The sequence below is a fragment of the Hypanus sabinus genome, chromosome 22 (genome assembly GCF_030144855.1).
Source record: "Hypanus sabinus isolate sHypSab1 chromosome 22, sHypSab1.hap1, whole genome shotgun sequence".
NCBI classification, from domain to species: domain Eukaryota; kingdom Metazoa; phylum Chordata; class Chondrichthyes; order Myliobatiformes; family Dasyatidae; genus Hypanus; species Hypanus sabinus.
In genome coordinates, this window is record NC_082727.1 from 13,354,587 (window position 1) to 13,498,765 (window position 144,179).

The 144,179-nt window shown below is 40.8% G+C and overlaps 1 protein-coding gene and 1 pseudogene across 8 annotated transcripts; one reads left to right on the plus strand and one right to left on the minus strand.

Annotated features, from left to right (window-relative positions):
- Nucleotides 1-1,461: 1,461 nt before the first annotated feature.
- LOC132379342 (metal transporter CNNM4-like) lies at nt 1,462-117,373 on the minus strand. 8 transcript variants are annotated; one of them, XM_059947070.1, is made up of 11 exons: nt 115,094-117,373; nt 71,020-71,163; nt 67,019-67,156; nt 61,006-61,172; nt 57,636-57,735; nt 40,877-41,043; nt 35,469-35,634; nt 21,239-21,337; nt 18,362-18,481; nt 2,622-2,701; nt 1,468-1,601 (listed from the first exon to the last, which is right to left on the minus strand). In XM_059947070.1, the coding sequence occupies exons 1-10, from the start codon at nt 116,667-116,669 to the stop codon at nt 2,622-2,624; spliced, it is 2,757 nt and encodes a 918-aa protein (XP_059803053.1). In that variant the 5' UTR covers nt 116,670-117,373; the 3' UTR covers nt 1,468-1,601. The 8 variants fall into 8 exon arrangements, 6 of the variants coding, with proteins under 6 accessions (XP_059803052.1, XP_059803054.1, XP_059803056.1 ...); XM_059947069.1 differs by lacking the exon at nt 2,622-2,701 and having other exon boundaries at nt 1,462-1,601; nt 115,094-117,372; XR_009507392.1 differs by lacking the exons at nt 1,468-1,601; nt 2,622-2,701 and adding an exon at nt 21,659-21,696 and having other exon boundaries at nt 18,459-18,481; nt 115,094-117,372.
- Nucleotides 96,412-101,247, plus strand: LOC132379343 (DBIRD complex subunit ZNF326-like; annotated as a pseudogene).
- Nucleotides 117,374-144,179: the final 26,806 nt, after the last annotated feature.

Below are 144,179 nucleotides of genomic sequence, written 5' to 3' on the forward strand. Positions count from 1 at the left end.
ATGCAATGTTAGTATTCATTTCATGAGGACTAAAATACAAAAACAAGGATGTAAAGCTGAGGCTTTATAATGCACTGCTCAGATCACACTTGGAGTATTGTGAACACTGTTAGGCCTTTTATCTAAGAAAAGATGCGCTGAGATTGGAGAGGACCTAGAGGTGGTTCACAAGAATGATCCCAGGAATGAAAGGGTTAATAAATGAAGAGCATTTGACGGCTCTGGGCCTATACTCACTGGAGTTTAGAAAAATTAAGGATTTAATTGAAACCTATCAAAAACTGAAAGGCCTAGAGAGAGGATGTTTCCTATGGTGGACGAATCTAGGATCAGAGGGCACAACTTCAGAATTGAGCTTGTCCATTTAGAACAGTGATTAGAAAACATTTATTTAGCCAGAAAGTGGTGAATCTGTGGAATTCATTGCTTCAGAGAGCTGTGCAGGCCAGTTCATTAGGTATATTGAAGGCAGAGGTCAAGAGGTTCTTGATTAATCAGGGAGTCAAAGGTTATAGGGTGAAGGTAGGAGAATGGGGTTGAGAGGGGTAATAAATCAGCCATGATGAAATGGCAGAGCGGACTCGATGGTCACGATGGTCTAATTGTGCTCCTATGTCTTATGGGTTAAGGGTGAAAGGTGAAATATATGTGAGAGGAACTTCTACATTCAGAGGGTGTTGAGAGTGAGGAAAGAACTGCCAGCAGAAGTGATGCATGCAGGTCCAATTTCAACATTTAAGACAAATTTAGATAAGTACATGAATGGGAGGGGTATGCAGGGCCATGGTTCAGGCACAGGTTGATTGGATGAAGCAGAACACAACTTGGCGTGGACTAGTTGGGCAGAAATGCCCCATCAGCTCGACACTCAACCTGCAGTAATAAGGACTGTTACATGCTTGGTTTACATTGAGCAAAGAGATCATTTTATCAGGTGAAACCTTAGAGTTGTTTCACTTCTGAACCAGAGGGAGAAGATGCTTGATACATCCCAATACAGGAATAAAGGGAAAATAAGTATGTCATACAATCCCCCACATTAAAAAGCTAAAATCATGTAATTCAAAAAAACAAAGCCTTTGAGAGGTGGTTGAAACAAAGCATCATTAATAAAAAGATGTTGAACAAAAAATATCAATTGAAATGGTAAATTGATCACAATTGAAATGCTGAGCATTGTGGACATGCTATATTAACACTGGAACGTGTGGCAACACTTGCGGGCTGCCGCCAGCACGTCCCTGGGTTGTGTTGGTTGTTGATGCAAATGACACGTTTCACTGTATGTTTCCAAGTACCTGTGACTAATAAATGAACCTGAACCAGAACCAATTGGAAGAAACTCATTGTGACACTTGGGCCCAGTTCTGATCACTTCCATCTTCTGCACCACTGTTGGGCAATGACTTCATATCACTTGGGTTTCGATGCGAGGAATGGTTCACAATCAGCAGATCCTGCTCCTTACAGCACTCATACGGCTCTTCTGCTCTGGTCTTGCAACAGTGACGGAGCTGGCACTCAGACTTTTGGCCAAGATACATTCAAGTTCTCTTCAGAGCTCTTCTCACTGTCTCTAGATTGCCTCCTCTTTCTGCTACCTTCACAGAAAGAAAAATACAAATTATTCAGTGAATGCATACTTTGAAGATCAAGTATCAATTTTCTAGCCAATTTTCTGACCTCCTAACCTGGATTGAAACGTTGTGGTTTAAATGAGGGAACAAACTCTCATGTCATTGTGGTGGGTGGAATATTAAGCCCTTGAGACTCCAATGACATTCAGATTCACTTATTTATTAAGTCAAGTCAAGTTTATTGTCATTTCGACCATAAACTGATGGTACAGAATACAGTAAAAACGAAACAACCTTCCTCCAGGAGCCTGGTGCTACATGAAACAACACACAAAATTACACTAGACTATGTGAGACATTGAAACATACAGTGAAATGTGTCATTCGTGTTAACAATGATACACCCAAGGATGTACTGGGGCAGCACACAAGTGTTGGTACACATTCTGGTTGCCTCAATATAGGAAGGATGTTGAGGCTTTGGAGAGAGTGCAAAAGAGATTTACCAGGATGCTGCCTGGTTTAGAGGGCATGTGCTGTCATGAGGGGCTGGATAAATGGGTTGTTTTCTCTGTGGCAGTAGAGATCTGATAGAGGTTTATAAGAATACGAGAGGCATAGATAGACAGGGAGTCTCTGTTTCCCAGGGTTGAAATGTCTAATACCAGAGGGCATGAAGGTGAGAGGGGAGAGGTTCAAAGGGAATGTGTGGAGTACGTTTTTTTTTACTCAGAGTGGTGGATGCCTGGAATGCACTGTCTGGTATGGTGGTAGAAGCAAATACATTGGAGGCTTTTAAGAGACATTTGGATAGGAAGATGGAGGGATGTGGCCATGGTGTAGGTAGGAGGGATTAGTATTTGGGTGTTTTTGATCTACTCTTTAGCTGGTTTGACATAACAATGTAGGCCGAATGGCCGATTCCTGTGCTGTACTCTTCTACGAGGGGTGATTGATAAGTTTGTGGCCTAAGGTAGAAGGAGTCAATTTTAGAAAACCTTGCACATTTATTTTTCAAAGCAGTCCCCTCCTACATTTACACACTTAGTCCAGCAGTCGTGCAGCATATGGATCTTGGACTTCCAGGAAGAGTCCACAGCTCGGGTGATTGATAAGTTCGTGGCCTAAGGTAGAAGGAGATGAGTTATTAACTTCAAACTTTCTGCGTAATCATTCAAAGAGTTGAACTGCACGTGCATGTATCAAGAGCTGTATAACTTTCTACCTTAGCCCACGAACCTATCAATCACCCATTGCTGTGGACACTTTCTGGAGGTCCAAGATCCGTATGCTCCACGACCGCTGGACTAAGTGTGTAAATGTAGGAGGGGACTATGTTGAAAAATAAATGCGCTAGGTTTTCTAAAATTGACTCTATTTACCTTAGGCGACAAACTTATCAATCACCCCTTGTATGCTCTATTCTGGTGCCAATTTAGTGTGCCCAGAATGTTCTGAAAACAACTCCTACCACACCCTTTAAACAAAAAGTGCCATGAGGTTCACCCCTTCTGCACATTCAATTCAGCATGATGTGCTCTGCCCCAGAACTTCACTCTAGTGGCACTGATGTTATGAATTACTGAGGCAGGGCACAACATGCTGAAATGCAGTATGTCTGGTACTACTGAACAGGAATACGCTTTCAGATAAGGGAGCTTTCATGGTTTCCTTGCTAAGCAATATCCCTTCCACTAATACTAATTATCATTAGTGGTAATCTATTAGCATGCATAGGTAGACAGAAGTGAAGTCAACAGGTCTTTTTCACACTGGAAGGATGTAATTAGTAAAACACTCCACAGATCAGTAAATGGCCCTCAATCGACAATCATCTATCTGTGGTACATTAATTGCTGCCATTATCTGATAGGAGTTTGTATGTTCTCCCTTTGACTGTGGATTTCCTGCTGCATTCCAAAGATGTAGAGGTTCGGGTTAGTAAGTTACAGACATGCTACGGCAGTGCTAGAAGTGTGGCCCCCGACGCAATCCTTGCGGATTTGATTTGATGCAAATGACAAATTTACATACACATGACAAATAAAGCTAATCTTATTTATATTAATAAGCTGGTTAGGGAACCCAATAAAGATTGACAACACACACAAAAGACTGGAGGAACTCAGTAAATTAGGCAGCGTCTATGGAAATGAATAAACGGTTGACATTTTGGGCTGAAACCTTCTTCAAGACTGGAAGGGTAGGGGGAAGAAGCCAGAGTAAAAAACTGGGGGACTGTTTATTCATTTCCACAGATGCTGCCTCACTTGCTGAGTTCCTCCAGCAATTGTGTTGCTTTGGATTTCCAGCATCCGCAGACATTCCCATGCTTACAAAAAAGATTAATGTTTTAAAAATATTAGCTTTATTTATCACATGTATATTGAAACATATAGTGAAATTTGTCATTTGCGTCAATGACTATTAGAGTCTGGGGGCAGCCCACAGTTATCACCATTCTTCCAGCACCAACGTAGCATGCCACATCTTACAACCTAATCTGTATGACTTTGAAATGTGGGAGGAAATAAATGACGACACAGAAATAAATGGAAGTTTCTGTGTGATGAGGATATTTCAGCTCTGTAGCAGTATATAGGTCGACTGAATGAGTGGCTAGAATCCTGGCAAATATTTTTTAATACGGGAAAGTGTGAGGAATCAAAAGGCAGTCCATTATCTAAATGGTGAAGAATTGCAAGTCAGTATAGAGGAATCAGAATCAGGTTAAATATCACTGGCATATGTTGTGAAATTTGTTGACTTTGCGGCAGCAGTACCATGCAATAGATAACAGAGAGAAAGAATGTGATGAATTACAGTGTGTGTGTGTGTGTGTGTGTATACATATATACACTAGAACACAAACACACACACATATATATATTAAATGGTTCAATTAAATAAGTAGTACAAAAATAGAAATAAAAATAGTGAGGTAGTGTTCATGGGTTCAATGTCCATTCAGAAATCAGATGGCAGAGGGGAAGAAGCTGTTCCTGAGTCATTGGGTGTATGTCTTTAGGCTTCTGTACCTCCTTCCTAATGGCAGCAATGAGAAGGGGGCAGGACCTGGGTGATAGTGGACATTGCCTTTTTGAGGCATCGTTGCTTGAAGCTGCCCTGAACACTATGGAGGCCACTGCTCGTGATGGAACTGATTTACTTTATAACTCTAGTTCTAGATCTAGTTGTTCTGGTGCATAACTTTAAAAGAATCGGGGAGGCATCTGTAATAAGTATGTAATGTTATTGAAACTTGCAAGATCCCAAGGGGGTAGAGTAGGGTAGACATCAAGATATATCTGCCAGTGACAGAGTGTCAAAACAAGTGGACATAAATAGAAATTAAGCAGCAATCATTTAAAACTGAGAAGTGTGGAAATTTCTCATTAACGATCAGTCAAAAGTAAATTTATTAAATAAATTTATTATCTAAGTAGGTATATGTCGCCATATACTACCCTGAGATTAATTTTCATGTGAGCATTTGCAGGGAAATAATGAAATACAATCGAATTTATGAAAAACTACACATAAATATTAAGGGTGGTGAATCTGTGAAATTCCTCACCTCATATGGTAGAGAAAGTCTAAATCACTGGAGAAATTTAAAGGGACAGATAACTTTCTGAAAGATCAGGGAGAGGGAAACTGGTATTTGGGGGCGGTGGGAAAATGAGTCTGAGAGTAGATCCACCGTGATTACAGGAGGGACCCAAGAGATCACGTGGTCAACACTATTCCTGTTTCCTCATGAATTTATCGCCCAGACATCAACACATAGAGTGAAATGTGTCATTTGCATTAAATCAGTGAGGATTGTGCTGGGGCCATATTTCTGGCACCAACATAGCATGCTCACAAGTCACTAACCCTAACCCGTACATCTTTGGAATGTATGAGGAAACCAAATTACCCAGAGGAAACCCATGTGGTCACAGTCCTATACAATCTCAATCCAGACAGTGCAGCAATACCATGCCAAGCTACTGCTAACTGGCTGCCCAATGATCTATTGTGTATGGGACTTCTCAGGGTCAGAATAATTGGCTATATTGCAAAGAACACTACTGTTCAAAGGTCTGTGACAATAGACAATAGACAATAGGTGCAGAAGTAGACCATTCAGCCCTTTGAGCCTTCACCGCCATTTTGAGATCATGGCTGATCAACTACTATCAATTCCCGGTTCCTGCCTTGTCCCCATATCCCTTGACTCCCCTATCCATAAGATACCTATCTAGCTCCTTCTTGAAAGCATCCAGAGAATTGGCCTCCACTACCTTCCGAGGCAGTGCATTCCAGACCCCCACAACTCTCTGGGAGAAGAAGTTCTTCCTTAACTCTGTCCTAAATCACCTACCCCTTATTCTCAAACCATGCCCTCTTGGTACTGGACTCTCCCAGCATCTGGAACATATTTCCTGCCTCTATCTTGTCCAGTCCCTTAATAATCTTATATGTTTCAATCAGATCCCCTCTCAATCTCCTTAATTCTAGCGTGTGTGTGGGCAAGTTCCTGGAAAAGTAATGACCAAAGTCCAGTTAGATCTTCTATCATGCAGACAGCTATAAATACCATTCAGGATAAGGAGCAATGACCTCTATTCAGTGGCATTGGTTAGGTGATGAATACAGATTAGAACTTCATTCAGTTCAATGTATTGGATTGACTTGGCTCAGCAGACAGTGAGTTTAAAATGTCATCCACCGTCTGCACTGAAGATATTTTAGTACAAAGTAATCTCAATGGACTGAAACTACCAACATGCTAATAGATCCACATCTAGCCTGGACATACAGAGTAATTAGAGGCGTGTTACTGTTTCAGAAAGCAAGCCCAACAACTGTCAGTGTGTCAGACAGTGGGGAAAATGCTTGTGTAATGTGAGAAATGATTAGCAGTGAGTGTGACGAGGAACAAGCGGCTCTGGTTCCCAAAGCTGTCATACATCTTGTTTTGATGTACACGGGCAACAATAAGTGACGGGTGTAGCAGTCAACAATCAACTACCACATTTGACAACAGCCTCTCCTCTTCCTCCTTCTTAGGCTTGACAGAGATTTACCTTCACTGGGGCAGCTGATGGGAGGTTAATGTGGGGAAGGGCAGACTCTTCCATGAGTCTAGTGGGAGCGATTGCCCATGAAGGAGAAGTAATAGTTGTCAAATATGATAGGTCATTATTGATGGCTCCACTAATCAGTTTTCTCTACTAATGAACATCAGAACCAGATGGGCATGAACTCTTGGAACCAGATGCACCTGTTCCTTGTCACAGTCCCTGTTGTTCATCCTCATTATTACGTGCCATGTCGTATGATGTGGGTAATCATGGTCTCATGATTATATAGAAGTGGTTTGCAATTGTCTTCTTCTGGGCAGTGTCTTTATAAGATGGGTGACCCCAGCCTTATCAATATTATTCAGAGATTGTAAGCCTGGTGTTAGTGGCCGCATAACCAGGACTTGTGATATGCACCAACTGCTCGTGTGACCATCCATCACTTGCACCTATGGCTTCATGTGACCCTGATCAGCAGGGGCTAAGCATGTGCTACACTTGTGGGCTAGTGGAGGCTAGGGAGGCTTTAGTAGAGATGGATCTCTACCTCACTACCCATTCGTACTAATATATATGATTTTTTCCAAAAAGAAATGTCCTGATGAAGGGTCCTGACCCAATATGTTGACTGTTTATTCACTTCCATAGATGCTGCATGATCTGCTGAGATCCTCCGGCATTTTGTGCGTGTTGCTCTAGATTTCCAGCATCTGCAGAATCACTTATGTATACCTGAAGTACTGATCAGTTTTTAGCCATAATTGTAGTTATAGAGCACTACAGCAGAGCAACAGTATCTTTGGCTCATCCAGTCCATGTCAAAGCCTAGTCTCATCAACTTGCAACTGCACCGTAGCCCTCCCATCCATGTACTTATCCAAACCTCTCTTAAATGTTACATCAAACCCACATCCACCACCTCTGCCGGCAGCTTGTTCCACACTCTTCTGAGTGAAGAATTCCTCCTTCCACTTCCCCTTAAATATTTCATCTTTCACCTTAACCCATGACCTCTGGTTCCAGTCTTAACCAACCTAAGCTGAAAAAGTCAGCTTTCATAATTTTGTATGCCTCCAACAAATTTCCCCCATTCTCCTACGCACCAACGAGTGGAGTCCTAACCTATTCAACCTTTCCCTATAACTTAGTCCTGGTAACATCCTTGTAAATTTTCTCTATACTCTTTCCTCCTGTAGGTAGGTGACTAGAACTACGCACGATACTCTGCATTTAGTCTCACATCATCTTATATAACTTCAACTATACAACTAGGCTTCTGAACATAGTAACACTCATATAATTGCCCTGTATACCTAGGTTAAATGTAAGCAGTATGAAGCCATTGGCATGCTTGTATTTTCAGCCCGCCAAGATTATTTTCATTGCAGAAGGTGGTAAATAAGTTGATTTGATAAATAATTAAATTAAATTAATCAATTTCACTTGTACCAAGATACCGCAAAAAAACTCACCTTGTATGCCATATATAAATATCATTTCATTACAACAGTGCATTAAGGCAGTAAAGTAAAACTACAGAATGCAATAAAAGTGTCACAGTTATGGAGAAAGTGCTGTACAGGCAGACAATAAGGTGAAAGGCTATGATGAGGTAGATTGTGAGTTCAAGAGTCTGTAACACTTTACCCAACAGGCTGGTATATGTCTAGGGCGGGGGTCGGCAACCTGCGGCTCCCGAGCCATTTGTGGCTCTTTCACCTCTGTGCTGCGGCTCCCTGTGGCTTTGGGAAATAATTGGTCAGTATTTAATTAAAATGTATTTTATGTTAGTTTGTTAGCTTTTGAAATGTAATTCTAAATTTGAAGATTATGGTGATCTTGTACAATCTAAGTGTGGCGACACATTTCCTCACAATTAGCCAGCATTCCGGCTAAGGGAGATAGCCTACGGGGGTTTGTGAGTACGCGTCTTTTGCAGCATCTGCGTCCATGGGGGCTGGGTTGAGGGAGGCTTAAAAGCAAGGCTGTTTAGTTCGAATAAAGTTACCTTTGACTGCAGTCTTTATTTTAGCGCTGCGTGTAGCGCTACACCGCTACAACGTGTTTTTTATCGCTATTAATATACATCACCACTGCCAATGCCTGACACCCGCCAGTGCGCGCTTTCTTTTAATTCTTCGATCCAAGGTAGGCTACCTATGTAGTAACCTTCAACCCAACGTCTTTTTTTCGGAGTTCAAAATGTTTTTGTTGCATGCAGAAATGTAATTTCGTTTTCTCTGCAGGAGTTCATCAATTTCAAAAATGCAACACATTATAGTTTGTTTATACATAGCATAAAGGCAAAAAAAACCCGTTGTATGCAGTGTTATTTCATTTTGTGGCTCCCAGTGTTTTCTTTTCTGTGGGAAATGGGTCCATATTGGCTCTTTTAGTGGTAAACGTTGCCGACCCCTGGTCTAGGGGAAAGAGGAGATCCAGCCACTCACCAACCCACCTCCTGTACACGCAGGTGCTGTGAGAATCGAGTTTTATGCCTCGCGCCTGCCAACAGTATCAAACCCACAACAAATACCGTTATGAAATACACTTTAAAGAGTTTACTAAAATTAAAAGAGTAGTAGGCAATACAATATATATATACACACACAACGAAAAAAACAAAAGGCGCCAACTTATCAAAGTTCAGTCTGTTTAGTGCACTCGTTGGAGCTCAATCAACGAACCAATCGACCCATCCGGCCGTCGCACCTGGGACCACCCCGGTGGTCTTATGAGCAGTCCAGCACACGTCCACCTTCCTCGGCGTCTTCCTCGGCCTCCTCCTCCCACCAAAAACCCGCGAAAACCCCTCCCCCAAGTTCCCAGCATCACAAGACACAATAACATTCCCCATTGATTAACAAATGAATACAATTACCATATCAGCCATTCTAAAGTGAAACAACAGCGAGAGAAACACTTATCCGACAAAGAAGCATTCCTACTTGTAACAAACCAAAGAGGCCATTTTAAGTAACATACACAGGACATTGTACAAGTCTATTTTATCCTAGCTAGGGGACTATCGAATAGTCTTATATCAGTGGGATGGTAGATGGCATTTTAAACTCACTGTCTGCCTGTCCAAGTGGTTACAAAAGACTCACAACCCCATTTTATGTTACTGACTGACCTAAGCAGCATTCATGAGTTAAGTGATATTAGTGAGCAGAGATCATAGAACATATCATAGAACGAGAATCTTAAGAAAGAGATTAGAAAAGCTAAAAGAAGATACGAGGTTGGTTTGGCAAATAAGGTGAAAGTAAATCCGAAAGGTTTCTACAGTTATATTAAAAGCAAGAGGATAGTGAGGGATAAAATTGGCCCCTTAGAGAATCAGAGTGGTCAGCTATGTGTGGAACCGAAGGAGATGGGAGAGATTTTGAATGATTTCTTCTCTTCGGTACTCACTAAGGAGAAGGATATTGAATTGTCTAAGGTGTGGGAAACAAGTAAGGAAGTTATGAAACCTATGACAATTAAAGAGGTGGAGGTACTGGCGCTTGTAAGAAATTTAAAAGTGGATAAATCTCCGGGTCCTGACAGGATATTCCCCAGGACCTTGAGGGAAGTTTGTGTAGAAATAGCAGGAGCTCTGACGGAGATCTTTAATATGTCATTAGAAACGGGGATTGTGCCGGAGGATTGGCGTATTGCTCATGTGGTTCCATTGTTTAAAAAGGGTTCTAGAAGGAAGCCTAGCAATTATAGATCTGTCAGTTTGACGTCAGTGGTGGGTAAATTAATGGAAAGTATTCTTAGAGATAGTATTTATAATTATCTGGATAGACGGGATCTGATTAGAAGTAGCCAGCATGGATTTGTGCGTGGAAGGTCATGTTTGACAAACCTTATTGAATTTTTTGAAGAAGTTACGAGGAATGTTGACGAGGGTAAGGCAGTGGATGTAGTCTATATGGACTTCAGCAAAGCCTTTGACAAAGTTCCACATGGAAGGTTGGTTAAGAAGGTTCAGTCGTTAGGTATTAATGCTGGAGTAATAAAATGGATTCAACAGTGGCTAGATGGGAGATGCCAGAGAGTAGTGGTGGATAATTGTTTATCGGGATGGAGGCCGGTGACTAGCGGGGTGCCTCAGGGATCTGTTTTGGGCCCAATGTTGTTTGTAATATACATAAGTGATCTGGATGATGGGGTGGTAAATTGGATTAGTAAGTATGCCGATGATACTAAGGTAGGAGGTGTTGTGGATAATGAGGTGGATTTTCAAAGCTTGCAGGGAGATTTATGCCGGTTAGAAGAATGGGCTGAACGTTGGCAGATGGAGTTTAATGCTGAGAAGTGTGAGGTTCTACATTTTGGCAGGAATAATCCAAATAGGACATATAGAGTAAATGGTAGGGCATTGAGGAATGCAGAGGAACAGAGAGATCTAGGAATAACTGTGCATAGTTCCCTGAAAGTGGAGTCTCATGTAGATAGGGTGGTGAAGAGGGCTTTTGGAACGCTGGCCTTTATAAATCAAAGCACTGAGTACAGAAGTTGGGATGTAATGCTAAAGTTGTACAAGGCATTGGTAAGGCCAAATTTGGAATATTGTGTGCAGTTCTGGTCACCGAATTATAGGAACGATATCAATAAATTAGAGAGAGTGCAGAGACGATTTACTAGAATGTTACCTGGGTTTCAGCAATTAAGTTACAGAGAAAGGTTGAACAAGTTAGGTCTCTATTCATTGGAGCGTAGAAGGTTGAGGGGGGATTTGATCGAGGTATTTAAAATTTTGAGAGGGATAGATAGAGTTGACATGAACAGGCTGTTTCCATTGAGAGTAGGGGAGATTCAAACTAGAGGACATGATTTGAGAGTTAGGGGGCAGAAGTTTAAGGGAAACACGAGGGGGTATTTCTTTACTCAAAGAGTGATAGCTGTGTGGAATGAGCTTCCTGTAGAAGTAGTAGAGGCCAGTTCAGTTGTGTCATTTAAGGTAAAATTGGATAGGTATATGGACAGGAAAGGAGTGGAGGGTTATGGGCTGAGTGCGGGTAGGTGGGACTAGGTGAGATTAAGGGTTCGGCACGGACTAGGAGGGCCAAGATGGCCTGTTTCCGTGCTGTGATTGTTATATGGTTATATGGTTATAGAACAGTATAGCACCGTTCTTTTGGCTCACGATATCTGCACCAAACACGATGTCAAATTGAACAAAATCTCTTAAGCCGGTTAATGATCTACATCCCCCTCTTCCCTGCTTTTTTATGTGACTGTCTAACAACCTCTGCAATGCCTGCATTGCATCTGCTTCTACCACTACCCCTGGCAGCCTGTTCTTGGCACTGACTTCACTTTGTGTAAGAAAACTTGCTAAACTTTTCCCCTCTCACTTCAAACCTACGTCCTCTAGAGTTTGATATTTCTACCTGGGGTAAAGATTTTAGCTGTTACATTACTTGTGCCTTGTGTAATTTTATAAGCTTTTATCAAATCTCCCCTCAGCCTCTGATGCTACAGACAAAACAACCCAAGTTTGTCCAACCAGCTCATGCCCTGTAATTCAGGCAGCATCTCAGCAAACCACTTCTGCACCCTTTTAAAGGCCTCCACATCCTTCCTGGTGACCAGAATTGCAAATCAACTGCTCCTAAATCTCATTGTGTTCAAAAAAATAAATAAACATTCCTATATTCAAACTGACTGTCACATCCAGCTATGAAACTACATCAATAACAAGTAGTTAAGACCATAAGATATAGGAGCAGAAGTAGGTCATTTCGACCCATCGAGTCTACTCCGCCATTCAATCATGGGCTGATCCAATTCTTCCAGTCATCCCCACTCCCCTGCCTCCTTCCCCATGCCCTTTGATGCCGGTAGTTAACTGTCACACAATTGTACAGAAAATGTAACAGGTGATGGAGAAATGGATCCTTCCTGGTTGTTTTCTACCTTGTGGATATTTAACTTAAGCATGTAGCAGAGGTCTAGAAGAATCCCCTAAGAGAGAATACTGGAAAGATATAAACACAGGAGATTCGATAGATGGTGGAAATTTTAAGCAACATATGCAAAATGCTGGAGGAACTCAACAAGTCAGCTAGCCTCCCAATGAGTCCAGATGAAGGGTCTCAGCCCAAACGTTGACTTTTGCAGATGTTGCCTGACTTGCTGAGTTCCTCCAAATTTTGTGTGCGTTGCTCTTGGAAATAATCTGAACTCCACTTCAGTCAAAAAATGTAACTTGAACTTTAATCAGAGGAATAAATTTGAAAAGAAAATTTAAAAAAAAACATCTTCAACACAAAGATAACTAGGTCATCAATGTTGTTAGAAAGAACTAAAACAGGGGTGAGGAGGCAATAAATACACTTACATCAGTAAACTGGAGTCTCCTTGCTTACAGCTGGTGCAAATCAGGAATCTGCAGGGGAGCAATTTCTAAACTATTCAGTGTGTTTCATTTTGAAGTGCATCAAATTTCCTGTTCTGATTGAGGTTCTCTAAGTGCCCTCTCCTTCAGCTAGTCCACTGACAACACTAACTAGTAACAGCTACTTACGGCTAGGGCAGCTTCACTCATTTCCAAGAGTTCAGAATCAGTCTCTTGTGGGAGCTGCTCTGGAATCCATAGTCACTGTAAACTTTGCTGACTCCAGTTCCTAGATTGGTATGGAGTTGCAATCACATCTAGGGTAGCAGCAGTTCACATAATGCTTTGGAGTGCCAGTGATCTGAACGTTGTAGTTCATTTCCTGGCATTATCTGTAAGGAGCTTGTATGCTCTCCCCATGATTGTGTAGGTTTCCTCTGGATGTTCTGGTTTCCTACATTCCAAAGATGTGTCGATTAGGGTTAGTGAGTTGTGGGCATGCTCTGTTGGCACTGGAAGTGTGGTAACGCATGCAGGCTGCCCCCAGCACATCCCGCAACTGTGTTGATCAGTGACCCAAACAACACTTATGTTTTGAGGTGTTGATGTAGGTGTGGAAAATAAAGCTAATCTTAAAAAAAAAGATTTTATCTTAAAATCAACAGCTGGTTGCATAAGACCATGGCAGCGGCCTACATGGTTTGCAGGTTTAGAAGGTATTTATATTAACTGTGGTTTTTTAAATTGTGCTCTTTATGTGCTGCATCAGATCCGGAGAACAATCATTTCATTCTCCTTTATACTCATGTATTGAAAAATGACAAGAAAGAATCTTGAAGGACAACCTCTTTCACTGTGGTTGCTTCCTAAGCAACGGGACGACCCTGAACCAAAATATTATCAGAGGATCTTCATTTCTCTGTATGCTAGTTATTGTAGGGAAGTTACTGCCCCAGGGCATTTGCAAGTCAGGGGTGGCTCCTGGCTCCCAACATCAGTAACTTATGAAGTCAGATTAACTCATTTGTGAGCCCACCTAATAGCAGTATGATTGCCCACACATGGCGTAGCATTACTGCAGGCAACGACTGCAGTTACCTCCATATCACGGCAGATCAATTTCATTTTCAATTATTTTTAGCTTAAAATTGACCCGGAATAAATTTACAACTGGCAGGTTTTTCAGTTGTACAGCTCACAAGAAGACCCTTCAGCCGTCATGAGCATGTCAAGTATCAAGTACCTATCTATACTAATCCTACTTACAGAGAATTTGGTCCATGCACTTCTATGCTGTGGCAGTCAAATGATTGTGTCAGTTTTTAAATGTACTGGGAGCATTAAGAACATTAGATGCAGAAATGCAGTGCGTTCCAGATTCTGACAATTCTTTGAGTAATAAGTTCTTCCTCAGATCTTATCTAAACCTTTCTCCCCACTCCATCGATTCCTCATTGTTTTGTCTACCTCTATCGGATTCCCCTTTCAACCCCTGAATGGAAGAGGATGAATACTTCTCTAAAAACATAAACAGTCGCAAATGTGTTTAAGCAAGTTCACCTAACTTCCACTGAGGTACTGTTGAAAGCACCCTGGCTGGTTGCATCATGCTTTCATTTCAAGAGCACCAAGGAGCTGCAGAGAGTAGTAGACTCTGCACACTAATCCCTCCCCACCATCGGTAGCAACTACAAAGGTACTGTCTTCAAGAAGGCAACATCCGAAGATCCTCACCATCCGGGCCATGCTATCTTCTCGCAGTTACCATTGGGCAGAAGGAAGAGAAGCCTCCTCATATTCTGCCTGGGTAGCCTCCAACCTGTTGGTATGAACAATCTAACCCAGGGGTTCCCAACCTGGGGTCCATGGACCCCTTGCTTAATGGCATTGGTCCATGGAATAAAAAATGTTGGGAACCCTCCCCCGCCCACCCAAAACCTTTTTTATGTTATGGACCAATACCATTCTAACCTCTGGTAATTATTCCTCCTCACTCTTCCTCCATTCCCTGTTCTGCCCCCACCTCCTCTTTTCTCCTCACCTGCCTATCACCTCTTTATGATGCCCCTCCCTCTGATGGCCCACTCCATAAGATATAGAAGGAAAATTAGGTCATTTGGCCCATTGAGTCAGCTCCTTAATTTCATCAGTGCTGATCCAATTTTCCACTCAGCCCCAATCTCCTGCCTTCTCCTCATATCCCTTCATGCCCTGACCACTCAAGAAGGTATCAACCTCTGCCTTAAAAAAACCATAAAAGACTTGGCCTCCACAGCTGCCTAAGGCAAAGAGTTCCACAGATTCACCACTCTCAGAACTACTTGCCCGTCCACCTATCTTCATATCATCTGCAAACTTTGCAATAAAGCCACTAATTCCATCATCCAAATCATTGACATATAATATTAAAAAAATTGTTTCCAACACAGACCCCTGTGGAATACATTAGTCACCAGCAGCCAACCAGAAAAGGCTCCTTTTATTCCCACTCCTGCCAATCAGCCACTGCTTTATCCATGCTAGAATCTTTCATGTAATATCATGGGCTCGTAGCTTGTTAAGCAGTCTCATGTGCAGTAGCTTGTCAAAGGCCTTCTGAAAATCCAAGCACATAACATCAACAGACTCTCCTTGATCTATCCTGCTTGTTATTTCTTCGAAGAATTCCAGCAGGTTTATCAGGCAAGATTTTCCCCTGAGGAAACCATGCTGACCATAGTCTGTTTTATCCTGTGCCTCTAAGTACCCTGAGACCTCATCCTTAATAATCAACTCCAACATTTTCCCAATCACTGAGGCCAGAAAAACTGGGCCTATAGTTTCTTTTCTTCTGCCTCTCTCCCTTCTTGAAGAGTGGAGTGACATTTGCAATTTTCCAGTCTTCCAGAACCATTCCAGGAACTAGTTACTTTTGAAAGATCATTACTAATGCCTCTACCTCTTCAGCTACCTCTTTCAGAACCCTAGAGAGTACACCATCTGGTCCTGATGATTTATCTACCTTCAAACCTTCCAGTTTCCCAAGAACTTTCTCTCTAGCTAAGGTAACTTTGCACACTTCATGACCCCTGACACCCCGAACTTCCACAGTGAAGAACGGCGCAAAATACTTTTTCAGTTTGTCTGTCATTTCGGTATTCCCATTACCACCTCTCCAGCATCATTTGCCAGCATTCTAATATCCACTCTCACGTTTTTTCACGCTTCATGTATCTGAAAAAAATTCTGGTATCCTCTTTAATATTAGCCTACTTTCATATTCCATCTTTACCTTCTTAATGACTTTTTTGGTTGCCTTCTATTGATTTTTAGAAGCCTCCCAAACCTCTAACTTCCCACTATTTTTTGCCCTATTATATGCCCTCTCTTTGTCTTTTATGTTGGCTTTGACTTCTCTTATTAGCCACAATTGGGTCATCTTTCCTTTCGAATACTTCTTCCTTTTTGGGATCCTTTTTCCTTCTTCCTTCATCCCTTTACTGTTTCCATCTGCCATTTCCCAGCTTTTCACTTCATTCTCCCTTCCCTACCTACCTGGATTCACCTATCACATTCTAGTTTGTACTCCTTCCACTCCCTCCTCCTCCTTATTCTGGCTTCTTCGAAATGTCAACAGATGTCCATATGTCAAATGTCCACAGATGCTGTGTGACATGCTGAGTTCCTCCAATATTTTGTGTGTGTTGCTCTGGATTTCCAGCATGTGAATTTCTTCTGATTAGGTACAGAACCCAAAGTCCCACACTACCAGGTTCAGGAATAGCAACTTCCCTTCAACTGTTCGGTTCTTGAACGAACCTGCACAACAATAATCACTACAACACTGATCACTTCAATCGCTTGGCACTGAAATAGACCTTTTTTGCTTCTAATTGCATTGTTTCCTGTAAAGATTGGGTATCAATGCTCCTTATTTGATGCTGTGTCCATGTGATGCTGCTGCAAGTAAGTTTTTCATTGCACCTGTACGTACGACAATAGAACATAGAACAGTACAGCACAGCTTAGGCCCTTCAGCCCACAATGTTGTGTGACCCCTTTAACCTATCCAAGATCATTCTAACCTTCCCCTCACATTTAGCCCTCCATTTTTTTTTAATCCACGCGCCTATCTACGAGACTCTTAAATATCTCTAATGTATCTGCCTCTACCATCACCCCTGGTTTCCATCATCAAGGACCCCTGTCACCAAGGACATGCCCTCTTCTCATTAAATCATCAGGAAGGAGTTACAGAAGTGTGAAGGTACACATTCAAAGATTCAGGAGCAGCTTCACTTTTGCCATCCGATTTCTAAATGGATATTGAACCCTTGAACATTACCTCACAACTCTTTTTTTTCTTAATTTCTGCTTTGTGCACTGCTTATCTTAAATATTTAATATACACATATATACTTATTGTAATTCAGTTTTTTCCTATATTTATCAAGTATTGCATTGTACTGCTGCCACAATGTTAACAAATTTCACAACATATGCCGGTCCCAATTCTGATTCTGAAATTCTGATTCTGTATTCCTCGAGTTTGGTTTGAGACCAAAGGATTTCTAGAGGAAACTTGCTCAGATGTGTTCATGAGCTGGAAGACCCTCAAGTTTTGCAGCCAGTGCAGTCCAACTGAGGTGACAAGAAACTCTGCGAATCTGGCCCCCAGATCCAGGCAGGATGTGGTAGTAATCAGGTCCAAGATTATGAATGGCGGAGCTTTGATCTGAGTTCTGGGAATAAAGCCTACAATTAGACAGGGGACTATAAAGTCACACATGTTGGTTTTGAAGGGAAGAAACCAAGGCAGGTCACAGGGAATCACTGCAACTGCAGCAGTTTAGGGGCGAGATCTGAAGCAAAAACAAATTTCTGCTTTCTGCTTTTTGAATTTAAATTGTTAATTGCATTTCACATCTTTTTTGCAGCAAGTTATCAGGAAAGACTGAGATGGTCAGAAAAGAACATGAAGGTAACAAATAACAGTGCAATAAGCCCTTTGGAACCTGCTCAACACATCTCAATTCTACTTTGCTTCAACCCCCACAATCCACAGTTACACATCATATGAGACAGTGAGAGTAAATCTGATTCTGCCTCCTTACAGTGCAAAACTCTACCATTATAGTCCTGCGTATACTCAGTAACAACCCCTGGAAGCGAAGTCAACTTAAAAAGCAGCAGTCTTCCAGGGAAGAGGACATGAATTAACACTGTGTAATTGTGTCCACAATGGACAGGGCAAGCTTTCTGAACCGAAGTAAGTATGTTTGTTTTCCCTGTCCTCCATTCAGTACAGAATTTCCATGTACCACAGCCATAATACACGCATTGCCCTTCATAAGAATCAGGTTGTTTTTTGTTAAATAAACAGTAAAATTTGCACTAACTTAGTTTTCTCAGAAGTCTTTTGCCAAGTGTCTCTTCTGAACTGCTGCTAAGTGAAGTGCCTTCTTTCCTCTCGGGACTGTTGACCTCAGGATCAACGACTTTGCCGATGTTTTCACCAGCTGAAAATAAACAAAGTTAATTTGCAGGAATGCAGCTTAAGAGGGTAAAGACTTTCAGCGCATTTGCTTGAAATCTTTAACTTATTAAGAAAGGGCTTTCATTTTCTTGCCAGTTATTTTCACAAGGCCGCTCTGAAGCTTTGCCATTTTACTCAACCACCCTTTTATTTGTCTCCAGCACGCACTGTTTGTGGGTGCAATGAACACAGAAGGGTTGCTCACAGGACTCTACTGAAAGGAAGCTGTTATAGGATACAGGACAGTGTACATGATGATAGCAGTTTTCTAAATATTCCTGTCTCCACCCTAAGAAAGGATGTGCTGGAATTAGAGAGGCCAGACGAGGTCCACAAAATGATTCGGAAATGAAAGAGTTAACAGATGAGGAGCGTTTGATGGCGCTGGGCCTGTACTTGTTGGAATGAGGTGAAGGAATCTCATTGAAACCTATCAAATACTGAAAGGCCTGGATAGAGTAGATGTGGAGAGGATGTTTCCAATAGTTGCGGAGTCTCGAATCAGAGGGCACAGCCTCAGAATACAAGGGTGTCCCATTAAAACAGAGATGAGGAGCAATTTTGTTAGCTAGATCAGTCATGATCAAATGGTGGAGCAGACTCATCGGGCTGAATGGCCTTAATCTGCTCCTATGTCTTATAGTCTACTTAAATATTGCTGTTTAGCTACACCCACAAAAAATACTTATTGAACTAAAGTTTGCCTTCATCAGGATAAACTTTTCTTGCTGTGGGTGGTGACACAGTTGTGTAGATATACCCTCGGGTTTATACTTCCTAGGTTCAGTGCTGAAGTGACTTGTCAATCATATCATAGACAGTCAATTGTAGATCACCTTATACGTTGCTGGTCTTTTCTACAGATAGAAAATGGATAAGAACTAAACAAGGGCAAGTGGGACTAACTTAGGAGGTGGAGCTTTGGAGGGATAATGGCGCCCTAACAGCGACTCCTTTGCTTGCATTTTCGGAAACTGCTCTATTTCCACCTTTAATATCTTTATTTTTCCCTTTCAGGGTTCCTTTGAAGACCCTGACCTGGAGTTACATGTAGACTTCGGTTCTTTGCGACAATGGGATCTGTTCTCAGGGCTCCATGACTGGCCGCTATTCGACACGCCAAGGGGTTTGGCCTGAGAATCTCGAATGTGTGTGGAAGCCTCAGATCACGGGGCTCTGGAGACGGGCAGATCGAGGGTCGGTGTCACGGCAGGGGACTCATCTGTCATTCGGGAGGCCGGAAAATCTTTTGCTGTGGGCCTGCAGACCGAGGTCTTTGTGATCTTTGGACACAGAGCTTGAAAAAAGCGACGAAATGGACTTTTAACATTGTAAACCAGCAGGTTGTTGTTAAGTCTCCTGCTTGCTGTGAAAATGTGAGACACCTCCTTCTCCCTCATTAGGGAGAGAGAGAACCTATGTTTTGTTGAATGTCGGATGAAATGCGAAGCCTTTTGGGGTAACCTTGGTTTGTGTCATTGCTTAGCACACACTTGAGCTCGTGACAGAATGGACGCACCTTTTTTTTGCTGGTGGGGGAGGGGGATCGTTGCTTGCTGTCGCTTACGTGCGGGAAGGCGAAACTGGGGAGGGACTCTGGGGTTCTCACATTTAACTATCGTTCATTCTTTGGGGCTCTTCTCTGTTTTTGTGGATGTTTGCAAAGAAAAAGCATTTCAGGATGTATATTGTATATATTTCTCTGACTTCAAATTGGATCTTTGAACCTTTGAACTTAGATGGGCATCGAGGACATCTTACAAAAATGATGCCCCATCATTAAGGACCCTCACCATCCCGGACATGCTCTCTTCTCATTATTACCTCTTTGCTGAGCACCTTCAATCCGAAAAAACGGGATCTCCCTGTGGCCACCCATTTCAGTTCTACTTCCCAATCCCATATATCAGTCCATGGTCTCCTCTACTGTGCAACGAGGCCACACTCAGGTTGGAGAAGCAACACATTGTATTCCTTCTGGGGCAACCTCCAACCTGGTGACATGAACATCGATTTCTCACATTTCCTGTAATGGCCCCCCGCTTCACCATTCCCCATTCCCCATTCTTGTCTCCCTCTCTCACCTTATCTCCCTCTGGTGTTCGTTCCCCTACCCTTTCTTCCATGATCTTCTACCCTTTCCAATCAGATTCCCTCTTCTTCAACTCTTTATTTCTTTCACCAATCAACTTCCCAGCTCTTTACTTCAGTCCCTCTCGCAGTGCCTGGTCTGCTGAGTTCTTCCAATATTTTGTGTGAGTTGCTATTATTTGTTGTTTATTTATTTATTGAGATACAGCATGGAGTAGGCCCTTCTGACCCTTCAAGCCGTGCTGCCCCGCAACCCCCAATTTAACCCTAAGACAAATCACGGGACAATTTACAATGACCAATTAACCTATCAACCAGTACGTCTTCGGACTGTGGAGGAAACCAGGGCGCCTGGAGGAAACCCACATGGTCACAAGGAGGGCGCAGAGACTCCTTACAGACAGCAGCCAGAACTGAAACCAGGTCATTGGTACTGTAACCACTATGTTAGCACAACAGTGAACAAGATGACTGTTAATAATAATCTTAGATATTTTATTGACATAATGAAGCTAATTAGACAACGAAGTGAATCTAACATTTTATTTAGAGTTAAGGAACACATTTTCAAGTTTAGCACCTTGCTTGGCTTAAGGACTGATATTTCCATTTCTTGTTGCAAGTTATTTGATGTGAACAATATACTTACATTGTTCAGTCTTCAATCCAGTTATACCAGAACGATTCACTGGTTCTGCTCCCAAGAAAAATGGACCAGTTGGGCTCATCATTCCATCTGATTTGCCACCTGTAAGTGATACACAAAGCTGTGGAACTTGAAAAAGTACTTTGTTTTAAACCAGGTTCTTGTACATACAAAGAAATAGCACTGTCCTTAGTAGAAAGTACATCAAATTAATTCAACACACAGGACCAAACTGGAGTGACTTATAAGGTTAAAAGGGATTAGAATACACAAAACACTGCTTACCATATAGGACACTATGAATGCAAAGAGTTAACTGTCCAAATTTCAGTGAACAGTTGTTGGGTGCTCTTCTGTTGGATTAATATAGTATTAGTATTCTGTTTCTGTTAGTATATTTCTAAACAACTAGCTGTTGCTCACCTGTACATAGCCTCTGTGAAAGGGAGGATGTCATAAAGCTGTGAAAGGAAATCACAAATCACATACAGAAGAATGAAAATTTTACAACTTTTGGTTGTAAGTTCTGTTCTTAAAACCTATCTCACCTAAACATTGTCAAACACACTCAGTGGCCACTTTATTAGGTACACCTATACAGGTGCTTGTTAATGCAAATATCTACCTAGCCAATCATGTGGCAGCAACTTAATGCATAAAAGTGTGCAGATATAGCCAAGAGGCTCAGTTGTTGCACAAACCAAACATCAAAACAGAAAAAGAAGTGTGATCTATGTGGAATGATTGTTGGTGCCAGATGGGGTGCTTTGAGTATCTCAGAGAATGCTGATCTCCTGGGATTTTCACACACATACCAGTCTCTAGAGTTTATGGAGAATGATGTGAAAAACAAAAACAAAAAAAAATTCAGTGAGTGGCAGATCTGTGGGCGAAAACACCTTGTTAATAAGAAAGGTCAGAGGAGAATGGCCAGATAGATTCAGACTGACAACTCAAATAGCCACACGTTATAACAATGGTGGCAGAGGAGCATCTCTGAAAGCATAGCACATCAAAACTTGAAGTGGATGGGCTACAGCAGCAGAAAACCACACTGGGTTCCACTCCTGTACCTATTAAAGTGGCCACCAAATATACATTCAAGCATTCTTTGGGAAACTTGTATGTTCCATATTGCTGTCACTGCTTGACATAAATTCTCAATCCTATTTTCAGGGGAGGAAGAGAGACAGATGGAAAGGAAAACGAAAATTCATGGCTGAGTCCTTATTCTATAAAGATACACTGTGTAAGCTTTAATATTTGTTGAAATTCACATGTTAAGCAACTAATTCTTATCATTTCACAACAAAATATTGTGGCATAGAACACCAAGACAGAACAGCAGTATGTTGAGCAGATACTGGAATAACTTAAAGCATCTTTGAGCAGTTCTCCTGTCGCTGTTGAGTGAGAAAAGTTGTTAGGTTGCATCCCTAACCCTGTCAACACCTTCTTGTTAAATAAGCCATAAACGTGGCCAAATGAAGAAGAGTCTGCAGGTGAAAGCTAGGGTACATATGACTTACAGAGAAATTATGAAAAACTACAATGATTGATTTTCTAGTGAAAAATGTAGGCGGATAATAATCTCTCATAACACTTTTCTTTGTGCGGCAGGGCAACGTAGCAGTTCGTATAATATTATTACAACGCCAGCTATTTTGGTTCAATTCCACTGCTGGCTGCAAGGAGCTTGGAAATTCTCTCATGACCGCATGCACTTCCTCCAGGTGCTCCACATTACAAAGATGTATGGGTTAGTAGACAACGTGGGCGTAACTGGTTGGTGTGAGATTGTTGGACCAGTATCGGTGCTGTACCTCTAAATAAATATAAATTAAATTTTACTTTGCATTTAACTAAATGGTCCAAAAGTCTTGTTAATAAGAGAGTAACATCACTCACCTCAACTCTGATTTGATCCCATAACCTATGGACTCACTTTCAAGGACTCTACCACTCATGTTCTCAAGAGAATGGCCACGCTGGTTCAAGCACAATTGTGACTAAAAATTATTTTAAATTTGTAACTTAATAAGACCAATGGAATATTTTTCATGTATCCTTTAAAACAATCACCTTCAACATCCATTGTAGATTATCTTATCATTCTTTAGGAAAGCCTTCAGCCCAGGTCAATAGAACATTAATTTTCTTGAGGGCTACCAATAGCTTTAAGATAATCCCACCTCCACAATTTTAATAAATTTAGCATGGCAAGCTATGATTCACCGTCACACTGGTCATTATGTCATCAGTTAAAAAGAAAACTTTTTATCAGATGTTGAGTTTTGTTTATGTGATGATATGCACTTTCCTATGCACGTTGCAGACAAATTGTAAGATAATAACAGCTGAAAAGGGATGATCCAACTTGAACCAAAAGGTGTTTAATTATATATTTCAGTTTACTAATGTAAATGAAAAATGCTCTAATCCTATTTTTGATAACTACAAAACAAGTTTGAATGGCCCCCCAACAAAGACACCCACCATTCAAGCCATACTCTCTTCTCACTACTGCCGTGGGGAAGGAGGTGCAGGGGCCTCCTTCTACACCACCGAGTTCAGGAACAGTTATAACCATCAGGCTCATGAACCAACGTGGACAACTTCACTCACCTCAACTCTGAAATGATTCCACAACCTATGGACTCACTGTCAATGACTCTACAACCCAGGCTCTCAATGTATTTATTTATTTCGTATTTGCTGAGTTCATCTTCTTTCACTTGCTCCATCACTGATGTTCCCACAACCGATGGACTCACTTTCATCTCATGTTCTCGATATTGATTGTTTGTTTGTTTGTTTGTTTGTTTGTTTATTTATTTATTTATTTATTATTTCTTTCTCTTTGTGTTTGCACAGTTCGGTGTCTTTTGCACACTGATTGTCTGTCCAGTTGGTGGAGTCTTTCATTGATTCTATTATGATTACTGGACTTATTGAGTATGCCCACAAGAAAATGAATCTCAGGGTAGTATATGGTGACATATCTGTACTTTGATAATAAATTTACTTTTAACTTTCAACTTCAATCTAAACTTTCCTCTGGGGAAGTGCAAATGGGAGCGCACTGAATGGGCTGAATGGCCTAATACTGCTCCTATGATTTATGGTAAAAAGAGAATATTTAAATGTAAACAGAAGATTTTGTTCCAGAAAATGCCATTAATTGTTACAATATGAATAATTCAACTGTGTTCACTGTTCAATATGTTTTCATTTGAACAGATTCAACTGAATTCACTATTTAGAACAATTATCGGGCTTGGAAAACACTGTATGAGAAATAGATAGGGTTTGTCCTAGCTTTGCTTTAGATGTATTGTGTGATTGCAAACAGATAACACCTGGAATATGGTGCAGATATTTTCAAGGTTGTCAATATCCTACAGAAGGTTCGCTAAGGATTTCAGCTACAATGACAGAATAGAGAATCGTGTATTGATTGACCTAAAACAGGAACATCTGAAAGGAAATTTAATGGGGGTGAGCAGCTACAAAGAGTTTTTTTTTAAATTTAGAGATACAGCACAGAGTAGGTCCTTCCACCCCTTCAAACCACAACCATAACAACTCACGATTAACCCTAGCCTAATAACAGGACAATTTTACTAACTGGTACATCTTTGGACTATGGGAGGAAACTGGAGCATGCAGGGAAAACCCATGAATTCCATGGGGAGGACGTGCAGGCTCCTTACAGAGAATTCCGATGGCCCGAGCTGTAACAGCTCCACACAAAGCTACCGTAGTACCCAGTGGTTAAGATGGACACCTTAGCAATGCTTCATGGCCATAAGTACATGGAGAGGAGAGGTTTAGAGAGCTATTGGCCAATTGCAGATAGGATTAAATCACCAGGCAACACAATCAGCATGAACAAGCTGGGCCGAAGGGCTTGCTTCCATGCTGTATGAATGTATCGCTCAGATACAATCACTTTAGATATTTTCATCAATAAAATCTGGAAGGATCCAGAGGCACAGCTTAAACATTTTGGGAGGTATAAAGAGGAAGCACTGATTTAAAAAAACTTAGGTCATTAGAATCCAGAATAGACTGCAGTGTGGCAGGAAACAAATTAATGCTGAATAAACATTTTGTGCCATATTTATCATATTTGAAATAAACTTCATTCCAGCATTGCTCTGCCAGAAACATGATGTAGTATCAAATTAAATAAATAGACAAGGAAGAGAAATGCTTTATAGTCAAATACAAAACACAGGAGCAGAATTAGGCCATTTAGCTTATCATCTGCTTTGCTATTTGATTATGGTTGAGTTACAGAGAAACATAGAAAACCTACAGCACAATACAGGCGCTTTGGCCCACAAAGTTGTGCCAAGCATGTCCCTACCTCAGAAATTATGAGGCTTACCTACAGCCCTCTATTTTACTAAGCTCCATGTACCTATCTAAAACCCTCTTAAAAGATCCTATTGTATCCACCTCTACCACCGTTGCCGGCAGCCCATTCCATGCACTCACCACTCTGCATAAAACACTTACCCCTGACATCTCCTTTGTACCTACTCCCCAGCAGCTTTAACCTGTGTCCTCTTGTGGCAACCATTTCAGCCCTGGGAAAAAGCTTCTGACTATCCACACAATCAATATCTCTCATCATCTTGTACCCTTCTATCAGGTCACCTCTCATCCTCCTTTGCTCCAAGGAGAAAAGGCTGAGTTCACTCAACCTGTTCTCATAAGGTATGCTCCCCAATCCAGACAACATCCTTGTAAATCTCTTTTGCACCCTTTCTATGGCTTCCACATCCTTCCTGTAGTGAGACAACCAGAACTGAGCACAGTACTCCAAGTGGGATCTGACCAGGGTCCTACATAGCTGCAACATTACCTCTCGGCTCCTAAATGCAATTCCACGATTGAAGAAGGCCAATATACCATACGCCTTCTTAACCACAGAGTCAACCTGCGCAGCTTCCTTACAGAGCAGGCAAGTAGGAATTAGAATACCTTTAGACAGTGTAGAATTAAGATAAAAAAAAGTTATAGAGAAGCAATGGCAGGAGGATTGGAAAAATGAATTAAAGGGAAGGTATTTCTTTTCTAGTCACCCATTAGTTAAAAAGGTCTCAGAATGTTACTCTTTAAATCGTAGAGATATTGTGAAATTAACAAGACTTAGATTGGGGCATTGTGGGCTAAACTATTACTTAAAGGTAATAGAAAGACATCCTACTGGATTATGTGACTGTGGTAGTCCAGAGACAGTTCAGCATGTTTGCTGAGTTGTAATCGATATAAAATTGAGAGAAGCATATTGTTCAAGAGGCTGTCTGACTTAAATGTATTTTGTTTTTCTGTTAAATCTTTGTTTGCCCACCAAGAGAACCATCATCTGATTGAAAAGTTTACAGTCGGCCCTCCTTATCCACGGGGGATTGGTTCCGAGACCCCCCGCGGATACCAAAAATGTGGATGCTCAAGTCCCTTATTTAACCTGGCTCAATGTGGTGGTCTTTAGGACCCAGCAGAACCCTGGACCTTATTTAACCTGTCTCAGTGCGGAGGTCTTTAGGGCCCAGTGCAGCTCTGAATCTGCAGTGTTTCTGTTCACCAAAGTAATCATGATTAAAAATAAGGTGGAAGTAATAAAGCAATTGGAAAGAGGTGAAATGCCATCAGTCATTGGAAAAGCGTTAGGCTATAGTCAGTCAACAATCGTAACAATTTTAATGGAGCATGTGAAAGGCTCTGCCCTGATGAAAGTTACAATTATTACTAAGCAACGCAGTGGTTTAATTATTGAAATACGTATGTTTCCTAAGTGTTTTCTATGCATAGAAAGGTAAAATATGTACTAGATACTAAGAAAAACGTTTGACTAACTGACACTAAATAATACCAGATGTACCTGTTCTGACTCAAATCCAACTTAAAGATGGACTCAGGAACAGAACTCGTTCATAACTCGGGGACTGCCTGTACTTTTAAGTCATTTCTAGATTAATTATAATACCTAATACAACATAAATGCTATGTAAATAGTTGTTATACTGTATTGTTTGGGGAATAATGACAAGAAAAAATAGTCTGTACATGCTCAAACAACGAGTGCTGGAGAGAGAACTTCTGGGTTTTCCCGATCCACGGTTGGTTGAATCCGCGCATGTGGGATCCGCGGATAAGGAGGGCTGACTGTTTTATTCTGTTTCTACATGCGACTAGTGTACACTCAAGAATTTGAGTTTCTTGAAACTCTGTAAATAATTATACATCCTGCAGAGGGCAGTAATACGCCTAGATGCGTCTAAACTGCTGGAAATGGAAGAAGAAGAACCTGCACAGCAGCTTTGAGCGTCCTATGGACTCGGACCCCAAGATCCCTCTGATCCTCCACACTGCCAAGAGTCTCACCATTAATACTATATTCTGCCATCATATTTGACCTACCAAAATGAACCACTTCACACTTAACTGGGTTGAACTCCATCTGCCACTTCTCAGCCCAGTTTTGCATCTTACCAATGTGCCGCTGTAACCTCTGACAGCCCTCTGCACTATCCACAACACCCTCAACCTTTGTGTCATCAGCAAACTTACTGACCCATTCCTCCACTTCCTCATCCAGGTCAAAAATCATGAAGAGTAAGGGTCCCAGAACAGATCCCTGAGGCACCCCACTGGTGACCAACCTCCATGCCTACAACCACTCATTGCTTTCTGTGGGCAAGCCAGTTCTGGATCCACAAAGCAATGTCCCCTTGCATCCCATGCCTCCTTACTTTCTCAATAAGCCTTGCATGGGGTACCTTATCAAATGGCTTGTTGAAATCCATATACACTACATCTACTGCTCTTCCTTCATCAATGTGTTTAGGGGTCACATCCTCAAAAAATTCAATCAGGCTCGTAAGGCATGACCTGCCCTTGACAAAGCCATGCTGATTACTCCAAATCATATTATACCTCTCCAAATGTTCATAAATCCTGCCTCTCAGGATCTTCTCCATCAACTTACCAACCACTGGTCTATAATTTCCTGGGCTATCTCTACTCCCTTTCTTGAATAAAGGAACAACATCCACAATACTCCAAACTTCTGGAATCATTGATGATGCAAAGATCATCACCAGAGGCTCAGCAATCTCCTCCCTTGCCTCCCACAGTAGCCGGGGGTACATTTCATCCGGTCCCGGCGACTTATCCAAATTGATCTTTCCAAAAGCTCCAGTACATCCTCTTTCTTAATATCTACATGCTCAAGCTTTTCAGTCTGCTGCAAGTCATCACTAAGATCCTTTTCCATAGTGAATACTGAAGTAAAGTATTCATTAAGTACCTCTGCTATTTCCTCTGGTTCCATACATACTTCCCCAATGTCACACTTGATAGGTCCTATTCTTTCACATCTTATCTTCTTGCTCTCCACATACTTGTAGAATTCCTTGGGGTTTTCCTTAATTCTGCCCACCAAGGCCTTCTCATGGCCCCTTCTGGCTCTCCTAATTTCCTTAAGATCCTTCCTATTAGCCTTATAATCTTCTGGATCTCTAAAATTATCTAGCTCTCTGAACCTTTTATAAGCTTTTCTTTTCTTCTTGACTAGATTACAGCATTTGTACCCTACCATAACCTCCCTGTCTCATTGGAACATACCTATACAGAACTCTACACAAATATCCTCTGAATATTTGCCACATTTCTTCCGTACTTTTCCCTGAGAACATCTGTTTCCAATTTAAACCTCCAATTTCCTGCCTGATAGCCTCATAATTCCCCTTACTCCAATTAAACACTTAACCTGACCAGGTTCATTTCCCAATACCAAATCAAGTACAGCCTCTCATTTTGTAGGCTTATCTACATACTATGTAAAGAAACCTTCCTGAACACACTTAACAAACTCCACCCTATCTAAACTCCTTGCTCTAGGGAGATACCAATTGATATTTGGGGAATTAAAACCTCCCATCATGATAACTCTGTTATTATTACACCTTTCCAGGATCTGTTTCTCCATCTGCTCATCGATATCCCTATTGGGCAGCCTATGAAAAACACCCAGTAAAGTTATTGACCCCTTCCTGTTCCTAATCTCCATCCATATTGACCCCATAGACAATCCCTCCATGGTGTCCATCATTTCTGCAGCTGTGACACTATCTCTGATCAACAGTGCCACGCCCCCACCTTTTACCTCCCTCCCTGTCCTTTCTGAAACATCTAAAATCCAGCTCTTGAAGTAACCATTCCTGTCCGAGCCATCCAAGTCTCTGTAATGGCCACCACATCATATCTCCAAGTCCTGATCCACGCTCTAAGCTCATCCACATTGTTGACAACACTCCTTGCATTAAAATAGACACATCTCAAGCATTCGGTCTGAGTGCGTCCCTTCTCTATCACCTGCCTATCCTCCCTCTCGCACTGTCCACAAGCTTTCTCTGTTTGTGAGCTAACCTCCTCTTCAGTTTGGTTCCCACCCCCAGCAATTCTAGTTTAAACTTTCCCCGGTAGCCTTAGCAAACCTCCCCGCCAGGATATTGGTCCCCCTGGGTTTCAAGTGCAACCCATCCTTTTTGTACAGGTCACACCTGCCCCATAAGAGGTCCCAATGATCCAGAAATCTGAATCCCTGACCCCGCTCCAATCCCTCAGCCACTCATTTATCCTCCCCATCATTCTATTCCTATTCTCACTGTTGCATGGCACAGGCAGTAATGCCGAGATTACTACCTTTGAGTTTCTGCTTCTCAACCTCCTTCCTAACTCCCTGTAGTCTTTTTTCAGGATCTCTTCCCTTTTCCTACCTATGTCATTATCCCTCTCAATCCCATTTTCCTGCCTTCTCCCTGTGACCTCCGGCACCCTTACTATTCAAGAACCTATCAACATATGCCCCATTTGATGTTTGTATTGAAATATTAACCCACCCCGCTTTATAATTATTCACCTCACAAGAGCATTTGGACAATTTGTTTTAGTTATGCAGTTAAAGATTAACTCATTTAAGGCTGACACCATTTGAATGCTATCAATTCATATTATTAGTGATATTATCAGTCCTCACGAAAGGTCTCGGCCTGAAATGTTGACTCTTTATTCCCCTCCATAGATGCTGCCTGATCTGCTGAGTACCTCTAGCATTCTGTGTCTGTTACTCTGGATTTCCAGCATCTGCAGAATCTTGTGTTTATTATTAGTTATCATTGACTTTCCTTTAACCATTCATGTGATACATGAATTTATGAATGGCTGTAATCTTGAAATGGTCATGTTCCCAAAATTTAACATTCAGGTTGGTAGAAGCTCATCAATCATTTTTCTGAAGATTAGCTCCTGTGAAAGTAAAAACACAACCATGCAAACTAGCGACACACACAAAATGCAGGAGGTACTCATCAGGTCAGGCAGCAGTTAGTCAGCATTTCAGGCCAAGATCATCATCAGAAATGGAAAGAAGAAGGAAAAAGCCAGAATAAGATAGTTGGGAGTGAGAGGGGTAGATAGGAGTACAAGCTGGCAGCTGATAAGTGAGTACAGGTGAAGAGGAAGGCAGGTGGTTGGGGAAGAGTGATGAGGTGAGTAGCTGGGAGGTGATAGGTGGATAGGTAAAGGGCTGAAAAAGGAGGAATCTGATAGAAGAATGGACCATGGGAGAAAGGGAAGGAGGAGGGGAACCAGAGGGAATTGATGGGCAGATAAGAAGAGAAGGGCAAAAGGGGAACCAGAATGAGGAATGAAAAAAGAAAGGAGAAATTACAGAAATCAATGCTCACACCATCAGGCTGGAGGTTTTGCTCCTACAACCTGATTGTGGCAGAAAAGGAGACCATGGACCAACATGTCAGAATGTTTCAAACTAGTGGTAGTTTTAACTAGCAATACACAGAGACTTGTATAAGAAAGATTGTGCCAAACAAAGTAGGGGACAAGGACAGGAAAGAATCTGTAATTCACCAAAAATCTTCTCTGATCTTCTCTTTATTTCCCAACATATTCTATCTGGGTGGCCTCCAGCCTGACAGCATGAACATCAAATTCTGTCATTTCTCCCCTCTCTCTTTCCATTCCTTATTCTGGTTTCCCTCTTACTCCTTCTCTTCTTACCTGCTCATCAGCTCCCTCTGGTTCCCTTTCTCCCACAGACCACTCACCTCTCCTATCAGATTCCTTCTTCAGCCCTTTACCTCTCCATGTGCCCCTCAACAAGAGCTGAAACCAGAGGATTAGTTTTCATATAGATTCACAACACTCTTGACACTCTGACATAACATTTCACATACTGCAATATTAAGTGTCCTAAATTAATAAATTGCTTTTCTTTGTGTTCTGATTCTCTTATTTAGACTTTGGTAGAGTCACTGACTTTATGCCTTCATATATGTTTACTGATATTTTCTTTCCCATGAACTCCTCTTTCAAACGTTCTTCCAGAAAATAATTCTTTTGTTTCTGCTTAGTTTTCTTCCATTTCTTTCAATGCCCTAAATCTCTGGTATCCTCTTGCTTCCCATATCTTGTCTTCATTTCAAAATTGAAGCCCTTAGGTAAAAACCTGCACTATCCCCAATGTTATTAGCTTTGGTGAAGTTCAAAATCTGACAGCACAGTAGGAGGCCTTTGATCATTCATGTCTATGATGGCTCTTTCAAACAGCTAACCAATTTGTCTACTCTTACATACTTTCTTTTTTTAACCTTGCAACCTTTTTTTCAAGTACATTTAAACAATTCCCCCTTTGGAAATGATGACTGAATTTACTCCTCCCACTTTTCAGTCACAGCATTTCACTTAACTGTCTACAAAGTTCTCTTCATCTTCCCTGTGGCACTACTGCCAATGACTTTCATTGAGTACACCAGCCTACTAAACAAAAAATAGCTTTTCCTTACATACTTCCTCAGAATTTCTCAGATTTGAATACTCAATTAAGAGACCCCTCATTAAATTTAAATACAATACACATGTAGCAATAAGACTCCAGATTCAACTGCTTACTTCCTAGGCTAGAATGTTTCAGGGGCATTATTTAACTTAAATCTTAAATTAATATCTTTTTAAGTATCATTCCAAAATATCTGATGTTTAGCTGGTAGTGAATACACAATTGAAGTAAACTTGCATCGTTTAAAGTGCTGACATTGAGTTGCTATTTTTTGTGAGGATAATGGCACATCAGTGGAAATTATTTGCTATCTGAAACAGTTACATAGGGTATAATTTCCAGGAAATTTGACAGGTAGTTTACACCTAATAACAGTAGGTAATTTATTGTCTATTCTATTAAACCCACTCATCTTGAAAACATTTCATTTCACTTTAGGCTTTTGTGTACCATGGGCTATTCTTGGCTGACTGGCAGATGTTTGGGAGCACACTCTCAGACATCTGATAATCATGTTCAGATTACTCATAAAGTTTCAGAACTTGATCACCTTCAACACCTCCATTCTAAGTTGATAGTATCATCTCTCTCCATCCCTCATTCTTCTGGTAGCATTGGTGAGATGAGCAATTCTTCTATCCAATGGCACTGAATAACTATGCTGTTATACCCATCCCTCATACAAAGTTCCAAATTGGGTGGAAAAATCTCAAAGTAAATTATTTCCTGCAAGTTTAATTTTATTCTGAACTATATACTCCTTAAGTATCTCCTTCTGTTAGTTCTTATACAAGCTTAAAAAATTAACTCAAGGAACCAATTCTCTAAAGGCTGGAAAAACAAGAAAACACTGGACAACACTCATCATCTATGGGGAGAAAGATGGTTTATGTTTGATGTCAATCCCTAATATCAGAAATGCGAATTTAAAGAAAAGGTTATTTTTAAAGCTGAAATTTATAGAGGCAAGGAGCATTTTGCTCCATATCATATGCCTGTAAAACTAACAGTCTCACAATCCTACACTAAAGAAAAGTAATTTAGTTCACTTGAAATAGTGGTTCTATAATAGCGGGATGGGTCAATGGCCTCATTTTCTTCAATAATGTATACATTCTTAACTAAGTAAGCATGTAAACCTTATAGGCAGGATTACAGTATCAAGGATTCAAGGACTCTTTGATGCACCAGTGAGTGCATAATCTGTGTATTGTAATAACTAGGGAGGATGCCAGTTACATAGCCCACTCACCTAAGGAAATGGAGAAGTTGTTGTAAGAAAGGCAAATAAATGTTCAGAGAGGCCATTGACACTATTGCATCAATCAAGAGTTGGAAATGAGCAACAAGCCAAGATTTACAGACAAACAGTGTATTTTACAGCAAACAAAACCTATATACATAATCTACTTGAAAAGCACCTTTATGCCTGCAGCAAACAGTCATTGGCAGCACTTGTTTTCCAGGTGTAACCGACAGAGGTATTACCTAACCATCTCCCTTCTGGCCAGGAACAGTGAATTTACTGTGTGCAGCCAAAAATAAAGTATTTTTACTAAACAAGCATAAAACCGTGTCAAAACTTAAAACGCAAATACGGCATGGTAACAATTATCAATGTCAAATAGGAAATTATCAATAGGAAATCACAAAAAAAATAAAATTGGAAATGTTTAACAACTAAAATAGCAGGAATATTATTGTTTAGGCTAAAACAGGTTAATTAAGTCAAGGAGATGCTTTTTGTTAAATTCCTATAATTGTCACTGACACACAATTTTAAGAAAATTGCCACATTGCCATTTTTAAAATATGACGTATTTATGTTACATTTTCAGCTGAGATAATCCACTTTCTTTTTAATGGCTAATTCATCCGACTATGACACAATAGGAAAGACACACAATTTGTTGTTAGGAAAATCAATACATTTAAATCTGAAAGCCAGTTGATAAGATCAGATGATTCATCAGTCCAAACCAATTGTCTGCGTATAGATAAACACAAGGAAATTTGCAGATGCTGGAAATCCAGAGTAACACATACAAAATGCTGGAGGAACTCAGGTCAGACAACATCTATGGAAAGGAATTTTGAATGTGTTTGCACTTACAAGGTGTTGAAAACCAGATACTGAGACAACCTAAAAGCTTAAAATAAAAGGTATCAGTCAAAAAATTCTGCTGTGTATACAAAAAATGAAACAAATATTATGATGAAATTCATTTATCTAATATTGAGGATTCAATTAAAAATAAACTTTGATTATAAGATATTGACAGCATGTAAATAGAGCCACAGAAACTCTAACTCACAGCTATCTAATATGATTTGAATTATGCTCAGAGAAAATGGAATACCACCTTTCATATTAGCCTGGGACATCACTTCAATGTGTGATATAATCTATAATAAACTCAATGAAAGTGCACAGAGCATAACAGATTCAAACAATAGAAAAATATACAGTGGCAATTCTCAACAAATGGCACAACTGATGCAAACAGATGCTCATCGAATAAACATAAATTATATGACATTAATCCTGTAAAACAAACAAAACAGCTGAGCACCAGTAATAGTATCAACTAATAGCACAGACAATAAACTTTAATGAACAGATAAGAAACAATTTATTAAAGGTAGTACTTTCCTTTAGGTATGATCCAAAACAGAGATCATATTAAAAGGGACGTACTATCTGTCCAGTAGTGCTTGTAATGAACAATCCAAAGTGTTTTATGCTGCACTGGAGGGAGGCAATTCTTAAGCAAATTATGTCAGCTCACATGCCTTTGCATAAAACAAAAAACTTTCAGAAACATTTAATTGTCATGTTAGTAATGGCTATGAGTACAATATGCAGAAACATTCAAAATACATGCATTTTTGTTAGAAACAGCAAAAAAAAAACTGATATAAAGGAAAAAAATACACAACCCGTGTAGTGTATTGCATTGCAATGCAGCATTCCAAGGGCATTTGCAATCAGCATTCTTCATTGTCAAGTACTGTTCACAGCAGTTCATGTGAAGCTGCAGACATTGTGCAAGAGGAGTCAGTGTAGGGTTCAAGGCACAGTTACAGTAAGCAAGTAAAAACACAACCAAGCTTGATGGTCATGTATATTAAGTTTAAAAGGTATCAAAAACTGCAGCCATAAAATGTGGTATAAAAATAATATGTTTTCAGTAACGTTGAGTGGTTAGCTGGTCGTAACTCTCCATTTCTCATCCATAAATAGAAGTCAAAAGCCATTATGCTTCGTGCTGACATCCAAGCTAGATACACTTTCAACTGTTCAGAGGATCCAAGTAAACTATACTTAATTTTCATCATCAGTGTTATGATTCAGTGACTTACGAATCACAAGGTTGATCTCATGTGGTGAATTTGTTGTTGCTGCTACGGTTTCGGGGCTAGGCTCTTTACTTAGTAAGTCCGTTGTCCCTAGTTCGCCATCAAGGCTCTGGGGTGAGCAGTCCATTTGGGTTGCTGCTACTGCATTTACATACTGCATCCTTGTGATCTAAGCAGAAAAAGAGTTATGCAACTTTAAACATATACCTCGTACGTATTGATGAGGCAGAGGAAAAAGAGAAAACGGAATAATTCTGACATTAGTTGGCATCATTAATTTTTGTTTGCAAACTTCACCAGTACATTCTAGCTGAAATCATTTCCTTTCTCAAAGTCTGTTCTTATACCATGGTACAGACTAAAACATAGTTATAATCTGCTCTGTTCTGATTATGAGAAACTCAAAGTAAATTTATTAGCAAAGTACATACATGCCAGTAAATACTATTCTGAGATTCATTTTCTTGCAGGCATTCATAAAAAAAAGAAATACAATAGAATCCATGAAAATCCACAAAAGTCTGACAAAAGAAGACAATTTGTACAAATACAAAAAAAATAACAAAACAGATAAATCAATAACACCGAGAACATGCGCTGTAGAGTCCTTGAAAGTGAGTCCATAGGCTGCGTTCAGTGTTCAGTTCAGAGTTGTGGTGAGTGAAGTTATCCATACTGGTTCAACTGATGGATGAAGGGTAATATCTGTGCCAGAACCTAACAGAGTGGGACCTAAGGCTCCTGCACTTCTTTCCCAACAGCAGCAGTGAGAAGAGAGTATGACTGACAACCCGGCTGACAAGCTACTCAAGAGACAGAAAGGTTTGTCAAATCAAACCTGAATCTCCTCCAATTAAAATCTTTAAACATATATAGTATATTGCAACAGGTTCCAACTAGCCTGACCTTTTGTATTCCAATTCTGAATATCAAAAATATCTTACGTCATCTTCCACAAATTAACTGCTCATCATTAGGTATATTTGACTGAATTCTTTAGTTTACATGGAAAATTAGAACTTAACCAGTGCTAATACCAAACTAACCCTATCATGTTGTTTCCTGTGCTTTAACCATAACCTCACCTTAGTAACAATATTCTGGGGTGGCTTGGAAAAGCCTGAGACAAAAGTTGTACACAATCAATGTCACACACAATGAGAGTTCTCTAAGTATTTTATATCATTTCAGTTAGAAACATGTCACAAAATATTTATAGAAGAAAATGGGTCTTAGGAAGCATCACAAATACAGTGGAAAACTTCTCGTTACCTACAGATCTGCATTAACAAATGATTTCTAGTCAGTTACCTGGAACTACTACTGTATTCTATGACACGCGCAAAGTCTTACTTGTGTGTGATGCCCATAACTTAGCAGCTAAAAACCTTTTGGACTTCCTCGTGGGATTGCACAGGTGACTCATGACAAGAAGTGTGTGAATTTTTCAGAGCAATGGAAGGTATCCTGAAAGGCCACTTACAATAATGTAGAATAAACCAATACTCCTAGGAGTTGGGTGAAAACATCCAGCAAGTCCACACTACAGAATGTTACACATTTTTATTTCAGTTTCTTTTCTTAATTAGAAAGCAATACTTCTCTGTAAAGTTGGCAAGTTTGAAGGAAGAGGGGAACATACAATTACTCAGGTCTTAGCCACAGCTGCAAACCTATCTACGTTCTGCACCCTGGCCTGACTTGCACTTGTGACCACCAGTTCTAGCAACATGTCCTATTTCGAATAAATGAGCAAGTCATAAACTGAATACTCTGATGATAGATCATCAGAGTTTTAATTTAATGTGTTACATTTCAGCAGAAAACAATCAATTTTCAACTGCATAATGCTGAAGAATTGCAATGGAATTTCCTAGTAAGATTCCTATAAAAGTTCTTTGTTTATAAAGATGTGCAATTATTTGTGAAGTCCTGGATGGTTCAAATATATATAAAAATGTACATGGCTAACTCTAATAGCACACAAGTAAACTTGATCTAGAGCAACACACACAAAGGACTGGAGGAACTCAGCAAGTCAGATAGCATCTAAGAGGGGTGGGGTGAACTACCCTCCATAGATGCAGCCTAATTTGCTGAGTTCCTCCGGCACTTTGTGTGTGTTGCTCTAGGTTTTCAGCATCTGCAGAACCTTCATGATAATCTGATCTGTCTTATGATGAGATATGGTGGTGCTGATACTGGTGTGCACTTCAGATTGGATAATTTGCTCATCAACAGAATTGAAAAAATGAGATGAGATTACCATAAGCACAAAATTTGGAATTTTGCAAATTAACTGGATAAAATTCCTTGCTTTTTTAAAACTGTGTGTGAATGCAAAATACCTGCAACAAAATTTTTTTGACATTTTAAATGGCAAAGAAGTCCATTTGGCCCATCTAAACTCCATCCTCCCACAAAAAAATTGAACTTAATCTATTACTGCACCTAACTTTCCTTAATTGATTCCAAGGTACAGTGGATTGGGGCAGCCAACTCCTAAAAAACAAAGACTAATCAAGAAAAATAAATGAGATTCCCATCATTTCTTTGGGACACTGTCGCTTAATTGGAACAGGGGACTGTTGCCAAACAGTTTCTAACTAGCATCAGTTGCATGTGCTTGCGTTTCTGTTAAACACAACACTGTATATTAAGCAAACATTTTTAAATAGTGTCAATTGTAAAAACAGTGATTTTTGTTATTGATAGTTGGCGAGCTATAAGCAGTAAGATAATTCAGGACTGTTTTGCTCACTGCAATTTCAAGCATTCAGGCTTGGATTTGCCAGAAACAACCAGGAGTGAAAATGAAACAATTTCACTATTTCAACAAGTTAGAATCTATAAAGAACTTGAAGGCATCCACAATCATCTTGAATATTACATTGGAAATGAAGATTTGGAGGACGCAGTCATCAACAGCATTTTATAAGACTCCATTATCTGCACAGTTTGTTCATTTGCAGTCAAGTGAACATAATGTGGATGAATTCCTCCGTTGATAAATATTAGGAACTAATACAAAGTTTTGTAGGACTGCAGTAATATTGGTAGTGTTTGAATTTGTTCTGTATTTCATTCAAGTATATAATTTGCTACTCAGTTTGTCTTTTTATATCTTTTTAACTACTGCTGTAAAACTTCGGCTAACTGGGGTAGTCGCTTAACTGGGCTAAAGTGTACAGGCCCTGATATGTCCCAATTAAACAAAATCCACTGCATTATTATCTACATTTCTAACTGAATATTATTCCTGACATGAATAACAATGTCAAGAAATGCTTCCTAACCAGTTCCAAACTTACTGATTATATGGCTCTTTCTTTGCAAGATGTGACTTAACCTGAAATAATATTGAAGGTTTATTTTATACATCTTTGAGATTCACTTATTCATCACCTTTCAAGACTATTTTGCCTTTCTGCTAAACCTCCCTCATAATTCTAACATGAAAAACCATGAAATTGGGCCAATGTTGCATCCTGACAAGAAGACGTGAGCACCAGAACTGCATCAACTTTAAGTAACCAGCTACATATTTTAAATGAAAAACGGGCAGCAACACATTTTTAAAAAATACAGATTCAAAAGCAAAAAATCCAATCTGCTTACAGTGGCAACATGATGCAATGGGATTAATTATGTGAAAATAAGTTCATCGCAGAAGATCGTATTTTAAATACTTCCTTAGCCTGTTGCATGCAAGTAATCAGATTCTAAATAACTGAAATAATCATAGATAAATGCAGAACCATTTGGTAGTTATACTGCAAAGTACTATCTTAGTAAATTAAAACATATATCATAAAACATTTAAAACATGTCAATAAAATGCCCTTGCCTCCAAAGGGACCAGCTTAATTTTACAAACCGCCTTGAAGGCCTGCATATGTGTGCAATTAGCGGCAACTCACAATGGTGATTTTGAGATAGTGTCCAAACTTATGAGCAAGACCAGCATCCAGCACAATGCTTTTCAAATAGTATGACAACTCATGGGAACTCCACTTGTTCTTGATGGAACTTGCTTTTGAAATTCCACCTATCCTTGGCTGTCTTGGGCAAATTGGGCTGAAAGAAGACAGGCCCATCTGAATCTCCAGATCAAGCTCACCAAAGAGTAGTTAGGATCCAGGGTGGTATACAAGAAGGAATTTTAATGACCAGTTCATGGGTGAATTAAAAAACAGAATAACCTTATCATTAGCTTATTTTGTAAGGAATTTGCATCGTATTCCAATGCAGTTTGGAAATTATGCATAAACATGAGAAAGTCTGCACATGCTGGAAATCCAAAGTAACACACACAAAATGGTGGAGGAACTCAGCGGGTCAGGCGGCATCTATGGAAGTGATAGACAGTTGACGTTTCAGGCCAAGACCCTTCTTTAGAACTGAGAAGGAAAGAGAAAGAGACTAGAATAAAAAGGTCAGGGGAGAGGAAGGATGATAGCTAGGATATGATAGATGAAGCCATGCATGTGGGAAAGGTCAGGGGGTGGCGAAGGAATCTAATAGGAGAGGACAGTGGATCATAGGAGAAAGGGAAGGAGGAGGGGGCCCAGGGGGAATTAATAGGTAGGTGAGAGAAGGTAAAAAGTCAGAGTGAGGAATGGGTGTGAGGGGGGGGGGGGTGGGGGGTGGTATGCAATAATTATGATAAACAAATAATGTCATCTTCACTTCAAAGTTGATTTCTTTAATTCAGAAGTACTAATGTAGTTGATTGCAATGGCTATCATTAATGGATAACAGGTTTTGAAAAACAGTCACACCTGATTTAATAATTGAACAAAGGAAAGTGTGCAGTTTTTGCATTTAATGACCTGCAAAGTGACCTTATAAATCTCAGCTTCTCTTTCCCTTATGTTCCAATACAGTGTAATGTTCGTTCATGAAAATATTGTACAGGCATCCAGCAATCCTCTGGTTTGATTCTTTGATCATTTTAGACTGGGGGCATAGTCCCATTTTCAGACAAGCCCTCATTTCTCAGCCTTTTCCCTCTTCTAACATTTCTTTCAATCCTCTGAAATTAATCTACATCACTTCAGAGGTTATATTATTTCTCCCTTTGTTTGATTCTTATTAACTTTTTGGGTGAAAATGGTCAGAAGCTAAAACACATGTAGCCCATATCTTCTGTCCTCAGAAGCTTTTTCTTTTTGTGTTACTGAGGAAACACGAACAGACATTACATTAAACTTTATTTAAACAGACTCTGTGCCAAAAATTTGTTGGCCACACTAAGATTAGGAATTGCTCACGTCTCTTTCTCCATCTTTTAAGTTCAAGGATAAACTGACCAGAGGATTCCAGTGCTCAACACAAGTTTACAGATCTTAGTGAAATAAAACATGCAATAGGAAGTGTCCTTGCATTCAAATACAGAAGCAAGTTATTACCTTCACAAACTGGAGGTCTGTTAATTGTCGTACTGAGTAGTCTGGAAGATAATTATGGATAGTCTGATTTAGGTGGTAGGTGCTGCCCCCGAATTCAATCCGTTCTGCTGGATTTAGTGATTCTGACCTTTGTAATCTGTAGTCATTGTGATCTGGTGATTTGACGACTGAGCCATGCAAATAAAATGAAAGCTGTTAGTTGCATTCCTTAAATGGATTTAAGTGCTATGCACAAATGTTAAAATGGATAGGTAAGCTATTAGTGCAACAAAATAATAAAGTTATACTTACAAAAAATAGTTATTACATTGAATCATCATTAGCTAGACAAACTGCTATAGTGATCACATTTTGAAATTGAATCCAAGGCAGATCAGTATCTTTATTTTAAACAATAAAATAAATCCATTAACATGCTTCAATCGTCACCTAATCAGCATCTAAGCAGACCTTTAACTTATCAATATCTTAAATCTCATTAAGAGATTTTGTTCCCACTGTGGCAGAGCAATGGGTAACAGCGCCATCTATTGGCCAGCAACAAACAAATGTTTCTGGTCACGAGAAATTAATAAACCAATTTTCTTTTGATTGTCATCCAAGGACAGTTTCCTTGGATTTGAAACATAGGTGCATAGAAATCTAATCATCTAAGGCTGATTTTCCCAGAGTTATACAACTGTCTACAGTATATTTTCTTCCCCAGCGAAAGACAAAGATGACCAATTCTACATTGCTTATATCCCTTTGGGAATTTAACAAAACCTTTGGTGGAGTCAGTCAGCTTTGCCATCTTGCACAACATTACAATGAATTGGCAGCATAATTGACTGCATAAGTGTCTGTCATTAGACCTTCTGAGGAAAAGGTAGAATTACTAGCACAATTCTAAACTAGGATGCCTGTCAAGTAAATAAATTACTTTAGGCATCCCACCCCTCCTACCATAATTGCCAAAATGATGAACTGCCAGTCCCAATCTCCATACCCTGCCACCATGCCTCCCTCACTGACTATTATCACCACATTATGAGTTGGCAGTCCCAATTCCTCTCCAACACAAAACCTAGACCAGTTATCCCCACCAAAGTACTTCCAAGATCAAACACCGACTTCTACTATCACCCCCTTCCCTTCCCCAAGTGCCAGTCTTCCACTCGATTCCCCTCACAACACTGCAACATAGGCTCAGTCAAAAGCTGACCATTACAAACACTAAGTGGAGGCATGTCATCTTGGATACATTTGTATTCAAAAGAGCCTGATTACAAGAGAAAGATGAATCTATTGACTACACATGGTATAAATATTGTGTAATACATTGCTAAAAGCACACACATGGTACAGGAATAATTTGTTTAAAGTCAAATTCTTTAATGGAGGACTCATGGAAATCTCCAGAATCTTACTACAGAGACACACTCTCACCTATTTATACGACTGCTTGTTTCATTATAGTAGTGTCAGTAACATTATCCTGTCTTACATAAACATACACCTCACACTTTACATCAACCTATCAATCTTAGGCCAGGCCACTCAGGGACTTGTTCATGTTATTTTGCACCTTGGCCTCCAAAGAATGATATTTTGCTTAGATGCATACAAGTGTATGGCTGAATGACAATAAATTTGAACTTTTAAACTTGAAATGACTTTTGTTTTCTGAATGACTTGTAGTTCACTGTGGCACTTCCCACGTTAAGTAACATTTTCAAACATGAACAGCATTGTGTAGATGCAAGCCCATTTCCATTTCCTCCAAGCATGTTTAATACATTTTTACCCTCATCAGACTTCACAAAAAACCTTAATCTTTCATTATGTTTTTACTCAAAAAGCCTTCTGGATCCTTGGAGTAACAAATTAAAAACAAGGAATTGATCAAAGCACATTATGAACCAATGTAGAGGGAAATTAACTCTGCCTCTAAGTGCATTGCATCTGACTTGAACACAGAAAGGGCCACTTAAAGCTTCTGTCATTACTGCATCTTCAACAGCATCATTGTTTAATATGAGGAACAACGCCAACTTGAGTTTGCCTTTCCAGAACACTGAACCTACTGCCCTTTTGTCATGGAATTCACCATCTTTTTCTCAGCTGTGACTCGCCACTAAATATATGCCAAGATACATCAAAAATATATTTGAATAAGCACTACAAATCCTTGATTAATGGATTATCAGGTTCAAACATAACAACATTTGGCTAACAGAAGCTTATATAAAGAAACTAACATACAAAGTACTGCTGGCTGCATTATTTAAACAAAAAAAGGGCAGAGACAGACCACACATGCAGAAAGTCACAGACCTAGCCTTCAGCTGCAAAGCGCAAATGCTGAAACAGTTTGCATGAATTTCTTGGCAATTTCAGCTCAGCAGTTAGTAAAAATATTGCATGAAATGTCTTCATACATTTATGTTAAACGTGTATGAACTGGTAGTCCAAATCCTGAAAAGAGCAGCAGCAGCAGCAGCAGCAATGAAACAATCTGGAAGACATCTGTCTTGAAATTCATAGATTCAGTCAATCATTGTACAGAAGAGGCCTTTCACACCACTGTACCCATATGGATAGAAAAGGAGTACATTTATGTTCATTTACTTCTCAGTGTGTTAGTACTGCAGCATGAGGTCATCCTTCACCCCTTTAGAGAAACAATTGACATTTTATTTGTACTTCTAACCTCATTCACTAATCTCAATTGCTTTGGCCCTCATTGTCCTCTGTGTCCTCATCATAATGTCTATTTCCTTTCTCCACCCTCAGTCCTGATGCAGGGTTTTGAACGGAAACACACAGTTCCTTTTCTACCACAGATGCTGTATGACTCTCTTGAGTTCTTCCAGCAGATTGTTGCCTGCTTATCTCAGCCTCTTACACCTGCTGACGGGACCCCCGAAGATGACACCAAGAAAGTGGGCGACACCTGGGGACAACTTGAAAGACGAGCCTGGGACAGAAGACTCCAGCAAGCTGCTGTTGGCAGCCTATGACCCAGTAGATGGTGGGCCTAGAGACTGACTGACTTTCATACACACATCAACAGAGCAAAATAAATTGATTTCCATGTAGACAAAATACAGTATGGTTGCCCTTAAGAAAATGGGGGGTGTGGAAAGGAAAACAGCAAGACAGGGAAGAAGATAAAAGGAAAAAGAAAAATCAACGTAGCCACATCCACTATTTTCTGCTTTGGCAACATCTCTAAATCACAAGGTAACGTATCAAAAGATTCAACAGATCTGATAACCCTGAATTTGCTCAACAAGATTTAAAAAAAACTAGTAACAGTGGTCCAATGTTCCAGTGGTGCTAGAAAGTTTGTGAATACTAGAATTATCTCTATTTCTGCATAAATATGACTTAAAATGTGTTTAGATCTACACGCAAGTTCTAAAACTAGATAAAGTGAACTCTATTAAATAAATAATCTTATTTATTGAGAAAAGTGATCCAATATTACAAGTATTTGTTGGAAGGAGTATGTGACCCTCTGGGGTAATGCCTTCTACAAAAGTTTTTTGGAGTCAGGTTTTTCCAATCAATAATATGAGATTGGAGGTGTGGATTGTAGAGGTGCCCAGCCCTATTTAAAAAAAAAAGTCAGGCTACTGACAGAGCTTGCTCTTCTCAAGAAAGATCTGTTTATGTACACCATACCTTGATCAAAACAACTTTCAGAGGACCTTAGAAGAATTGTAGAAGTGCTTGAAGCTGGAAAAGGCTGACTGTCCATCAGTCCATAGTAAGAGAAATTGACAACAAATGGAGTTAATTCAGTACTGTTGCTACTCTGCCTAGGAGTGGGCATCCTGCAAAGATCACACCAAGAGCACAACGTGCAATGTTGAAGGAGGTGAAAAAGAACCCAAGGGTAACAACAAAAGATCTGAAAAATCTCCAGAACTTGCTAAAGTCTGTTCATGTGCCCATTATAAGAAAAACACTGAACAACAATGGTATTCATGGAAGGTCAACAACTGCTCTCAAAAAAAAAACTGCCACAGGTCTCAAGTTTGCAAAAGGCCACCTGGTTCTTCTACAACGCTTCTGGGACAATGTTCTATGGACAGATGAGACGAAAGTCAAGCTTTTTGGCAGAAATGCACATTGCTACGTTTGGAGGGAAAAGGGCACTGCACACCAACACCAAAACCTCATCCCAACTGTGAAGCATGGTGGAAGGAGCATTGAGATTTGGGGCTGCTTTGTTGCCTCAGGGCCTGGACAGCTTGCAATCATTGAGGGAATAATGAATTCAAAATTGTACTAAGACATTTTACAGGAAAATATCAGGGTAGCAATCCGTCATCTGAAGCTTAATAGAAGTTGGTTAATGATCCAAAAGACAAGAGTAAATCAACAACAGAATGCTTTAAAAAGAAGAAAATTAGTATTTTGGAATGGTAAGTCAGTCAAAGTCCTGACCTTATTCCTACAGAAATGTTGTGGAAGGACCTGAAGCAAGCAGTTTATACAAGGAAGCCCACCAAGTCCCAGAGTTGAAGCAGTCTTTTTAAGGAAAAATGGCCTAAATTTCTCCAAGCCGATGTGTGAGACTGACCAACGGTTATGGGAAACGTTTAGTTGAAGTTATTGCTGTATGGGGGGGGGGGGGGGTGGTGGTCAACCAGTTACTGAAAGCAAAGGTTCACATACGTTTCCCATTAAATACATGTAATATTGGATCATTTTCTCAATAAATAAATGAACAAGTAAATATTTTTGTGTTATTTGTTTAATTGGGTTCTCTTTATTTAGTTTTAGGACGTGTGAAGACCTGGTCACATTTTAGGTCATATTTATGCAGAAATAAGAGAAAATTCTACCAGGTTCACAAATTTTCTAGCAACACTGTAAATTCTTCAGACACCACACATATTTCAGCTCACCTGCTGTGTGATCACCTTATACAGTGAGAAGCTACAAGTCTGTTCTATAATATATACAGAATTTCAATGAGGAGAATTGACGGTGACTATAAGGGTAATAAAAAATCATGCAGTATCTAAACGGGAAGGCAAAAGTGCAAATATATTTGCACTACCACACATGCATTGAATCCTAAAATGCTTCAGGAGATTCTGTTCATTGTTGTGGCCTTTCTTAAGTAGCATATAATAAAATTACATGCAACTGTCAAAATACTTTAACTACAAAATGGTTTAAATTATAAATCACTTACCATTCTTGAATACTCTGCTACACATAAATCTGATATGGTTACATGTGATAATAATTTGTGAAGCTAAGCTTAATGGAAGTTTGCAAGCTTTGATTTTCTGCGTGCCCTTTTTACAGCAATTTGCTAATCTGTGCACTGTCACCAGTAAAAACAGAAAAAAAAACTCACATTTATAAAAAGAACAATCCTTTTTAGTCCCTTGTCCAATTGTTCCCCACCCCCCCCCCACACCCCTTCCATCAATCTCCCTCCTGGCACTTATCCTTGTAAGCGGAACAAGTGCTACATCTGCCCTTACACTTCCTCCCTCACCACCATTCAGGGCCCCAGACAGTCCTTCCAGGTGAGGCGACACTTCACCTGTGAGTCGGCTAGTGTGGTATACTGTGTCCGGTGCTCCTGGTGCAGCCTTTTATATATTGGTGAGACTCGACACAGACTGGGAGACCGTTTTACTGAACACCTACGCTCTGCTTGCCAGAGAAAGCAGAATCTCCCAGTGGCCACACATTTTAATTCCACATCCCATTCCCATTCTGATATACCTATGCACGGCCTCCTCTACTGTCAAGATGAAGCCACACTCAGGTTGGAGGAACAACACCTTATATTCTGTCTGGGTAGCCTCCAAACTGATGGCATAAACATTGATTTCTCTCAACTTCTGTTAATGCTCCACCTCCCCTTCTTACCCCATCCCTTATTTATTTATTCCCCCCACTCCTTTTTTTCTCTCCCTGCCACTCTCACAATCACTCTTTGCCTGTTCTCCATCTCCCTCTGGTGCTCCCCTCCCCGTTTCTTTCTCCCTAGGCCTCCCGTTCCATGATCCTTTCCCTTCTCCAGCTCTGTATCCCTTTTGCCAATCAACTTTCCAGCTCTTAGTTTCACCCCTCCACATCCTGTCTTCTCCTAACATTTCAGATTTCCCTCTCCCTCTCCTACTTTCAAATCTCTTACTATCTTTTCTTTCAGTTAGTCCTGATGAAGGGTTTCGGCCTGAAACGTCGACAGTGCTTCTTCCTATAGATGCTGCCTGGCCTGCCGTGTTCCACCAGCATTTTGTGTGTGTTGTTTGAATTTCCAACGTCTGCAGATTTCCTCGTGTATCCTTTTTTTAAAAATCTGCTAGCTACAAACATCATAGTTTGGAAGAACTGTGCAATGGTAAACCTTTCAGACCATTTTCTGCAGCCAAGGTCTCTTGGAGATGCGCTTCCACTACAGTTCTGAGGTGGCTAAATCAGGTCAATATCCAAGAGTTGAGTTGGAAATCCAAAAGTTGAGGCCCAAGGTCTGTGAGCCTGAGTCTGAGTCCGCTGGAGACTGAAGAAGACAGCCTGTCCTGGGGTTAGAGGACTGCTTATCTTTGTGAATGGGAAGGAGGAACAAGGCTTGTTTTGCTGTTGTTGAGTTTTTTTAACTTGTATTCTATGCTGTTCAGCCAAGCGTGGTGAACAGGCTATGTTAACTCCAGAATGTGGGGCAACACCTATGGGTTGCCCCTATCACACCGTTGGATGTGTTGCTGATACAAACAATACATTTCACTGTACGTTTTGATGTACACATGATAAATAAAGTTACAATTTGAAACTTGAATCTTGTACACTCCACAGACTGCCACACTTGGTCCAGGTGCTGCTTGGTGGAATAGATGGGCAAGTTGTTCAGATGGCCCTGCTCAGAGCGTTCCCAAACACCCCATCTCCATGCTCAATTGTGCCAAGCCAAGAGTCAATGAGAATGTTACAACTTCTCAAGGAGCCTTTGAGCTCATCCTTGAAGTTTTTTCCTCAGTCCTCCTGGAAATATCTTTTGGCAATGGAACTCAAAGTGTACTGCTGGTTCATCCAAACTGCTCAGGTATGTGGAAAACTGCAGCTGGCTAGTATAGTTAGAGCCGCAATCCTGATATGGTTCGTTCATCCTGCCAATGAGTTTGTGAAGACAGTAACAGGTGCCATCTCTCCAGTGCTCAAGCTGTCCACTGTAGGTTGGTCACTCTCTGAAGGAAATGCCACCCAGCTGACAATGAGCTTGTTGCTAGATTTGACATCTTGATCTATGACCCAATATTTATTTCACCTCTCAGATGGCCATAGGTTAAGATGATATCCTGGAAACAGAGGTGAATTTTATCAATGTCTGCCTTCACGAATACATAGTTCAATGATCTTACAATGAAACTTTACTGTTAGGGGTTGGTGTTCTGGACTGACAGTAGGTTGGCAGAATACCTTATGATATCTAACGTAAGGCCCTTTCTCTTGCACATTTCAGTGAAGGAGTTAATATGCTGGATATTAGCTTTGAGCAAATCCAGAATGGCATCCTTAACTTCAGTCTCTGTGCATACTGCCACTTAATAACTGAGACTGGAGAGACCTTTGTACTGGAGTGGGGCAACAAAGACTGCACAGTTTCTTGCAGAATAGTGTTGATTAGCTCCATTTCTGTGGGAGTCTTGATTAAGATGAGGTTACAGGAGATACTGAAGAGAGTTGGAGCAACAAAAACAGATGTGCTTGACATAGCCTGTACTGGTCTTGGCTCTGCAGTGAACTCACTGATAAGAACCAAAGTGCAAACTTCAAAGTAAATTTATTATCAAAGTACACCATATACTACCCTGAGATTAATTTTCTTGCAGGTATTTGCAATAAATTCGAAGAAAGACAATAGAATCAATAAAAATTGCACACAGCAAGATGGACAAACAATCATGGCTCACAGGTAATACTTCAGCAAATATAAAATGAAGGTGACTTTCTGAGGGTAGCCAAATTTGAGTAACATTTTTATAATCTTTCTTGGCTGACAGACTCAGACTTTTAAAAGTCTTGGATTGTAAACACATGAACAAAGGTTTACCGAATGTTTCTTGTGAAAATTGAGTGCCCTAAAATAAAATGAATTGCACATTATACATACCATGTGCCATCAGCTCCTCTGATCAACGCGGAGTCAAATAACATTTAGGGAGTATGGAATATAGTTCTGTCGTGATGAGAGGTTATGTTTCCAATTTTCTCCTGAAGATGTTATCTGCTTCCCACATTCTGGTATGCTGCCCAGGTTGTCATTATTCATGTGTAAGGCTTGAAAATGAGCTTCAGCAGGCCACTGGGCTTTGGTAGACATCACAGTTGAGATCATTCCAGTCCTCATATGACACACAGCAGAAAACCTAACTGATTTATCTTTCCTATCCCAGAGAACTGATCAAATCAAGTCAGGCCCTGGATAAGATCAACCAACACGCCATAATCTGGGAATCAGATCTAGAGCTTTCTTCACACTCACTGGCTCAGTTATTTTCTGGAAAAATTCAGAAGTATCAAAGGAAGCTTTCAATTCATTTTAATTGCATGCTGTTTAATTATAAAGTGCAGCAATTGATTCATGACGTGAAAAATAAAATGCTGTACTTTCTCAACAAATAGCATATATAGAGAAATACAGTTTCAATTAATTTTCATCAGAAATTTGAAAAGTTAGGAGGTTAAAATAATATGCTTTACGTTGTGGAGAATGTGAAGGGAGAACAAAAGGAAAAATCAAGGACAGGTGGGAGATGAGGAGAGGATGTGATGCAGACAGCTGAACGAGTTGATATACAGTAGACAAAAACAAAACTAATGCAAATCTGAAGTTAATCAGAAAGAATGGACAGTAGCAAATCTGAGTGCTGAGACAATGAAACACAGGGCCAAAGTAGCTGATTATGTGAAAGTTCTGAATTCAATCCCATCTAGAAGACTTGAGTATGTCAAGACAGACAAAGAGGTGTTCCTTAAGCAGATTTCAGATCAGGTTTAACGCCTGTGGCACGTCATGAAATCTGGTGTTTTGTGGCAGCCCCAAACTGCAACACAACAATAAATTTATAAATTACAATAAATATACACATATGCATATGTGCGCACATATTATATATATATATATATATATATATATAAATATATTTTTAAAATAAATTACATAAGTAGTGTAAGGAGAGGGTAAAAATACTGAGGTAGTGTTCATGGGTTCCATGTCTATTCAGAAATCCGATGATGGAGGGAAGAAGCTGTACCTGAAACGTTCAGTGTGTCTCTTCAGGCTCCTGTACCTCCTCCCTGATGGCAGCAATGAGATGAGTGCATGTCTTGGGTGACGGGGTTCTTTAATGATGGATGCCGCCTTTTTGAAAGCGTCCTGGGTGCTGGGGAGGCTAGTGCTCATGACGGATCTGGCAGAATTTACAATTTCCTGCAGCTTTTACTGATCCTGCAGTGGCCCCTCCATACCAGATGGTGATGCAATCAGAATGCTCTCCACAGTACATCTGTAGAAATTTGTGAGTGTCCAGGATGACATACCAATTCTCCTCAAACTCCTAATGAAATATAGCTGCTGTCATGCCTTTCTTGTAATTACGTCAGTATGCTGGGCCCAGGATAGATTCTCAGATGTTGACACCTAGGAACTTGAAACTGCTCACCCTTTCCACTGCTGATTCCTCAACGTTCGCTCATCTTCCCCTTCTTGGAAGTCCACATTAAATTCCTTGGTCTTACTGAAAAAGAGTGCAAGGTTGTTGCTGCAACACCACTCAACCAGCTGATCTATCTTGCTCCTGTACAACTCCTTGTCGCCATATGAAATTCTGTACCTCATACAAATCCACAGAATAAAGATATCCTACTCATCATTTAGTGATTCACAAAATAATTCTGGAGAATGGTGTTTTTTTTCCCCTTAATGTAATTCATCTCTCCATAACTGTCAAACATCTTCAGCATTTGAAGCACCCTATACACAATCTGAAGCATTTCCAGACAACAAGGAAGTCATTGTTGGTTTTACATTCTGCACTTCATATACCAACGTAACAGTAAAAGGTGACATCTCTAGTCATTGTGCAAAACTGACAGTAAAAATTGACCTCCAGACATGGAATATCTTAAAATTGCTCAGTAATGCCTTGCTTGTCTACAGGGTGCACTGTTGCAGCATTTAGGAATGCAATCGGAGAATTTGGGCAGTGTGGTTTGTTGGGCTAGAAGGGCCTGTTCCGCACTGTATCTCTAAATAAAAATAATCAGTAATTTGACATGAACTTCATCAGTTTTTGCTTCAATTGAGAATGTCGTCTTGCAGAATGAGATGGCATTTTCGATTGTTTTCCGTGCTGAACATCTCTCTGATTCGATAGAGCTGATGTTATAATCATCAACCATACATTTCATGTTAAAGTTTCAAAAAAATCTTAAGTTATGAATTTTGCCTTTTAGTTTACTTCGATATGTATGCCCCAATATTTATTTCATTTACAATGAGATTAAAAAGTTAATCAAAACTTGTGCATTTTAAAATCTGGTTTACCTCATACTGGAAATTCTTTAAAGTAATGTAATCTACTTGATAACACCAGGTTGCCAGGAGTCACAAATTGACTCTCGATCATATTAGATTATTAGTCATGCCATCGGAAAAGTTAACACTAGCACCTGGTAAGGTTATTTGTGTTCAATAATAATTCACCTATAGCCTTGATATATGAACTCATGAAATAAACCTGTGGATAATAATTGTTAAACATAATACCACAATTCACAATTTTAATCTGTTCTTTTCTCTCTCGCTCAATGAATGCAGTCCTTACAAGGAAGAAGACAATGCCTCAATGATCTTTGCTTGTAAGAAACAATATTGGACTTAAGTTAATAATTGCAGCAATCACTACCCATAGAACAGTTCAGCACAGGAACAAATTCTTCAGTCTGCAAAGTGTGTGCTCGGTATAAGTCTACCCACATGTCATCCATATCCCTCTATTCCCCGTGCGTTCATGCGCCTGTCTCAGATGCCACTATCGTGCCTGCTTCCATCACCAAACCTGGCAGTGGCTTCCAGGTACCTACCACTTTGGTAATAAAAAATAACTTGAATACCTCCTTTAAACTCCCCGCCTCACCTTAAAGTTATGCCTCTTAGCATTTGACATTCTTACCATGGGAAAACGGCTCTCAACTATTTACCCTAGCTATGGCCTTCATACATTTACATACTTTATCAGGAAGTCACTTCCAGAGCTCTAAAGAAAACTCAAGTTTGTCCAAGCTCTCCTTAAATCTAGTACTCTCTAATCCAGGCAGCGTCCTGGTGAAATTACCAAAATTATCAAATACTTACATAAAAAGTGGTTACAGGCAAAAATTAATTACATTGATTTAAAGGAGACAAAGAAATCATAAAGTAAGAGCAGCATTTCGTCTCTCACACAGGTTGCATCAATAAAGGGTGAAAATATTGAGAGCTCAATGGGAATATGAAGCTGAATAGTCATGTTTGTAACAGAAAGGAGACACAAGCCTCTACAGATGCTGGAATCTGGAGCAAAATAGTAGACTGCTAGACAAACTCTGCCCTTACACAGAAAGGGCCACCATTGCCAGAATTATTTTGAGTCACTTGGTGTGTAGAATTACTTTATTTCATGGATTTGTATGAGGTACCAACTAAATGAAAATTTCATTTTGTTCAGATCTGTGGAGACTAAGAGGAGAAAGAATGTGATTTTTAAAAATTTTGTTGAGGATCTGTTTTCCGTAAGGTGACCGTGTGAGAGAACGGGTGAGTGTGTGGACAGGAGGAAAGGGGCTTGTTTTGCTTCTGTTGGTCACTGTGGGCCTGCTATGCAGGCGCTGGAATGTGTAACCACACTGGCAGGCTACACCAAAAGATTCTTGGGTATATAGGTTATTAGCTCAAATGATGCATTTCACTGCTTGTTTCGATGCGTGTGATAAATAAAGCTGAATCTGAAGGCAGTTTTCCGACTCTCCTGTACAACACCTCGCTTCTAACAAATTCATTTTCATAAGTGGTACAGTCTAGAAATTCCAAATGATCTTGAATGTAGAGTAATTATAACGTGAATGACATCAGCTAACAATTCTTAACTGCTGAGTTTCCATCTGAGGGACACAGGGACTACCACTCCCTCCCCTGTTGGGGTGTAGAGGTGTATAGCACAGAAACCAGCCCTTCGACGCACCACAGCTATGCCAACCCTTTTTGCTCACCTGCAATAATGCCACTTGCTGATATTAGGACCGTATCCTTCTATGCCTTGCTGCATTGCTTATTTAAATGCCTGTCTAAATGTCTCTTAAATCTAGTGAATGTATCTGACTCTGTGTCCTGCACTGGCAGCGTGTTCTAGATATCAACCTCTCAGTGTAAAATAAAGATTCCCCTTCACATCCTCTATAAAACTCCTTCCTTACCTTAATCATACTCCCTCTTGTTTTTGATACTCATATCATGAGGAAAGGTTCAGGAATAATTATTACCCTTCAATAAATTATTACCACTATGTACTGATTCTATGACCTACCAAATCACTTTTGCGTACTCTTTACATCTCATATTCTCAGTATTATTTTTACTTTCAGCAAATTTGCTGATGATACTGGGTGGCAGTGTGACATGTGATGAGGATGTTAGGAGAATTCAGGGTGACTTGGATAGGCTGGGTGAGTGGGCAGATACTTGGCAGATGACGTTTAATGTGAATAAGTGTGAGGTTATCCACTTTGGGAGTAAGAACAGGAAGGCAGATTATTATCTGAACAGTGTAGAGTTAGGTAAGGGAGAAATACAAAGAGATCTAGGAGTCCTTGTTCATCAGTCACTGAAGGTGAATGAGCAAGTGCAGCAGACAGTGAAGAAGGCTAATGGAATGTTGGCCTTTATTACAAAGGGAATTGAGTACAAGAGCAAGGAAATCCTCTTGCATTTGTACAGAGCCCTGGTGAGACCACACCTGGAGTATTGTGTACAGTTTTGGTCTCCAGGGTTAAGGAAGGACATCCTGGCTGTAGAAGAAGTGCAGCGTAGATTCACGAGGATAATTCCTGGGATGTCTGGACTGTCTTACGCAGAGAGGTTAGAGAGACTGGGCTTATACACACTGGAATTAAGGAGATTGAGAGGGGATCTGATTGCAACATATAAGATTATTAAGGGATTGGACAAGATAGAGGCAGGAAATATGTTCCAGATGCTGGGAGAGTCCAGTACGAGAGGGCATGGTTTGAGAATAAGGGGTAGGTCATTTAGGACAGAGTTAAGGAAAAACTTCTTCTGCCAGAGAGTTGTGGGGGTCTGGAATGCACTGCCTTGGAAGGTAGTGGAGGCCAATTCTCTGGATGCTTTGAAGAAGGAGCTAGATAGGTATCTTATGGATAGGGGAATCAAGGGATATGGGGACAAGGCAGGAACCGGGTATTGATAGTAGTTGATCAGCCATGATCTCAAAATGGCGGTGCAGGCTCGAAGGGCCGAATGGTCTACTTCTGCACCTATTGTCTATTGTCTTCTTTTGCACAGTGGTTGTTAGTCAATCTTTGGTATTTATGTATAGTTTTTCATGAATTCTACTGTATAAATTCTTCATAAGTTCTTACATAAATTCATCCCCCCTATAAATGCCGGCAAGAAAATGAATCTAAAGGTAGTACATAGGAAAAGATACAGTTGAAGTCAGAAGTTTACATACACCTTAGTCAAATACATTTAAACTCAGTTTTTCACAATTCCTGAATTCCTAGAAAACATTCCTTGTCTTAGGTCAGTTAGGATCACAACTTTATTTTAAGAATATGAAATGTCAGAATAATAGTAGAGAGGATGATTTATTTCAGCTTTTATTTCTTTCATCACATTCCCAGTGGGTTAGAAGTTTACATATACTTTGTTAGCATTTGGTAGCTTTGCCTTTAAATTGTTTAACTTGGGTCAAACATTTTGGGTAGCCTTCCACAAGCTTCTCACAGTAAGTTGCTGGAATTTTGTTCCATTCCTCCAGACAGAACTGGTGTAATTGAGTCAGGTTTGTAGGCCTCCTTGCTCGCACACACTTTTTCAGTTCTGCCCAAAAATTTTCTGTCAGATTGAGGTCAGGGCTTTGTGATGGCCACTCCAATACCTTGATTATGTTGTCCTTAAGCAATTTTGCCACAACTTTGGAGGTGTGCTTGGGGTCATTGTCCTTTTGGAAGACCCATTTGTGACTGAGCTTTAACTTCCTGGCTGATGTCTTCAGACGTTGCTTCAATATATTCATATAATTTTCCTTCCTCATAATGCCATCTATTTTGAGAAGTGCACCAGTCCCTCCTGCAGCAAAGCACCCCCACAACATGATGCTGCCACCCCCATGCTTCATGGTTGGGATGATGTTCTTTGGCTTGCAAGCCTCACCCTTTTTCCTCCAAACAGAACGATGATCATTATGGCTAAACAGTTCAATTTTTATTTCATCAGACCAGAGGACACTTCTCCAAGAAGTAAGATCTTTGTCCCCATGTGCACTTGCAAACTGTAGTCTGGCATTTTTATGGTGGTTTTGGAGCAGTGGCTTCTTCCTTGTTGAGCAGCCTTTCGGATTATGTCAATATAGGTCTCATTTTACTGTGGATATAGATACTTGTCTACCTGTTTCCTCCAGCATCTTCACAAAGTCCTTTGCTGTTGTTCTGGGATTATCCACTTGCACTTTTTGCACCGAAGTACATTCACCTCTAGGAGGCAGGATGCGTCTCCTTCATGAGCGGTATGACGGCTGCGTGGTCCCATGGTGTTTATATTTGTGTACTATTGTTTGTACAGATGAATGTGGTACCTTTAGGTGTTTGGAAATTGCTCCCAAGGATGGACCAGACTTGTGGAGGTCCACAATTTTTTTTTTTTTACTGAGGTCTTGACTGATTTCTTTTGATTTTGTTTGTAAACTTCTGACCCAATGGAATTGTGATATAGTCAATTAAAAGTGAAATAATCCGTCTGTAAACAATTGTTGGGAAAATTACTCGTGTCATGCACAAAGTAGATGTCCTCAATGTCTTGCCAAAACTATAGTTTGCTAATATGAAATCTGTGGAGTGGTTAAACAATGAGTTTTAATTACTGCAACCTAAGTGTATGTAAATTTCTGACTTCAACTGTACATACTTAGATAACAAATTTACTTTGAATTTTTCACAATCCACCACTCATAATATTATATACAGTATTTCTAACAAGTCAACTCTCAGCCTCCTTCATTCCAGGAAGAAACAAATCCACCTAAACAATGTCTTCCTATAACTAAAGTCAACTTTCTGTCTGGTCTCTTCAACACAATCACATCATTCCTTTAGTAGGATGATCAGAACTACATACCCTAAAACCCCAATGCTGTTTAACTGGTGTTTTGGTAAATTGCAAAATAGCATCCTAACTTTACTATATGCCCCTAATCATGTATCGTACAAAGGCAAGCATACACTAATCCAAAACTTTGACTCCATTTCTAGCACCATAGAACATAGAATAATACAGCATAGGAGTAGGTCCTTCAGCCCATAATGCTATGTCAAACCAACTAAATTAGTAATCAAGTGGCCAACTAAGCTGATTTCTTCTGACTACACACTGTCCATATCCTTCCACTTGCCTCACATTCATGTGCCTATCCAAACGTCTCTTAAAAATCCGAATGTATCTGTCTCTACCACCACCCGAGTCAGCACATTCTAAGCACTCACCACTCTGTAAACAATGTACCCCCGGCACCTTAAGTGATTTCTCTCTGGTATTAGATATTTCATCCCTGGGAAAAAGATACCATCTGAATACTCTATCTATGCCTGTCATAATCTCACAAACCTCTATCAGGTATTCCCCTCAGCCTCTGCAGCTCCACAGAAAACAACCCAAATATTGTATTCTAAATATGACATAAAGCACTAAAATTCAATCTTTCCTGTCTTTTAATAATATTAAATTGATTTTCCATTTGACTGAAACTTTCTTTAAACATTTAGTCAAGGGATTTCTGTAATTTCGAATGAAAATTGCCAAAATATTACATAGATTATTTGTTTAAAATGGTTTTCCTTTTCTAATTAATTTGACAATGGATAGAGTACGGTACATTTTAGATAGGACAAATGGCTAAATAATACATGGGTGTTTATCACAGACAAAATTTATGATATGCAAATGATACCAACAGAATGCATATTTTATAAAGGCATGAAAAGGTGACATTTGCTTCCAATATCTACAGTTCTGAGTTTCAGGAAAAGCAATATTAATTAACATCTCATTTTTCAGCACAGAACAAAAGACCCAATACAGCATAGCAAAAGATGATTTAGTATAATGCAAAAGCAATTCAAAGTAATCCAAGGTCTCCATCAACTCAAATGATGGCTAAATGTTAACAGTGTAAACAGCTGATGGAAGCTTCAGGCACCTTCAAACACTGTTCACGTTAGTAATAGCCCCATTATCACCACCACTATCCAGAGACAAGAAATATTATTCCGAAGGTAGAAACAAAACTCAGTTTCAAAATATAGGGCTTAAAATAACAAATGTGCCCTTTCTCAATCAGGAGACCAAGAAAGCAACACTAAATGAAGTACGTTAATTGTGGAGGCTTATTTAAGACTGGTTACACTGTCAATTCAATCTTTAACGTAAGCGCTTTAAAATATTATATCTCTATTAAGGAGAATGTTTTACCTGGGGGAAATGCTGTTGTAAGTGTAGGGACTCCATAATATGTGAAAGCTCCATTTTCAAATTTTAAGGCTTCTTTGCTTATTTCAACTTCCACCTTTCCCTACATTGAACAATCATTGCAAAAAGTCACGCATATATGTAAAACACTAAATGCAGTAAGCAGTAGACAGTGTGTCAATTCTGACTAGTTCTAACCAACTTATGCAGCATTTATATTCTATCCATTCTTCCAATCTTAAACCCTCAAAGACAGATTTCACTCTGCTGCTTTTACAGAAAAGTTCTTAGCCTCCAGTGACCAGGAGATTTGTGAATCTGTACCTGCTTATCAACTTTTGTCAATCATTTTAAAAACTCCCACGTTCCTTTTGTTCATAATACAGACATTTGGAGCCTGTGTCTTTAGTGACTAAATATGTTATTCTATATGCAGTAAGTCTTCCTAATTAAGAGCTTTGTGAAGTGCCTGATGCATGGAATCAAGTGGCTGGTAAATGAGGCAGAGTTCAATTGAAGGGCAGTTTGCTTGACAAAATATCACTACTTTTATTCTCTTATGTTCTTACCTGAAAGCAAAATAGAAAGTTCCTCAATGTAAAGAATTTTATTTTAAGTATAATAGTTGGGAGCTCATGATGCACTTGCTGGTGAGGTCATACTTGGGAGTACTGTTGGTTGTGGTTGCCCTGCCTGAGGAAGGATGCTATTAAACTGAAAAAATGCAGAGAAGGTTTACAAGGCTGTTGCTATGACCAGAGGAACTGCACTACAAGGAGAGGTTGGACAGGCTAATACTTTATTCCTTGCAGCAGAAAAGAACTGAGGGGCAATGTTATAGAGGTGTATAAAATCATGATGGTCATACCTTGAATACAGTTTGCCTTCTCTCCAAGGATGGCAATAAAAGATGGCATAGGTATAAGTTGAGGGGAAAAGGTTTAAGAACTTGAGAGACAATTTTTTTTAAAACACAAAGGGTGATATCTATGTGGAATGAGTTGCCGGAGGAAGTGCATTTACAATAACAACTTTAAAAAGATAGTTGGACAGGTACAGGGACTGGAGAAGTTTTGAAGGATATGGGCTAAATGCTGTCAAATCTTAGATGGGGCATTTTGGAAGGGCTACTTCTATGTTATGCAACTATGGACAGTCAGCATGGCTTTGTGAAGGGTAGATCATGCCTAACAAGCCTGATAGAGTTCTTTGAGGAGGTGACCAGGCATATAGATGAGGGTAGTGCAGTGGATGTGATCTACATGGATTTTAGTAAGGCATTTGACAAGGTTCCACACGGTAGGTTTATTCAGAAAGTCAGAAGGCATGGGATCCAGGGAAGTTTGGCCAGATGGATTCAGAATTGGCTTGCCTGCAGAAGGCAGAGGGTCATGGTGGAGGGAGTACATTCAGATTGGAGGGTTGTGACTAGTGGTGTCCCACAAGGATCTGTTCTGGGACCTCTACTTTTTGTGATTTTTATTAACGACCTGGATGTGGGGGTAGAAGGGTGGGTTGGCAAGTTTGCAGACGACACAAAGGTTGGTGGTGTTGTAGATAGTGTAGAGGATTGTCAAAGATTGCAGAGAGACATTGATAGGATGCCGAAGTGGTCTGAGAAGTGGCAGATGGAGTTCAACCCGGAGAAGTGTGAGGTGGTACACTTTGGAAGGACAAACTCCAAGGCAGAGTACAAAGTAAATGGCAGGATACTTGGTAGTGTGGAGGAGCAGAGGGATCTGGGGGTAAATGTCCACAGATCCCTGAAAGTTGCCTCACAGGTAGATAGGGTAGTTAAGAAAGCTTATGGGGTGTTAGCTTTCATAAGTCGAGGGATAGAGTTTAAGAGACGCGATGTAATGATGCAGCTCTATAAAACTCTAGTTAGGCCACACTTGGAGTACTGTGTCCAGTTCTGGTCGTCTTACTATAGGAAGGATGTGGAAGCATTGGAAAGGGTACAGAGGAGATTTACCAGGATGCTGCCTGGTTTAGAGAGTATGGATTATGATCAGAGATTAAGGGAGCTAGGGCTTTACTCTTTGGAGAGAAGGAGGATGAGAGGAGACATGATAGAGGTGTACAAGATATTAAGAGGAATAGACAGAGTGGACAGCCAGCGACTCTTCCCCAGGGCACCACTGCTCAGTACAAGAGGTCATGGCTTTAAGGTAAGGGGAAGGAAGTTCAAGGGGGATATTAGAGGAAGGTTTTTCACTCAGAGAGTGGTTGGTGCGTGGAATGCACTGCCTGAGTCAGTGGTGGAGGCAGATACACTAGTGAAGTTTAAGAGACTACTATACAGGTATATGGAGGAATTTAAGGTGGGTGGTTATATGGGAGGCAGGGTTTGAGGGTCGGCATGACCTTGTGGGCCGAAGGGCCTGTAACGTGCTGTACTATTCTATGTTCTATGAACAGTGACTTATCGACAGCACTTGGAGCTATGAACTTGCTTTGTCTACCAGATTTTTTTTCTGTGAATCTGTGTAAATGCAATCTATAAATAAGGAAGTGGATAACATCGACACTTAACCATGAATGATCCGAGCATAATCATTCCACTCTGCGAATAAAATAAGCCAAGGGCTTTCCCAATGATCAGTTTACTAAAAGTAACATTCATCGTGGTAACAATTCACATATATCCCGGTTTGTGCTGAATCAACTGTCCAAATTCAAGCAATAAATCATTATGGTTCAGTAACCAGCTTGTTGAACTAAGCAGATTGTATACAGTGGATGGCTCTGCAACATTCACCGCTTAGCATGAACACAACAGAAGATTATCTGACATGCTATAAAAATCAAACAAACTTGGATCAGATCAGTTCTGACACCCTACGGCTATCAACAACCATGAACCCATACACTAATGCGAAAAGAATGTGGGGGAGAATATATTTAAACATCTCTATTTATTACTAGGAAGCTGGAAAGGCACTGCATCTCAAATTGCAGTTAGGGCTAAACTCTAGTGTGTTTATAAATCAAAAGATGATCACAGCATAGAAACAGGTCCTTTTGCCCAACTGATCCATGTAATGCTGGAATGGCACTATATATTATAATGCACTTAGGGCTACGTTTTCCAAAACAGACTGATATCCTGGAAATTTTGGCCAGTTTTCTTCAAAACCCAATGACATGCTTGACTGACAATAGACAGTTAACTTCTCTAGAAAATTATCATTGTCTGTTGAAAGACATAATCTTTAATAGTTCACACCCTGCTCAACAGAAAACGCTAGGCAGATCTTCTTTTTGATAGAAGTTTCCATTTCTAGCTAGCTTTCTAGGATTCATTGCTATGCATTTGTGTTCCACAGAACTCAGAACTATGTTGAGGTGAGGGATTCAGGTAAGAACGTACCTGCAGGATAAGTATAAAGTAGTCAACAGGTTTATTCCGCTGATAGAGATACTGGTCAGATGATTTGTTTTTCTTGTCATACTTTAATTCGCGGATGACATTGGGATGTTTGAGGAGTTTTAGCAGAACCTTTTCTGATACATGTGAACTTTTGAAAGGTTCCACCTCTATCCAAATGAGAAGAAAACAGTTAGAAATTTAACGCGTGCCTTCGATATTATGATATGATCATGCCACCTGCTTCTAAGAAAAAAAAATCTGGTTAATTTCATATAACTCTTCTAAGTACTTCTTTTTCAGCATACTGTATAATTTTAATATGAATCATCACAAATTATCTGTCACGTCATACCTATAGTGCATAGGACTAGGCCATTGGCCCCAAGTCTACACCAACTAGTAAACACCCATATACATGTATCTCAACTCCCAGCACTTGGCCTGAGGCCTTCTACGCCAAGAGGACTTGTTAAATGCTACCAGTGACTCTGCTTCCACTCTCTCTGGCAGTATTTTCCAGGTACTCTTCAGGTGAAGAAGGTTCCCTTCAGATCGTCCCTCAAAATTATCCCTTATCCTAAATCTAACTCCTCTATTTAATAAAACTCTGATGAGAAGAAAGGTTTTCTGCAATTGACTCATCTATGTTCCTCAAATTTATATTTATCAAAATCATAGCCTCTCTTAACTTCCTCTGCTTCTGGGAAAACAAGAGGTACTCTATCCAGTCTCTCTTCAAACGGAAACACTCCATCCCAGGCAACATTCTGGTGAGTCTCCTCTGCACCATGTCTAACATTCTTCCCATAGAGGGGTGACCACAAACAGAATGCAAAACTCTAGCAAAGGTCTGACCAATGTTTTGTATGGCTGCAGCATAATCTCCCTGCTCTTGTACTTAATACCCTGGCCAAAAGACCAGCATCTCATATGCTTTCTTAATGACATGATCTATCTCCACTCCCATTTGAAATTTTGAATTTCTTTAGAGTGAAAAACACCTCATTCCATTTTATTTCTGTTTACTAATTTGCTTATTCAAATTCTGTGGACAAATTATCAGGGGGAGCCTGCATTTTCTTTCTTGAATATAAATAGAACCATTAATGAGTTAAATCACAGTAAATGAGATCAAAAACCTGCAGATGCTGGAAATCCGAAATTTAAAAAAATGAAAATGCTGCAAATACTCGGTAGGTTGTTTTCTCAATGAAGTGAAAAGCGTTTTTTTTTCCAGAGCTGGGTTAAAATAGAAAACAAGCATGGGAGAAGACGAGGGAGAAGTGTGCTTCATTTGGGACCTATTTACATTTGCTCCAGAAAACAAATATAATTAGCAAGGCATCACCATTCTCTCTGAGCTGGCACCAACTCTACTTATGTACTCAGCCTCAACTTGGTCTCATTCCCTATGTTCTCTTTAACTCTCCCCCTTTTCTTCAACTTCATAGTGATTGCTTGCTAACTTTTCCTCCCAACAAAAGCTCACTGTTCTGACAGAAGGGATTCATTTAATGAGGTGTTATTAGTTGGATGAGTTTGGTACATTTTGGGCTGAAGGACCCATTCCTGTCCTATACTGTTCAAATTCTATGACTCATTTGTCTTTCCAAGGGCACTGCCATTTGTGCTTTTTCCAGGTTTCTGACTTGCAACACTGATTCAAGAGGCAGATTTTTTAACTACAGCATTGCTTCAAAACTATAATGATTTGATTCAAGCAGACCAAACAACTGAAAAGCAACCAGGAAAGAAAAGCAGCGACAATACATAATGGAAGAAACAGAACCAGAGTAATTGGTAATAGGTTTATTGTCAAATGTACAAGTGATGATAAGGTCTGTACAATTCTTGTTCTAATTATTCACTTTCAAGGACTCTACAATTAATGTTCTCAGTATTGTTTGTTTATTTAATTTTATTTGAACAATTTGATTTCTTTTGCACATTGGATGTGTGCCAATCTTATGGAAAGTTTTTTCATAAATTCCTTTGTATTTTGTTATTTTCCTGTAAACACCTGCAAGAAAATGAGCTAGCATATGGTGACATTTATGTACTTTGATAAAAATTTACTTTGACTTTGAAAATATACTGTTGAAAAGTTGTTTTGCATGCCGTCCAGATAGACTCCATCCATACTCAAATATAAGCGGTGCAGACTCGAGGGGCCGAATGGTCTACTTCTGCACCTATTGTCTATTGTCTATAATGAGGTGGTACAGATGGAAAAGCAATAACAGAGAGTGGAATGTAGTGTTGTTACAGAGAAGGTGCAGTGTGGGTAGATGATAAGGTACAAGGGTCACGATGAAGGAAACTGAAAGATCAAGAGTTCACCTTCAGCCTACAAGAGGTCCTTTCAAGAGTCTTATAACAGTGGGGTAGAAGCTCTCGAGCCTGGTGGTACATGTTCTCAAGTTGTGTATCTTCTTCCCAAAAGAAGGCAGAAAATAAATAATGGCTGGGGTGAGCAGGGTCTTTGATTATGCATGCTTTCAAGTTCATTTAATTGTCATTCAATCATATACGAAGAACATTGATACAGGCACATGAAACAGTGTTACTCTGGGGCCAAGGTGCAAATTGCCAAACTAACAGTACACACTGCACAAGCCACATACAGCACATATCAGATGGCAAGCACATATAAGACAGCAGTAAAATATAGTTGCACAGAAACAAAAACATAGTTCAAGACCATGAGCCCATGAATGTTGCAGAAATCTGCAGCTGACCATAACATACAGGTTGTCTTCTCCCAAGCAAACACTTGTCAAGGGAGGGGGAACGCCGACTCCAATTTAGATGCTGTGACAAAATCTCCTCTGGTGGAGCATGCCAACTCTGACGCCTCTCTCCTGGACAGCTGTAAACAGGTGATACTGTGGCTTGAGGCCTAGTCCGCACTATGACTGAGGCAATGTAGCTTTCCCGCTGACCACCATTCCACATTAACAATGTCCAGCATGGTGTTATGATCACAAGAAAAGTGACTAAACTGGTCACTCACTGTTAGACTGCACACCTACTTCACACACCGACTTCTCTGACTCCTCTCTGATGCAGGCAGAAGCACGATCTGAACCAAGTCCATCTGCTTTAGTTTCTCCACTAACAAGTAACTCACTGATAGGGTACACCTGAAGTACTTTTAAGTTCTTAATGTCCAGCAGTGTCTTGCAATCATAAAAAAAATGTTTAAAAAGGACAATAACACCATTGGTTGACTCTGTAGAAGGCCTCTGTTATCGATTGCACTGCCATCTTACCGGAAGTCACCAGAAGGTACAGCTGCCATCTTACCCTGAGGCAAAAGAAAATGTGCACAGAGTCTATGGAGGGGAGGGAGAGAGAGAGAGAGTGTGTGTGTGTACAGCCTTCTGAGGATGTAGAGGTGCTGCTGTGTTTTCTTGCCTGTTCTGGTTTGACTAAGATATGCTATTGCTGAACTTGATGCTCTCAACCATCTCCACTTTAGCACCATTGAACAGTTCAGATAAGGTCTGACGACCATGGATGTGGATTTAGTTGGCATTGTTACATGTTTTAAGAAATGTTTTTAAGTATTTTGTATCCACTGAATAATATAAAACACATGAAACAAAATGCGTAGCCCAAATGGCCCCATAATCCTGCTCTGCTTTTTATGAGAATATGGATTATCTGTTCTTTGGCTTTGTCCTGTCCAATATCATACAGTCTAAAATATGTGTCTTGGCCTGGAATACATTTAAAGATCTCTCAAAAAGATTACAGTCGGCCCTCCTTATCCATGAGTTCCGCATGCCTGAATTCAACCAACCGCGAATCAAGAAAACCCATAAGTGCTCTTCCAGCAACTGTTGTTCGAGCATTGTTCACCTTGCGTCTCATTCGTTCGCTACTTTGTTCCTGTAAAAAAATGGCTCCTAAAAAGCAAATGGGGGTCAAAGCAATTCCTCAAAGGCTAAGGGTGAGTGTAAAGTGATATCTTTCGCTGAGAAAGCAGAAATATTAGATCTTTTGAAAAGTAGCATGCTGCATTCCAAAGTGGGCCGTAAGGTCGGTAAGAACGAATCGAGCATTTGCACAATAAAGCAGAAAGAAGCTGAACCGTGGAAGAGTGAGAGAAAAGAGCTTAAGGCTAGTGAGGGACGGCTGACTGGCTGCGTAAAGCACTACAGCCTCAAGAACGTAAAGATCACGGGAGAATCAGCATTGGCTAATGCTGAGGCCACAGCAGCGTTCCCAGAGGAGCTGCAATTCTGAAGTCTCAACATCCAACGCTTAAAGATCCTCAGCCCTCAACCTCCACAGCTCCTGACTTTAGTTTATTGAGCCTCCTCCAAAGCGTCCTTATTCCCTAAACAAGACAGTAACAAATACCGTATAGGTATTACAAGTTTTACTCGTTGTTTGATATTGTTTGCCTCGCGTCTCCTTCATTTGCTGCTTGTGTTGTGAGTGAGAGGAACGTGTACAGTTTTTTTCTTGTCAATATTCCCTAAACATTACAGTATAACAACTATTTACATAGCATTTACATTGTATTAAGTATTATAAGTAATATAGAGATGATTTAAAGTATATGGGAGGATGTGCGTAGATTATATGCAAATACTGTGCCATTTTATACAAGGGACTTGAGCATCTGCGTCTTTTGGTATCCACAGGAAGTTCCAGAACCAATCCCTCGCGGATAAGGAGGGCTGACTGTATTCCAAAAGATTCACAACACTCTGAGAAGGAATTCTTTATCATCTCAACCTTATTTAAAAACTGAGCCCTAATTCTACTCCTCCATTCAAAAATTCTGTCACAATTCTGTCAAGTCATCAAATTCTAATGCTTCAAAATGCTTCTCTCCTTCTTCTACTCAGAGCAGACTGATGTTGATCAACTTTTTCTTAAAAGATACTACTCTCAGCTCAAGAATCTACCAAGTGAATGTTCAATGTGCTGGACCCAATGACATTATATTTCCTTAAACAAGGCAACCAAACATGTATTGTACATTTCATTGCAACATGGAGACACAATAAAATTTTGCACCCCAAACCTTTTAATATTGCAGAACATTCATTTTGTCTTCTGCATACAAACTTAGTACTCCTTGCAAAATGACACCCAATTCTCTGCAAACATCAGCATTTCCAATAATATAAATTTTTTCTCATTTTTTCTATTCCTCCTGTAATTTCTCATTACATGCTTACTTATTTTATTCATTCATTTCAAGCATCGATATTCCTTAGCAGACACCCAATGGAACTTGCTAACTTGAAAGTAACCAATTAACACCAACACAGTCTAGCAAGCAATTTTCTATCTATTGTCAAGACTTATTCCTAATCGATGAGCCCTCATATTGCATAATAACCTCAAGTGCAGCAAATGTTGTTTGAAAATTACAGAAAACTGAAGGTGACAATATGAACACAAGTGGCATGAAAATCTCAAATGTAATGTTTCTACATAACTACATCTCACTTCTAATGTGAAGAACTTTTCTATTGATCTGAAGAATTTGAATGAACTAAGAAAGCAGATAACTGAAAACAAGTAACACTTTGAATTGGATGCTAAAGCAGAATTCTCTCTAATCCAACCAGCTGTTTAGAAATTCTTCTTCAGAAGTTGTTAATTAGCTGTGAATTTCACATAATTTCTAAGTGCAGAATTTATTTGGACCCAATTTAAACTTTAACCTAAGCATGGACAGCATACCATCTCGAAGCTAGGAAAATCTCCTAACATAAATACTTAAGTCAGGTGCCAGAGAAAGAGTTTACATTTCTGATGAACGACTTTGTAAATTCTGCTTCCATGACTATTGATACTACCCGACTTGCTGCATATTATCAGCAATTTCTTTTCTATTTCAGACATCCAGCATTTGATATTTGTTTCTGGATACATTTATAATAATTCATTCTGCATACTGTTCAAATCTAATTGATGAAGAAACCGCTAAGGAAATTTTAAACATCTGCAGCAGCAGAAATCTTTATTGTCAGAAAATCATCTGTACCTGTTGCTAAAAATCGGTGAGTTGCAAATAAAAGCTGAGGGGAAATCTTAGTCCTTGGATCCACCTCGGAGTCTTTGAACAGGGAAAAGTCATGCCGCTTTTGCTCTCTGTACGCTATTTTCTTTGTCCTATTGTCAGCTGAAATTGGAAAGTAAAGAATTTTCATTAACGTGCAGAAGGAACTTACCATTTCAATCAAATTTAAGCTCTTGCATTCTTTATTCATTTCTTGCTTTTGAAAAGGCTTGATACTATAATTCCTCAATTAACTACATGTATTCCTAATGTTTCATGAAGAAGAGAACGTTCTTGAGTATGGAATTAGGCTGCCTTGTGTGGAATTATCTAGATTTAACACCGGCATAAATTCCCCAGTCATAACAATGACATTCAAGTTAAGGTTCAGTCACATTTAGACTAATTACTATGAACACTACTAGTGACACTTAAAAACTAGTCACAGAATTTACTTCGGTGTTAGAAATCTACTGGTGTGCTTGATGTCAGCTAGTTTTCAGTTCCAATGAACTGAAAGACTCCTTAGCTATCATTAGTCATCAGCATGCTTACATTATCATTTCTAATTCAATTTTCCTCTGCACTATTTCCAAATTATTGTAACACTTTTCTAACTCACTGACCTTTTTTTCAAGTTGTTAAACCATAACACTGTTCCATTCAGTATTAAGCTCTCTCTCTTTTTAAGACATCAAACAATTTGGATTCTATTTCAGATGGGATGATATTTACCCCATTTACCCACAGTTGTTAGAATGAAATGTCACATGAAACTACTTAATTTGCAGAGTAGCATTGTTCTTTGATTTGATAAGAGGAAAATTTGTGTGGAATTAAAAATAGTTTCCGACTGCTGCATGCTATGTAGCTTAAGGAGGTTGCACATTGTCAATATCACATATAGAAAGGAAAACATCAAGCAAAGGAGCACAGACAACATGATGTCCTCTGATGACAGACCATGAAACTAGGCAACATTTCCAAACCAAAACAGTGTCCAACCAAAATAGCACGCGAGTAGTGAGAAGAAGTCAAAAGCACCATCAGAAAACAAGAATGCATGGATGCTGCATATTCAAGTGCTTGTCAAGGTCACGGGATGAAGTTTAAATATCTTAAGACCACCAGCAGACAGTAGAGGAGAATGTTGGCCAATTGATCATTCCAGAAATTTTGACAGGGAAAGTTTACTGGCAAGCAGAGTTTCAAATGCACTTGAAAGGAAGTTGACAGTAGGCACTCTTTTAGTTCAATATTTCCTTTGAAATATTTTGCATTATAATAAATTTTAGTAATGAAGTATATTAGTAAAGGAAGATCATATTTATTGACAGCAAATACCTAAATAAATTTTTATTGCTTACATAACAACCACAACTGTGAAGCTGAAAGTTAAATAATGGATTTATCTGTACATTCCATCACAAAATACAATTTCATATGCATTCTGTAAAAATATTTATGTGGCCTACAAAGTGATCTATGCTGGCTACACTAAATCCATGGTCACAGTTGGCCGAGGGATATTTTAAGGAAATGTTGCTCATGGCACCACTGCAAACAGTAATCGGCTTCCTTTTCACAGCTGCGTTGGATCTAATAAGAATTCAGAAGCTCCTATATGATCCACATACCTCCAATGTGAGAAGACATTGTCTCCTCCAAATCTTTTCCTTCTACAGTCAGCAGACTTGATAAAAGGTAGCTCTGAAGATGATGAGCTGGACCGCAGCGTAGCAGTGGAACCTGAAGAAAATATGGTTGTGGAAGAGGATGATGATGAAGATTCTGAATCAATATACTCAAAAACATCCATTAGAGAAGTGTCACGTGTTCAGCACTACATGGCCCAAATACATCCAAGTAGGGCCAGGATATAAGCAGCAGCTAAGAAGGCAAGGCAGTAGAGAGCTAAGAGTTTCTGGAATCCTGAAAAATGATAGCCAGAGTCACTTGCATATTCAGAAGAACACATGGGAATTCTGAAGTTGAAATTCAAAGATAAGCCTGGATCAATTAAGCAGTGGAGTGCATGGATTCTCATCAGACTTGCTGCTGTCATTTAGGGCGTGGAATCTGCATTGCTGTTTAACATGCTGTTTGCAACTTCAAACATCTCTATATGTTGCTCCAGAAAAGTTTGGCCTCCTTTATTCCTGCTACACATTGGGAAGTCTTCAAATTCAAAAAATGAAGGTAAAAAAAATCAAAATTCCAACAAGACCATCAGATCTGAAGAATGATTCAAATGCTGATTGCCATCAGTAAAATACATCCCTTGGAAGTCTGAGCAGTAACTAACTTAATTGTACTCAGACGTTTAAAGATGTTCTGGAGCATTCTTAAACTTCCTACTCTGTTCTCTTTCTCCATCTAAGTAAATGGGAAAAGATTTACACTCTAGGTTTACACCTAGCTCTTAAGTATTTTTATGCATTGTGCACAAGGCTCAATGCGGTTTTATGAGAGCATATATACTTAGCAAACTAGTGTTGAAATAACCCAAAGTTGATAAACAAATGTATTTACCCTACTAACGATTGAGTGCTAAAGGTGTCAGTTCAACTAAGCATGATGACTGTACCACCTAATGTACTATAATCTGGCTGTTAAAAATACTTGTGTTGTAGATATATTTGATAGGTCAAAAACATTCCACTCCCTGTACTTCATTAATTCCTGTAACTCTGCTTAACTCTCAATATTTGGTGAAATAAAAGAGGTGCACTACAAAAACTCATGCCAAGGAAGCATCTATGCTCTGTCAACAATGGTGCAACTGTGGGCAGGTTCAATTTACTGTAAACACAAGAGATTCTGCAGATGCTGGAAATTCAGAGTATCACACACAGAATACTGGAGGAACTCAGTAGGTTAGGCAGCATCTATGGAGGAACTTGGCAGGTCAGGCAGCATCTACAAAGGAACTGGGCAGGTCAGGCAGCATCTACAGAAGAACTGGGCAGGTCAGGCAGCATCTATGGAGGAACTGGGCAGGTCAGGCAGCATCTACGGAGGAACTCAGCAGGTCAGGCAGCATCTACGGAGGAACTCGGCAGGTCAGGCAGCATCTACGGAAGAACTCGGCAGGTCAGGCAGCATCTATGGAGGAACTGGGCAGGTCAGGCAGCATCTACGGAGGAACTCGGCATGTCAGGCACCATCTACGTTAGAACTCGGCAGGTCAGGCAGCATCTATGGAGGAACTGAGCAGGTCAGGCAGCATCTATGGAGGAACTGGGCAGGTCAGGCAGCATCTATGGAGGAACTCGGCAGGTCAGGCAGCATCTACGGAAAAACTCAGTGAGTCAGGCAGCATCTATGGAGGAACCAGGCAGGTCAGGCAGCATCTATAAAGTAACTCAGTCAGTCATGCAACATCTATGGAGGAACTAGGCAGGTCAGATAGCATCGACAGAGGAACTCGGCAGGGAAGGTAGCATCTACAGAAGAATTTGGCAGGTCAGGTAGCATCTACGGAGGAACTCGACGAGTCAGGCAGCATGTATGGAGGAACTCGGCAGGTCAGGCATCATCCATTGAGGAACTCAGCAGGTCCAGTCCTATTGAAAGGTCTTGGCCCGAAAAGTTGATTCTTTATTCCTCTCCATAGATGCTGCCCAACCTACTGAGTTCCTCCAGCATTTTGTGTGTGTTATTTCACTTGAACGTACAGTTCAATTCACAATACAACTGCCTAATGGGGTAGACTTTATAAATGTCATTTAAACTTGTATAAGAATGTAAGAGGTCATGTTGCTGCAATGTTGGGAGCATTATCTTAAAGATGGGTTATTGAGTAGAATGATGAAAAGCATTAGTAAACGTCTCTAACTGTTAAATTCATAAAAGGATAGCTGAGAAGAAACTTGCATGCTGGCAGTGCCTTAGAAGAAAAATGCTGCTGTTTCATTAATCATATTAGTACTGTTAACTAAGTTGCTTGCTTTTTCCAGAAGATATTAACAAGAAGCAGTACATACTGTACAAGTCTGTTTCATCCAGGATCTCCGATTTTATTAGTTCTTCAATGACATCTTCCAGTGTGATGATACCCAGCACTTCATAGAAAGGATCACCATCTCCCTCATTGTTGACTTTCTGTACAATTGCCAGATGAGATTTACCTGAGGATAAACAAACACAAAAATGGCTACATCATAACATAGCGTGATAATCGATAACCAACAGATAGGAAAAAGATAGCAGTCACACAGTTGTAAAAAAAAATCTATCTGTGGGATTTATGGTATCTGCTACTAATTCATCAGTCATCTTTATTTCTGCTCCATCTGAATACTGTATCCTGAAAAGAGAATGTGAGCAGCCAGAAATAGTGGTAGAAATAGAATAGTACCAGAGTACCAGAAATAGTGGTAGAAATAGTACCAGAAATAGTGGTAGAAATAGAATAGTACCAGAGTACCAGAAATAGTGGTAGAAATAGTGGATCTACCAACGGCATAGGTAGAAAAAAGGAGGTCCTGAAAACAAAATACAGGGAGTTAGGAAGGAAGCTGAGAAGCAGGACCTCAAGGATCGTAATCTCAGGATTGCTGCCTGTGCCACGCAAAAGTGAGAATAGGAATAGAATGATGTGGTGGATAAATTAGTGGCTGAAAAATTGGAGCGAGGGCAGGGATTCAGATTTCTGGATCATTGGGACCTCTTCTGCGGCAGTTATGACCTGTACAAAAGAGACAGGTTGTACTTGAATTCGAGGAACGACCAATATCCAGGTGTGCTAGAGCTGCTGGGAGTGGTTTAAACTAATATTGCAGGGTGCTGGGAACTAGAGCTGAGGATGAGCCAGCAGGTTTACATGTAGATGATGTATTATGTAATATGAATGTAAGGAAGAACAAGACAATGATTGGGTACAACTGCATACAGAGCAAAGAGTTGAGATGAACCACATAAGCAAAATTCATAAGGGCGAAAAACCCAGGACTGAAGGTGCTATATTAAAAACGTGCATAGCGTTTGGAATAAGGTGGACAAACTCGTGGCAAAATTAATTGGTTGTTATGACGTTGTGGGCATCATTGAGTCGTGGCTGAAAGAAGGTCAAGGTTGGGAGTTTAACATTGAAGGATATACTTTGTTTCGAAAGGACAAACAGGAAGGCATAAGCAGTAGTATGGCTCTACTGGTAAGAGGTAGAACTACATCCTTAGAAAGAGGACAAAGGGCCAGAGAATGTCGAATCTTTGTGGGTGGAGTTTAGAAACTGCAAGGGTGAAAAAACCATTATGGGAATCATATATAGGCCTCCAAATAATAGCCAAGACGTGGGATTGAAATTGCAAAGGGAGTTGGAAAGGGCATGTAATATGGGTAACGTCACAATTCTGATGGGGGACTTTAATATGCAAGGGGATTGGGAAAATCAGGTTGGCATCAGATTGCGAGAGGGAATTTGTTGAGACCCTATGAGACGGCTTTTTAGAGCAGCTTGTGGTCGAGCCTACTGGAGGAAAGCCCACCTTAGACTGGGTGTTGTGTAATAACCCAGATTTTATTAAATCAGCTTAACGTAAAGAAACCCTTAGGAGGCAGTGATCATAATATGATTGAATTCAAACTGCAATTTTAGAGAGAGAAGCACAAGTCACATGTATCAGTATTGCAATGGAATAAAGGGAATTACAGAGGCATGAGAGAGAAGCTTGCCCAGGTGGACTGGAGGAGATGATGGCAGAACAGAGGTGGCTGAAGTTTCTGGGAATAGTTCACAAGGTGCAGGATAGATATGCCCCACAGAAGTTGTTCTCAAATGGCAGGGTTAGGCAACCGTGGCTGACTAGGTAAGTTAAAGACCGCATAAAAGCCAAGGAAAGGGCATATAAGGTAACAAAAGAGAATGTGAAGTTGGATGATTGGAAACCTAAAATTCAACAAAAGACAGCTGAAAAGCCATACGGGAAAAGATTAAATATGAGGGCAAGAAAGGGAGGTGAGAGTTGATATTGGATCACTGGAAAATGATGCTGGTGAGGTAGTAATGGGGGACGAAGAAACAGCAGATGAATTTAGTACATACTTTGCTTCATTCTTTACTGCTGAAGACACTAGTTGTATGCCAGACACTCTTGAGTGTCAGAGAGCAGGAGTGAGTGTCGTTGCTATTACAAAGGACAAAGTGCTCGGCAAACTGAAAGGTCTTAAGGTGGATAAGTCTCCTGAACCAGATGGACTACATCCCAGAGTCCTGAACGAGGTTGCTGAAGAGATAACGGATGCATTGGTCATGATCTTTTAAGAATCACTTGATTCTGGTGTGGTCCTGGAGGACTGGAAAATTGTAAATGTCACCTCACTCTTTAAGAAAGGAGGAAATTATAGGCCAATTAGCCTAACGTTAGTGGTTGGGAAAGTGTTGGAGTCTGTTATCAAGGACAGATGAGGTTTTGGAGTACTTGGAGACTAAGTCATAATCAACATGGTTTCTATACAGGGAAATCTTGCCTGCCAAACTTGTTAGAATTCTTTGAGGAAGTAACAAGCAGGGTGGACAAACGAGAGGCAATGGATGTCATTTACTTATACCTTCAGAAAGCATACGTGAGGCTGCTTAACAAGATAAAATCCTATGGTATTACAGGAAATATACTGGCATGAATAGAGAAATAGCTGACAGGCAGGAGGCAGTGAGTGGGAATAAAGGGGGCCTTTTGTAGTTGGCTGCTGGTGACTAGTGGTGTTCTTCAGGGATCAGTATTGGGACCGCGGCTTTTTACATTGTTTGTTAATGATTTAGCTCGTGGTATTGATGGCTTTCTAGCAAAGTTTGCGGCTGATACGAAGATAGGTGGCAGGGTAGGTAGTGCTGAGGGTGCAATGCGATTGCAGCAGAATGTAGACATATTGGAAGAATGGGCAAAAAAGTGGCAGATGGAATGCAGTGTTGGGAAATGTATGATAATGCATTTTGGTAAAAGGAACAATAGTGCAGACTATTATCTAAATAGGGAGAAAATTCAAACATCAGAGGTGCAAACGGACTTGGGAGTCCTTATGCAAGACTGCCAGAAGGTTAATTCACAGGGTTGAGTCTGTGGTAAAGAAGGCAATGTTGGCATTTATTTCAAGGGGAATAGAATACAAAAACGAGGAGATAATGTTGAAGCTTTATAAGACACTAATCAGGCTGCACCTGGAGTATTGTCAACAGTTTTAGGCCCCTTATCTCAGAAAGTGTGTGTTGTCATTGGAGGGAGTCCAGAGGAGGTTCATGAAGATGATTCCAGGAATGAAGAGGTTAAAACATGAGGAGCGTTTGGCAGCTTTGGGCTTGTACTCACTGGAGTTTAGAAGAATGTGTGGAAGTCTCATTGAGACCTACTGAATGTTAAAAGGACTAGATAAAGAGGATGTGGAAAGGATGTTTCCTCAGGTAGGGATATCCAGAACTAGAAGGCACAGTCTCAGAACTGTGGGGCGACCTTTTAGAATAGAAACAAGAAGGAATATTTTCAGCCAAACAGCAGTGAATCTGTGGAATGCTCTGCGGTGGAGGCCAAGTCTGTGGGTATATTTTAAGCGGAAGCTGATAGATTCTCGATTGGTTGGGGCATCAAGAGATTTGATGAGAGGGCGGGTATATGGGATTGAATGGCCTAATTCTGCTCCTTATGTCTTATGGTCTTATATTCATTATCTTTATTCTATCGCTCCCTCCTAACTTGTGTGTTGATTTTTAGCTGGCTGTTCCCAACTGTTTTTAATGTCTTGGATACCTACCGTTAACCAAGGGGTCTGTGGATCCAGGTTGGGTATCCCTGCTTTATAGGAAGGATGTAGAAGGATTAGAGGGTGCAGAGAAGATTTACAAGGATGATGCCTGGACTAGAAAGCATGTCTGGTGAGGATAGGCTGAGTGAACTATGGCTTTTTCTCTTTGGAGTGAAGTAGTTCTTTCCTTCCTCAGGAACCTATAGAAATTCAACATGACATCAAAAACTTTGACAAACTTCTAGTGGTGGGAGCATGGAACGCCATGCCAGGTGTGGTGGTAGAGGCAAATGCATTAGGGGCATCTAAGAAACTGTTAGATAGGCACATAAAATGTAGAAAAATAGGGGGGGTGCAATACAGGAGGGAAGGGTTAGATTGATCTTTGAGTAAATTAAATGGTTGGCACAACATCATGGGCTGAAGGGTTGTGCTATGTTGTAATGTTCAACGTTTTACTACTTCATTGGACTTAACAGCTTTCAATAACCAAAAGCACTTCAACTGTGTATTAGAATATTTACAACCCCTTTCCTTTCCACATTTCTCCTGAAGGCACTGAACTGCAATCTGTGGTGTATTAAAGCTGGAACTGTCAGTATTGTCATCAGGCATTGTAAAAATTTCAGCACCTTCACATGCAGTTAAACATGGAAATCTGTAAGTTGCTCTCAATGTTACTTTGCTCTTCTACCGTTTGCACTGTTGGGATCTTCATAAACAGTGTAGTGGAGAGTATATTGACTGGCTGCATCACAGCCTGGTATAGAAACACCAAAGCCCTTGAATGGAAAATCTGACAAAAATAACAGATACAGCCCAGTCCATCACGAGCAAAGCCCTCCCCATCAGTGAGCATATCTACATGGAGCATTATTGCAGGAAAGCAGCATCCATCATCAGGGATTCCCACCGCGCAAAACATGCTCTCTTCTTGTTGCTGCCATCAGGAAGGTTGTACAGGAGCCTCAGGACTCACACCACCAGGTTCAGGAACAGTTATACCCTTCAACCACCAAGCTCTTGAACCAAAGGAGATAACTTTACCCAATTTCATCTGCCCCATCACTGAATTGTTTCCAGAACTGATGGATTCACTTTCAGGGACTCTTCATCTCATGCTTTTGAAATTTATTGCTTATTCATTTATTATTATTATTTCTTTTTTGTATTTGCACAGCTTGTTACTTTTTGAACAATGGTTGATCACAATGTTGCCCTTAAGGTGTGTACCCAAATATTATCTTTTGCTACTAGCACACAAAGGAATTTAAACTTGTTACCCTCTACATAGTTGGTGTGTTAAGCATATTTCACGATCGTAGATAATCACATTTCCTTCTCCGGTTTCTGATGCTGACTATGTTGACAACATGGAGTGTTGTCTGCAGATTTTAGAATTGGCTTATTTATACAGTTTTTATTGAAGGAATTATTCATTGTGCACTGGGAAGAAAAATTGCAAAGCACAAGATTCTTGCGCACAGTGGTCATTACAAATTAGAGGGAACATTGGCTGAATGCCCAAGTTAGTGTGGCCTTTCATTGGTTCTGTTATGGTTATTATTTTATTATGGATTTATTGATTATTATAATGAGTCTCAGGGTTATATATGTACTTTGATAATGAACTTGCTTTGAATTTTTGAAGTCTGAACTTTGAATCAACATAGAACCATTCAATTTGATGTGCATTTGAATTTTCATGCACCTTGTTTCATTTCCCATTGATAACTTTTGAAAGTAGAAAAACATTTTGCCCTAATGAATGAGATATAATTGAGATGTTAATTACATGCCATTATAAATACCACTCATTAACCTGTTTCTCTATTCAATCTATTGGATTGAAATTGGATCAGCAAATTTACTGATGATACAAAGATTGGAGGTGCAGTGGACAGTGAGGAAGGTTTTCAAAGCTTGCAGAGGGATCTGGACCAGCTGGAAAAATGGGCTGAAAAATAGCAGATGGAGTTTAATACAGACAAATGTGAGGTATTGCACTTTGGAAGGAAAAACCAAGGTAGAACATACAAGGTAAATGGTAGGGCACTGAGGAGTGCAGCAGAACAGAGGGATCTAGGAATGCAAAAATTCCCTAAAAGTGGCGTCACAGGTAGATAGGGTAGTAAAGAGAGCTTTTGGTACAGAGAAAGGTTGAATAGGTTAGAACTTTATTCCCTGGAGCATAGAATAAGGGGAGACTTGATAGAGATATACAAAATTATGATGGGTCTAGATAGAGTGAATGCAAGCAGGCTTTTTCCACTGAGGCTAGGGGAGAAAAAAACCAGAGGACATGGGTTAAGGGTGAAGCGGGAGAAGTTTAAAGGGAACATTAGGGGGGCGGCTTCTTCACACAGAGAGTGGTGGGAGTGTGGAATGAGCTGCCGGATGAAGTGGTAAATGTGGGCTCACTTTTAAAATTGAAGAAAAACTTGGACAGGTACATGGATGAGAGGTGTATGAAAGGATATGAGCCAGGTGCAGGTCAGTGGGACTAGGCAGAAAAATGGCTCGGCACAGCCAAGAAGGGCCAAAAGGCCTGTTTCTGTGCTGTAATGTTCTATGGTTCTATCATACTTTCAGGAAAACTGCTGTAAATTCTATGATAAAAAGTGACAAGTACATTTTTAAAATAACTGGTATTTTAACTTTTACCTAGTTACATGATCTTTTTCATCAGGTTAATTCTGATTTCTGTGGAATACTTTGAATTGTTAAATATCAGTCCAACTTTTACTAACTGGTTTGTTGTACAGTAAATCTTTCAAATTGATTGTTACTCAGTCTGCTTGATGACAGTACTGTTGCTGCATTCTGTACCTGCCCAACAGAAGGCAACAAATTGCAAGTCATCTCTGGAAACTAAAATCTACTGTACATGCCTCATGTTAAATTCAGATTTCTTGCAAACAACAAGACATAAGCAACAGTGAAGGAGATTCATTTGTACTGTAACAGAGTTCTGTGGTTGCATACATTTCCTCTCCAGAAGTGAGCAAAGATTTTTGTTTATATTTTTAATGTACAACATTTAGTTCTTAAAAGCTATTATTAAAATTCAAAGACCCTATCTATATATAATGCCATGATTCCATAGCTCCCATCACTAAGCAGGGCATTGTGATGTTGCAAGTACTGAAGCTGCCTTCCAGTTCTAGCAACTCATGTTCATCTCTGATATCCCGTTTCTATGTGGAGTTTGTACTGTATTCATCAACGTCCCCTTCCCTCTCCTAAACGTTACATCCCAAAAAAAAACATGTGGTCATTAAGGTAACTGGCTATTGTAAATGATCCCAGGTCTAGGTGGGTGCTAGGGCAATCAGAGACTGTGCATGCAACAAGGAACTAAGTGGGAGAATGTAATTAATGAGATAACTCTAAGAGACCAGGCTGAATGGCTTCTTCTGCACTATAAGAATGTATGATAGCATAGTGGTTTAACCTTGTGACACCGCCTCCCCATTTTAAAATATCATTTAAACAACATCCTTCATCTGTGGGCAATCATTTCCTTTTTAAGGCATTCTATTGCAATTAGTAAAGGTTTACTTTTTATAGTTTCTATCTATTAAGTTTTCTGTCTGAATCTACAACTTCAACACTTGCATTATAAGAATCTCAATTTCTTAAATAATCCAAGGCTTTGCCCTGCTATTTTACACGTGGATTAATTCTTTTACATGTGGGTTTCCAAGATGAATCTGAATTGTGCCTTTATTTATTGTTTATAGCATTGTAACAGGACATCAGATTTGGTTATTTTGAAGGAAAAGTTTTACTCCTATAATGAACTCGCTGCATTTGCTCTTCATCATCCTCTCCTAACATTGGTCTCTCCCGTTTTGGCAGCTCTACTGTATCAGTGAGCTGCTCGTTGATTGGAGGAGCTGGCTGGGGTGTCGAAGGAGCCAGCTGGCAGGCTGGAGGAGCTGGATTGAATTTGGAGGAACTGAACACATTGCTGCCTCCTACTCAAAGGCATCGGAGTTGGTAGGCGAAGATGGCGTACAGTGCAACTGTGAGTGGCCGTCTTGGATGTTTCTCTTGTGATTGCAAGACTCTGTTGGACATTGATATCGGAAGATGCCACAAGCCTGTTTCCCTTGTTTGGTGGTAAGAAAGTTGGCAGAGGAGCCTCAGTTGTAGCGAGGATTAGGCCTCAAGCCGCAGGCTTGCCTGCTGCTGCAGTCCAGGTGAGGAAATGTTGGAGGTAGTAAAGCATGGGGTCCACGCTTAGTTGGAGGCTGCCCTCTCATGTTGGTGCTGCTCTTCCCAGTGTTCAATTGGTGGAATGACAAGCTGGATTGTTGGTAATATGCCATCAATTTGCAGGACATGTCACTCGGGGTCTTGGACTATACACATGTGTTTTTGTGTGACTGGTGCTTTTGTTTGCTATTTTGAATGTGTTGTGTATGTTTTGTACCTTGGCCCTGCAGGAAAGTTGTTTCATTCAGCTGTATCCATGTATGGTTGAATGATAATTAAACTTGATTTAATTTGTAACTGCTTAGTCTTTGACTGCCCATGAGAAAGAAACATAATTTATCTATTTTCTTCCATTTCTTCAATTTCAATTTCAGCTCTGGATTTATATGTTTTTCTTCTTTTCAATTTTCTTCCACTTGTCTCAAATTTACTTGATCAGACCTCCCACTAGCTTAACCGCTTGACATTGCTTATTTAACCAGTATCAATTGTCTATCTTAAAGAATTCCATGAGTCATTTGGCAACCTATTTTTGGTCCAAGTAATTTCAGATGTCTCCACTGGATGCATCTCTCCCTTTTCTTTTGAATGTATTAAAACAGCAGTTCATCTTTCCTTCTTCAAACATTAAAAAGTAATTTCTCAATAATAATGTTGACCTGTCTGCTGTTTGTTTCATAAATATTGTTTCTAAACTTGCCTATTCTCATCTGAATGCATTTTCTTTCCCTAATAGTACCTTAATGCCTTATACACCTTAAGATTTCCTCTTAAAAAAAACACCTTTCTTGCTTGTAAAAACCCACATTTCTTCAGTTATTCCATATTACTCAACCCATTGATTTGGGCGAACTGACGAGCCTAATCCAGAGAAATTCTACACCGGCATAGGCTGGTAATCAAAAGATATAGATCTATTATGATTGGTAAAAATGCAACATAAGGAAACTATTTTCAAACCCAGCGAGTTGTTGTGATCTGAAATGCATCATCAGGAGGGTGGGGGAATGGATGAGCGAACAGTTAGAACAAAAGTAGGCCATTTGAATGAACTCAGCTATGGCAATGCTAATGTTCTGCATGACAAAAAACAGTATTCACCCCTTTTTACCTGTCCTATTATCATAAGCTTCGAGACTTTAAACAAAAATCTTCTATTATATAAAAATTAATGTTTGGAATAACTCAAGGATATAAGTAAAACATGGAAATAGATCAAGCAACTAATCGAAAATTAAATCATGAAGGAGAAGTTTGGTGGATGAAGCAAACGATTTCTTAAGTGGACAAAATGCAGTATTTGAGGTTAAAGCAAAGAACTGTTTGCAGAGTTATGCACCTGCTGGGGTAAACATTCATAGCAACAGTTTGACAAAGCAGTCATATAGGCTGATGGATGTATTAGCAATGAACGAAGGCCAAATGGATGCCTTTCATTTTGCTGCAGTCATTGGGCTACTTAATAGTTTAACCACTTCAGTGCTTGGTATCAAACAAAGCTTATGAATATACCAGAAGAGAGATAGAAAGAAAGTTCTTGGCATCTATGTGAAAATTGTAAATCAAAGAAACTGCAGGATGCTGGAAATCCAAAATATATAAAGAAGATACTGAAAATACTCATCAGTAAAACAAGAAATAGAGTTCAGCAAGTGGTAGCGAATATGACACTGGGGTGGATAGGACAAAGGGACCGTCTCCCATAGGAGAAAGCCAGGAGACGACCGAGGAACAGAGGTCAATCTAATTCCCCTTCACCAACAGCCAGATAAATAAATATGGCTGAATTTGTTCTCACATTGAACAAATTCTCAATTCCACTCAGTTTCTCCAGATCAAAACTGTCGCTTTGGGAACTAGCAACTGTCTCTTTGTGGGATACAGCAATATTTCAGTCACATTTAGGACACTTACCTAAACTTGTTTTTTTTAGTGCACTGGTTTAGTAGGCACATAAATTCAAAGTATGCTAAATAATATAAGCATTTCTGAATATCTGAAATGAAAACAAGAAGATGCCATAATGGTTGGGGTAGGGGGAGGGAGAGATAGTCTGCAAGCAATTGGAAAAAAGTGAACAAAGGAGGGCCATAAATTGAGATATTGGCATATTTCTTTCTGATTCTGACAGCTTTCTTGTATATGTCTGGTTTTATGAGACAGCGCTCCTTGGACCAAGCATAATGCTCACTTAAAGGAAATAACAGAGGCAGACAGAGATGATCAAGACCCATTTTAAAAGCAAAAATTTATAATTCCATGATAAATGTTCACACTTACACAACTAAAATATCTTATAAACATCTCATGGTAATTATACTCCTTGGATTGCTGGGAAACCATTAGGAATGGAAATAATCTATAGATGCATATATATGTACTATTACAGTACATCACTATCTCCAGACAATCTACACCTTCATTTCAAAATGTGAACCCCTACATTCAAGTTCAAGTTTAATTATTATACAACCATAATACAGTAATATCCTTGAGTACAGCTAAACAGAAGTGTTACTCCTGAGCCAAAGTGCAAAACACAGAACCAACAGTCACACACAGCACAAGGCACATATACCACATATAAGATGGCCACACAAAAAATAAATATAGCCCAAGTCCCTGAGTGACATGTCCAGAAAATCGATGGTGTATGTGTTGTCAGCAAGAACAAGCCCTCAGCAGTCTGCAAACAAACGCATGCATGCACGCAATCCAGCTTGTCTTCCACCGAGCAAACACTGGAGAGCATGACTGACAGGAAGGGTCATCCACTAAATGAGCACGGACACCACACATCTCTTCTCCCGGACACCTGCCACAGACAAACCTGCAGCATGTGGCCTAGTCCTTGCTACAACCAAGAACAACCAGCTCCCCTGCTGTCGGTCTCATCTGTAAACCAGTAAACTGGACTTGCAGTATTTTACATTATCAATGTCGAAGAGGCTCACAAGAAAAAAAATCAAATTACCACAAAACTCCTCCCCATCTTTGTGACCTTGTTCAGAGCTGCAGAACACCTCCAGTTTGGCCCCTTCTGAACAATTAAAATCTTGTATTGCCATACTGCCGGAACCTAGATCTTTTGTTATCTAGGCCTAAGATTCTTTTCCTAAGCTTTCCCAACTCTTTATCCATTAAGAAATTTGCTAAAAGCTCTGTGATCAAAATTTTAAATAGTTGTGCTGAAATCTCCTTTAGGTCATTGTCAATGTTTGCCTAATGTCACAGTTGAAGTGCCCGAGACCAGAAGACCTGGTGGTATTTTAATACATTAACAAGGAGCTTTAACTACAGAGTTTCAAATTACATATTAAGGATATCTCACAACAATACTGACTCTTCAGGATATGTGAACTTGACTTAAAAGATTACTTTTGCTTGAATGACTAACATTCTCTTGGAAAAAAGAAAGTTAGAGTGATGGCTAAATTCATTAATATTATATTAAGCAACAGAAGAGTAGAGAGAATCCTTGACCACATCTCATCTATTTCTCACTCCTCTGCTTTCACCCCTTCTCTCAGACAGGGCACACAGGAAGTGCTTCCCTGCTCCTCCCCTTCCACCCCTCCAGCCTCTGCATTCAGAATATTATCTTTCACAATTTCTACTGGCTCCAACAAGTTAGCAGATTCATTTTCAGAAAGTACTGAACTAAACAACTAACATTATGTTGTAATTCTCAACACAAATTCATGCTACAGGGGTTTCTTTTAAAAAAAAGTGCTCCCCATCAGTGGGGGGGGGGGAAAGATTCATTACAACATTGAACTATTGTGTAAGGGACTGCTAAAGGAATTTCACTAAACTCGATTAATTATAAACCAGGAAATCCATATTTGTTTCTCGAGATCATTCTGTTTATAAGTTCCCAAACATTGGAAAGTTAGGAAAATCACATCACAGGAAATCTTTGCTAGTTACTATTAACCCATGAGTAATTGAAACTAATGATTAAAGTTAACTTAGATTCAAAAGGGAACAGAATAATACCTTAACTAAAAAACAAAGCCACACAAAATTCAAAATCAATTGCATCATTCTTGAATAGCTCTTTCAGCTTTAATAACTAGTTTGATAAATACAGGCTCGGTTTTTTTTAAAATCAATATCATCAAGGTTCTTGCAAGTTCTATAAACCGGCAGCATTGTAAAATTGTCCCATGATTAGGCAGGGATTAAGTTGGGGGATTGCGGGACGGTGCAGTTTGAAGGGCCAGAAAGGCCTACTCCCTGCTGTATCTCAATAAATAAATAAAATCAGTCCCAAAACAAAAGGCTTAAACGTTTATCAAAACATTTAACATTCACGTTTCCTGTGATTTTTCATGGTGAATCAGTCAATCAAAAATTGGCAGCACCCTCTAGCAGAATTCAAAATTACAGTGAAGTACAAATACAATACAGCAGCATCATGGATGTGCAGATTGAGACAATACATAAAACATACTTTTACAAGACAGCAAAGAAAAAGAGAAAAAAAATGTTCAATGTAGAGCAAAAAGACAATAGTGTTCTGCTAATGAGGTAGGATTAGGGTTTTGCAGTCTGTTCAAGAACATGTTAGTTGTGTGAAACTAGCTGTTCCTGAAGCTGGTGATGTGGGAATTCAGACTTCTGTACTTCCTGCTTGACAGTAGCAAGATAGTGAGGATCCTTGATGACAGATGCCACTTTCTTGACTCAGGACCTCATGTAGGTGCTTTTGGTGGTGGGGAGGCCCGGTGTCCATTACACTCTGCATCGGACAGGAAAAGCTCTTCACATCAGTTCTCATTTTCAAATGCGACAGGTAGTTTAAAACAGTCTGATAGACATATATATTATAAAATCAAACTAGTCTATACCTGTGAAACAATTAAATGTTTCAGTTGAGCTTTTAAGGTTATTGCCAGTTAACTCTTTGGAGGAGAAGTAGAAAATGCTTATTGTTATTTGTGCATAATAAAATTATAACCTGAAGAACTATAACACAATCTTATTAATCTGCACAACCTAGGATTTTGTGGAATGGCTTGCTCGGCAAAGAATTGGTCCCATCACCACACTCCTCTCTCTTGCTCAGCCAAACAAGCAGGCGCTAATAAATTCACGTTGCCCAAGTTCTTTCTGTACATTTACAATGAACACCAAGACTATATTCCACTGCATTCTCAAGACTCAAGCCAATTCGTAGTTGTGTTATCTGTGGAATGGTGTGGAAGCATTGGGCCAATGCTCAACCTCTCCATCTACTGGTTTGTGCCCAGTTGCCTCACAGTTACTTTTAAGCAACAGGAAACGTGGATTCACTGGGGTGGTTGGGGGGTGGGGGGGTGGCGGATATCATCAGTAAGCCACAGGAATGAGCGATGGTCCATCCCTCACTCTTTTCCATCATCTATATTAACAGTAAGCACCCCACAAGAAGTTAGGACAAATTTTAGATTGTAGGTTTTAATTCACAAGAGATGATGAATAAACCTACTAAAAATATTGTGTGAAACAAGAAACCCATTAAAGATGCAACAGAAAGGCTCCTGGGATCCTAGCAGCCTCAAAGAACATTGGATTGGGAGGGGGAGGGGTGGTGGAATGCTGAACAGCATCTGGCCAAGATACAAAACAATGCAGTAAATAGCAACGACCTGCAGAAAATACAGCAAGTTCATCAGTCACTGACTGTGGAAACTGAGCACAAACGTAGGATCCTCCCATCATATTCAGTCCTTGATACAAATTCAACAACAATATCATTGGGATAAATTCACATTTTGTAAAAGAACACATAGCAGCTTGCCAATCAATTCAATTATTTTCCCTAGCAAGAAGCAGAACCATCTTTAACGTTGTCCAACTAATGTCAATTAAAATCATTTGGAGGCCAATCCACAATTTGCAACTTAGCGCGAACTCAAACATTACACATGAATCATACAGCTGCACTGTTATCACCAAACAGAAGGAAGAGTTACTTCCTAAAAAAATGCTTCATGCAATGGATAATGCTTGCACAGCTGCTGAGAAACTGTTCATAAAAGTAGTTATAACTCAGACCATCTCTGAATTAAAATTTGCAATCGGCATTTGACCCTATGTACAAGACAACAGACACTTGCATAGGCCAACCAACCAACCACATCTTTTTGTTCATTGTGAGGAAGATTGTTAATACACTTGTATAAATGTCCCTTAAATAAACTTGCATTTTCTTCAAGGATGCAAACAAGAAATTATTAATATCCCCATTCAGTTATTAAATCATTTCATAACTGAAACATCCAGCTACTAAGAATACTTTCCAAATTTTTCTGCATTCTCTCAATGATGATCTGTTGTGTGATGAATCTCAAAGAAGCTTCTTTTATTTCCTCCACTCTATAATAGAAACTAAATTCCTACGAGGAATGTTGAGCTTTTATACAACATCTGCAACTTGGTTCAATACCCCAGAGCAAACTAGTTCTTTAAAATAAGGCAGAGACTATTAATCATTACCACTCAAGGTGCAACAGCAGTCCCTTTGCTATCAATTGAATCATTCTTAACCTAACACACACTCATAATGGCAACTATTCTTTCTAGCTAATACACTTAGGTACTGTTCATCTGTGTTTCATACAAGTTAAAGAATTAGCCTGAATATTTTCTGATTAAACATAAATACCGAACCAATAGCTGACCAAGTTCATTAAATAATAGGGACCATCCCTAGGTAGTTTAGTGTGTCATTTTCCCTGATAACCAAGCAAAATATTTATAGTTTATATTACATGGTTGGAAGCAGTTAAATAGCAGCTGCCCATGGAAATCTTATGAGCCTTTTAGCAGCAAAATTTCTGTCATTTGGTGGAAGCTGAAAACTGGCATCTAAAGTTTAGAATAGAAAAGACTGAACTGAAGGATGCCCCTTTAGCACAAAGGAGGAATTTCTTTAACCAGAGGGTGATGAACCTATGGAATTCATTGTCACAGTTGGCTGTGGAGTCCAAAGAATTGGGTATATTTAAAGTGAAAGTTGATAGGTTTATGATTAATAAGGGCATCAAAGGTTACAAGGGAGAACTGGGTTGAGAGGGAAAATAAATCAGCCATGATGAAATGGTGGATCATAGACTCGGTGGGCTGAATGGCCTAATTCTGCCCCTATGTCTGTTGGTGATATGATGTTGTACAGCTCTGAAGAAGATGCTTAGCAATAATCAAGACATATCACATTGTTAGGAATGGACTTGTACAGAAATTTTAGGGTTTTATGTGAATTTCAAGGACAGGTTTCTCAGCTAAATATCACTGAACCAGTTTTTGATGTAAATTTGAGGGCATCTTTCCACATTTAACTGCATAAATCAAACACCAGAGGTTGTTTTCCTATTTACCCCAGAATAACAATGAAAACCTCACCCTTATTCTTCATGCAAAGTACATGCATCAACTATTGCTAAAGCAAATCATAAAGTATATAATTTAATTTTATTAATAAAACTTTGCTTCACGTGACAGAGCACATAAATTTGATCACATAATCCAAGTGTACTATTTTTAGCATGATAGCAGGGCAGTTGGTTAAAATGCTGAGTAACCAAGTTATACAAACCAGAAAAATTCCAACCTCAAATTCTCCCCTCTCTGTAGAGTTGGTTCACCTCAAGTCACATTAAGAAAATTGGCAATAGCTAACTAGCAATGCCTGCCGGAAAGATACGTGGCTCAATATTGGACAACAAGCTTATTCTGGTTACAGCCTTCCAAATAGAAGATGATCCATTTATCCCTAGTGCTTTTTCAGCCATTGACTAATGTAAAGGGGTTAATTGGGACACATTGGAACCAGTACATTTTGGTCCAAGTAAGAGGCTGTCCCTATTAGCCAAGGTTTCATTGAAATAGTTAGAAAGAGAAATAAAAAGCCAAACTGTTGTTTAACTGAGTATCAAATTATGCATTTAAATAGAATACAGAACAAATTAGAACACTAATACTACGACTACAGTATATTAGTTCCTAATAGTTATTGGAATTCATCCAGTGTACACTGTTCTGTTCTTTTTATTGACAGTAAATGAACAAAATTAGCGCAGACACCTAGTGCAGATAATGAACTGCCTTCAAACACTGCTTTCGATAATCGCATCCTCCAAATCTTCATTTTCATTATAGAATTCAAGATTATTGTTGTTACCTTCAAAATCTTCATAGTTCCTAACTTGTTGAAGTAGTGAAATAGTAAAATGTAGTAAATAGTAAAGAGTACTAAAGAGTAGTAAAGTAGTAAATAGTAAAAAAGTAGTGAAACCGTAGAAACGGTTTGCCAACAATCTCCTGTTCCAATTAAGTGGCATAGTATCCCAAATAAACGAAGCGAATCCTGGCTACTTTCTCAATCAGCTTCTGTTCTTTAAAAGTTGTTCCAAATAAACGGCTGCTCTGATTAGCTAATGGCCCAGGTAACTGTACTCAGTTCAAGCTATTACCTCTAGTACTCATGGAATCTTACAGTGTTTAATAATCTCTTATCTGCCATCTTACCAAAGATATTTGGAACATCAGCTCAACAAAATCTTATTATTAAGCTACCCCGGTAGTTACAACTCAAAAGATTCCAACAGATTTGTCAAAATAAAATATTCCTTTCACAATCGGCAGTGTCCATTCTGATTATTTGTAAAATATCCCATTGTTGCCACCACCTTAATAACAGATTTTGCTAATTTTCCTACAGCTATAACAAAAATTCCTCTCCAAATCTTTATCAGATCCATAAACCATCAAACAGAATGAGGACTGCAGAGTTGATGGGAAAAATCAGGGGAAGAAAAAGCAAATTAAGATTTCATCTGATTATAGAGTTCTGTGAAATGTTCTTAAATATTTCAGTCAGTTGATTTTACTGCGATAAACTTTACTTTTTTAAATGTTTATTAAAATTATCTCTGCATAGAAATGGTGAATATTCTAGAATACTAAATGAGTATGAAGAGGATGCTGCCAAAACTTCAGTAGAAATGCAGGGAGCTGGGCTGAAAACTAAACAGGAGCGACTGTTTACTGTAACAGTCACTTGATCCAGATTTAATGCCTCCTGGATGCTGAAGAAAGTGAGGATGCAGTCTTGCCATATATTTCAATTTTCCTTTGATACTGAAGATGTGGCTTAACATGGGAAAGTAGCAGATATAATACATTTCTACAAAAAGATTGCAAGAGGATGCCAGGCAACTGTGAGCCAGTTGAACCTTGCGAGGAATCTTTTGGAAGCACTAATCAAGGAAAACATCAAAGGAAAAGTCTGAGTTAATAGGTGAACACAGGATCAATTTATTAATGACAAATTTTGCTTGAATAATCAGACTAAATAAGGTAACAGAGAAGTTTGATAAAGGGAATGCAAGTTTTTTAAGACACTGACAAACTCAATCCAAGATGGTTAGCAAAGCGAATCCCATTAAAAGTTAACAGAATGGGCAGGCAGTTGTTATTTAATAGAGGAACAATGTGCTTTTATAGAAAAACAGGGGAAGACAATACAAATTAAACAACAAATTTCTAAAAGGAATGAAGGACAAAATATTATGGTTGCATTGAATTAACTTTATTTCTTAAATCCTTCACATACATGAGTAAAAATTACGTTTAAAATGAGTAAAATTACGTAATTACATTACATTTCCATCTGAATGTGCAAATTATAGTAATTTTTAATAAATAGTACGTAGTAAGATATACCAGAGAACAGTCAATAGAGCTTAGAAATACAACTGCATCAGTGTGAATTAATCAGTCTGATAGCCTGGTGGAAGAAGCTGTCCCGGAGCTTGCTTGTCCTGGCTTTAAAGCTGCGGTACCGTTTCCCGGATGGCAACAGCTGGAACAGTTTGTGGTTTGGGTGACTCAGGTCCCCAGTGATCCTTCTTGCCCTTTTACACACCAGATGTGCTGGGCTGTCTGCACCACTCTCTGCAGAGACCTGTGATTGAGGGAGGTACACTTCCCATACCAGGCAAAGATACAGCCAGTCAGGATGCTCTCAACTGTGCCCCTGTAGAAAGTCCTTAGGATTTGGGGACTCGTGCCAAATTTCAACCGTCTGAGGTAAAAGAGGTGCTGTTGTGCATTTTCCACCACACAGCCGGTATGTACAGACCAAGTGAGTCCTCGGTAATGTGTATACCGAGGAACTTAAAGCTGTTCACCATCTCAACCCCAGATTCATTGATGTCAATAGTGATGAGCCCATCTCCAACCCTCCTGTAGTCCACAACCAGCTCCATTGTTTCTGTGACATTGAGAGAGAAGTTATTTTCTTGACAGCACTGTGTCAGGGTGATGACTTCTTGCCTGTAGGCTGCCTCATTGTTATTTGAGATAAAGCCAGTCAATGTAATATCATCTGCAAATTTAATAAGTGGTTGGGAGCTGTGGGTGGCAACACAGTCATGGGTGTACAGTGAGTAAAGGAGGGGTTTTAGGACACAGCCCTGGAGGGCTCCTGTGTTGAGGGCCAGAGGTGAGGGAACCCACTCTTACTACCTGCCGGTGATCTGACAGGGTCCAGGATCTAGCTGTACGAGGTACGGTGAAGGCCGAGATCTCTGAGCTTCTTGTAAAGCTTGGAGGAAATTATGGCATTGAATGCTGAACTGTAGTCCAAGAACAGCATTCTCACAAAAACATCCCTCTTCTCCTGGTGTGTAAGGACAGTGTGTGGAGCTGTGGCTATTGAGTCATCTGTCAATCAGTTGTGTTGGTTGGTGAACTGTAGGGGTCTAGTGTGGGTGGTAGCAAGCAGCATATGTAGTCCTAGCCAGCCGCTCAAAGCATTTGCCTATTACTGAGGTGAGTGCAACAGGATGCCACCTGAAGAATATGGTTAGAAAAATCCATATAATCATAGAGGTAAAAAACAGAGGTCATTTTGAATGTTGTTAAATGGCTATTTCTATATTGCCAGACGTAATATGTGCTCAGTAACCCCAGTTAATGTAATTCAGAAACAGAGTGGAAGAAATAAAATTCAATATTCAGTTACAGTCTTCTTTCAGTTGGCAGATTTCTATTGGCAAGCAAGAGTTGTAATTCTACAATTGCATCAAATTACAAATACTCAAACTACAGACATTGCAAATAATACTTCTGATTCTATTTCCATACATCATTCACACTGAATCTTCTTTTAGTAGTATCATTTGAATTGCCAGTGGCTGGAGAATAACGGTGGTCAGACAAACTCTGAACAGATTATAATCATTTCTGAATAAAAAATAACAGCAAAATTCAGATGATAGTCAGAGGCTTTTTCCCAGGGCTGAAATGGTTGCCACAAGAGGATGCAGGTTTAAGGTGTTGGGGAGTAGATACAGAGATGTTAGGGGTAAATTTTTTTACCCACGGTGGTGAGTGCGTGGAATGGGCTGCCAGCAACGACAGTGGAGGTGGATAAGATAGGGTCTTTTAAGAAGCTTTTAGATAGGTACATGGAGCTTAGAAAAATAGAGAGCTATAGGTAAGCTTAGTAATTTCTAAGGTAGGGACATGTTCGGCACAACTTTGTGACCCGAAAGGCCTGTATTGTGCTGTAGGTTTTCTATGTTTCTATGAAACAATGTCATTTAGTTCACATTTATTAAAGCAATAAACAAAAGAAATAAATGTGTAACATCTGTTCTTGGCTTCAGATTTACACAAAAATATTACATCACTATCGTATTGCTTCTGACAAATGCAGTACTTAGTGGAACTGAGCCATGCAAACCAGTAAAGTCAAAGCAAGAACAATGTTCCCTGATCACCATTAACCTTCTCTTTCCTAGCCACTATCATGGTCTGGAGCAGACTGTTCTCAGCTTTAAATTAAATTCGACCCAATCCCATATCTGCACCTTTGCACCTGTACAACACATCACGACCTTGCCTCATCAAATGCTGACAAAACTGTCCCTCATGATTTTGCTATCTCAATCTCGCAATTTCTGTGATCTTCTGGATACCCTCTCAACTTCCACAAATTTCAGCTCATTCCACACACTGCTGCCCTAACATAAACCAATAAACACCAACCACTCCAATTCACTCACTACCCCTTTCCCACTGTCTTAATGATCAGTAAGCTTGACTATAATTCTTCTCCCCACAACCCAAGTGCTTAATTTTCGCCACCTACTGGCCTTGCTACTTGCTATCCTACTTCCTCCAGCAAGTACTACAGCACTTTTATAGCAATACACTCCTCCATATTTTTTGTATTCCCACCCCTAGAAGCTGCTTCAGCTGGTACCCAAGTGCTAACTTTTGTATTTTACTTCCCTTGTCATCCCACTCTCCTTTAAAGGGCACGTTCAAATGTTGTTCCAGATTTCCTGAATCTGCTCTATCATTCTACACCTTTTCCCTCTTTTACCAAGATTTTGAATATCTCTCTAAATTTCTCTTTCATTAGCCCAGTGTTATTCTTGATTACAACCCTGTGAAGAGTCTTCAGACATTTTGCCCTGATAAAAGGAGCTATATAGAAGAACATTGTTATTACTGAATCTCTCCTTTAATAGTATGAAGTGAAAGATTAATCAGCAGAGCTCCCATTCTGACTCATCCGTATGGACACAGAGTTTGAATGATTACCCCCATAGTCAAATAACTTGTTTATTACCAAATACACAAGATCAGGCAGTGCAGGGAGACAATAACATGCAAGACCATCACATACTAGGTTATGAAATCAAGGGTCCATTTCATCACACTAAGGGGTCATCCAGTACTATTATAACAGCAGGGTAAAGCTGGTGGTATGTACTTTCAGGCTTATGTGTTTTCTGCCCAATAGGAGGAGGAGACAGAGAGAATGTTGTGGATTCAGAATGGGAGCTTTGGCTGATTAATCTTTTCCCTCCCTTCTATTACCTCATGCTAACAGCACAAGGTAGACAGCAAAAATAACTTCCTTTCATATAACACCTTTTAACATGGCAGCAGTGAAATAATGATTTAAAGACAAAAGAGTTCAAATTAGGACAAAAAGTAAGCACAATAAGCCCAAGAAATCATGTGTCAAGGGTTGGATATAAAGGGAAACATATGGCTTGCATAGAGAACTGAAAACTAGGTGCCCATAAGGAGTACTTAGTTTGTGAATAACAAGTAACTTAAAATTTAGGAGGGGAAAGAGGATACATCACTGAAAGACATTAAATCATAAAGCACTATAAAAGCATGTTAAGGGAAAGAGGGTAACCAGGGAAAAAGGGCCCATTGGGACCAAAAAGGCAATTTGCAGGTTGAACAGGTGAGTATTAAACGAGTGTAAAGAAAACTCTCATGGTTATTTTTTTTAATCTTTGCATTGGAGAGGGTCCAGAGGAGGTTCACAAGAATGATTCCAGGAATGAAAGGGTTAATGTATGATGAGTATTTGATGGCTTTGGTTGTGTACTTACTGGTGTTTAGGAGACTGGGCAAGTCTAGGACCAGAGGGCACAACACAGAACACAAGAACATCATGTCAGAACAGAGATGATGAGAGTTGATCTTAGCCCGAATGTGATGAATCTGTGGAATTCATTGCCACAGATGTCTGTGGAGACTAAGTTATTGTGTATATTTAAAGCAGAGGTTGTCAGGTTCTTGATTAGTCAGGGTGTCAAAGGTTACGGGAAGAAGGCAGGAAAAAGGGGCTGAGAAAAATAATATATCAGCCATTACAGAATGACACAGAAGACTTGATGGGCTGTGGTCTTATTCTAGTCCTATGTCTTATGGCTGTGGTGCAAGTTCTGAAGCCAATGACTATCTCCTTTGTCATACTGACATTGAGAAAGAGGTTACTTGCCTGGCACCAGGCCTCAAGATGTTCCAACTCCTCTCAGCAGGCCATCTCATCACAGCTGGTGATGAGCTCCACTACTGCTGTGTCAACAGCACACTTGACACTGTGATTACCTGGTTGTTTGGCCGTGCATCATGAGTGTACAACAGTGGGTTCAACACACAGCCCCTGCAGGGCACCTGGATTGAGGGTGATGGGGAGGGAGGAGCGACTGTGCATCCTGATTATCTGAGGTCTAATAAGTCCAACACCCAGTTGCACAGTGCTGGATTAGACTGAGGAGCAGTTCATCAATGTCAGTGGGACAATAATCTTGAATGCCAAAACTAAACCCAGAAACATCATTCTGACAGAAGTGTCCTTATCTTCCAGGTGTGTCAAAGCATCCCAGTTATATACAAGATTTGGCAAAACTGATCTCCTTAGGTACAGCTTTTTTTAAAAAACTTATTCAATGGATAGGAATTCTACTGCACACTATATTTGCCCCCATGCTGTATGTCTCTTTATTTAGATGGCAGTTAAAATTCAATCATGTTGTTGTGGATCTGGCATTATATAAGGCAGGGGTCACCAATCCTTTATTTGCACCACGGACAGGCTTAATATTGACAACATTCTTGCGGAATGGCCGACGGGGGAGGGTGGGGGTGTTAAACACGACCAGAATACAGCGATACACAAAGGAGGTTCCTTATGTCCAGTCTATTCCGCAATTTAGTTTACATGGCTACCAGCACTTGCTTCTGTCCCGCTTGCTCACGTTTTTTCTGCTCAAAAAACACAACGGGTTTGTCTTTAAGTGCAGGGTGCTTGGACTCAAGGTACCGAAGCAGTTTTGAGGGCTTCATTGCCTCATTAGCCAGCCTCCCGCCCGCCTGCCACCAGACACCTTGGTCAGGTGCAGCTGGTCGTGGGTGGGAGTGAGAGGACAGTTAAGGGCTGGAGGTCCCCGTGCTGGGGCCACGGCAGTCACAGTCCGGAGAGAGCCACCGACCAAGAGAGGCGTGCGACAGGGTGTGCCCCCCTCCCCCCCGCGTAGGTAGGATCTATCAGCTGACAAAAGTTCGGCTCGAGGGATGACTTTCAGTAGATCACAGCAAGGTAGCTGCTCTGCTACTTACGAAACCCTGAGCCCAAATTAGGTCGTCCAAATATTTTAGCACCGGGTTCCCCACGAACATTCGGTGTGCTAAACAGGTTTAGAGGCGGCGCCCATCCCTCTGCACTCCAGACCAGTATCATCGGCACTTCTCGCCGGCCGCATGAGGCCTCCCTGGCGCGAGGGTATCACTGCGTTTAGGTGGCTGATGACCTCGTGTGGGTAATGACTTCACATTTGTTCAACAGTGGGCGCGACAGGGAATGAGGAAAGGTGCAGCTGACTCATATTGTTTCATATTGCCGAATCACATTGTTTCCTCGCGGCCCGGTAGCACACGCTTTGCGGCCCGGTACCGGTCCACAGACCGGTGGTTGGGGATCACTGATAGAAGGGTCAGGCTGATGACAATCCTTCTTCCAGAATAATATCAAAGAAGCACAGGGTTTTTTTTTGTAAAAACAATCCAGTAGTTTTGTGGTCACCACTATTGATGCTAGCTTTTCTTCCACAGCTTTATTTATTTGCATAAATTTAAATTACTCAGCCACATAAAGAATTTAAACTCATGTCTTCAGCTCAACGACCCACAGGATGTTAGTCCAGTAACTTAAACAGTTTTACAATACCCCATTTTACCTACTACAGAGTGCACAAGGCTATAATACACAACTCCCATAATAAAGAGCAAAACAGAATGTTGCTTCAACGCTAAATATTCTTTAAATACTCTAGGATTATTTCATTCCATACTTTTGAATTATCACAGAAGAGTACATGAAGATGATAAAAATGTGGAAAAGCTTTATGTAAGACTATCACTGTAACTGCCACATTAATAGTTAACCCATCAGGTCCAAGAGCAGAAGCCTTAGCTGAGAAAAGATCAGAGCCTATGGGTAGGGTAATTCACAAACATAATCCATTTCCCTTGCAGTTGTTGGTATTAATCCACAGTTCAATCTCCTGATTTACTAAAAATTTCCAATTGCCCCACACTATCTCTGTGTCTAAACTGACACCAACAATAAACAAGGGAGACTTCAGAAACAAATGGGATCTGGCCCTTCGCACCCTCCTCACAGGCAGAAGCAATAGTGAAAGAGAAAGCTGGCAATGAAGTGACAGGGTGCTGGAAAACATGCTCAATAAAGTAAAAGAGAGAAACACAAAGGACAACAGATTCCTGGTCCATTTTGAAATTAAAATGAGTTTACAATAAGCCAAAAAAAGGCTGTGCCCAGTAAGATCAGCTTTGCTAATTCTTGAAGGGAATACTACTGAGATGTGACTTAAAAATTTAATTTTGTTTACATGCTATTAATGGATAACAAAGTTAGAATGTAACCAAATGGAAATATAATCTGCCTCAGTCAAGTAAATACTTAGCCAGATTAAAATTTCAGGTAAATAAGATCTAGTTAAGGTTTCATCATCTGAAGAAAGATGAAATTCAGATGGTATAATCTTCCCTGACTAGTGATCCTGAATAAATTGATAGAAAACCACACCAGGTGTGGACAAGATACGCATGTAGCCCAGAGAAAGGGCAAAATGTTCACCATGAAGAAAAGCAATTCAACAGTGCAAATGAATCCATGATCATTTTTTCCTGGCACTCACCCATGTGATTTATTCACTTCAAATTTACAGCTTTCAACAGCGAGAATTGAACTCTAATTCCAGGTTAGTCACTGTTACCTGGACTAGCAATCTAGAAGTAGAGTTCAAGTCCAGCATGGGAAAGCCTCACTGCAGAAAGCTCAATTGAGGCATCAACCAAATTACATTACATAGAGCCACTCTATCCACCCGTTACAATACTATTCATGGAGACTTGTTCTGCCTCCAGATAAAGGTCCACAATTTCAGCTTATGGTCGAACTGTTTGAATGAACTGGGCAGGCAAAGAAATCAGTTTCTGGCTTCTCACTGCTATCTTGTGATTCTATTAAAATAGCTGTTTGAGGAGTTCAACGAAGACAAAATGTTATTCACCATACATGACACTTATTGACTGGATTCACATGTGAAGAATGGCCTTAATGTCAAGTTATCAGGAGGGGCTTTACCTCAGAACCAGATCAATGCAAGAATGGAGTAGCTGAAGCATTGTTATTACATACAAAAGAATATACAATAACAAATCTATTAAAACACTGCAACGATTGTGTAAACATTTTGAGAAATGTGGTTTTTAGAGCATTCATCCCTCCAACAGAACTACAAACTTCACATTGCAATGATGATGTTAATTCCACCACCTGATGCTTTGGACTGAGGAGTACATCTGTTTTTGTTTTGTGAATCTTTGAAGATACATTACACATTAACTGAATGCCAAATTAAATATATGCAATATCAAAGTGGCAAACAATGTAATTTAACCACTCTTACTGCTGTAATCATAGCAACATAGAAAATTTCTAATAACACATATTTTTTTGAATGTCTGCTAAAGTTTTGACAATTTAAGAATCTGAAAGATCAATCCACATTTTTCTTTATTGTTGTTATTCATGAAGCAGACAATCATGAATACTCTACAGCAGGAGAATGTTGAATGGACATACATTAAATGACTACTGAAGAAAGTCTAGGACCATGTAATTGCAACATGATAAGAGACCCTAATGAATCTATACCAGTTCCTAGTGGTAAAATTTGGCCCTTCATTTTTCTTTCATTTCTCCATAGCTGACACAGTTGAACATTTGATAGCTCTGGCCTGTACTTGCAGCTGAGAAGAATGATCAGGGATTTCATTGAAACCTATTGAATACTGAAAAGCCTAGATAGAGTGGATAAATCAGCCATATTGGAATGAGGGAGAAACTTAATGAACTGAATCGCTTTATTTATGGTCTTCTGGACAAGCCGATTGCCCTCAGGTGCTTCTCCAGTTCCCTAGTTATAAACCTTTTAAAAAATTTTCTTCTAAGTAGAAAGTGTGAAATCTTCATAATGCTTATAGTATGCTTTCGTGACATGCTAAAGGAGATACATATGTGTTAAGATTGCTAATACCACCTCCACCTATGGGGGCATATTATCAACAAAGACATTCTAACCAGAGTCAATCAAAATGACTGGCAATTCAGATACTATGTTATCTCTCTAATCCATTTATATTGACAAAGGGATAAACATATATAGCAGTTTTGATATTTACAGCTGGTCCATGAGCCAGTCCTCATCAGGGGATCAGAAGTGGAAAGGGTCATCAATTTTAAATTCCTCAGCACTATCATTTCAGAGGATTAGTCCTGGGCCAAGCATATGCCATTACAAAGAAAGCACAGCAGCATCTCTACTTCCTTAGGAGTTTGCAAAGATTCAGCATGACAGCTAAAGCTTTGACAAGCTTCTACGAATGTGTGGTGGAGAGTTTATTGAGTGGTTGCATTATGGCCTGATACAGAAACACCAGTGCCCTTCAATGGAAAACTCTGCAATAAGTAATGGAAACGGCTCAGTCCATCACAGGTAAAGGCCTCCTCACCACTGAGTACATCTGTACGGAGTGCTATTGCAGGAAAGCAATGTCCATCATCAGGGACGCCACCCCCGCTCTCCCACCACCACCCTGCCATGCTCTCTTTTCTATACTGCCATCAGGAAGAAGATATAGGAGCCTCAGAACACACTCCACCACGTTCAGGAACAGTTACTATCTCACCAGTGTAATGTATTATGTGAGTATGTGAATATATTACAGACAGCCATGGACGGCCTAAGAGGCAGCAACCGCAACTGGGGCATGAGCGGCAACGACGGCATCAGAGGCTCGAACCGGGGCTGGAGCTCCACCGACTCGGACAGGCTGTGAGGTGGATCGGAATGGTTCAACAGTGGCACCAGCAGCAATTGGAACAGCCGGGATAACTGGAAATCAGGTATGATGAGTGGTGACTACGATCGAAGCTCTTATGGGAGCTCCAGGTCTTACCAGGAATCCTATTCTAATAGGAATGAGAGCTGTCAGATGTAGATATGTACTCAATATCTGGGCATAATCAGTCATACAACAGAGGTGGGTTTGCGCCAAATTTTGCATGAGACATGAAAAGGAAAGGGATACAAATCAACAAAGCTGCAATAAAGAAACAGAAACTGGCAGCTGCTGAAAAAATACTCAAAGCGGCTGCCAAGGCAGCTAACCAGGCTAACAATGGAGAATCTAAGACTCCTGCATCAGGTACAGATCAGGAACTGAAGGACGAAGATTTTACTAAAGATGCATATGAACCAGATGCATATGAATGCTTTCACAAAAATGCGGGTAAAAAGAAACCTGATACTGAAGATGAAGAGGAGAAAAAGAAACTTGAGGCAAGAAGAGAGAAGCAACGCCGCAGGTGTGAGAAGAACACTGAAAAGTATGGAGAGGATTACCGGAATGCATTTACATGCTTTGTAAGTTTCGAACTACGGAGGAGCAAGAGATTGAGGCTCACCTGGAAACTCCATACCATAAAGAAACTCTGGATTTCATTGTAAAGAACATTCAGTTTGACAAAGGAGCTGCAGATTTTCTTCATGAATCTATGGTGAACAAGAATAAGAAAAATGCAGCTCGTAAACAACTGCAACAGCAGGAACAAAAGGAGCCGGCACAGAAGCTTTCCAAGGATGTTTTGATGGCTGTTTCTTCAGATGATCAAATGAAAAAGGTTGAAACTGTTCAGTGTGCTGTCTGCAACACCTATATTCCTTTTCTCTTTCACTCTGTACAGCAGCATTTGAAGTCTAATGAACATATCAATAGCAAGAAGAATTATCATGACCAAGTTAGAAGGGAGAGTCTCCTCACAGCCAGTAGCATGCTGAACAACCCAACTGTAAAGGCTAAATTTGAGCTCTTCCTTAAGGGTGAGAATCCTTTTGAAAATCTGCAAGAGCAGCTGCCAACATCCACAACTCTACTGACTCCTGAAAGTAATGCTCAAGTACATGACAAGCTAAAGTACAAGCAAATAAAGCAAAAGAGCTACTATGAAAGACATACAAGACAGTTACCAGATCTGCGTATAGGTGAAAATGTCAGAATACAGAGAGGAGACACTTGGCAGCCAGCTGTGGTTGTGAACAGACATCAGCAACCAAGATCCTTCATAGTTCGCACGCCGGATGGAAAAGTCTACAGGAGGAACAGGAAGCATCTGCTGAAGACAGGTGAGAGGGTGTTTCCACGTACAGATGCACAGGACATTTCCACGGATACAGACATGGAAACACATGACACCAAGAGTGAAGGGCGTGACGAAACCACATGACGCAATGACGGTGAAAGTTCGGCACAGACAGACTGAGGTGGAAATGCAGACACCGAGGTTACTCGAGAGACTGACTCTGAAGGACAAGCACAGTCACAGTTCTATCGCACAAGGTCTGGGAGACAAGTCAAACTTCCAGCCAGATACAGAGACTAGATCTACCTACAGTCTCGCACAGTTTGAGACAAAATCACACGTTTATTCACCAGACTTCCATTTTACAAAACCCCCGCATTCTGGCGTCATACGCACTCTGACCTACGAATACTCACATAATACATTACAACCAGGTTCTTGAACCAGAGGAGGTAACTTCACTCGTCCCATAAGTGAACTGTTCCTCAAACTATGGACTCATTTTCAAAAGCTCTTCATCTCGTGTTCTTGATATTTATTACTTCTTTATTATTATTATTTTCTCTTTTGTATTTGCACAGTTTATTGCCTTTTGCTCATTGGTTGTTTGTCCCCCTCGTAAGGCGTGGTCTTTCATTGCTTCTATTGTGTTTCTTGGATTTACTGTGCATGCTTACAAGAAAACAAATCTCAGGGTTGTATTTGATGACATCTATGTACTTTGATAATAAACCTAGTTTGAATTTTGGAGTTCAAAACTATCTCGTAATGCAAGATAGGTTGTTCATTTATACTGTGGAACCACTCCCACAGAGAATGATTCTTAATCCTTCTCCTAACCAACTTCCTTGATTTTGTTACTGAAATAATTAAGATTTATTCCACATGAAATTGTGAAACATAGCTTCCAGTCACAATTTTTACACTTTGCAAATTCCAAATCACAGATACAAGGCAAGCAAGGTTAACCACTTCTTATTTTTCCCAAGAGGCACTTTAGCAATCAAACTATTCTTTCAACTGAAAACTGCCACAAAAGAGACAACGTAGTCTAGAACCTCTGTACATTTCATATTACTGCACATACAGTCAACCCTCCTTATCCGTGGGGGATTGGTTCTGGGACTCCTCACAGATACCAAAATTCGCGGATGTTTAAGTCCCTTATTCAACCTGTCTTAATACAGTGGATCTTAGGACCCAGTGGAACCCCTGATCTTATTTAACCTTTCTCAGTGCAATAGCATTAAGACCTGGCGCCAGAGCTCTGAATGCGCAGTGTTTCTGTTCACGAAAATAATCACGATCGCGATTGAAAATAAAGTGGGAATAATAAAGTGATCGGAAAGAGGTGAAACGCCATCGGTCATTGGAAAAGCGTTAGGCTACGTCAGTAAACGATTGGAACAATTTTAAAAGATAAAGTGAGAAAAGCCCTGCCCCGATGAAAGCTACAATTATTACTACATAGCGTAATGCAGTGGTTTAATTGTTGGGGTTTTGGGTTTTTGATCCTCCACATCAACCCGGCGCGGTGGACAGCGCACTCAGGAGCGATCTGTCCCGAATCCCGAGAACTTCCGCTCCCGAGCCCGGTACTGAAACGTACGTTCTTAAGTGTTTTATATGCATAGAAAGGTAAAATATATACTATATACTAAGACAAACGTTTGACTAACTGACGCTAAATAATACTGGATATACCTGTTCCAACTTACTTACTAAGAGAACTTCCGATTTTTTTCAATCCCGATCCAAGATAACCCACGCACATCCTCCCATATACTTTAAATCATCTCTAAATTACTTATAATACCCAATACAATGTAAATGCTGTGAAATGGTTGTTATACTGCATTGATAAGGGAATAATGACAAGAAAAAAAAGTCTGTACATGTTTGAACAAGAGCACTTCCGGGTTTTTGCGATTCGCGGTTGGTTGAATTCGTGCATGCAGAATCCGCGAATAAGGAGGGCCGACTGTACATCCACTGTGAGAAGTGACTGAACAACTAAGTACGACCCTTCAGAGGATGTGCCCCTAACACATTTGGCCATGGTAGTGTAGCAGTTAGCACAATGCTATTACAGTCAGAATATGGATTTCAATTCCAACATCCTCTATAAGTAGTTTGTATATCCCTGCAAATTCGTGAATTTCCTCTGGGTGTTCTGGTTTTCTCCCACAGTCCAAAGATGTACCGATTAGTAGGTTAATTGGTTATTGTAAATTGTCCTGTGATCAGGCTAGGGTTAAACCGGTGGGTTGCTGGGCGATGCAGCACACTGGGTCGGAAGGGCCTATTCCACACTGTATCTCTAAACAAAATAAAATAGAACAGTGAAGAACTGGAGGCTTACAAATATGTTAGTAGCCATGATAAGGTATAAGTAAAATGGTATATCCAACGAATGGAATAACTATTCTGTTATTCCTCATCTCTGATCCACTCTCCCACTGGGATAATCTAGGACTGGAGAGCTCACACTCAGAATACAAGGAAATCCCTTTACAACAGATGAGGAGGATATTTTTAAATCAGTTTGCAGTGAATCTATGGAATTCATTGCCAAGTCACTGGGTATATTTAAAGCAGATTAGATCACCCCTCATTCTTCTGAATTCCAGTGAATATAGGTCCAGAGCCATCAAACATTCTTCGTATGACAAGCCATTCAACCCTGAAATTATTTTTGTGAACCTCCTTTGAACCCACTCCCGTTTCAACACTTCCTTTTTAAGATAAGGGGCACAAAACTGCTCACATTGCTCCAAGTGGAGCCTCACCAGTGCTTTATAAAGCCTCAACAATACATCCTTGCTTTTACGGTATATTGTAGTCCTCTTGAAATGATTGCTAACATTGCATTTGCCTTCCTCACCACCGACTCAATCTGCAAATTAACCTTCAGGGAATCCTGCACAAGGACTCCCAAGTCTCTTTGTGAATCAGATTTTTCATTTTTTCCCCCATTCAGAAAATAATCTACCCTTTTATTTCTTCTATCAAGGTGTATGACCATACACTTCTTGACACTGTATTCCACCTGCCACTTCTTTTCCCATTCTCCTAATCCAAGTCCTTCTACAGCCTCTACTTCCTCAAAACATCTGCCCCTCCACCTATCCTCATATCTGCAAACTTTGCATCAAAGCCATCAATTTCATCATCTAAGTCATTAACATATAATGTAAAAAGCAGTCCCAGCAATGACCCCTGCAGAACACCACTTGTCAAGCAGCAGCCAACCAGAAAAGGCTTCCTTTATTCCCACTCTTTGTCTCCAGTCAATCAGCCTCTACTTTATCCATGGTAGAATCTTTCCTGTAACACCATGAGCTCATAGCTTGTTCAGCAGCCTCATGCGTGGCAACTTGTCAAAGGCCTACTGAAAATCTATATATACTGTTACGTACCCGTGACACGTGACAGTGGTACCCTTGTCACGTGACTCGGGTTGAAGCTATACTGGACTTGAGGTAATGGTCTTGTGATGGTGGAGTGACGTCATTTTCCCGCCAGTAGAGGTCATGTGACAGGTTTTTTTTTCACAGGATATAAAAGGAGGGCCCCTCCCTGTGAGAAGGAGCAGTTCATGGCTGGATTTGCCATGTTGACTTCATGCCACTGTGTGATTTAATGTTATGACGCAGTTTAGTTGAAAGATGAAGTGTTATCTAATGCTTAAAGTTTAAAAGGTATTGCCAGCAGTTTCTTTATAATACTGCTAGTTGAGAATCAGTGGAGAGTGAAGATCGGAGTTCGGGAGTTAAAAGATCGAGGAGAATCAATTTCGACGGTGCAACAGGTTCGACCTTGTTTGATCCTTATTCGGAAGGAATTCGTTGACTGTTCTCGTGTTAACCCCTGTGAATAATAGCAGAAAGGATTGGGAACAGTTTTGTAAAGGAAAGGTCAGAGCCTTTAAGCCGTTACATATCATCTTCGTAAAATTCTTCATGGGAAAAGTAGTTCGACTGGGAGCCGAAGCAACACGACATGAAAGAGAATTTAAATCGTCTTAAAAAGTCTCTCTCTTAAATGGACTGTGAGCATTTTGAACTTTTGCAATACTACTTTGAAGAACTGTTTTTGCAACATCGCTTTAAGAACTGTTTAAGCTTCATTGCTTTAAGAACTATTTAAGCTGCCACACAGCAGCGAATTTCTGGTTACGTTAGTGATTTGTTTACTTTTGGGGGAATTTGTTTTCCAGCGTTTAATAAACGTGTAATTGGTTATAAAAACCCCTGCCTAACTCATATATTTATTGTTGCTTGAATCCGTAACAACACACACATCAACCGATTCTCCTTTGTCAATCCTATTTGTTACTTATTCAAAGAATTCTAACAGATTTGTCAGGCAAGATTTTCTCTTGAGGAAACCATGCCGACTATGGCCTATTTTATCATGTGCCTCCAAGTAATCACATCCTTAACGATTGATTCCAATATCTTCCTAACCACAGAGGTTAGATTGATCTTACAGTAGGTTAAAAGTTTGGCACAACATCATAGGCTGTGTTGTGTTGTGTTCTGTTGTTCTATGTCCTAAATTGTACTAAACCTTAACTAGACATCATTTGGAATACTACATTCAGTTCTGGTCTCCATGCTTTACGCCATTAAGCTAGAAAGGGGGCAGAGGAGATTTATAAGGATGTGGCCGTAACTTGAAGGATTGAGTTCTGGTGAGAGGTTGAGCAGGTTGGGATCATTTCCACTGGAGCATAGAATGAGGAGCATAGACAGGGTCAATGCCCAGTCTTGTCCTCCAGAGGTGGGGAATAAGAACCAGAGAACATAGGTTTAAGGTAGGAAGGGTGATATGTAATCAGAACCTGAGGGGTAACATTTTCATCCAGAGGGTGGTGAATATATGAAACAAGCTACCAGAGGAAGTGCTTGAGGCATGTACATTATTTGAAAGGCACTTCGACAAGAACATGGACAGGGTAAGCTGAGAGGGATATGGGCCAAACACAGGCAAATGGAACAAATTTAAATGGGAATCTTGGTTATTGCCATGGGTCTGTTTCCATGCCGAGTGACTATATGGCTCCAAGTAAACAATTATTTCTGAGATTTAATTAATATCCGTTCTTATTCCATATATCTAAACAAATTAATTTGTTTATCGATATGAGGCATTGATCGTGTGGATAGTCAGAGGCTTTTTCCCAGGGCTGGAATGGCTAGCACAAGAGGGCACAGTTTTAAGGTGCTTGGAAGTAAGTACAGAGGAGATGTCAAGGGTAAGTTTTTTTTTAAAACACAGTTGTGAGTGCGTGGAATAGGCTGCTGGCGACGGCAGGGTGCAGGCGGACACGATAGGGTCTTTAAGAGACTCCTGGACAGGTACATGAAGCTCAGAAAAGTAGAGGGCTATGGGTAGGTGATTTCTAAGGTAGGGACATGTTCGGCACAGCTTTGTGGACAGAAGGGCCTGTATTGTGCTGTAAGTTTTCTATGTTTCTATTTTTTTTTCACCACACTTATATAAACCTAAACACAGGAAAGCCTGCAGATGTTGGAAACTCAAAGCAAAACACACAAAATGCTGGAGGAACTCAGCAGGTCTGACAGTATTAATGAAAATTAATTAGCAGTCGATGTTTCAGGCCCTTCTTCAGGACTGAAAAAGAAGGGGGAAGACACCAGAATAAAGAGGTAGAGTGCAGGGGAATGAGGCTAGCAGGAAGATGTTAGGTGAAGCCAGGAGGGTGGGAAAGGTCAAGGGCTGCAGAAGAAGGAATCTGTTAGGAGAGCAGAGTGAACCATAGAAGAAAGGGAAGGACAGAACCCAGAGGGCAGTAGATTTAAAAGGTCAGAGTGAGGAATAGAGGATAGGGAAGTGGGAAGGATTTTTTTTAATATCTGAAGGAAAAATTAATACTCATACCACCAGGTTAGAGCCTACTCAGATTGCTTTTCCACCCTAAGGGTGGCCTCATCTTGGCACAAAAGGAGGTCATGGGCCGACATGTTGGAATAGGAATAGAATCAAAATTAGAATGCTTGGCCACCAGGAAGTTCTGCTTTTGGCAGCTGGAGCAGAGGTGCTTGACAAAGTGCTCCCCCAGTTTATGATGGGTCTCGCCAATGTAGAAGAGGCAGCATCAGGAGCACGGAACACAAAAGATGAACCCAGCAGACGCACGGGTGAAGTGTTGCCTCACCTGGAAGGACTTTGGAGTCCTGAATGGAGGTGAGGGAGGAAGTGAATGGGCAGATGTAGAACTTAAGCTGATCGCAGGGATAAGTGCCTGGAGGGAGACTAGTGGGGAGGGATGAATGGACAAGGGAATCGTGGAGGAAGCCATACCTGCGGAAAGCAGAGGGGGGAGATAGATATATTTAGTGGTAGGATCTCTTTGGAGATGGTGGAAGTTGCAGAGGATAATATGGTGGATGAGGAGGCTAATGGAGTGGCAGGCAATGACAAGAGGAACTCTACCACTGTTAAAGTGGCGGGAAGATGGGGTGCGCGTGGATTTTTGGGAAATGGAGGAAATGCAGGTGAGGAAACATCAATAGTGGAGGCAGGGAAACCCCTTTCTTTGAAAGAGTACATCTCTGATGGCCTGAAATGGAAAGCTACATCCTGGGAACAGATGCAGCAGAAACAAATGAACTGAAAAAAGGGAATAGTATTTTTTTTAAAAACAGGAGATAGGGTGGGTACTTCCAAGGCATCTAGGCATGACTCGAGTAGCAGCAGTACTCTCAATGGATACGATTAAATATTCCCATTTCAGTCTGATACAGCTAAAAAGCACAACTGCTTCCAAGGTCAGTACAGTCAACAAAGATGTCTTAATGCATTTATACAAACTATCGCTGCGTACCCTAACGCCTTCACCATCGTTTTGGGAGATTTTAACAAGGCCAGTCTGAAAAAAAAAATCACTAAGCAACTACCATCAATGGGTCACTTGCAATACCAGAGGAAACAACACACTGGACCATTGCTACACCACCATCAAGAATGCCTACCGTGCTATCCCACACCCTCACTTTGGGAAGTCTGATCAGCTAGCTGTACTTCTACTCCCTGATACAGGCAGAGACTGAAGACTGCAGCACCAGCAGTGAGGACTAAGAAGGTTTGGACAAGGGAACCACAGGAGCACCTACAGGACTGCTTTGAATCAGTGGACTGGACTGTATTTAGGGATTCACCTTTGAATCTGGATGAGTATGCTGCAGTTGTTACTGACTTCATTAAAACCCATGTGGATGAATGCGTGCCTACAAAGACTTGCTGTACATTCCCAAACCAAAAGCCGTGGATGAACCAGGAGGTACGTCACCTACTGAAGGCTAGATCTGTGGCATTCAAGTCTGGCAACCCAGGCCTGTAGCAGAAAACCAGGTATGATTTGTGGAGGGCTATATCGAGGGCGAAGAGACAATTTCGAACGAGGTTGGAGGTGACATCAGATGCACAGCAACTCTGGCAGGGTCTGCAAGACATTACTTCCTACAAAGCGAAACCTAATAGTATGACTGGCAACAATGCTTCACTACCAGATGAACTCAATGCCTCTACACACTCTTTGAAAAGGAGAACATAACTACAGCTGTGAAGATCCCTGCTGCACCCGATGACCCTGTGATCTCTGTCTCCGAGGCCTATGTCAGACTGTCTTTAAAGAGAGTGAACCTTTGTGAGGCAGACTGGTAAGGCTCTCAAAACATGTGCCAACCAACTACTGGAAGTATTCAAGGACATTTTCTACCTTTCACTGCTACGGGCAGAAGTTCCCACTTGCTTCAAAAAGGCAACAATTATACCAATGCCTAAGAAGAATAATGTGGGCTGCCTTAATGACTATCGCCTGGTAGCACTCACATTGACAGTGATGAAATACTTTGAGAGGTTGGTCATGACTAGACTGAACTCCTGCCTCAGCAAGGACCTGGACCCATTGCAATTTCCCTATTGCCACAATAGACGCAGACGTAATCTCAATGGCTCTCCACACGACTTTAGACCACCTAGACAACACAAACACCTACGTCAGGATGTTGTTCATTGACGATAGCTCAGCATTTAATATCATCATTCCCACAATACTGATTTGAGAAGTTGCAGAACCTGGGCCTCTTACCTCCCTTTGCAATTGGATCCTTGACTTCCTAACCAGACCAGTCTGTGCAGATCGGTGATGACATATCCTCCTCACTGACGATCAACACTGGCGCATCTCAGGGGGGTGTGCTTAGCCCACTGCCTTACTTTCTATATACACATGACTGTGTGGCTAGGCATAGTTCAAATACCATCTATAAATTTGCTAAGGATACAACATTTGTTGGTAGAATCTCAGATGGTGATGAAAGGGCGTACAGGAGTGAGAATGGTGCCGCAGCAACAACCTGGCACTCAACATCAGGAAGATGAAAGAGCTGATTATGGACTTCAGGAAGGGTAAGACAAAGGAACACATACTAATCCTCAGAGGGATCAGAAGTGGGCAGCTTCAAGTTCCTGGGTGTCAAGATCTGAGGATCTAACTTGGTTCCAACATATCGATGTAGTTATATAGAAGGCAAGACAGCGACTATACTTTATTAGGAGTTTGAAGAGATTTGGCATGTCAACAAATACACTCAAAAACTTCTAAAGTTGTACCGTGGAGAGCATTCTGACAGGCTGCATCACTGTCTGGTATGGAGGGGTGACTGCACAGGACTGAAAGAAGCTGCAAAAGGTTGTAAATCTTGTCAGCTCCATCTTGGGCACTAGCCTACGAAGTACCCAGGACATCTTTAGGGAGCGGTGTCTCAGAAAGACAGTGTCCATTATTAAGAACCTCTAGCGCCCAGGGCATGCTCTTTTCTCACTGATACCATTCGGTAGGAGATACAGAAGCCTGAAGACACACACTCAGCGATTCAGGAACAGCTTCTTCCCCTCTGCCATCCGATTCCTAAATGGACATTGAAGCTTTGGCCACTACCTCACTTTTTTAATATACAGTATTTCTGTTTTTGCACGTTTTTTAATCTATTCAATAGACGTAATTGATTCACTTGTTTATTTATTATTATGTTTTATTTTATTTATTATGATATTTTCTCTCTCTACTAAATTATGTATTGCATTGAACTGTTGTTGCTAAGTTAACACATTTCACATCACGTGCCATTGATAATAAACCGGATTCTGAAGAAGTATAGTCAAGATAACCATGGGAATTGGTAGGTTTATAAGACTGTAAGATATAGGAGCAGAATTAGGTCATTGGACCCATCGAGTCTGCTCCACCATTTCCTCATGGCTGATCCACTTTCCCTCTTAGCTCCAATCTCCTGCTTTCCCCTTGTTGCCCTTCATGCCCTGACCAATCAAGACTCTATTGACCTCTGCCTTAAATATACCTAATGACCTGGCCTCCACAGCCACATGCAGCAATGAATTCCACAGATCCACCACTCTATGGCAAAAGAAATTCATCCTCATCTCCATTCGAAAAGTATGCCCCTCTATTCTGAGGCTGTGTCCTCTTGATCTTAGTCTCTCCCACCACAGAAAACATCGTCTCCACATCCACTAATCAGCCCCTTGGCATTCTCGAACTTCTGGCATATTGCTAACGTCTTCCACAGTGAATACTGGTGCAAAATACTTATTCAGTATGTCCACCATTTCTTAGTCCCCTATTACTACCTCTCCAGCAAAATTTTTCAGTAATCTGATATCCACTCTTGCCTCTTTTACACTTGATGTATCTGAAGAAACTTTTGGTATCCTTTTTAATATTATTCGCTAGGTTACCTTCATATTCCATCTTTTCCTTCTTATTAACTTTCTTAGTCGTCTTCTTTCAGGTTTTAAAAGCTTCCCACTAATTTTGTTCTATTATTTGCCTGCTCTTTGGCTTTTATAAAAGATGTCGGTTGACAGTTTGTCTCCGGAGAAAGAGACATGGACTGTTCTATGTAGGTAACAAAGAGGAAGGAATAGCTGGGGCCCACTAGTTTGGAGAAAGTGGGAGGAGCCAAAGGAAAAGCTGCTGACAGTGAGGAACAGTTCTGCCAGATGGAGGAGGGCAGTGGTAAGCTTTATTTAACTGGAGTATAGTTTCTACATTAAGTTTTCAGATCCATGCATCAATGTTAATTTTAGATTCATACACTTGGCGGAAGTTCCGGAGAATAATGTGCAGGAAACGGAGGCTGGTGGGGTGGTAAGCAAGGACAAGAGGACGTCTATCCCTGGTAGGGTGGTGGGAGGATGAGGTAAGAGCAGATGTGCATGAAAGTCAGTTGAGAGCTATGTTGATGGAGGAGGAAGGGAAGCCCCTTTCTTAGAAAAAGGAGGACATGTCCTTCGACGCTCAAGTACACACAAGTACTTTTTAAAGGCAATGAACATTTCTGCCTCAATCATCTTTCCAGGCAATGAGTGCTAGACCACAACCAATTTCTGGTGAGTTTTATTCTCATGAACCTCCTCTGAACTCTCTCCAATGTCAGCATATCATTTCTTAGATAAGGGACCCACAACAGCTCACAAGTCAAAGTAAGGCCTTACCAGTGCCTTATAAAGCCTTAGTTTTGATATTCTAGTCCTCTCGAAATAAATGCTGACATTGCATTAGCCTTCCTCTCCACCAACACAACCAGCAAATTAACCTTTAGGGAATTCTGCATGAGGACTCTCAAGTTCCTTTGCATCTCAGATTTTTGAATTTTATCTCCACTTAGAAAATAATCTATGCTTTTATTTCAGATACCAAAATGCATGACCATATACTTCCTGGCACTGTATTTCATCAGCCACTTCTTTGCCCATTCTCCTAATCTGCCTACCTCCTTCTGCAGGCCTTCTGTTTCCTCAACATCATCTGCCCCTCAGCGTATCTTCGTATCATCCACAATCTTGAATAAAAAGCCGTGAATTTTGTCATCCAAATCATTGACATATAATGTAAAAAGCAGTCTCAACAAAGACCCCTGTGAAACACCTTTAGTCACAAACAGCCAACCAGTAAAGGCTCCTTTTATTCCCAATATTTGCCTCCTGCCAATTAGCTAATGCTCTATCTATGCTGGTATCTTTCTTGTAATACCATGGGATCTTAAACAGCCTCATGTGTCGTACCTTATCAAAAGGTTTCTGAAAATCCAAGTACACCACAGCCACCGACTCTCCTTGCTTGTTATTTCTTCAAAGAATTCCAACAGATTTGTCTGGCAAGATTTTCAATTGAGGAAATCATGCTGACTTAGGCCTATTTTATCATGTACCTCCAAGTATCCCGAAACCAAGTCCTTAACAATTGACTCCCAACATATTCCCAACTATTGAGGTCAGATTAACTGGTCTATAATTTTCTTTTTTCTGCTTCTCTCCCTTCTTGAAGAGTGGGGTGATATCTGCAATTTTCCAGTCCTCCAGAACCATTCCAGAATCCAGCAATTCTTGAAAGATCATGACTAATACCTCCATAATCTCTTCAGTCTTTCGTGGGGTGTAAACCATCTGATCCTGTTGACTTATCTCCTTCAGCTCTTTTAGTTCTCTAAGCACCTTCTCCTTAGTTATAGCAACTACCTCATTTCTGCCTCCATCACTCTCAAACTTTCAGCATACTGCTAGTGCCTTACAGTGAAGATTGATGCAAAACACTTATTCAGTTTGTCTGCCATTTCCTTGTCCCTCATTCCTACCTCTCCAGTATCATTTTCCAGCTGTCCGATATCTACCCTCACCTCTCTTTTACACTATGCATCTGAAAAAACATTTGGTTTCCTCTTTAAAATTATTGGTTAGTTTACCTTCGTATTCCATCTTTTCCTCCTTAATGACTTCTTTAGTTGCCTTCCATTGGTTTTTAAAAGCTTCCCAATCTGCTAATTTCCCACTAATGTTTGCTCTATTATATGCCCTCTCTTTGGCTTTTATGTTAGCTTTGACTTCCCTGTTAGTCATGGTTCCGTCATCCTGACTTTAGAATACCTCATCCTCTTAGATATATCTATCCTGTGCCTTCCGAATTACTCCTAGAAATTCCAGCCATTGCAGCTCTGCAGTCACCCCTGCTTGTGTCTCCTTCAAATCAACTTTGGCCAGTTTTTCTATCATGCCTCTGTAATTAGCTTTACTCTACTGTAGTACTAAAATATCTGACTTAAGCTTCTCTGTCAAATTTCAGAATTAATGGTATCATATTATGATCATTGCGTCCCTAAGGGTTCCTTTACCTTAAGTTCTCCCCATTTTATTGCACAACATCCAATCCAGAATATTTGATCCCCTAATGGACTCAACCATGAACTGTTTAAAAAGCCATCTGGCAGGCATTCTATAAACTCCCCCTCTTGGGATTCAGCACCATTCTGATTTTCCCAATCTACCAGTGTACTGAAATCCCCCATGATGGTCATAACATTATCTTTTCGACATGCCTTTTATATCTCCTGTGGTAAATTGTAGCCCACATCTTTGCTATAATTCAGAGGCCTGCATACAACTCTTAATGTCTTTTTACCCTGACCCTAATTTTCTAATCCCATGTCATCTGTTTTTAAGGATTTGATTTAATTTTTACCCATTTCTGCCTACCTGCTTGGTCTTTCAATACAATATGTATCCATGCATGTTAAGCTACCAACTATAATCTTCTTTCAGCCACGTCTCAGTGATGCCCATAACATCATACCTGCCAATCTTTAACTGTGCTACAAGTTCATCTACTTTTCTAAAAGTTCATGCTTCTGTTTGTAACCAACTGCCTCAAGAGCGGCCTCACCAATTTCCTAAATAATGCACATAACTTCCAAATGTGTACTGAATTCCCTGATAGAAGGCCAGTATGATAAATGCTTTCTTCATCAGCCCATCTCCCTGTGATGCTGCTTTTAGTGAACTGTACACTGGCATTCTGAAGTCCCCCTGTTCCATGACACTCCCCAGGGCCTGACCATTCACAGTACAAGTCCTACTCTTGCTTAATCTCCAAAAATGCAGTATCATTCACTTATCTGGATTGAAAGCTATTTGTCAGTCCTCAACCCACATAACTAACATATCCCCTCTGACCCACATCTATTTTTATCAATGAACCATAGCAAGCATTCTTTCTGAATGCATAATGGCTTAGTATGGCAACTGCTCTGCAAGAGACACCAACAAACTGCCAAATGATGGACACAGATCAGCACACAGGAACCACACTCCCTTCCATGGATTCTGTACTGTACTTCTTGCTGTCTAGTAAACCAACTAGCATCAAAGACCTAGTACAACCTAGACATTCTGTCTCTCTCTCTCCCCCCCCAACCCCCCCCAACACGCATAAGAAACAAAGGCCTGAAAGAGCATACCACCAGACAGTTTCTAACCCACTGTTATCATTCTTGAACAGACCTCTAGCACGATAAGATGAATTCTTAAGCCTTGTTATACAATGCACCTTGTTATGATCTTCCACTTCATTGTTTACCTGAACTGCGTATTTTTGATAGCTCTTAGTTTATTCTGCATTGTTATTTTACCTTGTACTAGCACAATACACTGTGTAATGATTTGATCTGCATGAACATTACACAAGACAAACTTTTCATGCAAGTTGGTACATGTGACAATAATAAACCAATACCACCTCTCCAAATGTTGATAGATCCTGCTACTCAGAATCCCCGCCAGCAATTTACCCACACTGATGTCAAGCTCATCAACTTATAGTTTTTGCTACGTGGTATCACATAACCTCTCCCCAGTCCACTGGAATCTCACCCATGGCCGAAAAGAAGCAAAAACCTCTGCAAGGGCCTCCCAAATTTCTTCTCCAGCTTCCCACAGATCTGAGAGTGCATTACATAAAGCGCTGGGGAATTACCTGTTTGTTCACCCTAATGTAATTTAAGGTCCAGTGCCTTCTCTGCTGATTTGTATGTATTCCAAGAGAGCACCACTTATTTCCAACATATCCTGAGCTTCCATTGTTTTCTTCACAGTAAAAACTGAAGAGAAATGCCTTAAAATCTTCCCTATTTCCTTTGGTTTCACACAGACAACCATGCTGATGTTCAAGACTTATTTCCTACGTAGCTACCATTTTACTCTAATATAGCTAAAGATTTTGCCTCACTTTGTCAGATCCTTCTAATATTCTCTTTTTGCTATCCTAAATTTAGTCCTACACTTCCTCCAAAGAAATTCACTGCTGTCAGTTGCTAATGCACAGTGAATGCCTCCCTTTCTCTTAACCAAAGCCTCAATATCGCTCATTAAGCAGGATTCCTGATCTTCGCCAGCCTTGCCCTTCACTCTAACAGAAACATGCAGATCCTGAAGCTTTTATTTTAAAAATTGTCATATATTCTTTATAATTGTCAAATGTTCTTTTAGTTTTGTTGTATGTCACATTCTGACCAAAACACCACAGCAAATTCCTAATGTATAAATGTATCTGGGAAATAAAGTTCTTTGATCTCTGACACCACACTTTTAAAGGCTTTACACCACAGATGCTCCATTCCTGCAAACAATCTTGCTCACTCAACCATTAAAAGATCCTACCTATTTGGCTCTGCTCCCAGTTCAGATATCAATCGAGTCTCACCTTAACCTCCTCTGTTTCACAGAGAACAACCTTGACTATAATCTGTCTCACATCTACATTTTTACAGTCCTGACAATGCAGGACCACAAGAACACCCTCCTTACGACTCAAAGCTAATGGTTGCTCTCTTCCAGTCTTGAAAGATAATCTGTTTCTCCTTCCACAGATTCTGCCTGACATCCAGAGAATCTCCAGGATTGTTTGTTTCTTTTTCTTTCAAGACACCCAGTATACTGTATACAGCATTTATCTTAATTTAGTTACAGTTCTGGCAAAACCTCATGCCTCTTGTATTTTATGTACCAGTTGATTATGTTTGTCTTTTCAACTACATCAATGGCCTGTGCTACTGCCTTGTGAAGATAGTTAGAACACAACAGCACAGACACAGATCCTTCAGTCCAGCTAGTCCATGCTGAACTGTTACTCTTCTACTCCCATCGACTCACAACAGGACCATAGCCCTCAATGTCCCTTCGATCCATGTACCAACTCTCACTTAAATATTGCAACTAAATCTGCACCTAGTACTTAGGAATTGCAATGCCTTAAATCACAAGACCGCAACAGATAGAGAGGACTGCCCAAAACATCGTCGGGATCTTTCTCCACCCCCTCCCACCTCCCCATTCAGGACATATATCAGCAGTGCTTTCAGCATTAGCAAAGACCCCTCCCATCCTTCCCAAACTCTTTTTGATCTCCTGCCATCAAGTAGATGGTATCACAGCACAAGAGCCAGAACTACCAGGCTGGGTAACAGCTTACTCCTCCAGGCTGCCAGACTTAACACCCTGTTACCAACCAGCACACATATACACCCCATCAGAATTCCCTGCTGCCTTAACCCCTGCCCCTCCCCAACTCTCAGACACACTCTCATCCTGCAGTGGTCACTTTTCACCTTTTATTGTTGCTGTTTCACATATTTATACAACTGTTTGTTTTAATTATAATAGTGCCCATCATATTATACTGTCTTAAATAAACGTGCTCCTTGCAATTTATCAGTCTTCAGGCCATGTCACTCAGGTGCTAATATCGAATGTGTTGGATCATAACTATATGTATGTAGTGTGTGTGACTATATGTACCATGTTGCACCTTAGCCCCAGAAGATTGCTGTTTCATTTAGCTGCACACACGTGCATGATTGAATGACAATAAAACTTGAACTTACTTCACTGAGAAATGCAAAATTAACTTGGACAGAAAACGCTGTTACCTTCAGCTCCAATGAGAATCTGAGATTGCAAAGAAGTCTGTTTTCCCAGGAGTCCCACAAGACAAACGCCGAACTGACCAAGCAGATTGCATTGGCTAGTTGAAAGATACCCAACTCACTTCTGCACTTTCCACTACTTCTACTGGTCAGCTCTTCTCGTTTGTACCAATCCCGGTTTCTAATCGAACAGACTTAATAACTATCTATCTTAAGGACCTAGAAGTACAGAGATGCTGGTCACGTGTATGGACTGACCTTTCTTAAAATCTTCCAGGATCTCGTCCAGTTTTGCGTCATTGAACACGCAATGAAGGGGATGGTTATAAAACTTGGTCATGATCTCTAAAGGCATCGCGTCGTCCGGATCCACAAACGCCAGATCCTTCACGAAAAGTATATGAACGATGTTCGAGCGCTCGTTCTCATAGACGGGAATCCTGGTGTAGCCACTCTGCATTATTTCGGACATAGTGGCAAAATCTAAGACAGCATCGGAGCTCAGCATGAAGCAGTCGCTCAGCGGCGTCATCACGTCCTCTACCGTTTTCTTCCTGAGCTCAAGGGCTCCCTCGATCATGTTGAGCTCCTCTTTTAGCAGGTCGTTGAAAGCATCGGTCACCCTGAGCATTTCTATCAGCTTCTCCCGGGTGTAGAAGTTACTGATCTGCTGGTGCAGTATAAGATCCAGCAGTTTGCTGATGGGGTACGAGGCCGGAAAGGTGATGATCATGAAGAATTTAGTCACCCAGATGGTGTTGGAGGCCAGGGCAAGGCCATGTCTGGAGCAGACGGCGTGAGGGATGATCTCGCCGAAGAAGAATATGACGCCGGTGCAAACCAAAATAGTCAGCCACGTAGTGTGGATGATCTCGCACAGCCACACTGTCAGGGAGCAGTTTATCAGCACGTCCCCCAGCAACAGCGTGCACAGCAGGTAATTTCCGTGCTTGCGCACTGACTCGATGTGCTCCGAGTATTTCTTCTCCTCCTCGGTACCGCTGTTCTTGATGATCTGCAGCTCCACCGGGTCCAGAGCCATCAGGCTGAGGTTGAGGACGCTGAAGAGGGTGGAGAGGCAGACGAACAGCAAGGTGATCAGGATCTTGAACTTGAAGCTGACCGTCTTCTCCTTCTCCACCACCACCAGGTGGAAGTCCGGGCGCCGGTAGTGCACCCAGTCGCGGGCGTCGGGGCCTCCGAGCCGGGCGCACAGCGTGTAATACTTGACGGTGTCGCCCTTCCGAAGGAAGCGGGCTTCCAGCTCCACCGAGGCCGTGCGCTCGCCCACGGTCAGGTCGACCACGTCGATGTCCGAGCTGTCTCGCCGACACGGCCCCTGGTGGTCGCCAAGGCGTCCGCTGCCGCCCAGCTCGACGAAGGCCAGGCCGCGGCCCCGGCCTCGGTCGCCCAACAGCCCGCTGCGCCTCAGGCCGCTGCCGTACAGCCGCAGCTTGAAGCGGGTGCCCTCAGCCACCTTCAGCAGCCCGCCCTCCAGGTAAACCCTGCGGGCTGACGTGCGCTCCGGCCGCATGCTGAGCAGCTGGGGCGGCGCGGCCGGTTGCTGCGCTGCCGCCGCTCCGCACAGCCACAGGCAGACGGCCAACGGCGGCCAACCGGACGGCACCGCCATCGTCCCGAGAGCCGAGCCCCGCGGCTGGAGAGGGGGAGCACGTGATCGCTGGGCACCACGTGACCCGCCGGCCGCCCCGCCCACCGCGGCGCTGTCAACACGGCCCCAACGTGGGTCCCAGAGCCGTGCGGGTGCAGGCTCTTCGGCCCCACCTGTGTGTGCTCGCCCAGCTAGTCCCACGTTCCTGCCTGCTACCCGCATCCCTTAAAGCTCCGACCCTCCTTGTACCACTTCCCTCATGCGCCACCCCGAGGTACGTGTTCCATCTATCGTATGTAACACCCCTAATGTGCTGTCTTGATCAATGAATTTGCCGCCCTAATGTAGGTACTACCCTAAATTATACTTTTCTACCTACCCCAACCACTTGACCTGGCAACTCATTCTATATACTGACCATCCTCTCTGTGAATAGGTTTTCCCTCATCTCTGTGAAGTCTTACAGTTCTTAATCCCTGGACCCTATTGCTAGTTTTGGCTTCCCTTAACCTGGCGACAAGATGGTTACCATCCACCTTATCCATGCCGCTCCTGATTTTATACTCCTGCAAGGTCGCCCCTCGTTCAGCTACTTGGGAGGAATAAACACGTCGCCTGACTGTGCTCTCGCCAGGACTCCTGGCAACATCTTTGTAAATCTTCTCTGCGCTCCTTCCAGTTCAACTACCTTTTTAACTATCACAGAGTGCCAAACCCATACACATTATTCCATGTGCAGCCTCATCAATGACTCCAATTTAATGTCCCAGTTCCAATACTCATTTAGGAACCACTATTTGTATTAGACAGGCTAAATTGGTTATAACACCATTGTTATTTTTTATAGCTCCAAATCAGAAAAACTAATTAAAGGAAGCTGGGTGATGACTCGTGCATGTTTACTTTTGTTTTTACCCTAAGCAATGTATGCCATTCACACACTTGGTACATACAACTATAATGAATTATTTCAACAAGGACTGTTTAATTAAACAATATATTCTCAACATTAATCAAGTATTACTGAAATATTAAATTCACAACACTCCTCCCTGCTTTGCAACTCAACATCACAATGATATATACAGTATACTATATAATTTAGCTACTATATAGATATCCATAGCACAGTGTATTTTAAGTTGTCCCCATTCAGGCCTAACAATTTAATCACTGTGGAGGATTTTTTTTACTCTTATGGGATAACATCTTCCTTGACAAGGGAGAGTGTGGGTCACTCTTCTTGGCAGGTGAGACTTGTGACTGTGAAACAATCTCAGGTTCTGAGGCCTCCTCTGTGGTGGTTGTAGGAGTTGACCCTGGGACTGAAGGAAGTGGTTCTGACAGCTCTGTCCACCCTTCTTCTGGACATGTCGTCACCCTGAACAGTGCATGGCAAGCTTCACTGTAAGATGTGGATCATAATGTGTGAGTGCTGTGTCTGACGTCACTATTTCCTTTACCTTTTTAAAGCCACCTCACACTGCTATTTCTACCCAATCACAGTGATGAGTTCAAGACAAACAAGAGAAAATCCGCAGATGCTGGAAATCCAAACAACGCACACAAAATGCTGAAGAAACTCTGCAGGCCAGAGAGCATCTATGGGAAAGAGTAACCAGTCGATGTTTCAGTCTGAGACCCTCGACTTTTCCATAGATACTGCCTGGCTTGCTGAGTTCCTCCTGCATTTTGTGTGTGTTTTGTGTGTTCAAGAGATGGAGCACAGTAGCTAGGAAACTTACAGTAATTGACAAATCCAAAAAAGGGAACGCAACTGTGACGCGTCCTTTGGCCTTGGGCCATCCACCACTGCTTGAATTTTCTCAGCACATTTACATCAATAGTGCGACCACAGTAAATGCTGTTTGTTCTAGAGAATACATACTTGTTGCATTCTGCTCTGAGCCTATAATCTTCTAATCTTTTTAACACTATTTTGAGATGCTCCTTGTCATCCTTACCAGTAAAAATTATGTCATCCGGATAACATTGCAGTGCCTGATCAATAGCTTTCTGCCAGACTATAGGTGCAGGTGCCACTCCAAAAATAAGCCTATCATAGCAACAGAGCCGTTTATGAGTGTTTACAGTGAGAAACACTTTGGACTTCCATCTTCCTCTGTAGGCAGGCCTCAGTTAAATCTGCTTTGCAGAAGTGTTTTCCTTCAGAAAAGGTTTGCAAAGATATCCTGTGGGCTCTTACCACAAAATTATACCATGATAGTGGTAGCCCGCCAGAGGATATTGAATTTACTTTTGGGAATGTTAAGACACGTGGTTATGGCAACAGCTGCCCAAATAAAAGGGGTTTTGCTGTCTTTAATAGCAGCTTCTGTTGATCATCCTATAAAGACAGCGATTCAACTTTTGCCAAGTTTAGAGTATGAGTGTGTTCGTAGTTATGTACAAAAGTTAGATACACATTTGGGGTGTGGGGGATCATGCATGTCTCGTAAAGAAATATTTTTGGCATTGCTCAAAGCTGAGGTCTCAGAGGAGCCCGTAAATGGGGTTCCCACCCCAGCCTCTATGCAATGTGGAGCAAGTACTGTCAGGAGGAGCAGAAGATGGAGACTTTGAAGAGGAAGGGTCATTCTTCAAGTCCTCTGAGGATAAAGGCTCCTTTTATCCTCTGCCAGATTCCTCTCATTCCATTCAGGATTCCTTATGTCCCTCGCTGGAGGCATTACCTTCGCCAGCAGTGGGAATTAGGGGGTGGGTTTGGGTGTGGTTAGCAGACTCGTGCCTCGTTGTAGAGAGGGTGTCATTTGACCAGCATCCGCTTCCCTGTAAATAGAATGTGAATGATTTGAATGCGGAGAAATATGTGAGGTGTGGCCACACGAGTGTGTGTGTGTGTGTGTGTGTGAGAGAGAGGACTTTGCCTTTAAGAGGCTGTGAATGTGTTGGACCCCGCCCAGTTGCTTTTTTCTTCCCAGTTATTCTCTGATAAATGTGCTATTTCTCTGTGAGAACTTAACTGTCTGTTTTATGTTTTTGCTGTTCCATGCCACGCTTTGTGTTCTAATCTGTCACTTTGTTTCTCGTGTTTTTAGGTCAGTTAATTCGTTTCTTGTTTTTTTTAATCTGTTGGTTATTTATTGTGTCAACATGTCACTTTGGTACTTGTTTCCCCATGTAATCGGGTTTAAGGATGATTCACATTTCATACTGGCTATATGAAATTCGAGTCAATCAGGTTGAAATTTGGGCAATTTTTTATGAGATGTCCACATTTCAGAAAAAAATGACAAGGAAAAGACTGTTGGGGGAAATGATCTGGCTTTGCTGGTTTTGGCATTCTGTTTTGGGGGAGCCAGGAGGGAATATTCTAGATTGCCTGCTCACAAAAGAAGATAGCATTTGTACTGTTATCGCTCAAGAATTCTGCACCTATATTCCTGACTGATTGTTGATCACATCTGAGAGTCAGTGTATAAAATCAAATGGAGGATCCACTTGATTTTGGCTATTATACTCTGGGGGAGGCTGGTGGACTATGATTGTATATGGGAGGTTTAGAGTACTGGGTATAGTACTTTCATGTTTTATATGTAAATTATGGAGTTTGCGAGAGTCATATTCTACTCTAAGGGTTGGATCATCATATTTGCAATTTCTGAGTGGTGGAGTGTCCTGTGGGGGTGTGGCTTACTCTGATTGTTGAAAGTCACTTCTATGGTGATTGGTTAGTTTAGAAACTGCAGTTACTTTTCTGATTGGTTGGCTGCCTGGTGTCCAGTTTCAAATACCTTGGGTATATTGAGAGCGTGTGTGGGAGGTTTTTCCTCTGCTTAAAGTAAGCAGTGCACATAACCACTGGGAGGGTGTGCTCTGTGCACACTTTTAGCTAAGTTTAGTTGTTGAATACTCAGCTTTGTTGTTTCTGTAATTTGGGGAACACAAATGTTTGGTGGAATTTATACTGTTAGTAATTAAATGATTAATATACTTATTTGCAGATAGTGTTTTCTGTCTCACTTGCCAGACCTGCAAACTTGATTTCAGCATTGCAGAATGGCATTCCCATAGGAGTTATCTTTTCTCCAGTAAAAGCTCTTAGTTGGATATCTGCAGGCTTCAGTTCAGTATCTTTGAAATGCTGTTAAAGTTCATTTTGTGGAATGACTGAAACAGCTGAGCCAGAGTCAATTTCCATTTTAAATAATTTGCCATTTACTTCTGGTGTAAGCCATGTTCCTTGTCCTCTGTTAGTTTTCACATTGTGAATCTCAAGGCTATGCAGTCCTGTCATTCCCATCATATCAGATTTTTCATCAACACCATGCAGATTAGTGCTCTTTTTGAAACTTGACTTTTTCTTTTTCTCCTGCTTCCTAAATAACTCCATTTGTTTATGTCTGCCTGACATGCTCTTTGTACAGTATGTTGCATTTTCTGCAAGTTTTGCTATATAGGACCTTGGGCAGACTCCACCTGGAGTATTGTGCTCAGTTCTGGTTGCCTCACTACAGGAAGGATGTGGAAGCCATAGAAAGATTTGCAAGGATGTTACCTGTACTGAGAATAGGTTGAGTGTACAAGATAAAGAGTGGCATTGTTTGTGTGGATAGTCAGAGGCTTTTTTCCCAGGGCTGAGATGGCTAGTACGAGAGAACATAGCTTTAAGGTGCTTGGAAGTAGGTACAGAGGAGATGTCAGGGGTAAGTTTTTTAGGCAGAGAGTGGTGAGTGCGTGGAATGGGCTGCTGTCGGCAGTGGTGGTGGTGGAAATGATAGGGTCTTTTAAGAGACTCCTGGATAGGTACATGGAGCTTAGAAAAATAGAGGGCTATGGGTAAAACCTCAGTAGTTCTAAGGTAAGGATATGTTTGGCACAGCTTTGTAGACCAAAGGGCCTATATTATGCTGTATGTTTCTATCAGTCTGCATTGGTCTGGTGAATTTGAGACTCTGCCACAACAGTAGCACAATTTGTTCACCAGGCCAGTTTTTGTTTAGACATTGCAACGTCTGTAAAGAGGGAACAAGAGTTGCTCCAGGTTAAAAAAGGGAAGAGATTTGAACATGTCTTTGGCCTTTCATCACATTGTAGATGGGTGTCAGAAATGATGCGGATTGATTCATTAAATTTCCATGGTGGTTGGATGAAAGACAAGGAGAAGGAAATGTGTCTTGTTTCTAGGAGAAAGGAGAAGAGATGAGAGCATAAATTTTGTATGTTCATATAAACGACCTGATTGTGAGTCCTGCTAACTTTTTTCTTTAACCTCTTAATTAATTTTTTCAAATGCTTTATTGGAAAAATACTTAAAGTTAATAAAAGAGTTAAATAATTGCACTTGTCTTCATTACTCATGATTTTTGTGACAATTTGTAATGTTGTTAGATGTATTGAGACAATTGAAAAATTAAACAATAAGAATTTTAATTATTTTTGCTTAAGTAGCTTATATGTAAATCGCTTAGAGAAAATAGCTTCATACTATGTTTTGGAAGTTGTTAGTGGATAATATAGATTATAATTAGGAATTAATGCAATGATCTGATTCTCAAATTGGTGTTCCAACCATTTCAGGTGTTTCTTGGGTTTCAACAACTGGTCCACTACCCTGTTCGTCAAAAACTAAGTTTGAACAGCAAGGAAAACAAACAAATATACATGTATTCAAAGGGACTCTCAGCTTATTTTTCTCAAGCCAAATATAAGTCATATGGTTTGGATTGTTACATGAGTCGAGGGATATATCGAAGTGTCATTAAGCACTGTAAAGTAAAAGAGAGACATTATTAGCAATCCATTGAACATTATGTTACAGCAATAATGTTCTATTTTTAATTCAAAAATGTGACATTTATAGATATTACACCACTTTAAAAAAAATTGCAGTGGGTTCTCTATCATCTCACTGAATGGATCCGAGTCTATGCACTTGTGTCTGCTTAAATTACAAAATGTTGGGTTGAACAATCAGTCGGTGGGCCATATTGATGGAAAAGATCAGAAAGCTGATCTTCCATGTCATTTTAGTAGCTCAAGTGTTGGTTTTGGTGCCATCATCATCATTAATTTCACAAGATTAGATAAGAAACAATCAAACTGGCTTTTGGTAACCTTAAAGGGCATAAAGTTATTCATAGAAACAGTCCTCATTGCCAAGCTCATCCACATCAGCCAAGGTGATTACCTGCGCTGGTCTCATTTGCTTGCATTTGGCCCACATTCCTTTAAACCTTCCCTATTCATGTACCTGTCCAAATGGCTTTTAAGCATTATAATTGTACTCTCCTCTATCACTTCCTCGGGCACTCATTCTATACACCTGCTACCATCGGTATGAAAAAATTCAAATCTCCCTTAAACCTTTCCCTTATCTTAAGCTAACAAGTTCTAATTTTAGTCTTCCCTGCCCTGAGAAAAAGACTGACTATAATTACAAGAAACTTGGCAGATGCTGTAACTCCAGAGCAATGCACATGGGGTATTGGGTGGCGTCCATGGAAATGGAAAACCTGTCCATGTTTTGGGTCAAGACCTTTCTTTAGGACTGGAATGGAAACCGGAAGAATCCAGAAGGAAAAGGTGGGAGCAAAAGCTGGAAGATGAATGGTGAAATCAAGTGGGTGGGAAAGGTACAGGCCTGAGAAGGAAAGAATCTGACAAGATAGGAGAGTGGATTAACAGAGAAAGGGAAGGAGGAGGGGTACCAAGGGAAATGAAAGACAGGTAAGAAGAGTTAAGAGGCCAGAATAGCAGAGAGAAGAAAAGGGGAGAGGTAGGGAAGGAGAAATCGATATTCATGGCATCAAGTTGGATGTTACCCAGATGAAATATACCCTGAGGGTAACACAAGAGGAGGCCGTGGACCAACATGTCGGAATGGGAATGGGAAATCAGAATAAAAATGTTTGTCCATCAGGAAGTTCTGCTTTTGGTGAATGGAGTGATCCCAACAATGGAGAGGAGGGTGCCACCACTCCCCCTGGTGCCCCTCCTTCTCTTTCTTGCATGATTCACTCTCCTCTCCTATTGTATTATTTCCTTTCAGCCCTTTACCTTTCCCACTAACTTGGTTTTATCTATCACCTTCTGTGATGGCTCGCACCAATGTAGAGGAGGCCGCATCAGGAGCGCCGGATAGAATAGATTCGCTGGGGAAGCGTTGCCTCACCTGAAAGAACTGTTTGAGGCCCTGAGTAGAAGTGAAGGAGGAGGTGTATGGGCAGATGTAGCAATTTGGCCACTTTCAGGGATAATTGCCAGGAGGCAGATTTATTGGTAGGGATGAATGGAGAAGGACATGAATACTGCTGGGGGAGGGGGTGTGACAGCGCTGAGGCTTGACAGGGAAGGGTAAGGTCAGTAAGTGTGGTAGTTATAGGGTAGTTAGGGGGACAGAAAGGAGATTCTGTGGCCCCAGTAGAGACACCAGGATGGTGTGTTGCCCCCTGGGTGCCAGGACCATGATGAATCAGAGCGGCTGCCAGATACTCTCAAGGGGGAGGGTGAACAGCCAGAGGCTGAGGCGCATATTAGCACCAATAACAAAGGCAGAAAAGGGGAAGAGGTCCTACACAGTAATTTCGGAGAGTTAGGAAAGAGGCTGAAAGGAAGGAAGTCCTAGGCTGTAATCTCTGGATTATTCCCGATGCCACTGGCTCGAGCAGGTAGGGGTGGGTGATAGCAAGGAGTAATGTGTGGCTGAGAAGATGTTGCAGGGGACAGGATTTCAACTTCTTGGATCATTGGAACCTTTTCTGGGGAAGGGGTGACATGTACAAGGGGGACAGGCTGCACCTAAATTGGAGGAGAACCAATATCCTGGCCAGGAGGTTTGCAGATGCTGCTTGGGAGGGTTGAAACCAGTTTTGCAGGGGGCTGGGAACTGGAGCACTAGGTCAATAAGGGAAGGATCATACTGGACCAGAATACAGATGTCAGGGAAGGAATTGAAAGGCAAAATCGAACTAACAGGGATGAATAGTTGGATAGTTTTAAGAATGTATATTTTAATGTTAGGAGTATTATGGGTAAAGGTGATGAACAGAGCGTGGATCAGTACATGGAATTACAATGTTGTAGCCATCACTGAAACTTGATTGAGAGAGGCAGGAATGGGTGATTAATGCACCAGGTTTTCGAAGTTTTTGGAAAAAATAGAGAAGGAGGTAAAAGGACTGGGGGGTTTGCACTATTAATTAGGGAGAATATCACTGCTGCACTCAGAGGAGACATAATGGAGGGGTCGGACATCGAGTCCATTTGGGTGGAAATCAGGAACTGGAAGGGTGCAATCACACTGATGGGATTGAACTACAGATCCCCCAATAGCCAACGGGACATAGAGGAACAGATATCAGACCGATTAAGGAAATGTGCAAAAATAATAGGGTTGTTGTCTTTGGGGATTTCAACTTCGTTAATATAAAATGGACCTTCATTGTGCAAGGGGTTTAGATGGGGGAAAATTAGTTCAGTGTATCCAGCAAGGTTGCTTAAATCAATATGCAGGTAGTATAACAAGAAGGAACCTGTATCTGGTATTGGGTAGTGAATTTGGCCAGGTGACTGACCTTTTAGTGGGCGAGCAGTTCGGGAACCACGTCCACAACTCCTTTGCGTTCAGGATAGCTATAGATAAGGATTGGTATGGTCCTAGCAGGAGAGTTTTAAATTGGAGTAGGGTGAGTTACGAGGGCATTAGGCAGGAACTAAAAAGAGTTAATTGGGAACACTTTTTCTGGCAAGTTCACATCAGCCATGTGGAGGGTGTTTAAGGACCGATTGCACAAAGTACAGGAAAGGTATGTTCCTGTCAAATGGAAACATGGGATGGAAAGATAAGAGAACCTTGGATGTCCAGAGAGATGATGAGTTTAGTCAAGAAGAAAATGGAAAAGTATGTAAAGCTTTGAAAATTAGGAACAAATGAAGCACAATGAGGATTATAAAGATAACTAAAGGGAACTAGGAAAGACAGGAGGGGCCGTAGAAAGTCCTTGGCAAATAAGGTTAAGTTGAGTCCCAAGGCATTCTATACATACATCCAGAGCAAGAGAGCAACTAGGGAGAGGGTGGTTCCACTCAAAGATAAAGTGTGGAACATGTGCTTGGATGCAGAGAATGTGAATGAAGTATTAATGAGCATTTTGCTACAGTATTTACCAAGGAAAAGGATAAGAAGGACCAGGAGATCAGTACTGAGTGTATAAAAATGTTAGATCAGAAGGAAGAAGTGTTGATCCTCCTCCTGCGTATTAAAGTGCAGGTCTCCAGAACCTGATGGGATTTACCCCAGGATATTGAAGGAGGGAAAGATGAGATTACTGGGCCCTGACCAGTATCTTCACGTCCTCTTTAGCCACAGGTGAGGTCCTGGAGGACTGGTGAGTGGCAAATGTTGTATCTCTATTTAAATAAAGGAACGGGGAAAATCCTGAGAACCATAGAACGGTGAGTCTCATGTCAGTTGGAGGGAAATTGCTGGAGAAAATTCTTAAGAATAGAATATATATGAATATATATATTCAGAAACCTATGGGAAAGCCAGCAAGGCTTTGTGGGTGTCACGTCATATCTTAGCAGCTTGAGTTTTTTTGACAAAGTGATGGGAAAGATTGATGAGGGTAGAGCAGTAGATGTTGCCTACATGGATTTTAGTAAGGCATTTGACGAAGTCCCTCTTGGGAGGCTACTCTAGAAGATTAAAGTGTATGGGGTCCACAGCAAATTGGCTGTTTGGATTCAGAACTTATTTGTGCATAGAAGACAGAAGGTAGCGGTTGAAGGGACTTATTTGAGCTGTAATTAGTGGTGTTCCACAGGGATCTGTGCTTTGCAGTTTTTGATTGTATATAAATGACCTGGATGAAAATGTAGATGGGTGTGTGAGTAAGTTTGTGGATGATACCGAGATTAGTGGAGTTGTGCATTGTGGATAGTGTAGAAAACTGATTCTTTATCAGTTGCAGATGAGGACAGAGAAATGGCAGATATTGTTTAACCCGGAGAAATGTGAGGTTTTACGCTGTGGTGGGGCAGATGCAAGGAGACATTTCACTGTTAAGGACAAGATCCTTAACAGTGTGCTGAGCAGAGAGACCTTGTGACCCAAGTTCATTGCTCCTTGAAAGCAGTCCTTGAAACACAGGTCAATAAGGTGGTTAAGAGGGCTTATGGAATGCTTGTTTTTATTAGTCCAAGGATTGAGTTTGAAAGTCAAGAGATTATGTTGCAACTTTATAGAATTCTGGTTAGGCCACGTCTGGAGTTTTGCATATCGTTCTGGTCACCCCAGTAGGAAGATGTTGAGGCTTTGGAGAGGGTGCAGAAGAGGTTTATCAGGATGCTGCCTGGTTTAGAGGGCATGTACTATCACAAGAGGCTGGATAAACTTGGGTTGTTTTCTCTGTAGCGGTGGGGGCTGAGGGAATATTTGATCAAGGTTTATAAGGTTATGAGAGGCATAGATAGAGTACACAGGGAGTATCAGTTTCCCAGGGTTGAAATGTCTAATACCAGAGGGCATGCATTGAGGGTGAGAGTGGGTAGGTTCAGGAGGATGTGAGGGGTAACTTTTTTTACTCAGAAAGTCATGGATGCCCAGTACGGTGGTAGAGGCAAATACATTAGAGGCTTTTAAGAGACGTTTAGACAGGCATGTGGATGTAAGGAAGGTGGAGGAATATGGACATGATGTAGGTAGGTGGGATTTGTGTTTGGGTGTTTTTGATTTGCTTTTCTGTTGGTTTGGCTCAACACTGTGGGCCGAATGGCCTGTTCCTGTGCTGTACTCTTCTATGTTTCTCTAATTTTGTTCATGCTCACTTTCATTCCTGACTGTAAATAAATTGCGTCTGTCTTCTGTTTCCTTTGAATCAGCTATTTTAACTGCCCTTTCAAATGTAAGTTGTGCTTCAGTTAGGAGCCTTTTTGAATGCTTTCTTGTAAGATTCTGCAAACTAAACAATTTCTTAGTGCATCCTTAAGCCCATTACCAAACTGACAATGTTCAGGAATCTTCTTCAATTCAGCTACGACCCACCCCCCAGTCCCAACACTTGGCTGTTCCAGTCTATCTGGATTGATGTTCAAATTGTCCAAGCACCGGGTAATGCCTTGCTTTAGGACCTCAACCATGGTGCAACAATATGCTTGGGTTGCCCAGCCCAAAATCATTTTCGATTTCACCAAATCGGCTGGGCACTTGGATCAATCCAACCTCGCACTTGCGTTGCAAGGACGGGCATTTAGACTCTTTAACATTAACTCCTCTCCAAATTGCTCACTCCAACTCCAACTCTGACAGTGAGACCTGGTCTTGAACACCCTGTGCTTTTCCTTTGCAATGCACCAGCACTGCTAATCCTTACAACCAGCTTGGTCTCCGCTTGCTTCTCCATAGTTTGTGGTTAGTTTACCACGATTTACTTCAGAAAATGTGTTACTAGTAATGTTTTAATCATAGCTATTGCCTTCTGAACTACCAGCAAGCTGTTGCACAACTTCAGTAGTGCCATCTTAAATGTTCCTGCATTACTTTCAAGTTATTACTTGGCAAAGCTCATTTCAGCTAGCGTGCTTGGACCAGTTAACTTCTCTAAGCAAACTGTATTCCAATGCACTCAGCAAAATTGGCACTTGTTTTTTCATTGGCTATTTCTTTTGCTGCAAAATATTGCTCAATCCACACAGTATACAGTATCCAGTTATCTGTGGTGCAATCAGATGTGTCTCTCTTCCAATGTAGCCAGCTGTTCCTGCTCTTTTAAAAAAAATTTTGATTATTATCACCTGGTACTCTCTCTTTATGAACTCATGAATTCTTCTGTTTTCTGCCCTTTTTAACACAAATATCTCACTGTGCTTTCTGTTTAATTCTAACATTTTGCATGTTTTTCTAACATTTCTAACATTTTTCTAACCCGTTTAAATGGGTTAGAAAACCCATTTCTAACAATGGGTTTGTTAAGTCATCTAAGGTTTGTTGAAAACTTCCTCGTTGCCACCCTTATGTTTTATAACTTCAAAACATAAAAACTAAGTAAAGGAATTACCTGGAGCCAGGAGATAACTCGTGAATGTTTAGTTTTGTTTTTACTTTCAGCAAGGCACGCATGGCAGCATGATGATATATGCCAATCACACACTTTGTACATATAACCATAATGAATTATTTAAGCACAGAATCACTCAAATATTACTGAAATATGGAATACACAACAACCATATCCAAAAGAAACCAGACAATTATTTAAGAATTACTTCAGAAGTTGCCAACACCACAAGGTTGATGAAGAGCTACACATAAAGGAGGAACTCAGTGGGTTAGGCAGCATCTGTAGAGAGAAATGAACAGTTCATGTTTTGGGTCAAGACTCTTCAACTGTACTGAAGTGTCAACTGTCCACTTCCCTTTCCTCCAGCACCTTGGTGTTTTGCTCCCAATCTCCAGCATCTGCTGACTCTTATGTCGTCAACAACTGCTGTTCAGCAATCCAGGTTCCTGAACTGATCTGCGCGACCCCAATCCCACCTCGGTAACTGAAGACCAGTGACCACCTTGCACTACTCTGGAGTTAGTTCTGTTTGTGTTTTTTTTGCACCAGCGCCTTGCTTTGCAAAGTCTTTTTCTTCACTATTGTGTATAATTTATATATCTGTGTTATCTGAAACTGCACGCCTGTAGTGCAGCTGCAAGCTAGTTTTTCATTGTACCTGTACCTCATTGTGTGGTGCAAAGTCAATAAACTCAACATGACAAGCAGAAAATAAGTTGGCTAGTGAAGGAAACAATCTTGGGCAGGAGAATATCTGTTTCCATGTAACCTCTGTATGGTTATCAGACACCACTTCAACAAGCCTTTGGAAATTGGCAAGCTATCACTTCCAATGATACTTATACAAGGTTACTTTATTGATCAACATAACAGATAGCCTTTTTTTAGTTTACAGTAACAAAATAGCTATTAAAAGAACATTTTTTTAAAACCCTGTGTGGAGGTATAAATTTGTTATTATAAGTCTAAAACTTTCTAGCCCCTAATCCCCACTGACGTGTTTTTATAAAGTATATTTCTATAATGTGAAATTCCTTATGAATGCCTCTAGTAGAGGAGATCTATCTTTACTGCTGTTGAAATATATAAATATATATACACCTGTATAGTGGGTCAATGTTGACAGACAAATTGTGAGACATTTATGTGAGTTCTACAGATTCAGCAGCTTCTTGCTAAAGAAATTCCTTGTCATCTCTGCTCTAAAGGGATATTCTTGTATTCTGAGGCTGTGCCCTCTGGTCCTAGACTCTCCCCTGGTTGACATCTTCAAAAGGCAATGCATCAAGTAGGGGGCATCAGCCATCCAGTACGTGCCCTGTTTTCATTACCAACATTAGATGACACTACTGAATATGTGCAACAGCATGCTGGTAGTTCGGAAGGGAAGAGATTTGACAGCGAGGAGGCAGGCGGAGGCAAAGCTGGTTCGGGGGATGAGCTGTGCTGGGGTATTGTGGTTCGTCATTTGTTTGAGCTGGGGTCGCAGGCGGAGTTGATGGTATCACCGCGGAGATGGGGTGAGTGATTTGGAGAGGTGTGGATGTGGAAGGGTTCTGATACCCGCCCACCTAACCCAGGTGTGAGGTTGTATTGCTCCAAACGCCGAGCCGATTCAGTGAGATGGAGAATGTCTTCGGGCTGGGCCGCCCAAGCAAGTCGTGGTGCCAAGATCCAGGTCCTACACTGCCCAGTGATTTGACAATTTAAACGCTAACACAGATAGACTGGAAGCCCAAAGGTCAGGAACAGAGGCAAGTGTTGGGCTGATTTCATTTGCTCTCCCGTGAATGTTCATTCTTTCTCCTTGGCACCGAGGCTGGAACTGATCTGGCTGCTGTGCGTTTTTGCTCCGCTGGTGTGCTGAATTAGGACGGAGGCTTGGGCCTATTCCAACTGTTCTGGGAGCAGACCTGGGAACTCATTTTACTTCGGAATGCTGTTGCTTTGCTTCTATTGTTTGCATGATTTGTGTTTTTTTTTCTCCCTGCGCAGTGGGTTTTGGTCTTACTTTTCAAAACTTGGGTTATTTGGGTTTCTTTGTGGCTGCCTGTAAGCAGGCAAATCTCAAGATGTATAATTTGTATGTTCATTGATAATAAATATGCTTTGAATTTTTGAATCGGGGATGAGGTACAGGAGCCCGAAAAACCCACTCACAAAGTTTTAGGACCAGCTTCTTTCCCTCTGCCATCAGATTTCTGAATGGTGTATGAACGCCCCCTCAGAAAGACCATAAAACACAGGAGCAGAATTAGGCCACTTAGCCCATCAAGTCCGCTCTGCCATTTCATCATAGCTGATTTATTATCCCTCTCAACATCATTCTCCTTGATTTTCCCTGTACCCTTTGACATCCGGGCTAGGCCATTTATTCAATATTTTCACATGATGTAATTTGACCCTGTTCCAATCCTATTTGTTTTTCCGATTTTGATTTTTTATATATGTATGTGTATATATGTATGTGTGTGTGTGTATGTGTATATATATTTAGATATAGAGATAGAGAGAGGATCAGAGTTGGGGACACTGATCATTTTGTAATTTTTTTATATAGATACTATAAACAGCTATTTTTTTTCTTAATAGTTAGTGGTTAGTTTGTTAGTTTAGTTTTTCTTAGGGTATTAATATTTTTCTTTTTCTCTTTTCTGTTTTTTTCAACATGAATTACTTAGTTTTGTTTCATTTATATGACATTTGTATCATTCATGATACAAATAAGACTTAACTATATTGTACTTATTGCTTGTGTATCCTTTTATGTTCATTTTAATTTTGTAAGTTTGTAATCCCATTATCTATGTACTAATCTTATCTTGTTGATATTAATAAAGAGATTGAAAAAGACATGCTGGCTGGTGGCGTAGTGGCATCAGTGCCGGACTTTGGAGCAAAGGCTCCTGAGTTCGAATCCAGCTTGCCCTCTTGCACACTTTCCAACTGCGCAGGGTTGAGCGTCAAGCTGGCAACTTGGCCTCATAAAAAAAGAAAGCCTGCTTAAAAAAAAATGCTGTCATGATGGCATCCCGATGACTCCACTCGGAGTTAATGGTTTTCTTCTTCTTCTTCTTTGACACCCTGACTAACCAAGAACCTATTAACCTCTGCTCAATGAGTCCCCAGCTGTCAGTGAATTCCACAGTTTCACCACCGTCTGGCTAAAGAAATACCTTCTCATCTCTGTTCTAAATGGACACCCCTCTACTCTGAGGCTGTGCCCTCTGGTCCTAGACCCACCCACTATAGGAAACATCCTCTCCACCACTCTGTCTAGGCCTTTCAATATTCAAATAGGTTTCAAAGAGATAGAGTTTCCTTTAGTAAGGGAAAGAAGGCAGGGATTGGGGTTGAGCAGGATCATAAATTAGGCTTGGTGAAATGATGGGGCAGACTAGATGGTGTGAATAGCCTAATTCTGCTCCGATGTCTTGTGGTGTGAAATTTGTTTCTGTGGTGGCTGTATGCTGCAGAGTGTGTTCATGTTCTATGTCACTGATTCCACGGAAGGTGAGGAGTGAGGTGAAGATTTATAGTGCACCTGTCTGCCATCTCAAAGCCTTGATAGAACACTCGCTCTTACTAACACTTAGCATTTCAAACCATCTTTGAACATTACCACATTAATAGTAAAAAGAGCCACTGTGGGGAGTGTAGGAGGAACTGAATCCGAAATAGAAGCAAGGAATGCTGGAAACACACAATATAAACAGAAAGTTCTTCTTACAGGAGTGACAAGCAGTGGTCCTTGTAATGGTGAGAAGCAAAGTTTTTAATGACCTGTACATAGACAGGAGGAGATCTCACTGAAACTTGATGGATATTGATGCCTAGATAGCGTGGATGTGGAGAGGATGTTTCTAATAGTGGGGAAGCCCTTTGGTCCACAATGTTGGGCTGAGCCAGTTAAATTAATAATCAAATTGCCAACTGAACTCTGCCTAAGCAATGTCCAGATCCTTCCACCTTCCTCACATTCACGTGCCTACCTAAATATCTCTTAGAAGTTTCTCATGTATCTGCCTCAGTGCATTCTAGACACCCCCTACTCTCTGGGTAAAACAACTTGCCACTCACATCTCCTTTGAATGTACCCTCTCCACCTTAAAATCATGCCCTCTGGTATAAGACATTTCAACCTGGAGAAAAATATATTGTCTGTCTACTCTATCTACTGTTTTTTTTTTGGCTCTCCCCCATTATGTCTTGTTTAAGCTTGGAGAAAATTAGAAGTTGGATGTTCGATACATCTTTTAAATTTGAGCAAACCCGGCAACCTTTTATTCAATATTTTCATATGATCTAGTTTTTTTTCTATCTTTTTTTAGGCAAAATTTATTTTTTTTTCTTTCTCTCCGCAAAGTTTCAGATCTGATCAGAAGGAAGTTTTCTCATTTCTTTTGTAATTTTATCCTCAAATGGACTGCCCAGTACTCTTTTGTTGTTTTAGGTTAGTTTAGTGGGTTTTTTCTCTTAATTTTAAGAATTTCTAGTCTTCTTTTTCTTTTTTGTATGAATTGTCGAGGGGTTGTGGTTCTTTGTTTATATATAATAGTCTAATACAATATTTACATGACTTTGACAGTATACATCTCTTTTGTTGCTTTGTATGTTTATTGCATTGTGTATTTGATATAACTTCTCCTCTGATTTGTATCTATTCATTGTTTTTTTTAAAAATCAATAAAAAAGGATTGAAATGTCTACTCTATTGATGCCTCTCATAATTTTATAAAAATTTTCTCTCAGCCTCCTGGTCCATAGGAAACAAACAACATTTGTCCAGCTTCTTGCTCATTATAGCCTGTCCTCTAATCCAGGTACTATCCTGTAGCAAGGTGGTTTGCATAATGCTATTACAGTGCTAGTGACCCAGGTTCAATTCCACTGCTGTCTGTAAGGACATTGTACACACCCCCCCGTGACTACGTGGGATTCCTCCAGATGCTCCGATTTTCTCTCACATTCCAGAGACGTGTGGGTTAGTAGGTTAATTGGTCATTTGGGTGGAAATGGGGGTTTAGGGCTCATTGGGCCTGAAGGCCCTGTATCTCCAAATAAAATAGAAAAGCAATGAGGGTATTTAATTAGTTAAAATTCAGGCAGGGTGATGGGGCGGAGATACATCTCTACAAAAGGGTGTGTAAGGCGCTCCTTCCTTCCACTAGCCTGCAGGTCACCCTTGGAAAAGGCACAACACCTTCTTAGTCCCCTGATCAGGGTCACGTGAAGCCGTGGGAGCAGGTGTTGGATGGTCGTATGAGTAGCTGGTGCAGATCACAAGTCCCGGTTATGTGATCACTGATGCCAAGCAGAATATTGATAATGGCTGGGGTCACCCATCTTGTAAAGACACTGTTGAGAAGAAGGCGATGGCAAAACACTTGTGTAGAAACATTTGCCAAGTACAGTCATGGTCAAAGACCATGATTAGCCGTATCATACGACATGGCACATAATGATGATGAATATTCAAGCAACAGCATCAGGGTGAAGGGATTTCAACAACAGATATGATGCCAAAGGGAGAAAGGCAACGTTAAAGAGGTAGACATGATCAGACATTGTCATAGAAAGGAGTGTGCAATCAAATGGAATATTACGGCGGAGAGCCACGATATGGAGAAACGGACAAGATTCTGGAAGAACCTAGAGGGTCAGGTGGGAAAAGGCGGTTGACACTGCATCTGGGCTGAAAGATAGAGTGCGAATAGCCGGTATGAAAAGGTGAAGGGACCCATTGAGCAAAGAGCTACCAAGCTATAGGTGGATCAAGGTGAGGAGGGGTGACAGGCAGATAGAGGAGGGAAGAGTGGAAATAGGCAGAGGTTATGCAGAGCTACAGATGATTTAAAGTACAAAGTACATATATAATCACCATATACAACCCTGAAATTCATTTCTTTGTAGGCATTCACTGTAAAACAAAGAAACACAACAGAATCTGTGGGAAACTGCACAAAAGAAGACGGACAAACAATCAATGTGCACAAGGCAACAAAAGATAGATAGATAGATAAATAAAGAAATAAATAAGCAGTAAATATCAGGAACATGAGATGAAGAGTCCTTGAATTCAAGTCCACAGGTTGAGGGAACAGTTCAGAGATGGGAACAAGGAAGTTTTCCCCTCTGGTTCAGGATCCTGATGCCTGAGGGGTAATAACTGTTCATGGACCTGGAGGTGTGGGTCCAGAGCCTCCTGTACCTTCTTCCTGATGGCAGGAACAAGGAGGAAAATGAATTGGATGGTGGGGGTCCCTGATGATGGAAACTGTTTCCTGCATCAGCACACTTGGAGATGTGGTGGGGAGGGCATTGGTGTTTCCATATCAGGTCATGATGGAACAAGTCAATATATTCTCCACTGCACATCTATAGACATTTGGGACCCTTGAATCTTTGCAAACTTCTAAGTAGCAGCACTGCCGTGCCTTCTTTGTAATGGCAATTATATGCTGGGCCCAGGACAGATCCCCTGAAATGTTAACACCAACGAATCTGAAGTTACTGATCCTCTTTGCCTCTGATCCCGAGATGAGAACTGGCTCATAGACCCCTCCCCCACCCCCCAGTTTCCTCCTCATGAAATCAATAATTAGCTCTTTGGTTTTGGTGACATTGTGTAAGAGGTTGCTGTTGCGGCAGCACTGAGTCAGAATTTCCATCTCCCCCTTATACAGAATATCGAATGTGTGATGGAATCTGACAGGACAGGAAGGTGGAACATGGAATCAAGGGGGGTGGGGGAAGATGCATACAATGGAGGAGAGAACTAGTGGGTGGACTGTGTGGGCGATGGGCAAATGGAGTGGGTAGAGGAGGAGGAAGGGATAGGGTGATGGGGGCTGGGGGTGAGTTAGGAAGAAACAAAGTAGACCAGGAAGAGACAGAAGGATCAGAGGGGGAGCAGTTGAAATGAATGTAGAACATAAGAACTGTATAGCACAGCCCTGGCTCTTCAGCCCACGATGTTGTCCCGACCAATATAAACCTCAATCAATCTAATGCTTCCCTCTGATACATTGGTCCATTTTCATTCACCATGTGGCTATCTAAGAGTTTTTAAAATATCCCTTCTGTGTCAGCCTCTGCCATCATGCTGAGGTGTGTATGCCAGGCACCTGTCACTGTGTAAACAGCCTCTGACATCTTCTCTAAACTTTTCTCCACTTACCTTAAAAGGATGTCCTCTGGTCTTGCCCTTTGTTGCCCTGTAAATAAAATAAATAATATTAAAAAAAAATTGTGAGGTAGCGCTCGCTGTCCATTCAGAAACCCGGTGGCAGGAGGAAAGGAGCTGTTCATGAAATGTTGAATGCGTCTCTTTCGGCTTCCGTACCTCCTCCTTGATGGTAGCAATGAGAAGAGGGCATGTCCTGGGTGATGGGGTCCTTGATGATGGATGCTGCCTTTTTGAGACAGTGCCCTTTGAAGGTGTCCTAGATGCTGGGGTGGCTGGTGCCCATGATGGAGCTGGCTGAGCTTAGAGCTTTCTGCAGCTTTCTCCACTCCTGTGCAGTGGCGCCTCCCTACTGATGGTGAAGCAACCAGTTAGAAAGGATTGATGAAAAGACAAGAATCCTGTCGTTAAATGGAGTGGAATAAATTTTTGAACATACTGTGTTTGACATTTTTCTCAACAGAAGGTCAATTGAACTCTACAAGACCAGCTGCTTTGGACAGAGTAGGTGGAAAGGAACTGATCTGATGAGCAGATGGTCCACTTTTATAAACATAAGGATTAGTTATATTTGACCATAACTTTACAGTAAAATGCATTGTTTGTGTCAATGACCATCACAGACCAAGAGCATGCTGGGGACAACCCACATCACCATGCTTCCAGCACCACTATAGCACACCCACAACTTATTAACCCTAACCCATACGTCTTTGGAATATGAGAGGAAACCCACTTGGTCACAGGACAGACATATAAACTCCTCTCGGGGGGTGAAGCCAGCCATTGGCACTATACTCTACAATGCCACCAAAAATGTAGTGCTTGTGGCAAAAGATACAGGGTGACATCTGTGAAAACATTTTTACCCCATGAGTGGATATAGTCTGCGTCTCGTTGTGATAGCAAAGAAATCAGCCAAGGCTTTGGAAAGGGAATTAAATAGCCACTGAGAGAGAACATTTTCAAATCTATGTGGAAAAAGCAGAGATTGGAATAGGCACCACTGCTCTATCGTATGCCAACATAAACAATGTCAGCCGATTGCCTGTTATAAACCTTACGGTATTTACAATGTAAAACAGTGCCAACCCTGGAATCTCATCCAAAACTGAATCTCAGGTATTAAGTTCACAGTGGGGAATCAACTTGAACATGCATGTACAAGCCCCATTTCCAGAAAAGTTGGGATATTTTCCCGAATGCAATAAAAACAAAAATCCGTGATATGTTAATTCACGTGGACCTTTATTTAACTGACAAAAGTACAAAGAAAAGATTTTCAATAGTTTTACTGACCAACTTAATTGTATTTTGTAAATATACACAAATTTAGAATTTTATGGCTGCAACAGACTCAACAAAAGTTGGGACAGAGGCATGTTTACCATTGTGTTACATCACCTTTCCTTTTAATAACACTTTTTAATCATTTTGGAACTGAGGATACTAATTGTAGTAGATTTACAATTAGAAATTTTGTCCATTCTTGCTTGATACAAAACTTCAGCTGCTCAACAGTCCGTGGTCTCCGTTGTCTGAATCTCCTCTTCATGATGCGCCATACATTTTCAATAGGAGATAGATCTGGACTGGCAGACCAGTCAAGCACACACACTCTGTGTCTGCAAAGCCACACTGCTGTAGCCCGTGCAGAATGTGGTCTGGCACTGTCCTGCTGAAATAAGCATGGACGTCCCGGGAAGAGATGTCACCTTGATGGCAACATATGTCTGTCTAAAATCCTAATATACGCATCAGAGTCAATGGTACCTTCACATACATGCAACTCACCCATGCCGTGGGCACTGGTGCACCCCCATACCATCACAGATGCTGGCTTTTGCACCTTTCGCTGATAACAATCAGGATGGTCGTTTTCATCTTTGGCACAGAGAACTCGCCGCCCATTTTTTCCAAAAACTAGCTGAAATGTGGACTCATCTGACCACAGCACATGGTTCCACAGTCTTTCAGTCTATCTGAGATGAGCTTGGGCCCACAGTACTCGCCGGTGTTTCTGCATATAGTTGATGTATGGCTTCCTTGAATGCAGCTTCAAGTTGCATTTCTGGATGCAGTGATGGACTGTGTTAAGTGACAATGGTTTTCCGAAGTACTCCCGAGCCCAGGTGGCTATAATCGTCACAGTAGTATGACGGTTTCTTAGGCAGTGCCGCCTGAGGGCTCGAAGATCACGCGCATTCAACAGTGGTTTCCGACCATGCTCTTTATGCACTAAGATGTCTCTGAATTCTCTGAATCTTTTCACAATATTATGTACTGTAGATGTTGAAAGACCTAAATTCTCTGCAATCTTGCATTGGGAAATGTTCCCTTTGAACTGACTAACAATTCTCTCATGAATTTTGGCACAAAGGGGTGAGCCACGACCCATCCTTGCTTGCAAAGACTGAGCCTTTGATGGACGCTACTTTTATACCCAGTCATGATACCTCACCTGCTACCAATTAGCCTGCTTAACGTGGAGTCTTCCAAACCGGTGTTACATGAATATTCTGTGCACTTTTCAATCTTATTTTAACTCTGTGCCAACTTTTGTTGAGTGAGTTGCAGCCATCAAATTCTAAATTTGTGTATATTTACAAAATACAATTAAGTTGGTCAGTAAAACTATTGAAAATCTTTTCTTTGTACTTTTGTCAGTTAAATAAAGGTTCACATGAATTAACATATCACAGATTTTTGCTTTTATTGCATTTTGGAAAATATCCCAACTTTTCTGGAAATGGGGTTTGTATTTTAATAGGGAGACAAAGGTTAGCTGTAACATTCTTGAGAATAAATGTCAAACTGGAGTAGCAAAGAGAATTGTTAGGTATACAGTACACATCACTAAAATAGCAGTTTCGGTCTATGAAACTAGCAATAAGAATCTGTGCTTTGTAAAGTACCTTGGGGCATTTTACTAAATTGACTGCACCACTACAGGACTTGTATGGATCCACGAGAAAGAAACAGGCAAGAAAAACAATTGTGGATGCTACCCACCCAAACTGCCTTTTCCCACTGCTCTCTTCTGTAAAGTGCGATAGGGTTTTTAAAACAGAAACTGCACACCACTTAAAAGCTTCTTCCCCCAGGTAGTTAATCTGATCAACCATTCTAGTAGGCACCCCAACCCCCTCTATCTGTAATCCAATCACAGCATTGCACTATAATCATTTTAAACCACTGCTTATAATGCTGTTTACATTGCAAATACATGCTGATATTGATGTATTTATGTACATTTTATTCCATATCTCGACTTTAACCTCTAACTTTATTTTTATATAATTCTTTACTCTTTCTGCTGTTATTTTTATTGCATGCCATGACAATGACAGCTAATTTTTAATACGTGTAACTGTATATTGCAATTACAGTTGATCCTTGTCAGATAAACGTATCCCACAAGTGAACAAAAATGTTTCTTCTCCAGTCTTTGGAAAATCAAGGCAAGAGTCCAATTAACTGTGCCAAGATGATAATACAGGCGATGTTACAGTTGGTGCAAAGAGAGTTGCTCAAGAAAATATGAAAACAGTAGTTGTGGAAAATTATTGTTCATTCCAGCAGGAGTTGGAGAAATAATAAAAGTCTCGGAGCAGAAGGAATTGTTTTCATAACACAGTAATGTTCAAAAATAGCTTTTAGACCTTGGGAGTAATAGGCTTTATTTTTAATAGCCCAGAAGAAGAATGAAAGCCATTTTATATGGGATTACATAGAGAAATCAGAACAGATCGAGCTGGACTGTTATGATCAGGCCAGCAGCACAGCACACACTCATGGCCACTTTATTAGGAACCTAGTACCAGAGAAAGAATTGAATCATTTTCCAATCTTTCTAAAGAAATGAACAGGAAGAAAAATGGGAGAACTGAGATTCCGTCTGTGTGGACGCTGCAGCCAAGAAAACACACCAGCACCGTTATGTCCTCTGAAGGCTGGAGAAGTTCACCATGTTCCTGAGAGCCCTTGCCAACTGAGAAAGCATCTCAGCTCGGGGTGGAACTGCTCTGCGAGAAATTACAGGGAGTTGTGAACACAGAGCAGCTCGTCGTGCAACCTCCACACACTCCACTTCCCACTGCTTTGTGTAATCAAGGACCCCCTCCACCCCAGTTATTGCCTCTTCTCCCCTCTCCCATTGGGCAGAAGACAAGAAAGTTGCAGAGCATGTACCGTCAGGCTGAAGGAAAGCATCCATCCTGTTTTTATCAGAGTCTTGAGCGGACCTCTCACATGCCAAAAGGTGAATTCATGAACTCTTGATCCTTGCCTACCTACAGTGCACTCTGTAACTGTAATGCTGTAGTCTGCATTCTGGTTTTAATTTTACTCTCTCAGTGGATCTGCGTGGATGGCACACAAACAAAAGGTTTTCACTGTATAGAGACACATGACAATGATAAACCAATTCTGGACTGCAGTATATTGCATCCCCATTATTTTATTAAACCTATTAATAAAGATGTCAGCCATGGCGAAAACAGACTTGTCTCTGGACTGGGAATAGTTCAAAGGCCCACGCACAAAGCTCGAGGCTGACTCTTTGGTTCACAATCAGAGAGGTTAATTTGCTCTTTGAGGTGGACATAGATGATTCCATGGCATTGCATCGATGAAGACAATGGGTGTTCTCTCCCCACCCCTCCCACTGTCTTCCCAGTGAACATCACTAAACAGATTTCCACTGTGGGAGTTAGTTGTACCATGTTTCCTATATTACAACTGAGACTACATTGCAAAACTTTTGATAAGTTGTGAAGTACATATGGGATATCTTACTTCATAAAAGGTGCCAACAAAAGCAAGTTTTTTCTGTTATTTGCCATGACATTTCACTTTATTTTGTTATTGTCATGATACTTCTTCATTTAACACTTAAAAGATTTCATTTACACATTTTGACGCTGATGAGGAAGATTAAAGAAAGATTTTGCTTTATTTGCTACATGTATATTGAAACATGGAGTGAAGAGCATTATTTGCTTGAATGGCCAACAAAGCTCGAGATGTGCTGGGGGCAGCCCGAAGTGCTGCCGTGCTTCCTGTGCCAACGTAGCAAGCCCACTAACTCTAACACGTCCAACTTTGGGATGTGGGAGAAAACCAGAGCACCCAGAGGGAGGCTCACATGGTAATGGGGAGAAACGTGCAAACTCCTTACAGACAGCAGCAGAATGGACCCTGAGTCACCTGTGCCACTACACGACTGTGAGGCAGCAATTTGGAGCATAAAGTGGCACCATGAGCGTCTCTTGACTGATAGCGTCTTACCAGATGAAGCACCTGTGAACAGGTACCTGGTTGCCTTGGGTGGTGGAGCATAGAAACTGAGAACATTTCCTTCCTGAAGATGAACGTAAGGATCTGCAGAGAGAGGCAGTTTTAGGTGGGTTGCGGGTACTGAGCGGGCATACTAGTAAACACAATGGAAGGAGAAAAAGATGGTGATTATCTTGTTATAGCTATTACTCCAATAAGCATGTGGCCAAGTGGTTAAGGCCTTCGTCTAGTTATCTGAAGGTCGCTAGTTCGAGCCTTGGCTGAGGCTGCGTGTGTGTGCTTGAGCAAGGCACTTAACCACACATTGCTCTGCGACGATACCGGTGCCAAGCTGTATAGGTCCTAGTGCCCTTCCCTTGGACAACATCGTGGAGAGGGGAGACTTGCAGCTTGAGCAACTGCGGGTCTCCCATAAAAAAAATCTTGTCCAGGCTTGCGCCCTGGAAACTTTCCAAGGTGCAGATCCATGGTCTATCGAAACTAATGGACGCCTACACTACACACTCTAATAAGCGAACATTGGACACATCAAATAGATAATTTGGCACAATTACTCATAAAGCAACTGCCTCACGTGGCTGATTACTGCTCAGAATCAGATTTATTCACTTCAGCTTTAAATGATTGGTTAAGGGTGACAAATGATTGGTTAATGATTTCAGGGAAAGCTGAGGGGGGACTTCCTCACTCAGGGGGTGGTGAGAACACCCAACAGAAGTGGTGGATGCGGTTCACGGATGCCGGCATTTGAGGACCTGGATTCAGAAATGAGGATATGGCTTCGGACTTCTTTCCCCAGGCGTGTAGGAGAATGAAGGGATATTTAATGAGGTATACAAAATTGTGAGGGATATAGACAGGATAAATGCAAGCAGACCTCCTCCGCTTAGGCTGGGTGAGACGAGAACTAGAGGTCATGGGTTAAAGGTGAAGGTTAAATATTTAAGGGAAACCTGATGGGAAATGTTTTTATTCAGGGGGTGGTGCATGTGTGAAACAAGCTGCCAGCAGAAGTGATGGATATAGGTTTGATTGCAACATTTAGTAGAAGATTACAGAAGTATGTGGATGGGAGGGGAATGGAGGTCTATGGTCCAGGTATGAGTCGATAGATATAGGAACAGAAACATCTTAGCATGGACTAGATGGGCTAAAGGGCCTGTTTCTGGGTTGTGGTGCTATATGACTCCCTGACTCTCTCACAAATTCTTCTACAATATCCTTGACAGTTGATTGAAACCTCCGCGTTCAACCCACCTTCCTGTGGCTTTAACAGTGACAGAGTTCCTGCTGACCTTACCTAGCACCCCAACATGCCTATGCCATTCTCTATAATTTCTGCCATCTCCAAAGGGATCCTACAATGAAACATATTTTTACCTCCCCTCCCCTGCACTTTCCACAGGGATTGCTCCCTCTGTGATTCCTTGTCCATTCGTCCCTTCCCATGAATCTGCCTCCTGGCTCTTACCCTTGTCAGCAGCTAAGTACTACATTTGCCCTTTCACTTCCACCCTCCCCCCAGTCAGGGCCCCAAACAGCCCTTCCAGGTGAGGCAACACTTTACCTGTGGATCTGCAGGGCCTGTCTATTGTGTCTGGTGCTCCTGATGTGGCCTCCCCCACATAGGTGAGACTTGTCGTAAATTGGGAGAGCACCACCACTCTGTCCGCCAGAAGCATAACTTCCTGTTGGCCAAACATTTTAATTCTGATTTCAGTTCCCACTCCAACGTGTCAGTCCATGGCCGCCTCTTGTGCCAGGATGAGGTCACCCTCAGGGCGGAGGGTCAGCACCTTATAATCCATCTGGGTAGCCTCCAACCTGATGACCTGAATATTGATTTCTCCTTCTGGTTAAAAAACATCCCTCCTCCTCCCCTCTTCTTCTATTCCCCACTCTGACCTCTTCTCACCTGCCTATCACCTCCCCATGGGTCCCTTCCTACTCCTCGTTCTCCAATGGTCCACACCTCTCCTATTAGATTCATTCTTCATCTGCCCTTTACCTTTCCCACCCACCTATCACCTTCCCCTCCCTCCACCTTTTTAATCTGGCAACTTCCCCCTTCCTTTCCAGTCCTGAAGAAGGGTCTTGGCCCGAAATGACTACTGTTTATTCATTTTGGTAGGTACTGCCTGACCTGCTGAGTTCTCCAGCACTCTGTGTGTGTTACTCTGGATTTCCAGCATCGGCAGAATCTCTTGTGTTTATGATCACCTGACAATTGCAGTTCCCTTCAAAGATGCCCTGGATGTTTCCGCTTTTGTGTTCTGTCCATTCAAAAGTACACGTTTTGGGGGCTTATAGGTTGCTCCCACTTGAATCTTCCGATCCCTACTGTATATGATTTAAACCTAAACAGATTCTACAATACTATCCACTTCCTTTATAGTATGACTTAACACCTTTCTGATATTTCCTTTGATTCACAACACTGCCCTGTTTCTCTTCCCCTTTGGCTTTTCTGATTTAAGATCTGCTGGCGTTAGAGCGGGTCTAGAGGAGGTTCACAAAAATGATCCAGGGAATGAAAGGGTTAATGTATGAGGAGCATTTGGTGGTTCTGGGCCTGTGCTCACTGGAGATTAGAAGAATGAGGGGGAGGGATCTCATTGAAACATATTGAATAATGAAAGGCATAGACAGAGTGGATGTGGAGATGATATTTCCTATAGTGGGGCAATCTCGGTCCAACAGGCACAGCCTCAGAATACAAGGATGTCCCTTTAGAACAGAGAGGAGGAAGAATTTCTTTAGCCAGAAGGTGATGAGCCCTTGTAATTCATTGCCACAAACGGCTGTGGTGGCCAAGCCATTGGGTATATTTAAAGTGGGGGTTGATAGGTTTTGGGTTCATAAGGCTACGAAGAGAAGGCAGGAGAATGGCATGAAGGAAGATAATGAATCAGTCTTTATAATGATGGAGCAGATTAAGACGGGCGGAATGGCCGAATTCTGTTCCTATGCCTTATGGTCTTCTGGCCTGATGTGTTGGAACTCTGCATGACCTGGAAAACTGAGCAGTCAGACCTGGTCACCTGGCAACCAAATCTCTGTGAAGATTTACTTGTGTTGCTACCCGTTCTCTCGAGTCATCCATCCTATTGCAAATATACCTGCATTAAAGTCATGGCCACGAAGGTTTAACCAACTCTGGTGTTGCTCCCTGTTGATATTTTTGGTTACGTTTTCTGCCCAGCCCATTGCTCTTTATCTGTCAAT

Bases quoted from the DNA above. Each gene is read 5' to 3' on its own strand.
- LOC132379342 (XM_059947069.1), bottom strand. From the start codon at position 116,669: ATGCGGGTAGCAGGCAGGAACGTGGGACTAGCTGGGCGAGCACACACA. The intron at 67,157-71,019 runs GTATGTACTGCT...TTCCAATTTCAG, and splicing joins GGATGAAACAGACTTGTACA to CTGACAATAGGACAAAGAAA. The intron at 35,635-40,876 runs GTAATAACTTGC...TTTTCTGCTTAG, and splicing joins CAGACCTCCAGTTTGTGAAG to ATCACAAGGATGCAGTATGT.